Source organism: Pinus tabuliformis, chromosome 4_1 (genome assembly GCF_031772625.1).
Source record: "Pinus tabuliformis cultivar Carrire ecotype Pingquan chromosome 4_1, CPIR1, whole genome shotgun sequence".
Lineage (NCBI taxonomy): Eukaryota > Viridiplantae > Streptophyta > Pinopsida > Pinales > Pinaceae > Pinus > Pinus tabuliformis.
The window spans coordinates 585,176,470-585,320,648 of record NC_142303.1 but is presented as its reverse complement, the minus strand read 5'-3'; the positions used below and the strand labels follow the sequence as shown (position 1 = coordinate 585,320,648).

The following is a 144,179-nucleotide window of genomic DNA, read 5'->3' as shown; positions in this document are numbered from 1 at the left end:
ATCACACAGACTGCAAAGCTAAACAAGCAAGTAACAATATCAACCCAAAGGCCGCGAAGACAATAAAACCCAAAGGCCACGAAGACAGTAAAACCCAAGTCGAACTTTCCAGCATCTCGAGGAGGAACAGTTGGCTGCCAATCAGACCACCACAGCGCATGCCGACCACAGCTAAGACAAACCCTCAGTATTCAACCACAATGCCATTAACTTATAATGCTCAAATAACCATGGACTCTTGCATGCTCAAATAACAAGCTCAATTGTTGATGCCTTGCTATGAACACACTTTATTTACTGATCATGTTTTCTTTGTATGGTCAGATTTCTCATGCCAAAGTTAATCTTCTTGAAGTTAGACCAGGAAAATCTGAATCACTGATTCAAATTTCAGGCAATCCACACCAAACAAGTGCACCAATTTTGTATGCAGTTCTTGATCTCCCTCTGACATTTTCCAACATTTGCCAACAATTCGTCTACTGTCCCTCTGTTGCTACTTTTTGATTTTGATTTCTTAGAACAAAAGCAGATTCCTTGATTCAATTAAATTTCTATTTAAGATAATTAACCATAAATCTGTCTGCAAACACGAACCCCTGCAGTACTAACTACATGCTTTGTTTCAAAATTCAGTCAAATCGCAATATAAACAGTATTGGCAATTTCTCTGAGTTTGAGGACCCAATTCTTTGTCAACAGACTTCTGCCAGATTTGAAAGGTACACAACATTTGCAAAATTTTGTCAATTGCTACTATCATAGTGCTTTTGTTGATCAGTATTTCTGTACTAATGTCCTTGGCATTGTATATCACCTTTGGCAGTGTGACAGCAGCTGGTCAGCTTATCACAAAAACTACAGTTGAAGTTGTAACATCTGAACGCACAGTTGCAGCCATTCTAGGAAAGTCTAGAAATGATCTTGTTAAAATTCAGCAGTTAAGCTAGTATAAAGAAGCATAAATATCTGCAAATTCCATGGGATCCCCTTCAACTGAAATTTTTGAAACATGCAGACTTGGAATGAAGTGCTGTCATTGCTGACAAAATGACATTGTATTGACAGAATGGCAAAATGTTACAGCACAAATCCTATGTTCTTAAATGATCATCTTGTATCTGAACATTCATCTAGTCGAATGTTGCATTAATTATTAGTTAATAAAAATTGGCATTGGCAGTTTTTATTTTGTCTGTATGGCTCTTGATTCATTATGCTAATGTTTAATGCATTAATTATTAGTTAATAAAAATTGCATTGGCAGTTTTTATTTTGTCTCTATGGCTCTTGATTCATTATGCTAATGTTTAATTAAATTTCAATATCTCTGGTCCAATATTTTTTCATTATGCTAATGTTTAATGCATTAATTATTAGTTAATAAAAATTGCATTGGCAGTTTTTATTTTGTCTATGGCTCTTGATTCATTATGCTAATGTTTAATTAAATTTCAATATCTCTGATCTAATATAAAAATATTATTATTATTTATTTTTATTTAATTGTAATATCACACTCTATCTTGCATTGTTTAAATAAATAATGCATTTTATGATTTAAATTACCCATATAATATTAAATACTGCTTATCCATTCATATTTAATTATAACTATTAAATTATTTATAGTTTTAACTAAGTATAAATTTCCTATAATATTTTTATTATTCAGTATTCATAATGGAAAGATTACACTTCCAATCACAAAGAAATAAAATTCCTTGAATAAAAAGATTCCCACATTGAAATGAACTGTTATCTATTTTTTATTTAAAACAGTATTAATTGAATATGACTTTCATAATTTATAACATGTAATATCATTTCTCCCAGTTGTATTAACCTGCAATAATTAGCTTATGGCAAGGCAAGCCTTTCTTGTCACCAGGTATAAAGTTTAATAACATAATAACTTTTAAAAAATCAAGCTGTCAAAACATTATTTCTAACTAATAAAGAGTAATTTGAAGTGTCAAAACATTATTTCTAACTAATAAATAGTTTCTAACTAATAAATATAGTAATTTGAAGTGTCAAAACATTATTTCTAACTAATAAATAGAGTAATTTGAAGTGGTATAGTCAATCTCCATTCTTTTATTATTTTCAATTATCCCAAATTTCGTCATTCTATATGTCATCATATCTCCTATGCTTATGTTATGCCAAATAAATGAATTATATTAAACTATACTCCCTAATTAAGATAATCACAAAATAGAAAAACAACTATGTTTAATGGCATCTGTTTATCTGTGATGTAAGTGCCTTCATTATACTTTGAAAAAATTTCAGTAAAAAAACTAACTTGCTTAAATGGAACACAGATATTGCAGAAAGCAAGAGTATACAACACCAAAAGATAATGAATTTTTTCTTGCAAGTCATGATCAATTTACATTTCAACTCATAGAGTTTAAATGTTTTTTTAATTTTAATCTGTTTATTTTAGTTTTTAATTTATAAAATAAACTTATCAAAATTACTTTGCTATTGTACTTAGATACTATATTTACTAACCCAAAACTATAAAAAAGACCAAAAGTCATGTCCTTTTGCATCACAACAAATTACTAATTAAATGCAACAAATTACTAATTAGAAATTACATGCAGGGTTTATTTTCTTTGCTAATTAGTAATTGGACAAATTTAAAGTTCACACTAAAGTTATATAAACAATATTTTTAAATAAATATATCTTTTGTTCTTTTGACCATGGAATAATTCCCCAATCATTGACATTAACCCGAATGGAATCACTTATGTCCAAACATGTTACTAGATATCTAATCTTTCAATTATGGGTTCAAGACTCCATAATTTTTAAATGCTTAAGTTCTTCTTTGACCTTCGACAATCATTTATCTAAATATTGAACACTCTCCACCACGGATTTAATTAACAAATTTATATTCATAATAATGTTTATTTGCTCATTATCATTTTATGAATATTTCCATAATATTCAAATGTAAAAAAATAACAAAATTCTATCTTTTATGCACCATGAATTCATTATTATGCATTTAAATATATTTTATACCCCATGCTTATTAAAATACATAACTTACTTTAACACTCTCTAATTCTTCATACATTATAATGCATTATTATTACCTTTTATAGTTTTTTCCCATCAAGGTTTCCATGATTCACTCTTAAATTTTATTACATTTTAATTATTAATCTAAACATTTTCTAAATCATGACACATTGGAAAATTACGTCTAAAACTAATCTTACATTTATCACAATTCTTACTTAACAAACGCAAAGTTCATTATATTTCACTCTTTGCATAAAGTCAAAAAGTCCATACAACAATTCGCTATCCAATTCACTAAATCTTAATACAAATAAGCATGCCTACAACACACTAGTAATGCAAACCAGCTCTGATGATAATGCCAATTAAACACATATTAAATCTCATAATAATAACTCACCAAACTCTTCTATTAACCGGCAGGGACTAGCGCCACAACAGTGGCTCCTTGTTAAACCTATTTATTAATTAAAATATAAATTAATAATAATCTAAAAAGATAATTTATTATTTCTTAAAAATATATTAACATGTACATATTTATTATTAAATTACCTTTTTTAATAAATGAAATGAAATTTTTGAATATTTGTAAATGAGATGAAATTTTAGAATATAAATATATCTTATTAATATATATATATATATTAACCATCTCTTTCTTATTCATTTATTTATTTTTTACATTTATTTTATTTATTTATTTATTTAACTATTTAATTATTTATTTTTCTAACTAACTTGTATATACTTATAATTTATTCATATAAGAAAGGTCCTTTTTATAACTAATTTCCATTTAAATACTAATTAACTTATAATTTTTAATTATTTATTAATACCTTTTTAACTAACTATTATCACAAATTTAAATTTTTTTATATTTTTTATATATATTTTAAGGGATTGGTCACCTAATATAACTTATTTCCCTTAAATTATTAAAAAAAGTTTTGATCCCGGTCTAATAGTCAAAATTAGATGTTGGTCAAGTTAGCCGTTGGAGGCTCTGCTCAGTCTATTTAACATGCTAAGCTGGATCTGTTTCTTCAACTTGTCCTGGCGATGAACCACACTGGTTGGTTCAAAACGCGTCGACAAATAGTATTTCATGTGATCTTCGCCAAAAAAAAATTGTAAAATATTTAATAATAATTTAAAAAATAAAATTTATTATTTTTTTATAAATATATTCATTATTAAATTGTGTTTGAAATGATTTTTTAAAATATTGGTAGATGAGATGAAATTTTTGAATATTTATAAATATATTTTATTAACAAAATATTATTATTTAAAAAAATATTTAATAATAATCTAAAATCTAAAATTTAGTTTTCTAATAAATATATTTATTATTAAATTATATATCATTTAACAATAAAGGAATTTTTTTGGAAATTTGTAAATTTATTTTAATATTTTTTCTTTTGTAAGTTGAATCTTCTATTAGCCAGAAAACAGATTATTATATCTAAAAGCAATTTATCCAGATTAGTTTCTTGCTAGGAAGCTCTCACCATAACCAAAAAAGAATCCTCCCCGGAGAGGATAAAGATGTCCACAAACTTAGAAATGACAATACACAAATATTATATCTAGAGATATGACCTGACATACAACAAAAAGGGCAAAAGCGATAAACATAAAAGGTTAAAGGTACCTTGCCTTTCATTTGAGCAATGTTGCCCATGGAAGGTAATATTAAATTAATATTAATATTTTATTTTTAATAATCATTTAATTCAATATTTAATTATTATAATTTGTATTTATAAATAAAGTTTTTTAATAATATTTAATTTTTGGTAGTGAGTTTTTAGATATATATAACCAAAATTAATATGATTTTTTATTTTATATATTTTTGGTCACAACAAATACTTAGGAGGTTTATACATTTGTTCATCTAATAAGCTAACATGTTATTTTGTTGTACAATAAGTCCAAATATATTTGAAGGACTATATGATGCAAAATACTCTACATGTTTACAGGAGTACATCTTGTAAAATCTTCCTAACAAAAACTAAAACTTTCAACATGCATACATCAATTCAAATTAATATTTTCCTCTTCCAAAGATTGGTTGAGGTATGAGAGCAATCTTTCATCTTTCTGGCTAGCAGCACTAGTTTCCTTTTGACTGATATGTATAACATATGTTTTCTCCTGAAGAATAATAATCTACTAACATGAGGCTTTTGTTTTGTCCATTTGGCATGCCTACCTTCCATTTGAATCTTGGACTTCCTCCAGGAGATTAATTGTTGCTTACATTTTCTCTTGTTGCTTCTTGTTTATTTCCATCACGTCCAATTGCATAACATCCATTTTTTCAAGTAATTGTGTTCCTTTCTCCTAACATTTACAATTTGTGCACTTGGTTTTGCTAGTGGATTTATAGTTGTTGTCTTTACCTGACCACATTTTCCTCCTCCCTAGCCTGAGAGGGCATTGTTTGTATGCTAAATCTCTTAGGGTTTTCTCTCTCACCTAGTGTCGAATTTTCCCCTCCCTTTCACTTCTTATTGGCATCCACCTTCGCAACTGTTGGGCCTCCCGAGCCATGGCAAGCTTCTCTTATTTGCGAAGCGGCTCAAGGCCTAGTTGATACATGGCTCTAACAAAACACCCAAGACAATTCTCCCGACATTTTCCCGCCAACTTGATGGCCTTCTCTTCTATACAATGGCTTCTACAAGCCCCATTTGAAATCCAACTCAAAGAATATAAATCTTGTTCATGGTTGTCTACCTCCCTTCTGCGCTTATTGTCATCGACGCTTTCACTTCCAAACTAGGGGCACTTCCTTTATCTTACGCAGAGAAAAGATAAAGGAAATTGATTGTGATGGATAAATTACCTAATAGGTCAGCAACAAGCCATGGCACTTGTCGTATTCTCTGGAAGAGCACTTCATGTATCCAAATGTGGTGATATTACATAATGGTAAGATAAACTGAGTAGGGTGGTGACTTCGTCAACATACAGTAGTTCCTCCTTACCCCACATGCATTTCATCGACTTCGTCGAGAGCAACCATGTTTCTTCACTAATGCTTGTTCCTGAGATGTGATTAACACCATGTGTGTGAGGTTTGAGGTCAGGTTACTCACAGGGCTTCACTCAATGAACCTCTAACATATCATGTGTGTTCACAGCATACTAAAACAATACCCTTAATTTGACTACATATTGGAAAATACCTCTAAAAATCACATTATTTAATCCCCTACCCGATATGAACCCAATACACCTTCTTAATTTGAAAAAAAAAAAAAAAAACCCTACTTTCACTAGATATTATAGGTATCCATTTTTTCATTAACATTTTTATGTCCCTTTATATTTTTTCATTAACTTTTAGCTCTATTTTTTATACCTACCAATATAACAACCCTTTACCCCCTATATATCCTCCAATATATTGTCATTTTTTCCTCAATATATATCCCCCAATATGAATGCTCGTGGTATGGTATTGCTCCCCCAATGAATCCCCCACGAGGTTTTTATGTATCCTTCACAGTGTGTGGTTCCAGTGAGGTTGATATAGGAATATTTGTTCATGTATCCAACAAGTGTGGGGTGCCACGACAGTTGTCGAGCCCCCACCTCCATTTTTTCCTATTCATTTGGCATGAACATTCCTTAATCCTTTATAATTATATTGTTGGGTGTTCCCATAGAAATTTGTTTCTATAATTATAATGTCTCTGATATTATTCATTAGCGCTAAAGAATTCATTAGAATTACGGGAGAGTCCACCATCTTAGCTCTCCATTTAGATCTTATTGTCCAACTTGGAGTTGAAAGGATTTATTGGCACATTGATCAGTTTCATTGTTTTAGCTTCTTAGGACATGGAAGTATTGTTTCCCCAAAATGTCTTCCACGATCCTACTTATTCCTTTCTTAGATTTTCTAGATGTTTGTACTTAGGCCAAGTTCATTTACATAGGTGTTGGATGATTATGAGAATCGCCTAAGATTTTAATGTTTGTGACCTGTAAGTTTCTAGCTAATGTGACTCCTTGCAATAATCCATACAATTTTGCTTGGTTATTTGTCCCATGGTCTAACCCCTAGGCATACTTCATGACGATTTTTCCATCAAGGTTATATAAGACCCCTCCCCCTCCTTTTGCCCTTTTTTAACTAAATGATAATAATAAAAATAAATTTGTGATTATATATATATATATATATATATATATATATATATATACAATGTTCAAAGGTATGGAGCAAGAGGTCCATATTCAACTTTGGTTGGAAAATCATGATATGAAGATGAATATTGGAGCAAAAACTCCAAGGAGAACCTATTGCTATTGATGTTAAAGGGGGGGAGAATGTAGACAGGGGCAACAACTGAGAGGAAGTATGGAGAGAATGCAGACAAGGGGAGTAATTAACAAGAAGTATGGAGAGAATGAAAATTAGGGGAGTAGTTGATAAGAAGTATAGAAAGAATGCAAATAGGGGGAGTAGCTACTAGAAGAAATATATATCAAAGTGTTTCCATCAATAAAAAAGAGGGACATTGTTGAAAAAGATTGTTATTAATGTCAATGTTTATTCAAATGAAAGAGAAGATTACATAGTCAAAAAACATATTTTGATACCTTTCCAATGATATACGAAACGCCTTCTAGAAATATTGTTTTAGGATTTTTGATGCCCCATTTAGATACCCTATATTTGAATGCATCTTTACTCCAATTACCTAGATCAAATGGGGGAATAATAAAATGGTGGAAAAGCTTATTCCAATACCTTTCCAACAGTATATGGCACTCCCTCTAAATCATCGCGATTGAGGAGAAATGATTTTTTGAATATTCATTATACATTCTGCCAGTTGCACAAGTCATCCCAACTAATAGACAAGTTGGCCCAGCCAATGGAAAATTCAGCACCATCTAAACCCCAAATGCACTAAAAATAGGCATAAGGAGCATTTCTAGCCACTCACACAAGCCAATTCAAGTTTGTCTAAGTAAGTGAAGGAGTATTTCTAAGGCTCATACCTCATGAACCAAGTGAAGTGAAGCCGAGTTGGAGAGGTTTTCTATAGGAATGGTTTTTTGCACATTTTTGTGAAGGTTTTTTTGCTCTTGGTTAGAAGGAAAATTGCAAAATTGTTCTAGAGGTTGAGTATTAGCCCTATTGAAGGTGAGTTTTACCCCTAATGAAGGTCAAACTTTAGTCCTATTGAGGCCGAGTTTCAGGTTTTTTCTAGGAGCCAAAATATAGTGTTTGAATTTCAAGTTCAGGCCTAGTTTGAAGGTTGAGTGTTACATCTTTGAATGTTGAATTCAAATCTGGTTTGAGGGCCAAGTTTTGGTGTATTGAAGGCAATGTTCAAGTCTAGCTTGTGGCCAAAGTTGCATAGAAAAAATTCTAGTCTAATTTTCAAGGTGGTCAAGCTCCATTGAAGAACTGTTGCAGGGATATTTAAAGGTCGAGTTTAGTTGGATAAGGTAGTGTTAAGGGAGTTGTTAGTTGAAGTAGTAGTGATGTCAAGGTGATGATAGGAGTAAGCCCTATTATGGACACAAGTGAGTGGGAATTTAGGCATGTGGGCTACATAAGGTGAGTGTTTAGTGCAAAGGTTGAAAGTCCACAAGAAGTAGACCTTCAATGTTGTAAAGGCATGTTTGGTTCCAGTGTTGAAAATCCTTATGGTGCCTATGAAATTTGTATGTTGGTGCTTACTATGTACAAGGAAGTTTACAAAATATTTACAAAGAAAAAATGTATAAGCGTTTCTTGTGTAAAGATTTGTGTTTCATGATTTATGTGCATCAAATATTTTAAAAGATAAAAGTAGTTAAAAATAATGAAAAACGGATTCACCTCCCCACTCCTCCTCACCCCTACCCTCCCCCCTTCAAGTGTTTCCAACAAGCCCATAGTGCAAGTGACTAAAAAATGTATCATATACCATGCAACTTGCCACTTTCATACACCAAATCATTATACATCTCCTTGGTTGATTTGTTTGCAATTTAGGCAATTGGAGGTTCCTAAAGATAATCCAAAAACAATCATGTTTTCCCTAAAAACCTTCTTGTGTGAGAGAATTGTTGAGGGCCAATATGAAATGCATTTTTCCTCAACTATGATCCAGAGATCCATCACGTCTATATACATCTACAACTTATACTTCATGTGGGATAAGATGTGAATCTTTGCTAGAATCCCATGCATTCTTATTTTTATGTACCAAATCCTTTGAGTAACACAATAAAGAAAACACAACACAGAGCATAACATATAAAGAGTCATAGAGATAAGTTACAAAATAACTCCTTAAAAAATATGAAACTCTTCAAATAACCACAATACATCCGTATATCCAAATTAGTCTATTGGATATTGTGTTGAAATCGATTATAATATACATGTCTGTTGATATGCAGGTTGCTTACTTCTGTGAGAAGCCACTTGTTGTCTACTAGATTCGACCATTGTTATTGATGATTTCTTCTGTGAGAAGCCCGGGCTAAAGCTGAATGAATAATTGAATGATGTTGCTGGAATTTGTTGAAATCCAACATGGCTACTTTTCTAATCATTGAGAAGTTTGTTGATGTTTATGTGAGAAGCCTAGAATGGTTGAGAATCTTATTGGAGAGGGAGCATTAATTATACAACATAATGAATCTTCCTTAGCCCATGGCTATGAGACCTATGAATTGGTCGGGAAGATTGTCATTCCCTTAGGTTATTTGACTGTGAGGCCAATGAGTCTAGTCGGGGAGCCTGATTTTGAGGCACTGAGTTTGTGATATCTCCCTTAGGTTCTGTGTTGTGAGACCTATGGATTTCTCGGGGAGATTGATCTTGTGCTCTCTCCCTTGGATTGTGGGTCGTGATACCTTGTTTGTGGTTGAGGAATGAGATAAGGATTCCTCCCTTAGGTTGCGAGCCATGAGACCTTGTTTGTGGTTGGGGATTGAGATAGGAATTCCTCCCTTGGGCTATGGCTATGAGACCTATGGATTGGTCAAGCAGATGAAACCAATGCATATGAGTATGGCCTTATGAACAATATTGATTGGTGGAACATGTTTGATGCTATTTTTCCTTATGATGAGACTTGTGATCTCTCCCTTAGGTTGTGGTTGTGAGACTTATGGATTGGTTGGGGAGATTGATCTTGAAAGAGAAAATGAAAAGTACCTCCCTGGCTAAGAGAGAGTGTTGGAAAATATGGTAGCCATTGTCGGTATCTTCATCGTGAAGAAATTGAAAATTTGAATTTTTATTTCACCCCCTAAATATGATCAATTTAGCCTCCTTTTATTAAATCCAGTTGGGCCATTCAACCCCTCTCTTGAAAGGATATTAATAGGAGATCACACATTTTCATTTGTACATCGATTTGTATCTTGAAATATTTAATCCAACAAAGGAAGAAGGAAATATGAGGGTTGAATTTAATAGAATAGCTTGGAGGATTTCATCTTGTCACTGGTTTGGTTGTTCTCTTGATATGGTTACTTCTGATGTATTGATGAACATTGAACTCTCGCTCACATAAGGAAAGATTTTTGGGTTTTCCCCTTGTTGGATTTTCCCTAGCCTCACGCTTAATTTTTTTGTCTCTTGTCTCATTGTCTCATGGTTATGTTATATTTCTCTTTCATGTTTATTAGTTGAGTTTTTCTAGTGTATAACTGCTTAATAATATAGAAAATGTAACTAATGTTAATTGATCATTGGAAGTAGCTATCATGATGAAAAAATTTGTCTCATGGTTGTTTACCCTAGAAATTTCAACAGGTAAGAGGGAGTGTTGAATTTTTGTAGCTATGGTCGGTCCTTATAATTATTATTTTTGGTCATTAATGTATTTTGTAAAGCATGTTCTTCATGATATGGTGAAAAGAAAAATATTAAAGGCATGTTCTTCATGTCCTTTGCAAAATGAAGAAAATTTGAATTTAGAAAATAATTTTTTGGCTCCAAAAGAAGTCAGGTTGTCTCCCCTCTAGTCAAGTCGGCCCCAACCTATGAGGCACCCATTCAACCCAAAAAATACTATAAATATGTGTCATTTGATGTCCCTCCAAGCAAGCAAATTCGGCCAGAGTCAACGAAGAAAGTCTATCTACGATAATGAAGAAGGTTTATCTAAGGTCAACAAAGTTAAGGTCTAAAGCCAACGAAAGAGGTTTGTCTGAGGCAAGAAAAGAAATCAAACTTGCAGCGATCAAAGTTGCATGTATGAGGCCAGCAAAGCTGCATATCTGAGGCCATCAAAGCAAAAGATATCTCTGAAGCAGGCAAAGGTTGATTGTTGACTTGACTAAAGAGAAGTTTGACCAAGTTTAACCTAGCTATTGTTAAGAAATCATAAAAGCAGAAAGATTTCTCTTGTTATTAATTACTTTTGATTATTATTATAATCTTTCTTATGTTCTTTTGTCTTATTTCATTAAGAAATTACCAAAACCAAAACATGAAGATCAAGAACACCAAATGTAGGCGCACAACCAGGGAAAAACCCCTATATAGGGGAAAACCCAGTCAAGAACTCTTCCTTCAATAATTCAAATGAGATGGACCAAGACCCTATACCAACAGACCTTCCTCCTCCACCAAGTCAGCCTTCCAATATGTTTTAGCTCACTTCAATAGTCTCTTCTTGTCTAGCAGCATCAACCCAAAAATTTCGGCCCCAGCTTCACTAGCAGCTTCAGTATTTCGGCCTTCCCAGCAACTGCAAAATTTCGGCCCTATCGACAGCTTCACAACTTCACACGAGTGGGAAAGAGAGAGAGAATTTCGACTTCTATTGCTTGTGTGAGACCTCCTTCTCCTTCGTTGTCTTATTCTTCTTCTTCTTCCTTGCAATTCACACTATTTTTGGCCCCAGAAGCTGCAAATCGACTTTGTTGTGAGTGAGTGATAAATGAAGTTGAGTTGATGCCTTTATATAGTGATTATGTTGCCTAGTTTAGGCCAGCTTGTCCAGTTTCATGCTAACTTGGTGGAGGAGGCCTAATTGACCTATTTTACAATACAATAAATTTGACATAAACTCTAGAATCCTTCAATGGAGGCTTTAACCTAAAAACAATTGACCCAAGCATGAAAATCATGCTTTAATAAGTCAATTTATTTGATAATAATAATAATAAATCTTTCTTTTGATAAATATAATACATCCTGCCTCAAATACAATTATGAAGATCGACACTAGTTACATTCTTCAACACTCCCTCTTAACTAGGGAGGTATTCATAATTACCTATATCTATAGAGGTACATGGAAGGTCTCCAAAGTGAACTATGAAGAGTTCTAGCACACTCAGCGTTGTGGAATAGATTCCTAACCAAGGTAATCTATCGAGGTGGGAATGAGATGGACTAAATCTTTCAACCAGTCTAGGTAGCACCCAACATACTAACTAACCATCAACCCAAGGATCTAGGTGTGTATCCAAGGTCAAAGCTCCAAGACCAATGCCACCCTCCCTCTTCAGGATCTAGACATCAAAAAAACATAGGTTGACCATATGTCCTCCCAAGCATTCGCCATTAGATGCTCCATCTCCCCCTAATAAACTAGATATATCCATTTGTCCAAGTGTGCATCCTTCTTCATGGAGAGATTTACATGTACAAACACAAACCCTAATCAATAATAAACTTTAAAATACAAAAACAAGTAAACACAAGGAAAATAAGCTAGGCTTTGGTGAGCGATGGAGCCGTGGACAGGAACCCTAGCACGACCTAAACCTGACACGGGGCAGGGTCTATGCAGTACAGCTGGTACTACACGTCTATGCTAGGTTAGGTTCGTTCCCAGTTGGCGTTTGGCTCCACTCCATTTCATTCCTCCCATTCGATGCTCACCCTCCTTACTTCCCGCGTCCGTGACTGAAACCCTATCGTTATTGGTCTTTCACAGTTGTTTGGTCCCCTCCTGTGACAGTTACTCCGGAAAACGGTGGCAGCTAGCGTAACCCCCGGGGCAACAATGGAGATCGACCTAATAGACTATTATGAGGACCCCCTCGAAGGCATATCCATTTTTGGCAGGCACACAAGTTCTGAGGTTTTCTTCCCTTTCAGCAGAGAATTAACTGAAGTCATTGCTCCACTCCCACCACTCTCAAGTCCATCCAGTGCGATCATTGATCTGCCTGAAGTTCTGGCCTCTTAGCCACCCTCTCACGTTCCTCCCCTAACGTCGATCTCCCAAAAATTCGTGGCCAGGAACACAGGCCCTGATCCAGTGGCTGGTTCATCCGGACTCTCATCCCTCCAACCCTCTGCCGCCTCACATTACCCCTCACAGTCTCACCAGGGAGTGTCTCTGCCCCTTCTAACTCCCATCATTTCGACCACAACTCCTGTTCCCCCCTCTGGCTACTATTCGAATGTCCCCCTTCTCCCAACGCCTTCCCTGTTGGCCCTGACCTAACTCCCCCAAACCCTAACCCTAATCCTACTAACCCTAATTTTGATGGAGCTCAAGGGTGCACAGAAGCCGCGGAGCCGAGACCTGGAAAGAGGTTAAGGTGTGTTAAACCCAAGGCGCAAGAGGTTTCATTGACTGAGAAGACTTCCAATGGCAAAATACCATGGACATGGTTACAAAAATCCTGGTGGGAAGAGTTAGGGAATGAAACTACTCTACGGCAAGACTAAAACAATGGGTCATGAAAATATGTGGCCAACATCTCGTTGATTTTCCTTTCATACAGACCTTTGTCCGTGGTTGGTTTGGTCTGATATTTGCACGAGCAGAACATACAAATTTGGTATTGTCCTCCTTCTGGCATATTGAGCAGGCCCCGATAATGCTAAGGAGGTGGAGTCCGCTCTTTGACCCAGACAGAGAACAGCTTGGGGCTGGGCCAATATGGGTTCGCCTCCCCAGTCTGCCGCTCCATTTCTGGACTAAGGACATCTTCAGGAAAATTGGAAACTCGCTAGGTACCTTCTTATATTATGATAGATCATACCTCTCCACTGGGATTATGGCTTATGCATGGATCTTGGTTCATTTAGACATAAGAGGAGGGTTGCATGAGCAAGTCATCTTGAGATGGAGGAACTACAATCGAACCCGGATCCTTGATTATGAGGGGGTCCCTTTTCGATGCATACGATGCCACCGAGTTGGTCACCTCTACAAAGACTGCCCTCTTCTAGGGAAATCGAAGATTAGGAACAAAGGGAAGTCATCTCCCTCATTGAAAACTTAGACACACGCAGATCACTCGGAGGATGTAGAACATACAGACACTGAAGCGGCTGGATCCAAGCCGGTCTCGGCAACACTGAAGAAGCACGGGAAAACACCTCTCCGACCTCCTTCACCTCTAATGGCTAGGTCTAAGGCGGCCACTGGAGCCGCGCTATCTTCGGGTATGTCAAATTCTAAACCTTACTCTGCAACATTCACAATTTCTTCGACATATAATGATAAAGTTATGGGACCCCATCAGAGCCCTATTACCTCGCCATCCCACCCCAATCACCTTGAATGTCCTCTGATTCCCCCTCCTCCTACTATATCATGCACCCCGCCTTCTTTTCCAAAGGAGGTGAAATCTGATTTGAATCCTGGAATTGATCCCATTCCCCATCGTTACCACCTTCGCTCACATTCTCAGCCCCAGGCACCTGATGTTATTGGCATTGGTCTAGTACCTTCCCCCACCTCTTCGAAACTCCCTTAAGGTAGACCATCCTCCCTGTCAAAAGCTAAACAGCAAGCAGGGATGGAGATTGCCACGGGGAGACAACTTACTCTTGATAGGGTCCTTAGAGCACAGAATCCCCTGGAGCCGTCTCCCCCATGAAGGTCCTCTCTTTCAACTGCAGAGGGATTGCTAGTCCTGAGAAAAAACTAGCACTGCGAAGGCTCCTCCAGACTGAACCGACCAATATAGTCTTCTTACAAGAAACCCTAGGTGTTGCCGATGCCATTTCCCCTCTCCTGGAATCCATGCTTCCTGGATGGCACTTTCAAGCCATAGATGTAAATGGCTGCTCTGGTGGCATTGCCCTAGGATATAATCCATGCTCGATAAATTTGATCAGCACCTGGGGTGGCATTGGATTTATAGGGGCGGACACCTTCTCTACCGAACTGGGAACTGATATTAGACTAATAAATGTCTACAGACCCTGCCACCATCGGGAGGACTTCTGGGAGCATCTTCTGACATCCAATATCCTGCAACCTGATAACATCATTCTGGGTGGGGACCTTAACTTCTCTCTTGGTTTTTCTGAGTCATGGGGGCACCATGCCCAAGTCGATCCTCTATCAGCCTTCTTCGAACACCTCCTAGAAACCCACAGTTACATCGACATCCCCTCTGCTAAGTTAGTCCCAACTTGGAGGAACAGAAGATGTGGGGAGAATAGTCTTTCCAGAAGGCTCGATCACTTCCTCATCAAGGAGCGATTCCTGGAGAGAGGATATACATACCACCAGTGGGTTGGCTCGGGAGGATTATCGGACCACTTGCCGATATACCTTGATATTTGGGGAGAAATAAGTAAACCACAAGCCCCCTTCAAATTCAACTCCACCTGGTTGAAGGATAATTCCTATATCCGCCTTGTCACAGACTTTTGGAAGGCCCACCCACCTGCTGATGGAAGGAACATCACTGATGGTTTTGTCGACAACCTAAAAGAACTGAAGAAGCTATCAAAGATTTGGGCTCATAACAAGAGGGTTCAAGAAGAACAAAATCTAAGAGACATTGAATTAGAAATTGCTAGTATGGAGGATGAAAGCAGGGGACTCTTCCCAAAAAATGATCATAAGGATAAGCTCACCGCCTTAATAACCAAGAGGGGGAACATCCTTAAAGAAAGGGAGGAAACATGAAGATTGAGAAGAAGAGCAATATGCCTAAAGGAGGGAGATGGCAACTCAAAATTATTTCATAAATTTGCAAATGGAAGAAAGGCAATCAACACAATCTGGAAATTGACAAATGAGCAGGGTATTGTGGTGGACACCTTCCCTCATTTGGCCACTCTCGCCACCTCACATTTCAAAAAGTTCTATTAGGCTCCTCCCAATGCCACGCTAGCAGAGGTCATAAGAGCAGCACAACTTTTTCCTCGGTTCGTTGATCAGGAGGATGTTATGGATCTGAATAGAGAAGTCACTCTTGGGGAACTAGAGGCCACCCTGAAATGGTTTAAGAGAGACAAGAGCCCCGGTCCAGATGGCTAGTCGGTGGAGTTTTATTTGGCTTTTTTTGATATCCTAGGAGAAGATTTACTCAAGGTCATTGAGGAATGCAAGATATCTGGGCGAATGCATGGGGCCATCAATTCCACTTTCATCGCCCTCATCCCCAAATCAGACAATCCATTAACTTTCAATGGTTTCTGGCCCATATCCCTGTGCAACTACATATACAAAATCATCTCCAAAATCATTGCAAATTGCCTCCATCCCATTCTTTCCACCCACATCTCCTCAGAACAATTTGCCTTCCTGCAAGATCGACAGATACATGAAGCTATAGGAACGGCCCAGGAAGTATTGCACTCAATACAGACAAAGAAGATCAAAGGTATGATTCTCAAAGTTGATCTATCTAAGGCATTTGATCAAGTAAGCTGGTTATATATCAGAATGCTCCTAACACATTTAGGATTTCCTGTGGGAGTTATAAAATGGATAATGTGTTGCATCACAAATATATCCTTTAGTGTCCTGATAAATGGAGTTGCTTCTCCTTTCTTTCACTCTGAAAGAGGACTCAGGCAAGGATGTCCCTTATCACCCCTACTCTTCCTACTGGTTATGGAAGGGCTCAGCAAACTTATTAAGGATATGCATCTCAGAGGCAGGCTCACGGGAATTAGGATCACGGACAGATGCACGATAACACACCTCCTCTTTGTGGACGATGTGTTAATCTTCCTCAATGGGGGAATAGGAGATCTGACTACTATACAGCACTCTATCAACCTATTCCAAACTGCAACTAGCATGGCTATTAATAACACAAAATCCACCCTCACTGTATCTGACTGCTCCCCTCATGAGATTCAGTTTGCACTACAAAGGTTTCCTTTCACCCTGTTACAGCTGGAAGAAGGCCTCTAGTACCTGGGGTACAGGCTAAAGCCACTCGGCTACAAAATAGATGATTGGACATGGTTGATCTCTAAACTAGAAAGGAGACTTAATATATGGTATCACAAGTATCTCTCCAGAGTCGGAAGACTAGTGCTTATCAAAGTTGTTCTTGAGGCCACCTTGGTGTATTGGATGTCACTAGCCTAGATATCAAGGGGCATCCTTACAAGAATAAAAAAATCTCTGCTGTAGATTCCTTTGGAAAGGAAAACAAATAGGGAGGATTTTTGCATGGGCAAAATGGGATTTGTTGTCCATACCAAAGAAATGGGGAGGCTAGGGCATTAGAAAATTGGAAGATTTCTCCACAGCACTAGCGGCCAAGCTAGGATGGCAATTAATCACTCCTACCAGCGTCTGGACCACAATAGCCTCCTCCAAATACATTGATCCTTTAAGGTCGATGGATTGGCTGAGACAGACAAGCTGGAACAAAACAGGGATCTCGAACATTTGGAAAGCGGTTCTAAAACCATTATCACTGATCTGTGATGGGCTTACCTGGAGAATTCATGATGGGACATCTGTTCGTATCAGCTTTAACCCTTAGATAGGATGCGGGAATGCACATATATTACCAGAAGGACTAATACATCACCTCAAAGAGTTTGGCATCACCCACATCAGTCACATTGCAGACCTAGAGAGATCTACCTTCCTACACCAAGCTTGGAAATCTACCCACACCCTGCACATACCTCATCAATGGCACCACCATTGGAAAGCTTACATAGCGGCTCTAATTGAATCTCATATCTGAATCTTGGAAGGGGAGGATGAGATTATTTGGGCAATTGCAAAACATGGTCGACACTCTCCCAAAGAGGGATATCTTCACCTTGCCAATAGACATAGACCACAACATATTGATATATGGTGGAAAGGTATGTGGAAGCTCAAAGCCCCCCCAAGAACAAGACTGCTCATGTGGTCAATTCTGAAAAACAAAATCCGAACTGGAGACAACCTGATCAAGAGAGGTCAACATGGGCCCTTTTGGTGTTGCCTATGCAAAGACAGTTCAGAAACAATGGATCACCTATTTCTCACTTGCCCCATCACTATTGATCTCTGGAATACTACGCTCTCACATACCCCTACACCTAACTCATGGAGAGGTCAAGCTATCAGGGAGGTTTGGGCCAATTGGTGGACAACTGCATCCCCGCCAAAAGCAAGGAACCTCCCCCTCCTCATTAGCTGGGAAATTTGGATTGCTCGGAACCACCTCATCTTTCTGGATACCGCCCCTCACTAGCCCTCCATCTCAGCCTGAATCCTAGCCGATTATAGTAATATACCTGAAGATGATGATAACACACCCCCAGACATATCATTCCTGAAACCATTGATCACTCCCAACCTTGGGCTTATTTTGATGGATCAGCGCAAGAGGCAGGATGTGGGGGGGGGGGGGTGTCATACTTTACTTAACTGACTCCCATTACTATCACATACAAATGGGACTTGGAGGAGGCACAAACAACTATGCAGAACTCATCACAACCAAACATCTCATTCATTTTGCTATTGAAAAAAACTGCAGGAATCTACAAGTGTTTGGTGACTCAAAAATTGTTTGCAACTGGATAAACAAAACATCAACATGTCATGCTTACACTCTGCAACACATTTTGGATGAGGTCCATAGATATATATCATCTTTTGACAGTTTTGCATGTCGTCATATCTACAGGGAACGAAACTCACTCGCTGACCAACTTTCCAAAGAGGCAGCGATCTGGCCACACAACATCTGGATGATACAAGAACAAAGAGATGAGGAGCACTACCAATATTATCACCGCCCTTATATGGAACATGCTGCACAAGATCAACAGGAGCCTAATATGATATGATATGCAAATTTATTTTTTGTTGTCTATATTTATTTTTCTTTTATATCTACAGCTACATGTTACAAAAAATACTCTTCGCGTAGAGTAATCTAATTTTTTAGAACTAAACAGTACATATCTAAGGAAATGTCTCCCTACGTGGAGAACATATATATATCTGCTTCTATATTTTGACAGGCTTACAGCCTTTTAAAACTGCATATGCACACAACATTTACAACATGTAATTTTCCTTAATATTAATGAAAATTACTATTTTTCCAAGGGGAAAAAGTAAACACAAACCTTTTGAGTCTTCAATCCTCTCGATGCCACTTATATCAAATTATTCATATGCAATGAGTCAGTGGTTTTTCTTCTTTCATTTCTTCAGCAGCACCAGCACATCCTCAAAACCTTGTGGTGCATTCATTCATTCTCTAATTTCTTCTTCAAGGTATCCATCATGACTATCATAATATGCCCTCCCTCTTAACTGGGGAGATGTACTTTTCTCTTTTAACCAAGCTCCCTCTTAAGTTGGGAATATCAACCACTTCTTCTATAACATTAGAGAACCTATCACAGTTTCATTATTTCTTACAATATCACAGTTATCATCATAACTTTCTTCATCACGCTCACCAATATTATCAAGTCAATTTTACTTACGAACATCTCCAACATCTTGAAGATTATGTACCTGCACAACTTAAACAACAAGTACAACCAAATACAAAAGCATGAAGTTAACTATATCATAATCATGTCAATATAATGGAAGTGATTAGACTTTAGACGTCAAACACCTAGTTAGGTTTGTGATCAGCAAGAAACACACACTTTTTGCTAGGGTTATTGTCATAAACCCTTTGACTACAATATAAAGCAACTCCATCAAGAAATCAGTCTCATTCTATCTAGGACCTCAATATTACTTTCAGAGATACGTCAGACTCTACTATGATTTACTACAAACCCACAAAGCCTTAGATATTAGCAGTTAATAACAATCCTACCATACATCTAAGGTTTCAACAATGTTAGACACTACCTAGATTTTATTATCAAAACTAAATCATATCGGAAAACATTATTATCATTTCATAGAATATCAATTACTAGGGCTTTGTTACAAACCCTAGAATTCACAGTTTATGAGCATTAATAATTAGGTTAGCATACTCACATATACATATCTAGGATTTCATAATCTTGCACTAGCATATCACAACAACATCTACTAGGTAAACCCAAGACACAAACGTCAATACATCAAAATTAGGTATATAACAATTTCATTTATACTAGGGTTTCGATCCAACTAATATACACCTGGGGTTTCATTCCTACACAAACCCTAAAGGTCTAGGGTTTTTATCATTCCAAGACATCAAAAGAACAAGAATTCTAGATTTCATCAACAACCCTAAGTAGACTAGGGTTTCATAATCAATATTAATACACCCTTAGGTTAAGGTTTTACAGTGAACCTTTTGAGGGTTCCACAAGAATGATAATATAATGAGGGTAGATTCAATCTAATGATTAAGCACCCTAACAAGAATCTCTATGATTCAAAAACCTAGATATAACGATGTTAGTAATATAAAGCAAATTTAAAAAGAAGAATGATCGTACATTTTGCATCAAGAGAACTTTATAACAAAGTTTATAGTTTAAGACATGCATCGAGTTGTTCCTTAAAAAACCTTGTATGACGTCAATTCTTGAAGGGCTTCCTTTGCAACATAACTTCTTTCATTCTTCAAGTTTAACCTTTGAAGTCTCCTCCATGACTTACGTCTTTTGCGGGCTTTCCTAACCAAAAAGATATAAAGAAAAGGTTATTAGCATACAATACAAACACATTTTGATAAGAGAGAGAAACCAAACATAAAAGATAAGACAAGGAGTAAGATACTTATCTTTGGTAAAATGGTGAATCCTCCCTCCTAATCCAATCTTGAGGGATACCTACAACTTTATAAAAATGAAAAATGTTCTAACAAGATATGTTAGACCTATAAACACTAGAAATCAAAACATAAAGGAAAACAATTCAAAATAACGATAAAAGATTAAGAGGGCTATGTGAGAGAGAGTGGACTTAGTAGTATAAGTCCTTGACTTTTGATTCTTCAGCGTTATTCTTCTTAGGTGGATATTCGTCAGCAACATTCGCATGTTCCCTCTCTCCTTATTTCTTGGATTCTCTCGACAATGTATTTTGTAGTGACCCATCTTGTGACAGTGGTAACATTCAATCTTGGATAGGTCCACTTTCTTCTTTGGTCCTTTGAACTTTTTGAAGGATCCCTTTTTCTTGTGATGGGCATAATAGACATTCAAGGTGTTTTCTTCTTCCTCCTTTTTGTTGTTTACTAGCGATATTTTGGCTTCTTCTTGACTACATGCATTCCACATTTGTTCAAATATTGGAGTATCCTTCCGGTTGTTAAGTCCTAATGCAAAGGCACTCCAAGATTTTGGTATTCCTAAAGGGTCTTAAATACGAGCTCCTTTTGTAGAACAACTTCATCTATTGCTTGGAGTTCATCTTTGATTCTAGATACCCTTACAAAATATAATGAAACATTATCATCTTTTGTCATCTTAACAGTTCTTAGCTCATTCTTGAGGCTTGCTATTTGACCAATGTTCTTGTTGTGAATAACTTTGAGAGAACTTCATACATTTCTTGAGCGGAATTTATGTTGGATATGTATGGAATTAGGTTATCCTTAACTCCATCCACTATTAGGTTCATAGCCACAATTTCAATTTCTCTAAACTTTGCTTTCTCTGCATCACTTGATTCATTAGTAGGCTTCTTGATTTTTCCTTGAACAATATCCAAAACTTTGTTCTTTTCAAGAATAAGGCTTATCCTCTTTTTCCAGGCCCTATAGTTGGAGGCTCCTTCTAATTTGTTTTCTCCCTTCATTGAGTTTGTCATAGTTCCTGTAGATAGTAGGTTTATCTCTTTATATGACTATTTTCCTTAATGACCAACCTTTTTCCTTCTTCTTCACCTTAGCTCTGATACCATGTTAGAAAATCAAATAGGCAGAAATATTTTCTCTTGTTGATAACTACTTGTGATTATTATTATAATGTTTCTTTTCTTTTATCTTAGTTCATTAAGCAATTACCAAAACCAAAACACGAAGATCAAGAACACCATATGTAGGCGTTTCGCTAGGGAAAAACCCCTACATAGGGCAAAACCCAGTGAAACACTCTTCCTTCAATAATTCAAATGAGATTGACCAAGACCCTATACCAGCAGACCTTCCTCCTCCACCAAGTCAGCCTTCCAATATGTTTTAGCTCATTTCAATAGCATCTTCTTGTTCAGCAGCTTCAACCCAGCATCAACCCAGAAATTTCAGCCCCAACTTCACCAAAAGCTTCAGCGTTTCGGCCTCCCCAACAATTGCAAAAATTCAGCCCTACCAGCAACTTCACACGTGTGGGAAAAAGAGAGAGAATTTCGACTTCTTATGCTTGTGAGAGACGACCTTCTCCTTCGTTATTCTTCTTATTCTTCTTCCTTGGAATTCACACTTTTTCAGGTCGCAAAAGTTGCAAATCAAACTTCTTGTGAATGAGTGACAAATGAGGTCGAGTTGTTGTCTTTATATAGTGATTATCCTGCCCAATTTAGTTTGGTTTGTCCAGTTTGAGGTTGACTTGATAGAGAAGGCCTAATTGACCTATTTTGCAATTAAATAAATTTCTTTGACAAATAAATCCCAAGAACGGTTCTTTACATTATGACATGAACAATGACACTTGACTTAAACCCTCTAAGCCTTCAATGGACACTTTGACCCAAAAACAATTGACCCAAGCATGAAACCCATGCTTTAATAAGTCAAATTATTTAATAATAAAATTTATTTTTCTTTCTTTTGATAAATGTAATACTACAATTATGAAGACCAACACTAGTTACATTTTTCAACGACTATATGGTTGGTTTGTTTGACCTTGTATTTGACTGATGTATCTTTTTTGAACTTAATGTCTTCTCTAAGGAAAAGGATGTTGGGTTTTCCCCATGTGGGTTTTCCCAGGATAAATGCTTGTGTTCTTGATTTGGTTGTTTCTTCATGATCCTATTGTCTATTGTTGAAAATCTTCTATGTAATTGCTTTATAATGAAACTAAATGAATGAAAGATTACATTAAGAAATCATATGAAGTAATTATCAGACAAGATGATCCCTTAAAAATCAACACCACCAGTCAAGATGGAGATGATGTATATTGTCTATTGCTGAAAATCTTCTATGTAATTGCTTTATAATGAAACTAAATGAATGAAAGATTACATTAAGAAATCATATGAAGTAATTATCAGACAAGATGATCCCTTAAAAATCAACACCACCAGTCAAGATGGAGATGATGTAGATTTATGATTCAATTGATATAGATTATATGGATGTTTCATATGATCATGAATTGAATTTATCTACTAACTTTGAACAAACTTCCTTTAAAGAGGTTGCTTCTTATGACGAGTAGAAAGAAGCAATGCAAAAGTATGGCATCGTCATAAAGAATGGGACATAAAAGTTTATGGACACTTAATTTGAAACCAAACCAAGTAAAAACAAGTAAAAATCAAATGGCTCACTTAACAAGCATAAAGCAAGGCTTGTGCTAAAAGGATTTGCATAGAAAGTGGATATTGATTATGAGGAGACATTCACCCCCATAACAAAATGGGTCACCATTTGAACTCTCTTTGCTTTGGCAACTCGGAATGGATAAAAAGTTCATCAAAAGATGTAAGACTATTTTCTTGAATGGAGGCTTGGAAGATAATGTTTTCATGTCTCAGTCAAAAAGGTTTTGTTGTGAAGGGACGAGAGCATAAAGTACATAAACTTGTTAAATCATTAGATGGCCTAAAACAAGCATCACAAACCTAGTATAAGTTTACTAAGCATTTTCTGAAATTGAATTTTAAACACTTTAATTTTGACAATGCAATTGTGTTTGTCGAAAAGGTTGTGAACATTGTTGTTTATCTTAGTGTATGTAGATGATATGTTGATAATCGAGAATAATGAGAACAATATTGCATCCAAAATAAAGAGTTGGGAAGGGGCTTTGAGATGATAGATTTAGGACATCTTCAATATTATTTGGGCATTGGAGTGGCTCAACATCCAAAGGACATATTCATCTCCCAAAAGAACTACATTGGAGAATTGTTGAATAGGTTTAGCATGGTTAAATGCAACCCTTTATCGATTCAAATGGAACAAAATTTGAATTTCACATTAAAAAAAGTGAATGAATTTGAGGATGCAACCAAGTACAAAAAACTTGCAGAAGCCTTATCTACCTTACTACCACCAAACTAGACATCTCATTTGATTTTGGAATTCTTTCTAAGTTTATGCAAAAACCTTGTGAAGGGCATTAATTTATAACAAAAATAGTTCTAGAATACTTAAAGGGAACTCAAGACTTTAGACTCAAATATTCACAAATGGATGACTTTAGGTTGATTGAACATTGTGATTCAAACTTTAATGGGCACAAAAATTGGAGTATCAATTTTAGACTAGTCTTGGATCAAAAACACTCCCGGAGGTCACACAAACAATGAGTTCCAACAAATTCTGCAACAAGTGTGGAATATGTGGCAGCAACAAAAGCAACAAAGGAAATTATGTGGCTAAAAGAATACTTAAAGATTTGTAGGAGAAACAAGTGAATTCTACTTCTCTTTCGGTTGACAATACTTTTGCAATCAAGTTGGCCAAGAATCCCAAATTCCATGATCGATCCAAATACATTAGCACAAAGTGTCATTTGATTTGATACCATGTACAAGCAAAGACTAGTCATTTAAAACCATTGAAATGAACAAATTGCAGACATCACAACTAAGCATGTGAAAGAGAAAAGTTTGAAAAAATCAGAGTTATGTTTGGGCTCACAAACAACAAAGCACATGGAAGAGAAAAGATTGAAAATTCACAATTATGATTGGGCTCACGAACACCCCTTTAGCTTATGGGGAGAATGTTGAACATGATCCTTCAAAAATTTTGTCATTGTGAATAAAAATGTAAATAAGTGGGAGAATTTGAGGATGAATGGACTGTTAGATAAAAACAAATAAGCTGTATAAATCCGATTGCACATTAATGAAAAATATACAATGGAGTTATGCATCCTGATCTAAGACGAGAGAAAATGTGATCAAAAAGATATTTTAAACCAAAGCACTGCCCTATAGGATTCAATGGATATCATCACATTTTTTTGAGTTAATAGTTTGGCATTTCTTCATAACGCTTCTGAAACGGTTCTCAATTATAATCAATGGCATATATATGTTAGCCTATAGTCAAGCCTTTTGAAGCACTATATAGATTCTCCATGGGCTTTGAGAAAATTACGGATGGAAAGCACACCAGATTGAATCGGGAAGCTAATCCAACTTTCTCCACAATTTTGGATATCGCGGTTCAAGGTTTATGCACAGTATTGTTTTCTAAGATACTTAAGTTCATAGTGATGAAACTTATAGGTTTATTCAATGTGATTCAATTAGATATAACCATATGGATAAAATTTCAGCAAACAAAACCAAGGCTAATAAAATTTTAATACTTAATTAAAATCTTCCCTGATTGCCATTACAATAGTGAGAAATTATTGTGTAAAAGATACATAATTCCAGTTGAGAAATTATTGCCATTACAATAGTGAGAAATTATTGTGTAAGAGATACATAATTCCAGTTGAGAAATTATTGTGTAAAAGATACATAATTCCAGTTGTAGTTAGTCCCAACTTTTTAACATTTTTCAACAGAGTAAAATTGAAATCAACTCTTCGGTCAAAAATATCATATCTAATAAACCAGATCCCAGTATCCACCCATTTTTCCGGAAACTGCTGAAAGACAACATATACTACATGCGACAAGCGCTAAGCTGAATTGCTCATTAATTATTAGTAATTTACTTAACATCGCCTAGTAAATCTCCTGCAGAACGTTTTTCAGTGAAGTTTAATTCTTTGCAGGATACTCTCTTGCTCCAAATATAGTAGAACCAATCCTTACATTTGTACTTCCCATTTCAATCTGCAAGGTTGTCAAAGGTTTTTATTAAAACGCTGCACCAAAAAAAAGACTTCTGCATACTAAATCAAATTAGAGTATTTACCGCCTGTTCGAAGTCTCCTGACATGCCCATTGACAATTCACATTGATCCTCTGATATTCCAAGAGCTTTACAAACTTCGATTCTGCAACCTGACAGTGCCTGGATCCACAGAGACACAACAGTACTTCAATTCGCTAGAAAATCAACTACATTGAAAAAGTAGGATTAAATCTGTTCACAATGTCTAACCTCAAAATTCTCGGGCTTAGATGAGTAGTCTAACATTCCTATCGTCATCAGGCCTGAGAATTCCAAATTAGGGCACTGAAACTTGACATGTTTTGCAAGTTCCACACATTCTGAAGGCTCCACGCCATATTTTGCTGCAGTCCAGAAAAGAATCATGGATTAGAATCTCTAGAAACAAAAATATTCCAAGGTTTGATGCATAGGAATCTAGAATTGCAGAAAAAGAAAAAAGGAAAGGTTGAATCAATGACTTGACCATTCAAAAACACACGCAGCTCTCTCATTTTATTACGTATCAGATAAGCACCTGATACACAGAAAATTCTGTACCCAAAGGAAAAAATGATAACGAAAAACATTCTCATGTAGATATATAAGTTCTGTCTATGAGATGGGCATCTAGACTGCAATTTCTGACGGTCCTTCATTCTTCGTCTTGGCTGGTACATAAGCACATTGCCAGAATGGCAAAACCCTATTTTCCTTTCTCAAGATTTTTCTCAAACCCTTCTACCTTCCTTTTCTCACATTTCCTGCTCCCCATATTCTTCCCACAGCCCGTTCTTGTTATATCCCTTTTCTTCCAACAGTTTCTGTTTCTATTGTTGCCTTTAATAAACCGTTTGATCTTGCCTCTTTAACATCTTCCCTCAGTTTAACTTTCAATCTCCATAATTATTGCCGTACCTGCCATTTTCTTTCTTCTATCGTAACAACTGGAATGATCCCTTACTAAACAAATCCTCCCTTATATTCTGCACATATGGTCACCCATTTCGCATTCCTCCTTTCCACGTTCCTTTTTGAAGTTGCTTTGTCGTCATTAACTCCTATGATACCATCTTCCTAGAACAACCTCCCCCTAGAACACCCTCTTCTTGCCTCCTGAATTGCTCAACTTATCTTTTGACAGCTTTTCTCAACTATACACTGTGAGAGAGTGCGCACCCACACAGCTCCCGAAGCTTCCTGAATGCTCAGTAAGCGTCAAAAGATATGCATATATGCAGTATGCCGCATTGACATAGGTCATGGCACTCATGCTTAATCTCCATGCTATGCTTGGCCTCGTAATGTAGTCAAACCTACTTTTTTTCCAGCAGAACCAGTGTTGGCCACTTGTAGACCCAACTAGGTTCCTCCGGCCTGGTCCAAGATTAGTTAATTGAATATGACACACATCATCTACACTCCATATACTTTCTATAAGCATGCATGCAAATATAAATGATATGTATTTAGCCCAAAATAGCTTCGTAAAAAAAAAATATAAATAGGGAACAATTTCGACTTTTATCAATGGCTTTACCAGTTATAGGCTTATAGCAGCGCATTGTATTTTATATTACTCTTCTCTCACCGCTTCTCTCTTGTACACCACTCAAATATCATAATTACCTTAAAACCATAACCGTTTCACAATTACAACCTTGTAATTTATATTACTCCTCTCACCGCTTCTATCTTGTACACCACTCAAATATCATAATTACTTTAAAACCATAACCGTTTCACAATTACAACCTTGTAAGCATGATTGTTTATTGACTAAGTTGTTGAAGAATATAACTAGGTTCGGCCTTCATAATTTTATTTGAGTCATAATGAAATGTATTTATCAAAAGAAAGAAAAATGAAATTTTATTAGTATTATTATGACTTATTAAAGCATGGGTTTCATGCTTGGGTCATCATGTTATAAGTCAAAGTCCTCATTGAAGACATTTAGGGTTTATATTGAGTCATTAGAGACATTGTCCATTTTATGAGACCCTTATTGGGCTTTTGAATCATGTAAAAAGAATTTTTATTGAGTCAAATAAGTCATTTGCCACCTCCACGCCAAGTCGGCCCGCACCTGATCAAGTCTGTGTACATCAATGTTCCACCAAGGATCCGGGACGAGGGGGCGAGGGAGCGAGGGGGCGCGGGAGCGGCCTATGCAAAAGCTCCCTACCATTTTTTAGGAAACGTGGAGGAGCGTCAGGGTCTTAAAAATTTATAAATATAAAATATAATTTATTAATTGAGTCCACTATGACAATTTGGTTTGAATTGAAAAGCTGCAAAGCATGATCATTGATATGAATATCATTTGACATTATCCAAATTTATAATATCATATAAAATAATAAATTTAAAATTCTAATTCAGCTTGGTCAAATTCTAATTTAGATTTTGGTCAGACAGAGGGAGAGCTTCAGCTTGATAAGGTAGCCACTGAATTCTGTGAAAAGGTAAATGAACAGATCAGGGACACTGCATTGGCAGTAGAAGGGGCAACTACAATGGGTTGTCCAGCTGTATTGGATCTAACAGCTAGAAAGTTTGTTATATTATATATAATATAGAGTCTAGACAGTACACCATATGCTAAAAGAAGAGTTTTAGTTCCAAGAGAGATGAGAAGATCACATGAAAGAGTTTCTGACAGTTTACTATCAAATGACATTGACTGCAGGATGACCATCTGCGAACCAACTTGGGTGACCAACGATGGCATGGATAATTTGTCTACCTTATTAGAGCAATGCCATGCAGTTTAAACTTCAAACTAGCAGTGTATTTCAGGGGTGAAAATAATTTTCAGACCTGAGAATTCAAGCTGAGCCACTACGCTCTGTGTAAATTTTGTAACTGTATAAATTCATATATAACGACAGTTCCTGAGATTTCTTGTTGCCCATAGTATTTTGTCATGCTTGCAGTAAACGCATGTTAGTCTATAGTCCACCCAATTATTTCCCACATGACATAGGTGTTGCTTCCATAGTTTGTATGTCAAATATCATGCAAATTAAAAACACAAAATCAATGTCTCATATTCTTTGCCTGTCACTCCAGTTATCTCCCCACTGTAATCCAGCGATCACTTGAGAAAAAAAAAGGAGAAGTTTTAAAAGGGAAAATTCATGTACGTGCTATATGGTCTAGCAAATTTCCATGATACTGACCCTCTAAAATAACGCTTGTTGAAACCAAAAGACAACACAAGACGTTATCCCATACAGAACATGAGTAGCTTTGTACCACTTTAGGTCTATTAAATCATAAACTATAAGCAAGGCCATTTTTTTGGGAGCGTGGGGAAACGTCCCTTCAGGGAAGGGAAGCGTTTCCCTGGCACATCCCCTCGAGTTTCCTCCATTTTGGGAGCGTGGGGAAACGTCCCCTACTCGTCCCCAAGTCCCCGGAGCGTGGGGGAGCAAGGAAACTAGACCCCCGGGGGGGGGCGAGTCCCCGTGGGACACTAGTGTACATCAAGGTAATTCAACCCACAAAAGAGGCTATAAATAAGTACAATTCGATTCATTTGGAGGATCACATTCATACAAGTTCGATATACAAGCCAATGAAGCAGAAGAGTGCGAAGTTGCAAGAAGAAGAAGAAGAATTGCAGAGAAGGGCAAAATCAATGTTTTGGGCTATTGGGCTATCTATCTCTAACATGTGTGAAGTCACTAGGCTATTATAGTGGGTCGAAGTTTTTGTTGTTGCTACTGGGTCAAAGTTTGTGTTGCTTCCACTAGGTCAAAGAACTGTTGTTGCATCTAGGTCGAAGATGGTGTTGGAAGGTTATCATCTGCAAAAGAAGGGAAGAGTTGACTTGGTGCTTGGAAGAAGTTTTTGTCTAGGTCAAGGAGTCTTAGATCATCTCATGAAACTATTGAAGGAAGAGTTGTTGATTGGGTTTTCCCCTAGATAGGTGTTTTGCCCTGGTTGTCTGCCTACATCTGGTGTCTTTGATCTTCGTGCTATAGTTTTGGTAATTGCTTGATAAACTAAGTTAAAAGAAGAAAACAAGAAAGTTAATAAAAACATAAGAATATCACAAGTAATTATCAACATAAAAGAAAATCCTTCTGACTTTCTAATTTTCCAACAGGGTTTCAGAGCTAAGGTGAAGAAGGAGGAAAAAGGCAGCCTGATAATCTATTGAAGGGAGAATAAGGAGTTTTAAGAAGTTTGAATAAGGATCATCAAGGAAAAAGATCATATAAGAAGTCAAGCCTACTATCTTCAAGAACAATGTCTAACTCATTGAAGGAAGAAAACAAATTAGGAGGAGCATCCAATTACAAGGCATGGAAAAAGAAGATAGATCTCATCCTCGAGAAGAGTAAAGTCTTAGATCTAGTCAAAGGTGTTGATTTGGGGTAGCATTGAATGTGCTTTAGGCCTCAAATTTTGTAGGGAGACTCTAGCACATGCATTCTAAAGAACCTAGAAACTGTTTTGGCAAATTCCACCCAGAGATGATTTTATTGTGCTTGAGGCCTCAAATTTTGCAGGGAGACTCTGGCACATGCATTCCAAAGAACCCAGAAACCATTTTGGCAAATTCCACCCAGAGATGATTTTATTAAAATAATTAATATTTTTAATGGGGTTCGTAAGTCTAAACTTAGGAAATTAAAATATTAATGTGTATTAATCTTAATTGTGGGTGTAACTTCTAGAAAAAAGACGGAAATCAAGTCAAAACGATCTGATCCTTTGATTAGGAGTTAATCTAGTTCGTTGGTTGTCCAACACGAAGATATAAGAAGGGGCTTGAGGGTCATTTGGAAAACACACCAAGAGAGATCAAGAAATCGATTTTCTGAAGTGAGAAGTTCTCGGGAGGAAAATTCAATTGAAGAGATTTCTTGTAGTTGAGGAGCAAGGATAGCTTCTGGAGAGAGGGTGATTTTCTCAGCCGGAGAATCATCAGCAAAGAGTAATCCAGCGGTGGCAGCGCTGACCCAGAGGGGCTAACGCAGAGCCACGCAGAGGCAGCATAGAAGCCAGTGAGGAGTCCGAAATTTGCAGAGGGAATTCGAGTTTCAGACGTCGGGGTGTGAGATTGGGAGGCAAAAATCGAATCTCCTGGGCAGCAAATCGACCAGCCATAGGATTGACGCAGTCCCCAGAGAGCTTGATGCTGAGCTGAAAAAAAAACTGCGCAGAAGCAGCTAGAAAAGCCGGGGACAATCAGTTTGGGGCTGAATCAATCAAGATTTCCAGTGATAGTGTAAGGTAACCTCGCAATTCTTTCTGTCAGTATTTCTCTCTATAACTGAATAAGCCTGTGAGGTATTCAGAGATGTATTCAGAATTTGCTACTGCTCAATAATAATAAACCCTCAGAGTTGTTGCACCGGTTTTCCAGCATTGGATTTTTCCAGGGACATTTGTCCAAAAATAACGATGTCCTATATGTTTGTATTCCCTTACTCAGTTTCTATGTTTCATTATCATATTTAATTTGGTGTAGTTTGCTTCAGTAATTTGCTTCAATATTTCAAGAAGAAATTTGAAATAAGTTTGTAATGTAATTTACAATCTAGGCGAAGTAGATTCAGCTGGTTGCAGTACGATTCTTGAGATTGTTAGATCTAGAAATTTTCACATGGTATCTGAACGTTTGATGTGAAACAGGAAGAGAAGATCTAGCACTGAAGCAAGGACCAACTTGTTGCAGCAAGCAGCGGTTCAAATCCCCTGAGGGATTGCACAGCGCTAGCCAGGAGGGTTATATTTTCGAGGTTGTGTCTCTCTGAGTGAGTCGACAGAGAGGTAAGACTGTTAAATCGAGAATTTTCCAAGGCAGAGGGAGCCACGCGGAACCTCAGCGCGAAGCTAGAAGGACGCAGTTTTCTGCAAGCTGAGTGCTGGGCAGAAAAGTCGTCCGAAAAAAGAAGCAGATCACATAGTGAGGGAATACTTCCTTAGTGGTTTTTTGCCGAGGAAATCAGTGTTTCTCATTTGCTGGGCAACAAAGGAGCAGCAGACTTACCAACTCCGTTGGGGAGTACGTAAGCCAGCCTAGAAGCTACGCAGTAGGGAGAAAGAGGGAGTCGTTCAACAGTTTTCAAAGGAGATGGAAACCAGTGGCTTGAGGGATCAGCACAGGTTGGACAGAGCATCCAACTACGTCCTCTGGAAGGCTAGAATGTCTTTCCCTCTAGATGAGCATGCCCTCAAGACATACGACGATAGTGTGATAACAAAACCTGCGGATGTAGATCCGCTAAAGAAGTACAAGGCTGAGATGGCAAAGGCCAAGAGGATGATCCTGGATGGAGTCAAAGATCACGTGGTGTGCCACGTTGCTAGCAGAGCGACAGCTAAGAAGATGTGGAATGCCTTGGCCACATTGTATCAAGGATCTTTCAAGCAGCGGAAGATGTACCTTGAACAGAAACTGAGATTTGCTCAAATGCAGAAAGGAGAGTGTGTGGATCCCTCCCTCACGAAACTGAAGGAAATTCGTGATGATTTGTCTGCTACGGGGCATACACCTCAGGATTCAAAGTTGGTTAGACTAGCCTTCAATTTTGGCTCAGATGAGTGGCAAATCTTTGTCCAGAGTATCCTGGGCAAAACAGCATTGCCTAATTAGGATGAGATGCGGGCAGCTCTAAAACAAGAAGAGTTGAGGAGAGACCTGGTCAAGGTCAAACTTGACGGAAGCAGCAGCAACAGTGGGTTAAAGCCCAAGTTGGAGGAGGAGAATGCAGCCCTTGCATTGAAGGGATAGTCGAGGCAACAAAGGCAAAAGAAGGATGTCTCCAAAGTGAAGTGTTTCAGATGTGGCGAGATGGGCCACTATGCATCCCAGTGTCCTTTGAAGAAGAAGAAGGACAAAGATGAGAAGCACGATCATAAGGTTGCAGCGGCGAATATCGAAAAGGAGTTTGCCATGACAGCCGAGATACCTCCAAGAGGGAGGTGGGCTAATTTGGATTTGTAGTTCGAAAGAGCTACAGATGGGGAAGATCCTTGAGGAGTCCACCTCTTGGATCAATACCTTGCGACGGGAGCCCAATTTTGCAGTAGCAAGATGGACTACTGTAAGATGGTGCCGAGGAGTGTCAGGGAGACAGTTGCAGTGACTAGGAGCCCCAGAGTCTGAGTAGCGCAGAACCGAGTTGGCAGCAATGCAGATGGCACAGAGCAAAGGTCAGCAGCAACGTAGTAGATTCAGAGGGTCAACGCAGAGACTAGCAGCAGTCAGTTCCAGCATTCACATGGTATCATATTGAACACAGTTAGTTCAGTAATTTTGGATGTTTTTCAGTTGCTTCTCTCAACCACTGAGTTGCAATACGGATACACGGTTAGCAGTGGTAGTGCTACCAGCATAGCAGACGTAGCATTTGAGAGGGAGTTGTAGTACAGATGTAGCATTGACAGTGGCAATGTTTAAGGCAGCAATATAGTTGCAGCAGCAGCGCAGTAGTTGGTGGACAGCTTGTTAGACATCAGCAGTGCAGAGGACGATGCTTCAGAGTCAGAGCAATATGCAGCAGCAGTATATTGCTAGAGGACATTCCTCGCTAAGAGGGAGTGTTGATTTGTGGTAGCATCAGATGTGCTCTAGGCCTCAAATTTTGCGAGGAGGCTTGGGCAAAGAACCCAGTAACCATTTTGGGAAGTTCCACCCAAAGATGATTTTATTAAAATAATTAATATTTTTAATGGGGTTCCTAAGTCTAAACTTAAAAAAATTAAAATATTAATGTGTATTAATCTAATTGTGGGTGTAACTTCTAGGAAAAGACGAAGATAAAGTCAAAACGATCTGAGCCTTTGATTAGGGTTTAATCTAAGTCGTTGGTTGTCCAACAGAAAGATATAAGACGGGGCTTGAGGGTCATTTGGAAAATACACCAAGGGAGATCAAGAAATCGATTTTTTGAAGTGAAAAGTTCTCAGGAGGAAAATTCAATTAAGGAGATTTCTTGCAGTTGAGGGGCAGGGATAACTTCCGGAGAGAGAGTGATTTTCTCAGTCGGAGAATCATTACCAGAGAGAGGTAGAGAGTAATCCAGCAGTGACAGCGCTTAGCCAGAGGGGCTGACGCAAAGCCACGCAAAGGCAGCGCAAAAAATAGTGAGGAGTCTGAAATTTGCAAAGGTAATTCGAGTTTCAGAAGCCGGGAGCAGGGGTGTGAGACCAGGAGGCAGAAATCGAATCTCTTGGGCAGCAAATTGACCAACCAGAGGATTGACGCAGTCCCCAAAGAGCTTGATGCTGAGCTGATGCAAATACTGCACAGAGGCAGCTAGGAAAGCCGGGGACAATCAGATTGGGGTTGGATCAGTCAGGATTTCCAGTGATAGTGTGAGGTGACCTCAAACTTCTTTCTGCCAATATTTCGCTCTGTAACTGAATAACCCTGTGAGGTATTCAAAGATGTATCCAGAATTTGCTACTGCTTAATAATAATAAACCCTCAGAGCCACTGCACCGGTTTTCCCGCATTGGATTTTTCCGGGGTCATTTGTCCAAAGATAACGGTGTCCTATGTGTTTGTATTTCCTTGCTCAGGTTCTATGTTTCAGAATCATATTTAATTTGGTGTAGGTTGCTTCAGTAATTTGATTCAATATTTCAAGAAGAAATCTGAAATAAGCTTGTAATGTAATTTACAATCTAGGTGAAGTAGATTCAGCTGGTTGCAGTAGAATTCCTGAGATTGTTAGATCTAGAAATTTTCAGAAAAGGAAAAGTAAATAAGCCCACAAATGAATCAAGTGATGCAGAAAAGGCAAAGTTCAGAGAAACGGAGATAGTGGCCTTGACCCTAATGGTGGATGGAATAAAGGACAACCTCATCCCATATATATCCAACATAGATTCCGCTCTAGAGATGTATGAGGCCTTGTCCAAATTGTTCACAATCAAGAATCTTGGTCAAATTGCAATTATTAAGATCGAACTAAGGACAATGAACTCCAAACAATAGATGAGATAGTACCTAAAAAAGGGCCTGTAATCACTGCACTTATAGGATTACCAACATCTTGGAAGGTATCAACAGTTGGAAGGAAACTCCTACATTCGAACAATTATGGAATGCATGTAGTCAAGAAGAAGTCATAATTTCATTAGTAAGCAACAAAGAGAATGAAGAAGAGAAAAAATCAAATGCCTATTCCGCACATTTCAAGAATAAAGGAACCTTCAAGAATCCCAAAGGGCCAAGAAAGAAGATAGACCTATCCAAGATTGAATGCTATAATTGTCACAAGATGGGTCACTATAGAAGCGATTGTCCTGATAATCCTAGAAATAAAAAGAGAAACAGGGATCAAGCAAATGTTGTTGAAGAAGGATCTCCAAAGAAAAACAAGACCGAAGAATTAGAAATAAGGGACTTACACTACTAAGTCCTCTACTCTAAAGTTTTGAATTATTTTCCTTTATGCTTTGATTTCTAATACTTGTAGGTTTAACGTGCTTTGGAAAAATATTTTTGAATTGTTTTGATGAAGTTATAGGTATCCCTCGAGATTGGATTGAGAGGGAGCCCTCACCATTTTTCAAAGATAAGTATCTTATTCCTTGTATTATCCTTTTATATTTGGTTTCCTTCTCTTATCTAGATGAGTTTGTACTAGATGCTAATAACATTTCTTTTCATATTTTTCTTGTTTAGGAAAGGCTTGCTAAATGCTCAAGGGTTATGGAGAAGACCTCACAAGGCAAAGCAAGATAGAAGTTCTATTGGAATTGATGTCCTATAAGGTTTGTTTAGAAAACAACTCACGAGTATGTCTTAGACCATAAGCTTTGTTCTCTTTGTGATAAAGGTATATTCATTCATTCTAGTAAATCTGCTTTACATTACTAACAACCGTTATGTCTAAGACCTTTGAATCATAAAGATTCTTATTTTGGTGATTAATCATTAGATTAAATCTACACTCAAAAACATCATGTTTGTGGAACCCTAATAGGTTCTTTGTAAAACCCTAACTTAAGGGTATATCAATGTGAAAAACCCTAGTCTACTTACGATTATTGATGAAACCTAAAAACTTATTCTTTTAATGTTTGGGGTTTTGATGGTAATGTCATGTTTGGAGTTTTAGTATTGTTATGGAAACCCAGTTCCTTTAGGGCTGGATGGTAATATATTCCTAGACCTTGAGGTTTTGGTAAATTAGAGTTTATAAACAAAACCCTTATAATATCTAGAGTAAGCTCCTAGGAATAAAACCCTAAGGGTATGTTTGTCCGTCTGATCAAAACCCTAGCCTAATCAAGATTGTTATATATCTGCCTTTCAATGTATTGATATTTGTGTCTTGGGCTTACATAATGGATATTGATATGCTTGTTCATGATTATGAAATCCTAGATATGTATATGTGCTAAGTTCCTAACCTAATCGTTGATGCTCATAGTGTGTAAATTCTAGGGTTTGTAACTAAGCCCTAGTAGAAGTTTGATAATATAGGATATGGTGATATCGTTTCCATTATAATGATAAAATCTAGGGTTTACAACAAACCCTAGTAGAAGATGATCATATTGTGCTTGGTTTTATTTGTTGACATCTAAGGCTTAATGTCTAGGGTTTACATTAAATCCTAGTAGAAGTCTAACATATGAATTCTAAAGTTGTTGGATGCATCGTAGAACTATACTTGTTTGAATTACCTCTAAGGTTTGCAATATATCATAGTGGAGTATGTCGTATTTCTGAAAGTAATATTGAGACCCTAGATATAATGAGATTGATATCTTGATTGAGTTACTGATGTGATCTAAGGGTTATAACCAAACCCGAGAAAGAAGTTGGAGTTTAAAAGTATGTGTCTCTTGCTAATTATGAACCTAAGTAAGTTTAGGTATTTGATATCTAAAGTCTAATGCTTCCATGATTTTGATATTATTAAATTCATGCTTCTATATATATATTTGGTTGTACTTGTTATTTGATTTGTGTAGGTACATAATCTTCAAGGTGTTGAAGATATTCGTAAGTAAGGCTGATTTAATTGATAAGCATGATGAAAGAAGTTATATGAATGATGATGATCAAAATAACTTTGATAAAAAGAGATGAAGCCATGAAAGATTCTTTGATGCTATGGAAAAGAAGTTGATCTCCCTAAGTTAAGAGGGAGCCTAGATAGAAGTTGAAAGGGAGGGCATATTATAGTCATAATGGATACCTTGAAGAAGAAAATGGAGAATGCATATTGGGGTGTTGCTAAAAGAAGCAAAGCAAGATCAAGTTGAAGAATATGTTTCTGCATGCGAAGTAGGAAAGGAAGCAATATGGTTAAGAAATCTTCTGTCAAGATTCGTTTGGGAAGTCTCTAAGTCCAACTGTGACAAATTGAGACAATGAAGGCAGCATCAAGATGTCTAAAGACCCCGAAGGTTTGTGTTTACTTATGTATTTGAAAGTTTGGTATTGATTGGGATTGTGATTGTTCAAGTAAATCTCTCGAAATTTTGGAAGCATGCTTGATGTTATCGATCTGTTTGATCAGGATATATTTGATGTGTTGAGGCATTGTGTGTAATACAAAATCCCTGGGAAGACATCTCATTGGCCTGTGTGTTGATGTCTAGTTCCCGAAGTAGGGAGGGTGGTGTTGGTCATAGAGCTCTGACCTTGCATTACACACCTAGTTCCCTGGGTTGATGGTTAGCGAGGGTTGATGGTTAGCGAGTAAGCCTGATGGTATCTAGAGTGGATGAAAGCTTTAGTACATCTTAGTCCTACCCGAATAGATTACCCTGGTCAGGAATCTAGTCCGTGGCAACGTGTGTGCCTAAACTCTTCATGGTTCATGTGTTTTGAGATCTTCCATGTACTTGTATATATATGTGTAATTATGAATACCTCCCTAGTTAAGAGGGAGTGTTGAAGAATGTAACTAGGTTCAGTCTTCATAATTGTATTTGAGTCATAATGAAATGTATTTATCAAAAGAAAGAAAAACGAAATTTTATTATTATTATTATGACTTATTAAAGCATGGGTTTCATGCCTAGGTCATCATGTTACAGGTCAGAGTCCCCATTGAGGACTTCTAGGTTTTATATTGAATCATTAGAGTCATTGTCCTTTTTATGAGACCCTTTTTGGGCTTTTGAATCATGTAAAAAGAATTTTTATTGAGTCAAATAAGTCATTTGTCACCTCCACACCAAGTGGGTCCTCACCTGATCAAGTTGGCCTACATCAAGGTAATTCGACCCATGGAAGAGGATATAAATAAGTGCGGTTCGATTCATTTGGAGGATCACACTCACACAAGTTCGATAAACAAGCCAAGAAAACAGAAAAGTGCGAAGTTGCAAGAAGAAGAAGAAGAATTGTAGAGGACAAAATCGAAGTTTTGGGCTATCTATCTCTCACATGAATGAAGTCACTAGGCTATTGCAGTGGGTTGAAGTTCCTGTTGTTGCCACTAGGTCGAAGTTTCTGCTGCTACCATTGGGTCAAAGATCTGCTGCTGCATCTAGGTCGAAGTTGTTGTTGGAAGGTTATCATCTACAGAAGAAGGGAAGGGCTGACTTGGTGATTGGAGGAAGTCTGTGTCTAGGTCAAGGAGTCTTGGATCATCTCGTGAAACTATTGAAGAAAGAGTTGTTGACTGGGTTTTCCCCTAGATAGGGGTTTTGCCCTAGCTGTCCGCCTACATCTGGTGTCTTTGATCTTCGTGCTATGGTTTTGGTAATTGTTTGATGAACTAAGTTAAAAGAAAAACACAAGAAAGTTAATAAGAACATAAAAATACCACAAGTAATTATCAACATAAAAGAAAATATTTCTGCCTTTCTGATTTTACAACATATGCAACCCATAAAATGTTCGTCAACGATCAGTTTATCAATCTATTCCCATTGGTAGAGTTCCAGTTCTTTAATCAGCCTCTACTGATCACCTGTTTGACAGTTGCAAATCTTTATTTCAGTAGACAACCAAGATTGCCTCCCAATTCACCATTATTACTAGCCAATTGCTATGTTATTTGTTGTGAATTAGACTTTACCTCTGGCTGAACTATAATTTTGTTTTTTGGTTGGCATGATAAATACATGCTTGTGAAAAATCTTCTCGAGATTGTTTTGTCCAAATAAGCCAGCCTATAGGTTAGTCCCACCAAGCAACGCTAACTTAATTGACAATAATAAATACAGTTGGAAAGAAGTAATTGTGCATGGACAGCGAGTTGGACAGACAAAACTTCAGCAGCTAGTATTTTGGCTGTAAATATTGAAATACAAAGATAGGGAAAGTATTAAGTAAATTACTGGGCATATAAACTGCTGCAAAATCTTAAAAGGGAACCATAAAATTTCTAAAAGGATTGTAAGCTTTGGCCACATATTTCCCTGAGCTAGCTTAAGAAAAAAATTATTCACACAGAAACGTGGCTGCCTTCGGCTTGTAAACTAATTGATTTTTCATATAGTCTATGCTTTTCTGTGCTTGCACTACTTTATATTTTCGGGATTATCTATTAAAAATTAATAATAGTGAATGGAAATTAAATAGTTTCAGCACAAGAAGTATAAAATATATAATAATATCAAGCAAACACTCCGGAAAGGCTATCAATTAAAGAATCCGTTTGTGTCAATGCTTCAATAGGAAAGACTACTCCATGTTTAGCCTATTATGTTGTTGATCACAAGATGTAGATGAAGTTCAAGAAATAGAATATAGATGTCAAGCAACAAGTTGAGGATAAACTAACTCACATTCCTCGCCACTTGTGTTGACCTGTACCAAAACTTTTAGTGGCTTCCTCCCAGTACTTGATACAGCACGATCAAGGTAGTTTGCAACCTGGAATCCATACAATGGAGAAGAAAGGTGTTTCTGTTAGAGTGGTGAGTTAATAACACTCAATTAGAGTGGTAATACTCTATAACATTAATATTCAGAGTCAATTAATATGTGACATATACGATGAATGTAATGATAAATGTTAATGCTAGAGTTTCGGTGGTTTAACCTCCTAGCGGTGCTGTGTTTGAGAGATGAAACCTTACAATAATATTAAGAATTTATTTCTATATATTCTCTCTCGTCCTACTATGCACGCTATTTTCCTACATGGTGGTATCATAACACCACTTGATCCTAGGCAACAAAGAACGTGAGTAGCATACAGAGAGAGAGACTTTGGCATCAAGAAAGACATTCCAAAAATTCATATTACCTTTGAAGCATTCTCCACTCATGAGAGGCAAGTGTGTGACAGCCAATATGGCTCACCAATTAAATATCCAAAATAAAGAAATTCACAAGTCTAATAAATATATATATAATTTATTAGAGAGGATACATTATGTTGAACTACAAATGAGAGCCCATATAGAAATCTAAGCGGGAGTGCCCTAATATTGTACAATAATAGTCTTAAATATCCAAAATACTTGGAAATCAATAATAGTCTTAAATATCCAAAATACTTGGAAAATAAAGAAATTCATAAGGACAATAAATATATATATAATTTATTAGAAATCTAAGCGGGAGTACCCTTTCAACAATAGGCATGTCATTTGGTTGAGACATGTCCTTTCTTAGAATATGTCTGTTCACTAATTATTAATTAATGACTAGGAGCATTATTTATTATTATTTATATTGCTATATAGTTATATTTATTACATTGTCTTTCCCTTTAGAAATGTTTTGTCCTCAAAGCATATTTATGGAAAGGCATGGCATCTTTTTCGATGGCCTGTAAGCCTTCACATCATTCACTGTTTTTGGAGCTGTCATAATTGATGATATGAGATGATATGAACCTCTCGTGCTCAGCAAAATTGTTGAATCGTAAAAGGATCAAACCATTCTAGTTCAATAATTTGCGAAACATTGTGCTTAAAAGGAATTCCAGGATGAATTGGTGCTATGCAACTTAATGATATTGATATCATTATTCTTCGGAAGGAAGGTTAATTGTTTCCGTCTTGAATGATGTTGATACGCTGATTGGTTAAGATATCCACTGTTATAATTGGGATGTTGATAAGGTGTCTTTGTAACATGAATTTTCCTTGTCATACTTGTAGTATTTTCTTGGTTCACTTTAGGTATCAACTCTTCTTCATGCACTGATATTGCTTTGTCGATTGTTGGATCTTCACCTAGGGTTTCCATTATTTGTACTTCAACATCTTAACATGTTTTTGCTTCAACTTGGTTGTCATCTTCTTGAGTCATGATACTAACATATTTGTATTTGTTCCCTTCTCAACTTGATTTCCTTATGTGGGGACCTTGATGCTTCCTTCTAGTTGAGTGGTTCTAGGTTGTTTCCTAGTGACTTTTTATCATGCTTAAGCTTCCTAATCTACGCGATCAAGTTCTCACTTTGATTCTTGGGGCAAGCAATTTCTTCGTTTTAGTCCGCAATAACTTTCCCAAATTCTTTTTGCATCTTTGATACTAACTTTTAATTTTCTTGGAGGATCAACTTTGAGATATGTTTCAAGTCTTTTAACGAAGGTACTACGGAATCCAACTTCATTGTAATATCTTGAAATGTCAGCGTTTTCTTCTTATAGGGGAATGTCAAAAACACTCTATGTTTATGACGAAGGTACCTAGCTTTCCAAACCACAGTAAACTGAGAACTATGTCAACATCTTCTTCATACATACATAGATGTTGAGATATATAATCATAATCATCAATTGTCACTTGCAAGTCCTTAATTTCATACTCTTACCTACAAAAAAATATAATTCCTTTCGATTATATTTGACTTTAAAATTAATAATTGATTTGCCAAATTGATGTGACTGTAATTTTCCTTATAGTTCATGCTAATAACAATTTTAATCTAACCTAACATGTGGATTTGGGATTCGTCGGATACAGGGATTCAAGTGTTGGATTCGGACATGTTGACCCCCGGAACAGGACACATTCGGATACATTCTATATTATTTTACTAAAATATATATATATATATATTAAAAATTAGATATTTCTTACACAAATTCTCATTCATGATACAAATTCATTGATTTCAAACATAGATCTTCATCTAGATGTAAGTTTTATTGTTTACAAAGTAAGTTAGTAACATTATAGCATGCATAGTACATACAAAATTCAAATACAATTGTAATTTGTGACATGTCACATAAATGATAAATCATAATACATATTCAATTCATCAATGATCCAATAGGAGAAAGACAAGATAGTAAGATAAAGACACTGACAGCTGTAGTTTTCTCATTAAGTCATCAAAATCAAAATGTGTTACATAGGTAGTGCAATGCCAATGGCAAATAGAAATAGAAAATACAAAACAACTACAAGTATACAAGCCTCAAGGCAGTAGGTAGCTCATGACTCATGAGTCATCAATCCTCATAGTCATCATCAAAATCAGCATCATTGTCCTCATCATCATGGTCACCACTGCTCTCCTCTGTTGCATCCTCCTCCCTTGTATCCAAAGTCGTCTCTGCATCCGCTGGTGTGGAGGATGACCCCTCTAGAGTATCACCATCGCCAAATCTAATAGGCTCTAGCACTGGATCATTGAGATCCATGTTGGCCAATGCCAACTCATCACTGTTGTCCAGACCCATATCATTGGGAAAGACATCTCACATCTTTGTCTTTCCCTTCAACCACTCTTCCCTTTGCCTATAAATAAGACTGAGGTTGGTGTGCACATACACCATTGTCTCTGCCCTGGACTGCTCAACCCTGCCCTTCTTAACACTACAAATTCCCATATGTGCTCCAATTCCTCTCCCAACAAGAGGATGAAGTCACCTGAGAGAGGAGCGTCATGGCTAACTGCTGTAGAAGAGGGCTTGTTGCCCCATGATTTGCCCACCAAGAATAGGGCTTCTTAACCCCCCCTTGTCTCTAATCACATCATATCCTGCAAATCGACCAGTGCCAGTGGAAAACTTTGCAAAGGCATCCTCCACCTCACCAAGCAATGCTCTATCCTAAAAAACCCGCCTGAATGCATCTTTCCTCCCCTGTGAGATTTCACCATCCATGTGAGGAGGGAATCTACGAGAAGGTCCACCATTCAGCCACTAATGGTTGTAGTATTTTGGGTTCAATGAGAGAGTCAAACAATGTAAAGGTGTGGAATTCTTGTCCCATCTGCTGACAAGAATATCCTGTATAGTACCACAGAAGGCCTCTGGTGATGTCTCATACTTGGGGCACTCACTCTGTAAAATAAGGCTCCTCACAGAGTCAATCATGGAATCTCATCCCTCATAAACCTCTCCTAGGATGGGTTGGTTTGTATCTGCAAATCGAAGCAAAGAAATGATAGGGTCCATGATCTGAATAAGTAGATCTACCCTCTCCCACCAAGCATCATCTAGCACTGTGTCCTTCACTCTTTTAGAGGCTACTTGATCTGTCTTTCTCCAAAAAGACCAAAAATCTTAAATAACCATGGCCCCAAGAGCGGTCTTGACCTCCCTCAACCTCTTCAACATGATGAATGAAGAGGCAAACCGTGTATCCGCAATCTTCAACAATGATAGATTGTTGTACTCCTTGTAGATAGTGAGGGCATTTGTATGATTTTGTACAAAGTTACGGATATGTCGTGCATCCTCAATAATGTTACCAATCCAAAGCACATCAGAAGCAATGGATTTCAGTGCTAAGTTCAATGAATGGACAATGCAAGGTGTCCAAAACACTTGTCAATATTTAGCTTCCACAATCTGGCTAGCAGCCTTGCAAACAGGTGCATTATCTGTAATGATCTGCACACAAGAATCAACACTTACATCTTCAATAGCTTTAATAAACAACTCACCCATATATTGTGCATCCTTATATTCTCCAAGTGTATCCACTGCTTTCAAGAAAATTGTACCATTCAAGGAAGACACCATGAAGTTGATGAGTGGGGGTCGTACTGAATCTATCCATCCATCAGAAAATAATGCTAACCCGAAATGTTGGCCATCATGCTTTAATAGGCTCAAGCATTTTTTGCACCTCTTTTTTTGCCTTCATCAACAATGTGGTTCTAAGCTTCTCTGAACCAGAAGGCACATACCATGATGGAGCCCCTTGAGTTAGAGCTCGATACATCTCAATAAATAGAGGTGAGCGTGCAATATTAAAGGATATAACATTTTGATAGAAAAAAAGGCAATGGTGAGAACAAGCTCTTCCCATTTCTCCTTTTGAAAACTCTTGTCCATTGGACCAAGTGAAATTGCCTTTCGTTTTGCTGCTTGTCCCCCACTAGAACTCTCAAATGGGAATTTGTTGTTGCCTTTCCTCAAAAATGGAAGGGGGTCATCATTCTTGGTTTTTTTTTTTTTATTTTGCGGCCATATTTGCCATACCAACATTGAATTCTCTTTCCATTTCTTTCCTCTTGTGTAAAGGAACTTTTATACAAGCTCCAACTCCACAACCTAGTAAAGCCAACAAATGGCCTTTCACACGAAAGTATGCGCTTGTGAAAGTATTGTGGCAATAGTTGCATCTCCAATTCACGTTGCCTCCTCCCTTCACCTTGCTGCTTGGTCCTTCCTCTCTTGTGACATATTTCCACAAGGGATATTTCTCAATGTTACCTTTAGGAGGAAGTCTTCCCTCGACATTACTTGCAATAGAGAGAATGGTTGCAGCAGACTCTAATGAAATTGGGGGGCATCTCTAATGGGAGCATTTTTCCCCTTCCTTTTCCCCTTACCTGTTGCCCTTGATTGAGCCATGAATACTGTAAAAAAATAAACAAAAAAAGCACAAATTTGTAAAAGAAATGCATATGCAAACTACTGTAATACAAATGCAAAAAAATAGAGAGGAAATGCACTTACTTGTTGCTTGAATCTCCTTGAAAACGCTCCCACACCCTTTGCTCCTTGCTCCAAACCCCTCATAGCAAACCCACAGCTAACCTATTGCAAAAGAGATGAGTGAATATGATGAAAAGAATAGCAAATTTCGCCTTCTTGTGGCCGCCCAAGCCCCTTTTTTCCGGATTCGTGTCCAGAAATCCGGACACGATGTGTTCGATTGGGACATGATCCGAATTCAATCATGTACCAATCAGACACGACGTACCCCGATTTCCAGACACGAATTGGCACGAATCGTATCTAATTCGCCGGATTCGGGACACGTCGGCCTGTTTGAACAAATCTGGTTTCAAAGATTTTAATTAACAATTTTAATTTATTTTCCTTGAACACTCCCCTTTGGTGTAAATAATCTGTAACAATTTTCCTTATAGTTCATGCTAATAACAATTTTAAATAACAATTTTAATTTATTTTCCTTGAACACTCCCCTTTGGTGTAAATAATATGTAACATGAAACTGAACAACCCTTATAAGAAAAACCTACATCTAATAAAAAATGATAATCGATCCTTCAGCAATTAAACACTTGGAAATCTTTAAATAGATTTTTATCTTAGTACCAAGGAGCATACCTATTTTTTTAACTCCTTGTACTTTAATGAAAAGTAATGTCTCATAAATTAAAAAATCCCTTTATTAAATACTTCTTCACTTCATAAATAACTCCACAACTTTCCAAACATTTATTATTAAATAAACCTCTTTCTTAAGACTTATATTTGGCATTGCATAGTATGGTTTCTTTACTTGAGGTATGTTGGGAAATTAAGTAATAGAAACATTCCCTTTTCACCTTTTCACTTATCCAACTAACTTTCCTATGATCTCTTAATTTAAACATTTTTCTCACAAATTTAAGAAATTTCTAATGAGAGGATGCGACCATATTGACAATCATGTGGAGATGGCATACATCATACAACCAATGGTACGATATGTTGAAAAATCTAGGGCAAAGTAGTGTAGTGTGATTCTTCGTTACTTGATAACAATTTGTGGAGTCTTTTTACTTTCTTTTCTTGTTAGCTTATTCTTCTTCTTCTTATTATTAGTGCATATGTGTACTTCATCAAACTGCTACCAAAACATAAAAACAAGAACACAAGATGTTGGCTCTCTGCCAGGGCCAAAACCTCTCTTCTCTTGAGAGGAAAACCCTTTAGTGAATTTCTCTTATTGAAGCTTCTTTTGATCAATGCCAAACCCTAGACCCTTGACAATGAGATCCTCCAAGCACAAGTCAAGTCTTCACTCCTTTCTGCACCATGTACTTTGGCACTTCTTCCAGCACTTTGTTTCCCGGCACTTCGTCCTCCTTCCTCCGGCACTTCGTTCTTCTTTCAACTTCTTAGTAACCTTGTTGCACTTGCTCTAGAGAAGGTGTCTTTCCCTTATGATGATCCTTCATTCTCCAACCAAATGAGCTCCTTCTTCAAAGTGTAGGTGCAGACTGGAAGTGACTGTTTGGCAGCCCTAAATTCTCGCACGTGTGACTGTTGTAGCCTCTTTTCCTTCTTTGTTTGAGTGCCCTTCTTCTTCGCTTGGGGGTCCTTCTTCCACGTTAGAGTAGTAGGCCTTGTAGGCCTAGTTTCAGCCCCAACCGAGGGTGGATGTATGACTGTGGTTTACTGCTGTCCTAGCCGTAGGAACAACTCTCAGATTTCCGCACGTGTGACTGTAGTAGTCCTTGGAACAACCTTCAAGACTTCGGTGGTGAACCCTCTCACTTTGCTGCCTTTGGAGACCTTCTCACTTCGTTGTGCTTACCTTCTTCTTCACTGATTTCAGAGCTCTTGTTATGCATTTTATGAGGAGTGGACAGCCTCTATAAATAGAGGTTTGTCCCTCCTCTTTAGGCCGACTAGACAGTCCTTTAGGCCGACTTATCTGGCTGCTTGTAGGCCGACTTGTAGAGTGGACTTCAGATGGTTCTTTGATGGAGTAGAGAGCTTGAATGAGCTTATTGATGGTGCCATTGCTAGGAGGAGACTTGTGACTTTGCTTGGAGGTGTTCTCTTGACCATAATACATATACATACAAGGTATAACATGCCCTTAATGTCTTCAACTTATTCTTTTGACTATTTGACTCACCTATAGCACTTTAAATAGTGTTGGACCTATTTTCAATGAGTAAGAAACTCATTGACATATATTATAAAAATAATATTTATTTTTCCTGAATAAATACAAATATCAAAAGTACATTTATGAAGACCGAACCTAGTTACCTTTCCTTCAACACGATACATATTGAAATTGATTATGGAGGATCTAAAAACAATTCTACGACTAAGGCAAATCTCTTGATGCTTGTAGCTCAATCAGGATGTGCAAAGGTCTAAGTGTCTAGATGTGTGAAAGTCACCTAATTGACCTTTAACTTTGGAGTTGTCTATAATGCGACTTTTTGGAGATTCCGGTGACGGAATCCGGCGGAAGAAATTGAGATTAAATCATGATTTGTTGCAGTTTAAATGGTTTTTTAACTGCATATTTGGATTTAGCACCCTGAAAAACCCCTGGGACGCTTTGATTGTGCAGAAACTAGTTATCAAACTTGCGATTCCAATAAATTGCTGCCGGATTTTCACCGGAAAAACCCGCCGGAAAGGCTTTCAAAAAGTCGCGTTATAGACAACTGCTTTAACTTTAGTAATTATGTTAATTATTAAAGTAATTGACTTTTATAAGATAAAATGAGTTAATATAATGAAATGAAAAGGTTATTTGCATTAGTGAATTAGATGAATCTCAACATATGTTGATCTCAAGTAATGTTGAGATGTAATTTCAACCGCCAATCATGTTGATTTTATTGTAGCTTCGATTAGTATTCAAATAGGCTCAAAATAAGAAATTTAAATTTTGACTTTTCACCTCCAAAAATACAACTCGACTACATATTGTTCAAGTCGGCCAACCCCAAATGACACGCCTATTCGAGCTCATTAGATCACTATATAAAGACAATTCGTCCTCCTCCTCTTGGCACCAATTCGGATCACCATCTGAGCCAGAATAAGAATGAATTTGAGGCAGATGAGAAGGACAAATATGAGGTAGAATAAGAATGAATCTAAGGTAGACCAGAGGGACGAATCTGAGGTAGGATAAGAATGAATCTAAGGCAATCCAGAAGGAATATCTGAGGCATGAAGAAGGACGATTTTTGAGGTAGAAAGCCGACATTTCAGGTGGCCATTTTTTCCAGGTTTGACATGGGTTTGTTACTGGTCAGTTTAACTTTGTTTTTGACTGGGAAATCAAATTGTATCTCTTTTTGAATTGGACAATTTCTCTGAAAAAAGGTTGTTGGGTTTTAGGGTTTTCCTATGATAAATTTTGTGTCTCTTGTGTGTTGAAAAATGTAACTAGATTGGGTCTTCATAATTGTTATCGTACTTATGTAATTACATATTTTATGTAACAAGCAAAAAGAAAGAAAAATAAATTTATTTTTCAAGTATGGGTTTCATGCTCAAATCAAATTATTATTTTAGATAAGCATGTTTTTCATGCTTCTAAGATTTATTGAGTCAAAGAGTCAAAGTCCTATTTGGACCTATGGTAAATAAAAAGGAAAAATAAATTTTCAAATTGTATTTTGGTCAAAATCCCCTCTAGAAGCCAAGTCAGCCCTCCCTGCCAAGTTGGCCCTGCCCTAGAAGATATGTATGTTTGAACCCCTCTATACAAGTATAAATAAAAAGAAGTTGGACCTCATTTGAACATATAATTTCGCACAAGAAGTTCTAAAACATCGCAGGAAGAAGGAGGACCAAACTCTGAAGTTGACAAGTGAAGAGAGGTTTCACTCAAGCTCAAATTTGTGGAAGTTTTGCCTTAATGCATCTCTTTGTTGAAGGTTCATTTTTTATGTTGTACATATTGTCGGTCTCTTTGTGTTGATGGATTCGTTGTGCAAAAGGAGGGTTTGACTTGGCATTTAGAGGGTTGGAGTCTTTCTATAGTTATCAGGCTTGGAGATCTCACTTTGATCTGATTCTATAAGAAAAGAATTTTCTTGGTTTTACCCTCGGACGGGTTTTGCCTTGGCTTGGAGCCTATATCTTGTGTTCATTGTTCTCTTGTGATCTTCATGTTTATATTTTGATAATTGTTTGGTGAAGAAACATAATAAAGATTAATCAATAGCCAACAAAATTCACAAGCAATTATCAACGAATGAGAAATCTGCCCTAATTCATAAGCCTCTTGATTTCTCAACATTGTGTTTGGCAGTCTCTTAATGATCCTATTATCATTATTGTCGATTTCTCAACGTTGTGTTTGGCAGTGTCTTAATGATCCTATTGTCATTATTGTTTTACTATTGAAGATTTTCTATGTATAATTGCTTAATGATGAATGTGTCATGAGTTAAACTAATGACGAAACCATTGGAAATAATTATCAGTTAAGAAAACCCTAGAAAATCAACATGGTATCAAAGCAAGGGTAACGAACAGCCATGGAAAAAGAAGCCATAGACAGAAAGAGGTTGAGATTTGTTGGACGTAAGCAAGGTTTTGTTTTGGCCTAATTTATGTGTTTGTGGAAAAGGGTCAAAGCCCTACATTCAAGGCCAAAAGGCCTTGGGAACAGGTCATAGCCCTTTACAAGGCCGAAAATCGAACAAAGAAGCCATAGGCCTACGGAGGCCGAGAGACCTCAGTTGCAGTAGGCGGAAAGGCCTCAAGGCTAAACTTAGCAAGGCCGAAAGGCCTTAGTGTGACAACAGGAGAAGCCAAAAAATCTCAGATTTGTGGTCAAAGCATATAAGAGTTATCTCAGGCCTACAAAAAGGTTAGCACGAAAAATTGATTGAGGATCAAAATTTATATAAGCCCCTTTACAAGTCTAATCTATGTATTGGAAGGATGGCTATATAGCTTTTGAAGGGTTTCTGGAAGACAAACTTTCATCTCATCAGCCAATGACATTTCATATTTTTAAAAATGGTAATGAGTTTACTATAGATTGTATTGCAACTCCATACACAAAAGATATTGGTCATGATATCACACATGCATACCAAAAAGACAAGGGAACCAAGGTTAACCTTCTGGCTACAAATTTGACAAATTGATTAAGGCTGTCGAATTAAAGGAAGGTGCTAAAAGAGGCTAGGCCAAGGGAGAAGACATATCTGATGATTTTTGTGGAGCATCGAGAGGTATTCCCACATGTCTACAAGTCGACCTAGTCACAAGACAAGTCAGCGCAAAAAAAAGACAAGTCAGCCAGGTAGTGAAGGGAAGTGTCCCTTGGGTTGTTATCCCCCTTGACATATATAAATAGGTTGATGTGACGTCTCATTTGACCATCAAGAAAGAGCAAGTCATCCTTCTTCATCATCATTTTTATCTCTCTTGGACAGTCACACGTGTGGAAGGTCGAGTTTGACTAATGTTGACCAAGCTGCTTGATCGAGATTTAACTAGATTGTTTGACCGAGAGTTAACCGCAATTGCACGGATTTGCACATGTGGAATTGACCACAGTTTGACCAGCCCAGGGGCAAATCGTAGCCCATTGACCACAAGGCTGAAGTTGACTAGGCCGAGTTGACCGCCGGAATTGGACCAGTGATGACTTCTGGTTATTTTGGTCGGTTTAACCAACATTGATTTGCCACTATTTTGACTAGGTTTGACTAGTATTTTGACTTGGATATTGGCACAAATTTCTAGACAAATTCTTGATTTGTAAACCTTGCTTAAGAATAATTTCCCTTAAGAAAAGTTGTTGGGTTTTCTCCCAAGGTTGGGTTTCCCAAGGTAAAATTATTGTCTCTATTGTGCATGGTTATCTTTCTATGACCTTTACTGTTTTTTATGCATTTATTGTTGAGATTTTCTGAGTGTAATTATTCAATGATAGTAGCAACATAAAAATTGTGTGAAAAATCATTAGGAAGTAATTATATGGCAAAAAAAATTATTCTAATGCATTTGCATAGAATTTCAACATGGTATGAGAGTTTTGTTGAATGAACAACCATTGAAGTTAGCCTAAGAGACAGTGTTCAACAACTTGATTGGTTTTTTGATCTCTTGTCAAAATGGTGGCAAGTGTTGAAGAATGTAACTAGGTTCAGTCTTCATAATTGTACTTGAAGTCAAAATGTAATATATTTATCAAAAGAAAGCAAAAAGAATTTTATTATTATTTTAATTGACTTATTAAAGCATGGGTTTCATGCTTGGGTCAAGTGTCATAGGTCAAGCTTCCATTGTAGGCTTTAGGATTGGTTACTTGAGTCAAAATTCAAAGTTTGTTTGGTCAAAGACTGCTCCATCAAAGTCTCCTTGATCATCATCAAGTCAACCTCCTCAAAGTCTCCTTTAAGTCGGCCTAAAAGGAATTATCATCAAAAGAACACATGTCGATTTAATAGAAATACAATGCTCTTCAAAGTCTCATGTCGGCTCATTTATGATGGACGAACCACTACATATACAAGCCTCAGATCTTCACATTACACCATAACACAAGTTCAGATTTCAAAGAGAAAGTTTTGGTGCTATAACAGAGATAACATTTCAAATAAGGCAGATGTTCAGGTGTCATTATAGGGAAATCAGATAGGATCTTTTATGCTTCCACAGTTCGGTGTTATGCAAACACAGTTCGGTACTATGCCTCCCACAGTTCAATTCTACTATAGGTTCAGAGTTATCACAGTTCGATGCTTCCATTGTAACCACAATTTTGGTGATATGTCACAATGATTCGATGCTACTATAGTACGATGCCACTACAGTGACCTCAGTTCGGAGCTATCACGATGAATTCAATATCACAGTGACATCAGTTTGGTGATTCTACAGTAAGAATGTCTCGGTGGTATTACAATGATGATGTCTCAATGCAAACAAGGTTTGGTGCTAGCACAGTGATAGATGAAAGGAAGATCAAACAAGGATGACTTGATGGAGGAAATCTCTAGTCTAGTAAGGGTCTTGGTCGTCTCATCTTGAATATACTGAAGGAAGAAATTTGACAGGATTTTCCCCTAGAGTGGAATTTTTCCCTAACAAAGTGCCTGCATCTTGTGTTCTCTTCTATTTGTTTCTTGGCATTAGTCTTGATGGTAAGAAAAGATATTAAAAGATTTAATAATAATAATAATGAAAACATCAAAAGTTAATGTCATAATAAAAGAAATCATTTAATTGCCACATTTTGGATTTCTCAACACCAAGTGTTAGAGTCGAATGGTGCTACTAACTTTAGATCTTGGAAGACCAAGATACTCCTTGTCTTGGAAGAAAATGATCTTCGAGATCATGTGAAGGAAGTCATTTCAGAGCTAGAGGGAGCTGAGGAGAGAGCCAATTATAAGAAGAATGAAGCCAAGACTAAGAGAATCATGATAGATTCCATAAAGGACCACTTGATTCCACATGTTGTTGAGTTGAAGACCACTAAAGAAGTATATGATGCTTTGGTCGAATTGTAAGAAATTTTGATGAGAGGATGTGACTGTATACACAATCACATGGAGATGGCATAGATCGTACAACCAATGGTACAATACATATTGAAATTGAATATTGAGGATTAAAAAACAATTGTATGACTAAGGAAAATCTATTGATGTGTGTAGCTTTGGGCAGGTATTGCAAAGGCCTAAGTGTCTAGATGTGCAAAAGTCACCTAATTGACCCTTATCATGAGCAATTACTTTAATTATTAAAGTAATTGACTTTTATAAGATAAAGTGAGTTAATCTAATGAAATGTAAAAGTTATTTGCATTAGTGAATTAGATGAATCTCAACATTGATCTCAAGTAATGTTGAGATCTAATTTCAACCGTCAATCACTTTGGAGATTAGGGTTGTGGATTCACTCGATAACTCAAACTTATAAAAGGTTGGGCCAAGGGAGAAGACATAGGTGATGGACTTTCATCCAAGTGTGTAGGGTTCAACGAAGAGTGCAAGGGGCACCAAGGGAAGCATCCACATTAGCCAATAGACCGAAGGACAAATCAAGGATATGATTAGTTGAATCAATTTCGTCAAAGGGCCATTTTCCAAAGAAAAAATCTCTTGTATGTTGTAGATTCTTATTTAATTAAACAATAGATTAAAGGTAGAAAATCTTATTTAATGAAACAATAGATTAAAGGTAGAAAATCCTTGTGTGCATGTGATTGAGACTTGTGTTATTTAATTTGTATGGTGCCACAGAGCAGCCCAAAAATGTGTAGGGTCATACTAGTGTGTAGAGTCGAAGCAACAACAACAAAGAGTGACAAGGATGCACAAGTTACATGTAGCAATCATAGAGATGTACTAACGTGGTGACATCATGTACAACGGACAATACCAGCAGTGTTACCAAGTAGTTGTGATTGGTGGAAGTCATTCTTTAGAAGGAAAGAGGGGGACAACACCAGTCAAGGATTTGACATAAAAGTAATTTTCATGGGTTCTTTAAAGGACCAAAACACAAATCCACGAGGTGTATTTGCAGATCTATAAACCAACAACATTTATTTTTGGTGGGTGTTGGAAGAACTTAGCACAAGCAAAAAAAAAAAATTATCAAATCTAGAGATGGTAGCAACCAATTGAATATTTGAGGATGGATAGAGTATCTAACTTCCTGCCCTGAAAGTCAAGGGTTAACTTGTTGCTTAAAGAGAATGGCCTTTGGAAAACTATTGACAAGGAGATTCAATAATCAACAAATCCAACATAGTTGGTAGCCCATGAAAAGAAAGACATTAAAGCTCAGAAAGTCGTCATGGATGTTATGAAGGAACACTTGATCCCTCACTTGGGAGAGAAGAAGACAACTAGGGAGATGTTCAAAGCTCTAGTGGACCTATTCTAGAGTGACAATGTGAAAAATAAGATGATCTTGAGTAACAAGGTCAAATCCATCCAAGTATCAACGTTTGATAACATTACCAATTACTTCATGAGGATCACCTAGACACATGATCATCTTGCATCCACTTGGGACAAAGTGAAGAATGTAAACCTTGAAAAGTCAATGAATGGTCTTCTTATGTCATGGGAACCATTTGCCAAGGGAATCTACACTCGGGAGAAACTTCCCAGTTGGGAGAGGCTTTGGATAACTACATCCAAGAAGAGACTTGGGAGGAGTTTAAGGCTACTAAGAATGGAGATGAATAGGAGAACATGATTGTGGCTAGTATGGGCAAGAAGGACAAAGGGAAGGGTTTCAAAGGTAATAATGTGGGGGAAACCTCTCAACCAGGGAAGGAGGAGGATTTGAGCAAGCTCAAGTGCTTCATTTGCACAAGAATGGGAAATATCCATCACAGTGTCCAAAGAAGGAGAAGGAGAGGAGGAGGTCGCAATAGACAACAACATTAGGAAATCTTCAGCTTGATGAGTTTGTAGCAAAATTCAAGGACTTCTCATTTATCTCCTATCTATCTACTAGCACCATTACAAGGAGTGCTTGGTACTTGGGTACTAGTGCATCATGTCATATGACAAAGGTGTGGGAGCTATTTAGTACTATGACGAAGAGAGACTCAGAGTTACATGTGGAGCTTGCTAAGGGTATTGGAACCAAAATTCTAGCTAGAGTTAGGAGGGACGTTGTAAGCCAAGGATGCACTATTTGAACCAAGGCTAGAGAACTTGCTCAGTCTCAGCGTTCAAGGACAAAGGATATTTAGTCATGTTCAGGAATGGATAGGTGCTCATTCATCCAGAGGAGTCTAGCCCAAACATCATAGTTGACTTAGAGAGAATAACTTATATAGGTTGACAGGTGTTAACCCCTAAATTTGTCCCTTGCAAAGTTGGAGGGTCAGATACCAACACATTTCATTAGGATGAAGGTTCATAGATAGATAGGGATATAGTCACAAGATTTGTTCCTAGGATGACACGTCACAAGATTGATTCAATAATGATTCAAACATGTTTTTACATAGATTAGAAAGAACTTCTATTTTTCGCAGGTTCCCTACTTTATATAAGGTAGAATTCTGACGATGCTACAATAGTACCGACCACATATTCGGAGTCCTTATAAACTTGGGATTCCAATGAGACTTCTTCGAGTGACATGCATGGCACTTATTACTTTTAGCAAGTTTCATCCATGGACTCACATGTCATAGATAATGGTATATTTAGAATCCTTGCGAGATTTTGAGTCTGATGAGCTACTTACGTGTGAGATGCAAGCACTTTCTATTCTTCACAATGCTTGCATGTTGATTTTGATCGTGGATTTGGATTTGTTACTAAAAGATGAATCCAATCAGTGTACTTTCATGAGATCTTGAGAACTTTCTACTTTTAGCAATAGTTGCATGTCAAGTAAAATTACGCATTCAAGTTCCCCATTGTGTTTTGAATCCAATGGTGTTGTTTCTTAAATCTAAGAAATTTATACTTTTGGCAGTTGATGCATGGCATGAGTGCTTACATATTAAGACTCACCTTTGAGTTATGAGTCTAAGACTCTAATGGTGGTGATTTCATCTTATTCAAAAAAAAATCTATTTTCAGCAATCTTGGCATGATCATGCTGATAGCATATTCGGGTTCCATCAAATTTTGAGACTAATGAGTATAATATTTGTGGACATGCAAACATATTTCTACTTTTAGCAATGCTCATTTTTAGGTGTGTTATATATGGCAGGGTCCCCCCTTCAATTCCAGGTTTTTGATACCTTTTCCTATTTTTAGAGGGATTCATATTTTGGCATGTCTATTTTTAGCAGCATGAGGGGGCAATCTACGAAGATGACACGTGGCAACAATTGAGGATGCACAATTGGCAAAAAATTGGATGAATCATTAGCAAGATGGCAATTGAACAAGTTGCTTTTTCTCTCCTTGTGCATTTTCCTTCCCTAAATTCTCTCCTATTTTCCCCCTTCCTTATCCCCTATTTTCTCTCCTAGTTTTCCTCCTCTCCTTTTTTCTCTCATATTTTTCCTTACTTCCCTCCAAAAATTCCTCCCTATTTTTCCTCCACAAGGAAGGAACTAATTCAACCCTTTAAGTTCAAGAAAGGAGAGTTGAAAACTGGAAAAGTGAGGAGAAAATTAAAGCAACTTGAATCCCTTGAGTAAAATTATGGCTAAGTCAAATACTAGAAGGGGAAAATGAAGAGAAACTTGAGGCAAGTCAAATTTTTTCAAATAAATAAGGGAGAAGTCGAATTAGTAAAAAAGGAAAGTAAAAAAAAAAACACTTAATTTGAATTTGCTAAATTTATCGAATTTGAATTTGCTAAATTTATCGTAGAGTTATTTTTATGACATCCTAACTTCGAGATACTTCAATTCCACTTAAGAATGAGTCACTTAACACAGTTCTTTCTCCACTTGAAGCCTAATTAATCCAACCATGCGAACTAATGCCCAAAATAGGGAATTTGACCTCTCCTCTTCTTGGCACCAATTAAAGGAGAATCACTATTTAAACAAGTGGAAGGTTGATGCAGGTGCATAGATGGAGCACAAAATTCAATGAAGAATGGACTAAAAGCTTGCCAATGTGATGGGACAGGGTGATGTTGGGAGAGAAATTTAAATTTTTTTTTGTAAGAAAGTGTAAATATTTACATTAGGAAGTGAGTTTTGTTTTTAGAATAAGTTGGCGGAATTATTCCCTAATGTAAATATAGCTTCAGTTTCCCTTATTTTGTGGAGAAGTGGAAATGATTCATCTTGTGACTCTTGGTTGTCCGATGTTAGCTTTATTTTTAAATAAAAGAGTGTTTGAGAAGAGTGTAGAAGAGGAGGAAAAGAGAAGAGAAGCTCCAGAGAGAGGAGAAGAGACAAAGGTCGAAAGAGGTTTGGGTTGCGTTGTATATCTGGCTAGTTTAATGTATATTTGAATCTGGTTAATGAGCAACATATTTATATGCCTCTGCGTTTGTTTCTCTATCTGTATAATCTTAATCAAGTTTCAATTTATTGATGTCTACACTTTTTGAGTCGATTTGTATTAAGAATCTAAATGTGTCGAGAAGTGTGGTGATTGTATGCTTTAGGAGCAAGTTGATTTTCTGGTTCAAGTGCAATCTGGAGCTGAACATATTTACCGTTGGGCGTATGAAGTTGTACATATTTACCCCTAGGCGTATGAAGCATTAACTTCATATGGTTGTTGCAGTTTTGTTGGTCTATTGATGTGTCTTATCACTGGTGGTATATGGTAGTGTAGTATAAGTGATGTAGATGCTATGCATAGCTAATCCATTGAATCAATTGATATTAAGAGTTGATGTTGTATGACTTTAACTGTTGTGTGCATTAGTCATGCATTGGTATTTTGTTGCAATTATTTCCAAACCCGTGGAGGATGTCCTTTATGTCGTGGAGTAGTGACTGTGTGGTATTTACAGCAAATAGAGTGTTGTCAGAGAAAACAGAGCACCCTATTTTGTTGAATGTTGTCAAAACCCTTGTAGATTTGAGTTAGTCATGGAGAAGGTCAGTGAAATCATTCCTTGTGTCAAGGAGCAAGTTAAGGATGTGGAGAATCGATTAGGATCCAAGCCAAGTCGTTTCAGCTTCCCTGAATTCGAAATACATTTTTTTTTGGGCGCCACAAAATCATTTCGTAATGCTTAAAGGATTTTTATTGCACTATGAAATTCTTTCGCAGTGCCTATAGCTAGAAATTTCAAAACTGTGTGTATTTGTTTTAAATGCCCGTTTGCCCTGCCCATCCACCATTTACTAAATGGACACGTATGAAATTGGATGAGGTGAGGAAACTGGAAGGTTAGATGAAGATATCTTATCAAGACAAATCCATATTCTTATTTTGACTGCATATGTAAAATGTTTCCTAAGATATTGTTGAATTGGATACATTGATGTGCGTTGAGTTGTCTTGGGTTACTGGCAGTTGGGTTAACTCGGTCTGTCATCAAGTGGTAGATATCAGCTACGTTCTTTGGAGAATATCAGAGCATGTTCGCTCTTTGGTGATGAGCCTGAACGCTCTTTGGTGATGTAGTAAGAACAGCAGAGATTGGATTTTAGAGTTACAGTACAGCTGAAAGTGAAATGAAGTGATAGTGGAGATGCTTGCATGTCAAGAAGAGTTGATCCATGTACAGATGGAATTTCTAGGTTTGAATACAACTTGACAATGAAAAGAGGCTGAAGAGAAGAACCTTACAGCAAGAAGGGGACAAGTTGAATTCTTAGGAAGACTAAATTGGTAGCAACTACCATAGCAAGTAAGCTATGTCAAAGGAGGAGCAGGAAAATCTCTTAGATGAAGAAATGGTGACAGAACCCAACAACAAAATAAATTTGTTGAAAACTAAGAAGAGTGAGCAATTGAAGATGCAACAGCCAACAACTTTGAAAGTTGAGGAGAAAGAGTGCTCAAGAACAAGTTCCACCGCAGAAAACCTAGAGAAGAGAAGAAACCAAGAGGTATGGGTGACAAGTAGCAAACTTGTTACAGAGAAAAGAAGGGCTTGTTGCAGCTCACTAGTAGACAAGGAGAGTTCACAAGAGGAAGAGATGAAGATGATTGTTATTAGTCATAGCAAGGGTTCAAAGGAAAGTCACAAGCAGAAGAAGAAAAGTGCCAAAGCAGTTGGACTCAAAGGAATGAGTGATGAAGGATTTGAGAAGGAGATGGTTGAGTTAAGAGCAGAACTCAATCATGTGAAACAGTTGCTACAAGAAAGTCAAGATGACCAAAGTTATGGTTGGATAATGAGCAATCAAGAGGAAGAATGGTGTTAATTTAAAGAACAATGAAGTCTGCAACAATAAAGGGATAACAGCGATAAGAAGAATTTCGCAGCAATAGTTGTGTGTTCAAGTGAAGATTGGGCAAGGTACCAAGGAGGTAATGATCTTTTGTTTTCAGTTAATTATGGATTAATTGTTGATTACAAGTAGCAGTTGTGAAAATTTACTGCAATAATTGATTTATTTCTCCTACTTATTTATAATAAGTTATTCACCAAAGCTTTAGTAAATACCAAAATAAATTCAGTTGCAGACTTCACAAATTAAGAAATGAAGAGGCAAGAGAAACATCAGCATATGAACAATCACATTGACACACTTGTCTTTGGACAATCGTCCCCAGAAAAACCCAATGTGGGAAAATCGGTGCAGCAGATCTGAGGATTTTTATTATTGGCAGTAAATATCTTAATACAATTTAGATGCCCTAGACAAAAAACGGAAATCCACTCAGAGAAGATAACTGAGAATTCTCTCACACTGATTTTGGATATTTTGTTCTGTCCCCAGCCCATTGCGTAGTCCCTGCGTGAGCCTACGCAGGCTCTAGGTGATTTCTGCGTGGAAGCTCCCTCTAACTGCATCAACCTAGAATGTTGCTACTTCTGCTACTGAGAAATCAAGATTTTTCCCGCAGTCATCTACTGTGATTCCTGGCACTGAATTTTTCTCATCCTTAGCACTTCTGCGTCAACCTTCTCCAGTTGTTGCGTTGACTCTGGTATCTCTCTTTGTGTATTCACTGTAACCAGAAATCACTTCCTTCCATGATCCTCTCTGCTTGATCACTAGTTCGAATTCCTTAGCAAACCTTGCCCTAGGAAAATCAAACTAACTGATCAACTCTTTGTATGTTTTCAAGTGAACCCCAAGCCTCCGTCTTATACTTTTCCCGTTGAGTCTTCAACAGCCGAGATTAAATCTCTAACCAATGGCTAAGATTAAAACATGACTTGATCCACCTTCTAGATCATTCTCACCCATATTTTGATTAATACCCATTAATAGTTTAATTTCCCTAAGTTTAGACTTAGGGACCCCTTTAAAAATATTAATTATTTTAATAAAATACAATTAGGGTGGAATTTCACCAAACAATTTCTGGGTTCTTTAGAACTCATGGGCCTTAGCCTCTCCACCAATTTTCAAGGCTAGAGCACTTCAGATGCTACCAAAAACTAACACTCCCTCTTAGCGCGGAAAGTGCTCTAGCAACAATGTCCGTCTGCATGTTGCTCTGTTTCGGAAGAACCTCCTTTTTGCACTACTGCTGCCACCAACATTGTGCTACTACTGCTAATGTACTGCTGCCACTGCCACTTCCACTGCCGCATTTGTACTACAGCTCCCTCTCAAACGCTGCATCATTCTATTGAAAGGGATTTTCCAACATACCCATCTGTTCCCGAAATTGAACAAACTTTGCTCTTCCTAAAGCCTTGGTAAGTATATCTGCCACCTGATTTCTTGTGGGAGTGTACTCCAACTGTACTACTCCATGCTGAACACCGTCTCCAATAAAGTGACACCGAATATCGATGTGTTTGGAGCGATCATGAAATACTGGATTTTTAGAGAGCTTGATACAACTCTGATTATCACATAAGATCCTTGTCACTTCCATCCTTCTCCTGAATAGATTTACAAGCAGTTTCTTGAGCCATATAGCTTCACATGTTGCTTTGCTAGCTGCCATGTACTCAGCTTCAGCAGAGCTCAGAGCTACAGACTTTTGCTTCTTATTGCACTAGGAGGTCATCCCAGATCCAATACCGAAGCAATACCCAGTGGTACTTTTCCTGTCTACTGAACTTCCTGCCCAATCTACATCAGTGAATCCACTCAATTCGATATCATTGCCCTTGGTGTACCTTAATCCAAAATTGATTGTTCCCCGCACATATCTGAGAATGTGCTTTGTTGCTGCCTAGTGCGCCCTTTTTGGTTCCACCATGAACTGACTAAGGGTGTTGATAGCATAACACAAGTCTGGCCTGGTGTTGACCAGATACATAAGTGACCCAATGAGTTGTCTATATAAGGTGGGGTCCACTTCCTTGTCTCCCAAAGCATCTATTTTCTTCCAATTGGTAATCATAGTCGTAGCCATAGGTCGACAATCCTACATTTTGAATCTTTTTAGAATTTGTGATGCATATCTTCCTTGGACAAGGAAGATCTCACCATCTTGCTGCCAAACTTCCAATCCCAGAAAATAGTGCATTAGCCCCAAATCCTTCATATCAAACTCAGTTTTCAGGTTCTTCTTACAATCCTCTATGAGTCTAGATGATCCTGTCAAAAATAAATCATCCACATACAATACCAAAATTAACGGCTCACCTTCTACTAGCAGATAATAAAGATTGGGATCGGCATCGCTCTTGATGAATCCCAACTGCTGTATGTAGCTGTCAATTCGACCATACCAAGCTCTGAGTGCTTGTTTTAACCCATACAAGGCTTTCTTCAACCTGCACACATGAGTTCTCTTTTCATGTGTTTTGAAACCTTCTGGTTGTTCGATATATACCTCTTCTTCTATCACCCCATTCAAGAACGTTGTCTTGACATCCATTTGGTGAATCTCCCATCCCATCTGAGCTGCAAGGGATATAATCGATCTAATAGAGGTATACCGAGCTACTGGGGCAAAGGTTTCCTCATAGTCTATTCCTTCCTTTTGTGCATATCCTTTTGTGACAAATCTAGCCTTGTACTTGTCTATGCTGCCATCTGTGGCATACTTGATCCTGTAGATCCATCTCGAACCTACAACTGATCTGTTCTCTGGTCTTGGTACAATTTCCCAAACATCATTTGTCATGATAGAACTATACTCCTCTACCATGGCATCCACTCATACCTGTTGTTGTACAGCTTCTTGAAAACTAGAGGGTTCTTCGACCTGAGCTATCAATGCTTGGTACCTGTCCGGTTGTCTACGCTACCTTTTCTTGGCTCTAAGAGCTCCAACAAATTCCTCTGCGTCCCTCAGCATCTGTCGTACTTCTCGGCTAGTTCTTCCACTAGTGGTGGGAGGTTCCATTTGTTTCACTTCCTATTGTTGTACCTGTTGTGACACTCCTGGCTCCCTTTCTCTTGAGGAGATGCTAGTACTTGTTACTGTGCTTGAATCAGACCCTTGTCTTCCTGCCAAATCTGATCCCTGTTGCTGGACTAGAGGAGCATCCTCATCCTATTCTTCAAATGGCATCTCACGAGATTTCCTTAAGGCTCTATCTTCCATGAACTTTACATCCAATCTTGCTACAATCTTCCTATTGCTCGGAATGTAGATCCGATACGCCTTTGAAGTCTCGATGTAACCTATTAGATACCCAACTTCGGCAGTCTGCTCTAATTTGCTCCACTTCTCTTCTGCAATATGGCAATAAGCTACACTTCTGAATATCCTAAGGTGACTTACTTATGGCTTCTTTCCCGTGAAAACTCCCTCTGGCGTCTTCTTTCCTAAAGTCATGTGAGGAGTCCTATTCTGAATGTGTACAACGGTGTTGCATGCTTCTGCCCATAAAAACTTGGGTAGATTCTAATCATATAGCATTGAATTTGCTGCTCCAACAATAGTTTTGTTCTTCCTTTCTGCAACTCCATTCTGTTCTGGATTATAGGGTGTTGTCCATTCTCTTCGGATCCCTTCTTTTGCACAGAAATCAGTGAAGTTTTTATCTGTGTATTCTCCGCCATTGTCTGAGCACAATATCTTGATCTTTCTTCCTGTCTGGTTTTCAACTAGAGTCTTAAACTCTTTAAACCGATCAAAGACCTCATCCTTGGTTCTTAAAAAATAGATCCAAGTTTTCCTGGAATGGTCATCTATGAAAGTAACAAAATACTCAGTGCCACTAATGGCCCTTGTAGACATTGGACTGCAAATGTCTAAGTGTATTAACCCCAATACACTTAGCTCTTTTGTTGCTTCTAGAATATGCTTCTTTGGCATACTTGCCTAGCACGCATCCTCTGCATGTATCATAATGCTTGGTAGTAAGTACTGGAGCCCCCGTAACAATTTCCTTGAGCTTTTGTAACGCCCCATGATGTAAATGACCCATCCTCCTATGCCACAGCTCATTTAATTCTTTTTCTCCATCAACATTACTACTTATCAGTGCCATAAGAGACTCGAGTTGCAACTTGTATAATCTGTTGCTTCGAGTTCCAATCTGGGTCCTCTTTTTCCACTTTGGATGCTTGACATATACTCTATTACCAATGAAGTATACATCATATCCCTTATCTTGTAATTGAGAGACAGAAATCAAATTCATTCCCATACCTGGCACATGCAATACATTCGTGGCCTAAAGACTATCTCCTGTTGTCTGGAATATAATGGTTCCCTTTCCTGCTGGGGTGCATTTCGTCCTATTACCCATTGTGATTTGGAAATTCATATTTTCCTCCTGATAGCTCGAGAAATATTATCATTCTCCAATCATATGAGTTGAAGCCCTGCTATCAATGTACCAATCCTCGACTGATGCAGAACTTGATAAGCAAGCAAACTCCTCTTCCAGCCTGGAAACTAATTCAGAAATATTTGGATCCCTATTGTTCTCCATCCCTTTTTCTTTGCTTCCATCTTGCCTGAACCTTGCTCCAATACCATGTGAAAATTTGTTGCAATAATTGATTTATTTTTCCTACTTATTTATAATAAGTTATTCACCAAAGCTTCAGTAAATACCAAAGTATATTCAATTGCAGACTTCACAAATCAAGAAATTAAGAGGCAGGGGAAACATTAGCATATGAACAATCACATTGACACACTTGTTTTTGGACAATCGTCCCCAGAAAAACCCAATGCAGGAAAACTGGTGCAGCGGATCTGAGGATTTTTATTGTTGGCAGTAAATATTTGAATACAATTTGGATGCCCTACAGAAAAAATGACAATCCACTCGGAGAAGATAACTGAGAATTCTCTCACACTGATTCTGGAAATTCTGCTCTATCCCCAGCCCACTGTGCAGTCCCTGCGTGAGCCTATGCAGGCTCTACGTGATTTCTACATGGAGGCTCCCTCCGACTGCGTCAACCTGGACTATTGTTGCTTCTGCTGCTAAGAAATCAAGATTCCTCCTGCCAATCATCTACTGTGATTCCCGACACTGAATTCTACACATCCCCAGCACTTCTGCATCAACCTTCTCCAGCTATTGCGCTGACCCTCTGCGTCAATCTCCTTCAGCTGCTGCGTTGTCCCTTCTTGGACCGACGCTGACTCTAATATCCCTCTCTACGTATTCACTAGAACCGAAAATCACTTCCTTCCTGTGCTGCCTTTGATCCTCTCTGTTTGATCACTGGTTCGAATTCCGTAACAAACCCTGCCCTAGGAAAATCGGACTGACTGATCAACTCTGTATGTTTTCAAGTGAACCCCAAACCTCCATCTTATACTTTTCCTGTTGAGTCTTCAACGACCGAAATTAAGTCTCTAATCAATGGCTAAGATTAAAACATGACTTGATCCGCCTTCTAGATCATTCTCACCCATATTTTGATTAATACCCATTAATATTTTAATTTCCCTAAGTTTAGAATTAGGGACCCCATTAAAAATATTAATTATTTTAATAAAATACAATCCGGGTGGAATTTCACCAAACGGTTTTTGGGTGTTTTAGAACTCATGTGCCTTAGCTTCTCCACCAATTTTCAAGCCTACAGCACTTTTGATGCTACCAAAAACTAACAGCAGTGATGAATGTTTGCAGTTCAGGATGATGGCAAGGAACCTTGTAGTAAAAAGTGAGGAAGAACAACAAAGTTCTCAAAGGAAGAAGGTGAGTAAATTGCATGCAGAAGCCAGAATAGCAAAGAGTGCTCAAACAAGGAGAAGACTAGCCATCGGGAAGCTTAGTATGGTATTTAGAAACAAGTTGATGGAGTCAGCATGTTGCAGTGGCTTGTGTGTTGCTCACAATGAACAGGTAGAAGCTCATAGAAGGAAATTTGTGACTACTGAGAATCATAGTAGATCAAGTCAGGACAAACTTGATAGAGAAGTAGCTGAAATCAAATTACAACTAGAGATGATGAGAGGACTGCTACAAAAAGATGAGAAAGGTCAGGGTTACAGATGGACACTCCGAAGAAAGTAAAATGAAATTTGTTGCAGGTGAAGCTGAGACAAAAGATAAATGCTCAGTTGGAGGAAAAGCTCAAAGGAGTTGAACTGCAATAGAGAACCAAAATGGAGATATTATGCAAGACATGGCAAAGCATATGATGATGTTGAGAGCAGCAAAAATTTCAACATCAACAAAAATTCCAAAATTGTATGGAAATTGTGATGAAGCCATAGGTAAATAGAGTTTAATTTATGTTTTAAAACACCAAGGAAAGCAAGCAAAAATGAAGAGGTAGATTTTTTGGAAGAATGGTTGGCAGAAGATCCATGTGATGGATATTGCATAGAGGTTATAAATACCATTCAAGCAGATTTTTCTGAATTATATGGGGAGCTGGAATTCTTGGAAGAGAGGATAATGAACCAAGGATTGCATATTCAAAATGCAAACTTAGAATTGGAAAACGAGAAGATTGTCTTGGATGATAATGAAGATGTCACTGCAAGCTACAACCCGCAAGTTGTGAAGGAAAGAAAAAAAACATAATTAAATGAAGATTGTTTAAATTTTGTGACAAGAGAAGGTATGTAGCAACCTGAAGACAACAAATTTCAGCCAAGGATTGAATTAGAAGATGAAATTGACAAAAGGAAAGCAGGAAGGTATAGTTGGTTGTATGAAGAGACAATCTATGATTCTGAGGAAAATTTTAAGAAATGTATTGGCAAGTTTGAATAGTTCAGCAGCAAGTAAAGGTCAAAGTTCGCAACAGAAGCAGTAGAAGAAGGAATAAGTTGATTAAAGATCTGGTAAGATTTGAAGTCTCATTGTGTAGCAGCCTAGAGCAAGGAGTGCTCAAAGGGTTCTAGAGAAGAGAACTAGGAAGATGCCAAAAGCCCAAACTCAAGAGAAAGTTTGGTGAGGTATCATGTAGCAAGGTGGAGACTTGTTACTGCAGAGGTGTGTTGCAGCTCACGAGTTGAAGTTGTTATGAGAAGACCAGATGCATATGACCAGGAGGTCATAAATTTTCGTACCTTGGGAGTCTGATGCAGGTGCATAGATGGAGCAAAATTCGATGAAGATTGGACCAAAAGCTTGTCAATGTGATGGGATGGTCACATGGTGATGCTAGGAGAGAAATTTAAATGTTTTTTTAAGAAATTGTAAATATTTACATTAGGAAGTGAGTTTTGTTTTTAGAATAAGTTGGAGGAATTATTTCCTAATGTAAATATAGTTTCAATTTCCCTTATTTTGTGGAGAAGGGGAAATGATTCATCTTGTGACTCTTGGTTGTCCCATGTTAGCTTTCTTTTTAAAGAAAAAAGTGTTTGAGAAGAGTGTAGAAGAGGAGAAAAAGGGAAGAGAAGCTCCAGAGCGAGGAGAAGAGACAAAGGTCGAAAGAGGCCTGGGTTGCATTGTATATCTGGCCAGTTTAATGTATATTTGAATCTAGTTAATGAGCAACATATTTATATGCCTCTGTGTCTGTTTCTTTGTCTGTATATTGTTAATGAAGTTTCAATTTATTGATGTCTACACTTGTTGAGTCAATTTGTATTAAGAATCTAAATGTGTCGAGAAGTGTGGTGGTTGTATGCTTTAGGAGCAAGTTGATTTTCTGGTTCAAGTGCAATTTGGAGTTGAACATATTTACCCCTATGCATATGAAGTTGTAACTTCATATTGTTGTCGTAGTTGTTGTTGATGTGTTTAGAATATATGTTGTTGGTCTATTGATGTGTGTTATTACTGCTAGTATATGGTAGTACAGTGTGTGTGTTGTAGATGTTATATGTTGTTGGTATACAGTTTTGAGACACTATAATCCGTTGAATTGATTGATATTAAGAGTTGATGTTGTATGACTTTAATTGCTATGTGAGTTAGTCATGCATTGGTATTTTGTTGCAATTGTTTCCAAACCCGTGGAGGATGTCCTTTGTGTCCTGGATTAGTGACTGTGTGGTATTTACAGTGAATAGAGTGTTGTCACAAAAACAGAGCACCTTGTTTTGTTGAATGTTGTCAAAACCCTTGTAGATTTGAGTTAGCCTTGGAAAAGAGGTGAAAGAAGGTAAGTGAAATCATTCCTTGTGTCAAGGAGCAAGTTAAGGATGTGGAGAATTGATTTGGAACCAAGTCGAGTCATTTCGACTTCCCCGAATTAGAAATACATTTTTTTTGGAGCGCTACGAAATCATTTTATAGCACCTACATGATTTTTACTGCGCTACAAAATTAATTCGCAGCACCTACAGACAAAGATTTCAAGAGTGCGTGTTTGGGTTTTAAATCCCTGTTCAGCCTGCCTGTTGCACCATTTCCTAAACGAACACGTATGAAATTGGATGAGGTGAGGACGTTGGAAGGTTAGAAGAAGATCTCTCATGGAACTTATCAAGACAAATCCATATTCTTATTCTGACTCCATATGTAAAAATTTTCCTGAGATATTGTTGAATTGGATACATTGTTGTGTGTTGAGTTGTCCTAGGTTATTGGTAGCTGGGGTCAGTGTTGATAATATCGGTATTGGCAAAATATCGGCGAGGGTCCAAAAAACATGTTATTGGAAATATCGGCAAAATATCAGCGAGCATTAAAAATCATTTTTTTTCAATTTTTTAAACATAGCCGATATTTTCAAAATATCACGATATTTACTCGGCGATATATCGTTTTGCTGAATATCGCCGATATATCACCAATATTATCAACACTGGCTGGGGTAACTCGAGCTGTCATCACAGGCCAATCTTCCAACTCAAATTGTCTAGAGCAAGAACAAGCAACCATATTTTCTTCTCTCCATTATTCCTCTCTCTTTTCTAGCTCTTGCTACTTTATGTCTCTGTATCATTGTCTCAAGTTCTATAAAAGTCATCTTGGCGCTGCAAACCCTTTGGCCCTCACAAAATAAAGTTAGTTTTGATCCACTCACTATAGTTTGTTTGGTTTAATGTTATATTGTGCAAATTATTAAGAGTTTTCAACTATTTATTTGGGCAATTAGCCACTTAGATACACTTTCTTCTTCCATTATTTTTCCACATAATAGGCTTATTTGCGAAAGACTATTCCACACATTTAATTTACAAAGTTTTACATACTTGTTTGGCCACTATCTTGTTGGTCAAACAACCTTTATCTTGTTTTTTTGAGTATTTTATTGCAGATTTACAGGTTAGAATAACATGTACGATTTTAGGAACATTCCCCTAAGGTTGGCAAGCACCAGCCCACACGGAGAGGAGGATTTGTCAGTGACAAAGGGCATATTTTCCTGTATGTTCCTTGATTTTTGCAGCAAGTTTTAAAATTTTATATCAACTCTAAGGGCATAAATATTAGTGCTAACAATGAGCAAACTTATTTAGTCAATCTGGGATGCCCAAGAGCTTGTGGAGGCTCCTAGGAGTACATTCAAAGAAGCAAACCTCCAAGGAAGTTTCCCAAGTATGTGGCACTTGTGAGTAACATTATTGGTTCCAAGCCTTCCAATTTTCAAGAGACAATAGACTAGCAAGTTTGAAGGGATCCCATGATGGAAGAGTATAACTCCATTATGAGGAATCATGTGTGCAATATAGTGCCAAGGCTGAAGGGCAACGCAGTTGTGACTTCCATGTGGGTCTTCAAGATTAAGCATGCTACAAATGGTAGCATAGAAAAATACAAGGTGAGGCTTGTGGCGAGAGAGTTCTCTCAAAAAGAGTGAGTGGACTACGAGGAGACATTTGCTCCAGTCGCCAAATATACTTCTATTAGAGTTGTCTTATCTATTGTTTTAGTCATGAGGTCGAGGATGCATCAAATGGATGTCAAGACAATGTTCTTGAATGGCGTGATTGAGGAGGTGTATATAGAGTAACCTTAGGGGTATGAGATACATGGGAGGGAGTATCATATGTGCAAATTGAAAAAGTCCTTATATGGACTCAAGCAAGCACCCGCAGCATGGTACTCCAGAATCGATGGGTATTTACTAAGCATGAACTTCAACAATAGTGAATGTGGATCCCAACTTGTACTCCATACATTATGGAGATGACCCACTCATCTCAATGTTATTTCTCACAAGTGCAAAAGGCTCATAGCAAGGTGAAAAAGCAAACTTCACTACAGAGTTCAAGATGAAGGACATCGGTTTGATGTATTATTTCATGGGGGTAGAGGTATCGCAGAGGTCAACTGAGATATTCCTTACTCAAGGGAAGTACGCAATGGAGATCCTACAAAGATTTGGGATGGAGGACTATAGACATATGGCTACACCTATGATCACCAATCTAAATAAGGTCCTGACCTCAAATTCAAAGTTGGTGGATACCATGTTGTATAGAGAACTAATAGGGTCATTCATGTATTTGGTCAACACCACGTTAGATATCTACTAAGTCACCGTGTTCGTGTTCGATGACCTTCAAATTTGAATAAAGTTCGGCACTAGAAATTTTGCCTAACATATAGAAATTTGAAAATATATATATATATAATAAAATTCAATTAATTTTTTTTAATTTATTAATTAGTTTTAAAACTTTTATGGCATGAAAGCGTAAAATGATGGTCTGAAATGACTGCAGTGTTTGTTCATGTTAGTAAAATGAAAGTGAAATGACTGTGTAAAATGATTGTGCAGCATATTATTTATTAAATATTAACTAATTAAAAAATGTGCATGGAGCTAAACTTTTGAACTATAGTCTAGGCTCGTAAGTTGAAGTTGTACGGCGTTCCTGTAGTGGCTAGCTTGTATGTTGTATGGTGTAGTCATTGGCTGCATTCATGTTTTTCGATTATGGAAGTTGAGGGCTTGTCTGTCGTGCCTTAGGCCTGTGGGCTAACTTATAAGGTGTGCACTACAGAGTCCATGTATAAATAATAAAGGAAAATGCAAGGTCGTTGTCGGTCGGGTCGAGACTTGAGTGTGAGTTGTGACTGTGCAGCGTGGACTGTGGAGTCTGGATGCGGTGAGGAGTGAAGGATCGAGTGTGCAGGCTGCAGTAGGAGGGTCGATTGGCACAATGCGGTGGGAGTTGAGACTCGATGGTGGAGTGACAGTGTGAGAGTGACATTTTCGTGCAGGCCAAGTTTTAGCCTCGTTAGGGTTACGATTTAAATTTTTTTAATTATAAACATTGAAAAAATGTTGAACCACAAAACCCTAACACGAATTCCATCAATTTTGACAAATTTTTCGATTTTGTTCAAGTTCGTGTACGGGTTCGTCATAGGTTTGAGTTCGACTTGAAATTCGGCGAACACAAACAAATTTGTTCAGATTTGTTGAAATTGACAACTAGGGCCAAATTCCACTTTGGAAAGCTCCTCTGAGGAAGATAATTACAGCATTGAATTCCTCTCTTTGGGGAGATCAAGGAGACTTGGCACATATTTCTGGTCAGCTATTATCTTTTGTTTTTCTAATGTATTGATGAATTTTGAACTCTCTCTCTCATAAGGAAAGTTCCCCTTGTGGGTTATTCCCTAGGCTCAGGCCTAATTTCTGTGTCTCTTGTCTCATGGTCTCATGGTTATCTTCTACTGCTCTTTCATGTTTTTTGGTTGAAATTTTTTTCCATATAACTGATTAATGATATTAGATGAATGCTATGTGGAATTAATGCTAATTGATCATTGGAAGTAGTTATTTGTTGAAGAAAATTATTCTAACATGTTTGCCCTAGAAATATCAACATGGTATCAGAGTTAGGATTGAAGAGCAGTATTGGATTATTGAACTTGTTCTACCCTCGCTCAAGGATCTCTGGAACGCCGAATAGTAGACACAGTCGCCAATTTCATTGTGAGCTTCTCTATGGTGTCATGCAAGCTTATTTGTGGTATTTACCCTCTATGAAAAATTGCGGACTTGTGGCATTTACCCTTTGTGAAAAATCGTGGACCCATGGCATTTACCCTCTCAGAAAAACTTTGAAACTGTGGTCTTTACCCTCTATGAAAAACTTCGAACCTGTGGTCTTTACCTTCTATGAAAAATTACGAACCAGAGGCACTTCTCTGTGGAAACCATGTGAACTTGTGACTCCTTGTTTCTGTGAATATATGCGAGGTTCTATAGATTGTTGTCTTTGAGAATATGCGAGTTTGTGGCTATGTGAAGTCTGAACACAATTATGAGGCACAAATTCTTGTGAAATGATGTGAGGTAATGAGGCAATCTCTGTGGAATGATGTGATCCTGAAGCTCCTTATCTTTGTGGAAGCCGTGCGAAGTGTGACTGGTTTGCGGACCCGAAGCATTAATTCTCTAATCCCTACTATGGCATCCTAACACCTGATTTGTAGCATCCGGTCTGTGGAATTTAAATTATATCTCTATGATGAAACGAAGAAAGTGATCACCTATTTCATTACAAATTTGTGAAATGCAAAGTCCTATGGCTCTATGATATGTGCAAAAGTCTGAGAAATCCTACCTCCATGTGTGCTTGCTCACTTGCAATAACTGGCATTAAAATTGAATGAAATCAAATGGCTTCTGTAAATGGAAGAATGCCATGTCCCCAATTAATAATTTTGCTAAGGAAAGGGGGGAGAATTAAGTGATGATAAGTTGTGGAGGCTCAAATTAAATTTTGATAAGAAATAAAGGTTGAACTTAGGAGAAAGGGGGGAATTAAGTGATGATAAGTTGTGGGGGTCACTTAAGAAGGGAAATCAAACTTAGGAGAAAGGGGGGGGAATTAAGTGATGATAAGTTGTGGGGGTCACTTAAGAAGGGAAATCAAACTCCCTAGGAGAAATCGAACCACGTGAAAGAGGGTTAAGCAAGGGGATTGAATTGGTGGAGCCCACAAGGAAGGTTGAGTAGCAATTATAAAAGGAAGGGAAGAGCCCCATTTTTGCATCTTCTTGGCATTTCATTTTCAGAATTGGAGAGTTTGCTTGAGTTGCTTAGCCAAGTCAACTAGTGTTGTTTAGCACAAGGGATTTCCAGGTGGAAATTCCAGCTCTTCTTCAGGGAACTTCGAGTGCCACTCAACGAGAGAAATTGTGGATAGATTTCAGTATTCTTTGTGTGGGATTTTGCAATATATTCTTCAACCCATGCGAGTTTTTTGAGGATATAGTGGAGGATTTCACTGGGGTTTGAGGAGCTAGCGTTTGTTGTCTTCTGTGCTGGCTATTTTGTGGAGATTTCCCTTTGAGGAGGACAAGAATTTCCGGGTTGAATGTGCTGGAGATTTGTGGGTCGGATTTTCTCTTCTTTGGACCTACACTGGGGTTTACTAGTTGTTCTTTGTGCAGGGATTGAGCAGCATTGTTGTGCCGGATATTGGTATTGATTTTCGTCGAGTTTGAGGAAGGAATTTTGTTGGGTTTTGGAGGAGTTTCCCTTTGGGAAAATTGTGCATTTTACTGCAAATCGATTCTTGTAGCTCACTGGTAGACGCAGTTTTTGGGGCTTCAATGACTGGTGGATTTAGCTTGAGATTTTTCAAGGTTTTGTTGGATTGGGTGTGGGGTACCTTCTCCTAATTTTTCAAAAAATTTGGAGCATTATTGAGAGATCATTTCAGAGTTTGCCTCCAACATCAGTAGCAACAGTAATTTTTTGGGTAGTGCATTTGGATAGATTGGACCTATTTCAGTTGGAGTTTGCTTAGATATTCACTTGGGTATTACATGCTTGCAGTAGCAAGCCCAGGTTCTATCATTCTACTCTATTGTACTCAGTTCCAAGAAATATTTAATAAAATGACTCAAATTTGTGTCTCTATGATTTACAGATCTATTTCTGTTTGTGTAAAATTGTGCTTGCATGGTTGGATTTTCTTGTTGCAGCTTAGTGCATGTTTTTTATATTCATTGTATTTCCTAGTTTGGGATATTACAGTGGTATCAGAGCATGTTCTTGGCCAATTGTGGGCACAAGAGCAGTTGATGTCTAGACCCTTTATTGGAATGGTCTACCATACCAGAGGCAAAGGTAGAGGTAAAGGTAGAGGAAGAGGATGCAGGAGAGGAGAAGAACCTGATCATTTCTCTGATACAGAGCTTGATAACACCAGAATACACATGGAGGGTTAGGATGGAAATGGAGGGAATGAACAACCTAGGCAAGGAGGACAAAACCAAGTTATGGAGGAGTTGTTGAGGGTGAATCAGCAGATGCTAAGGCAGGGTCAGTTAATAATGGACATGATGCAACAAATGATGGTCTTCAAGTTCAGAACCAGCTTGAGCATGAGCACAATGGTGAGGGAGGTTCTCGAGCGGGAGGAGGAAGCCATCATACAAATGAGCATCCATTCCAACAGTCGCATACTCCTACACATGGCCGGGATAGCTGCCCCACTATACCGCAGTTCATGGATGATCCAAAGAGAGAAAGGGAATCAGATCTTGTTGCAGAGTTGGTGGATTCCATGGAGATAGGAATTGATGAGTATGAGGGATTAGAACCTAGGAATCAACATGCCATCCTCTTGGGGAGTTTATTCACCTTAAGGAGAGACGCAAAACCAAAGTTGGGACATCTTATAGAGGAGGAGAGCAGTATCATGAGATGCAGAAAGTCGCAGGGAAGGTCACACTTTCATATTTTGATGGGTCAACCAAGAGCTCAGTTAAAGCATGGGTCCAGAAGTTGGACACTTATCTCCTTTTGAACCCCATGAGAGAGACTGATGTTATTTGATTTGCCACCTTGCATTTAGAGGGAGATGCATGAAAGTGGTGGTACCATGGCTTGATCACTCTTGGACACATACACATCACTTCCTATATTGAGTTTACCAGGAGGTTGGTTGAGAGGTTTGATAGGAAGGATCCAAAGTTGCACTTCAAGGAGTTGGCACATTTGAGACAGACTGGTAGTCCTGAAGCATATATAGCGAAGTTCCAACGTTTGGCTGTGATGGTTACAGATATTTCGGAGACCCGACTGATCATGTTGTTCATTGAGGGGCTAGTTGATCCCTTACGTGGTTGGGTGAGGGCTTATAGGCCTACTACACTGTAGGATGCCATTTCAAGTCCAAAGATATGATTGATGCCTTGCCTAAAACCAAGGCCCCTATACTTGCTAGACACATTGCACCCCAAGGGGGACGAGACACTAGACAGGTGCATAGAGATGTTGGGCGAGGGCAGCTGGATGATGAGACTAGGAGGGACCTCCGAAGGAGGAAGTTGTGCTTCACATGTCAGGAGTCGTGGGCACCAAGGCACAAGTGTGCCAAGGGCAAGGCACATTACATTGAGGTATATTCAGATAGCGAGCCCGATGATGAGATGTAGGAGATTGACATAGGAGATGGAGGACCCTAGTCCATGGGAGGTGGGCCACCACCACCACCACCGTAGGGAGGAGGATTGCTTTTGCCTACTGGAGGAGTTATTGCTTCACTTCAGGGTGTCCCAAATTATGACCCTACAAATCAGGGGCACAATGCAAGGACAACGTGCTTCGATGCTAGTGGACAGTGGGGCTACCCACAATTTTATTGATGCTCAAATGGTGGAGCGGAGAGGCATATGCATAGAGACTTTTGAGGGATTTTTAATGCTTGTTCCAAGGGATCGAACCATGTAGTGCACTAGATATGTTCCCAGCATGACCCTAACCATGGGGAATTATTTGATTATAGATCATTTCTTTGTGGTTGATGTCGAACACCAATGTCGCGTCACCACTAATTGGAAGAAGTTAGAGATGGAGTTCATGGGACCAGATGGGAGACCAGTATTATTGAGGGGCATGCACTCATATCCACCACAGACAGTATCAACACACAGGATGGAGGCCGACTTGAGGCGTGGGGACATAGCATGGGCAGTAGAGTTGCACATTTCTAAGACAGGGAAGCAACAACAACCACATCCAGACATTTTGGCACTACTAGAGAAGCATCAAGCAGTGTTCAATGACATTCCTCCAAGATGTCCACCAGATAGAGGGTTTGAGCATACTATAAAGCTGGAGGAGGGTGTGCACGTAGTCATCACTACACCCTACAGACATCCCAAGGCCTATCGAGATGAGATAGAGAGAGCCATACAAGAGTTGTTGGCTTTGGGACACATCAGACCCAATTCTAGTCCCTTTGCTTCTTCAGTTGTGTTGGTGAAGAAGAAGGATGGGACGCTTTGCATGTGCATCGATTATAGGGCCCTGAATAAGAAGACACTGAAGAACCAATACTCGATTTCGCGCATTGATGAGTTGATGGATGAGCTTAGAGGAGCTAAATACTTCTCTAAGATAGATTTGCGCTTGGGATATCATCAGATTCGGGTGAGGGAGCAAGACATCCCAAAGACTACATTCTGATGTCATTACGGGCATTTTGAGTTTTTGGTGATGCCCTTTGGGTTAACCAACAGGCCAGCTACTTTTTAGTCTTGTATGAACCATGTGTTCTAGAAGCAGTTGCGTAGATTTGTGTTGGTATTTTTCAATGATATTTGATTTATAGCAAGACGTGGGAGGAGCATTTGCAGCACTTGGAGGAGGTCTTGCGCATTTTGGAGGCGCAGTGGTTCTATGCCAAGATGTCCAAGTGTGAATTTGTTTCGACAGAGATGGTATATCTGGGACATGGAATTGGAGATGATGGAGTCAAGGTCCATCAGGAGAAGATCTGAGCTATTTTGGATTGGCCTACACCGAGGAATGTGATAGACTTGTGGGGTTTCCTGGGCATATGCACTTAATATAGACAATTTGTGAAGAGAAATTTCACAGTTCGCAGCACCCCTCACAGTCTTGACAAAGAAGGGAGTGTTTGAGTGGGCTAATGTGGCACAAGGGGCCTTTGAGCGCCTCAAGAGCACTGCCTGATTTTGGCTTTACCAGATTTTTCACAGCCCTTTGTACTGGAATGTGATGCATATGTAGAGTGTATTGGAGCAGTGTTGATGCAAGAAGGCCACCTAATTGCATTTGAAATCCAGAAGCTACAACCAAATGAGAGACTGTGTCCTATCTATGATAAGAAGATGTTGGCCATAATACATGCGTTGGCCAAGTTCTAATAGTATTTGGTGGCCAACAACTTCAAGGTGAACACTGATCACAATAATCTTTGATTCTTTTTGGAGCAAAAGGAGCTGCAGGAGAGGCAACAGAAGTGGGTGAGTAAGATACATGCCTTTGATTTTGAGATTGAGTATGTCAAGGGAAAGCATAATGTGGTAGCAGATGCACTATCTAGGAGGCCCGCGACACTCTCACTTATGGACATCACCCAAGATTGGAAGGCATTGTTGCTAGTAGAGTACTCCAAGGATCGACAAACATGCAAGATCTTGGATGGTACTTTTGGGGATGACATGTATCGGGTGATGGATGAGGTCATATATTATAAGGATAAGATATACTTGGTGCCAGGCTCAGTTGAGGGAGAAGATTTTGCATGCAACATATGACTCACCCATAGCAAGCCATCAGGGGTTTTTCAAGACCTACCGAACCATTAGGGAGCAATTTTCTTGGAGAGACCTCAAGAAGGTTGTTTTGAGGCATGTACAGGAGTGTGATGTTTGTCAAAGGAATAAGGGGCAACAAACATATCCCACTGGTCTACTTCAGCCACTTCTAATTCCAGAGAAGAAGTGGGAGAGAGTATCCATGGATTTTATCACGGGACTTCCACTGTGCAGGAGCCAATTGCATATATGTGGTTGTGGGCAAACTAACCAAGTTCGCTCATTTCTTCGCCATTCCTTCCAGATCCTCAGCATCGCAGATAGTCAAGCTCTTCTTCAGAGAGGTGTTCAGGTTGCATGGTCTTCCCAAGGCCATAGCCAGTGATCGAGACAATAGATTTATGGGGGGGCTTTGGCAGGAGTTATTCAGATTAGTGGGCATTAAGCTCACTCCTAATAGTAGCTACGACCCCCAAATAGATGGGCAAACTGAGATTATGAATAAATGGTTGGAAGGATATCTGCGGAATTATATGATGGGGCAGCAGCGCGCATGGTTGAAGTGGCTTCGCATGGGAGAGTACTGCTACAACACCACTCAGCATATGTCTATTGGTATGTCACCTTTTCGTGCTCTTTATGGTTATGATGCATTATCATTTGCTGACATGATTTTTGGAGACAGTTGAGCCCTCGAGGGAAAGGATTGGATACAGGAGAGCTAGGATGTCTTGAGGGCTCTCAAAGACAACTTGTGGACAACACAAAACCAGTACACGATGTATGCATATAAGCACCATGTGGAGAGGCATTTCGAGGCTGGAGACTTAGTGTTCTTGCGTCTCCAACCATACAGACAGCCCACATTGAAGCAGAAGGGAGTTGACAAGCTCAAAACCCATTTTTATGGACTATATAAGGTGATCAGGCGAGTTGGAGAGGTGGCTTATGAGCTAGAGCTTTTTCCAAGAAGCAAGGTGCATAATGTGTTCCATGTGTCTTTCCTGAAAAAGGCCTTGGGGCAATAGGTTACAGTTGCAACAAAGTTGCCACCCTTGGATGATGAGGGTCATTTGATTTTGATACTTGAGGCCATATTACAGGAGAGGGAGAGAAGGCTCAAGAACAGGACTATCAGGGAATATCTTGTCAGGTGGAAAGACTTACCAGAGGAGGATGCTACTTGGGAGGGAGAACAAATTTTACAACATCCAGCATTGCAGTTGCTTGAGGACAAACAACATTTGGGAGGGGAGGACTGTCATGTCCCCAATTAATAATTTTGCTAAGGAAATCCTCAATTTTGCAATTTTGGCGATTAATATAATATTTGATAAATAAAACTTAGGAGAAATAAGTTGTGGAGGCTCAAATTAAATTTTGATAAGAAATAAAGGTTGAACTTAGGAGAAAAGGGAAAATTAAGTGATGATAAGTTGTGGGGGTCACTTAAGAAGGGAAATCAAACTCCCTAGGAGAAATCGAACCACATGAAAGAGGGTTAAGCAAGGGGGTCGAATTGGTGGAGCCCACAAGGAAGGTTGAGCAGCAATTATAAAAGGAAGGGAAGAGCCTCATTTTTGCATCATCTTGGCATTTCATTTTCAGAATTAGAGAGTTTGCTTGAGCTGCTTAGCCAAGTCAACCAGTGTTGTTTAGCACAAGGGATTTCCAGGCAGAAATTCTAGCTCTTCTTCAAGGGACTTCGAGTGCCACTCAAGGAGAGAGATTGTGGGTAGATTTCAGTATCTTGTGTGGGATTTTGTAGTATTTTCTTTAGCCTGTGCGAGTTTCTGGAGGACGCAATGGAGGATTTTGCTAGGGTTTGAGGAGCTAGCATTTGTTGTCTTTCGGGCTGGCTATTTTGTGGATATTTTCCTTTGAGGAGGACGAGTTGTTTTTGGGAAATTTCCAGGCTGAAAGTGTTGGAGATTTGTGGGTCGAATTTTCTCTTCTTTAGACCTACGCAGGGGTTTACTGGTTGTTCTCTGCGCATGGATTGACTAGCAATGTTGGGAATTGATTTTGGCCAGGAGATTGAGGAAGGAATTCCATTGCATTTTGGAGGAGTTTCCCTTTGGGAAAATTGTGCATTTTACTGCAGATCGATTTTACACACAATTTTTGGGGCTTCAGTGACCAGTGGATTCAACTTGCGATTTTTCTAGATTTTGTTGGATTGGGTGTGAGGAGCCTTCTCCTAATTTTTCAAAAAATTTGGAGCATTATCAACGGATCATTTCAGAGTTTGCCTCCAGCAGCAGTCGCAGTAATTTTCTAGGCAGTGTGTTTGGATAGATTGGACCTATTTCAGTTGAAGATTGCCTAGATATTCACTTGGGTATTACATGCTTGCAGTCGCAAGCCCAAGTTTTATCATTCTACTCTATTGTACTCAGTTCCAAGAAATATTTAATAAAATGGCTTAGATTTGTTGTTGCTACTCTATGATTTACTGATCTATTTTTGTTTGTGTAAAATTATGCTTGCATGGTTGGATTTTCTTGTTGTAGCTTAGTGCATGTTTTTTATATTCATTGTATTTCCTAGTTTCGAATATTACAAAGAAGTCAGATTGCAAGGGCGATGGCAAAGGCGAAGGGTTCAAATTTATGAATTTGGTTTCAATTCGGGTTTTCTTTTAAAAATAAATGACGAAACTCAAGCAAAGCAGTTACGACAATGTGAATGATCTGTCGGGCCTCAATCGTAGCCTCAAAGATATCCAAAACAAAGATACCTTGACGCATCTAATTCGATATTAAAGGAAAAAGGTAAGCCCTTGCTTTCAATAGATAACTGTTTTTAGAAAACTGAAATTTCCAATAAAGTTCGATCATCGGCTGGAGAATCGGATGAATTGAGGATTAGTTTGAGCATAAAGAAATATGCATTCTTGGATTTTGTTGGAAAGCCTTCCGCTTCATTGCCTGCTTCGTTTTCGCTTGTACCTCAATCATCGTTTTTTTTGGAAGTGTAAAGTCGATTTTGAAGCCCAGAGCGAAAGGTGCACCTCCAGTTATTCCTAGTCCCCATGCCATAACAATAAAGAACAAGAAGGTAGACATTTTTTCTTAAAAGAGTCTTGATTCTGCAGGCAGCACAATCTAGTTCAAAAGTTGGAGCATCGTGACATCAATGGAGTGTTTTCTTAGCCATGAAATCGATCATCATGTTGACACTGGTTATAGCCCCCGCTTGAGTTTGAAGTCAAAGGGATACATTTGATTCAATTGTCGCATATATAGTCTACCTGAAGTCTCAAGTTTAGGGGCCCCGGTAGTGAGGTCAAAAATCCCTATTTTACATTTTGTTTTAAAAGTTCTATTTTGTCGCATAATTAGCAGTTCTAAGTTCTAACTTCTGTGTGGCTGATGCCAGAACCTATCAAGTCATTTGAATGTTGCTTGGAAAGAATCAAATTGTAGAACATTTAATTCAATACATGGTTCCATGTAGTGATTTTGGGTTAAGTCATTATTAATCCAAATCGAAAAGAAGTTGGGCATTTGTGGGTCAGGGTCAGATGATGTTACAATGACGTGATAAAAGAGTTTTTGGATCTAAAGATCTCTGGCTTTGGACATTGGAAAGCCTGAAGTTTGATCAAATTATTGTTGAGGAATCGAGAGTTTGGAAGATTTAAATGTTTTGAATATGTATAGAAAGCCCTAGGGTTCGTGGACAATACCCTAGGAAAGATCACTTATAATGTTGATACTGAAATCAAGAATGATGAAGTTGGAAAAGAATACAAAGATGAATGGGTTTGTAAACCTTAGACTAAACCTGAAAAATTATTAGGATTTGGAGTTACAACCCTATATAAACAATTGATAACCCTATCTAGGGTTAGAGATGAAAGCCTAGGGCTTATGGATTAATTGCTTTCGCTTAAAAGAAGAAACCCTAGCTCTTAGAAGATATGACATCTTGATGATGAGGTTGATTTGTAGGTTGGATGCAAAAATACTAAGATTATGAGGAAGCTAACATGTTCTCAAAAGATAAGTATCTTGTATTTCTTTTATTTTTTTTTATTTAATTTATCACTGATGTTGTTTTCTTCTTTTCCTTGTATATCTTGCTTGGTTGTATTTCTTCTTCCATGGCCTCCTAGTGAGGATCGCAGGTACGTAATGAAGACTACCAAGGTGTGGCAATCGTTGGAAATGAATAGAACAACAAAGTGACAAGAAGACTCGTGATTGGATGGGCAAGATCATCCTGATTAAAGCATGTTTTTGATCTATGATGAAAAGAATTCAGTTATGACTTCCAAGATGAAGTTCACTAGATGTCTTGAAGAATGATGTTGATCCAAATATGCCAAATATGAGCCTGTGACTTTTCTGCTATGTATTGATGATACGTTTCTGACAAGGGTTGAGGACTTCAGAGTCTTGTGTAAGAGGGAGTTGTTTTCGTAAATGCATGAACCTGATGAAATCTTTGTTGTCATTTGGCATACGGGACTACGAATCCATGAACATCTCCATGATGAAAATTTGAGGACGCTGCAAGACTCTGTTGTTGACTTGGTTGATTCTCTGATTAGTTCGTTGAACCACCTGATGCATGGAATTGTTGACTCTATTAAAGAAAGGAAGAGCACTTTTGGGTGTTTTATTGGTCTGAATGACATGGATGATCTTGCCACATTTAGCCCGATTGAAGCTAAAAATGTAGTTGATTCATGAAGTAGTTTGGCTTCAGAAGTTGTTTGCTGATCTATTTGATCTTGTGATGGAATCGACCATGGTATACATGTCTGTTGATGAGCAGGTTGTTGATGTTTGCTTCTATGAGAAGCCATTAACTAAAGCTAAATATATAAGTTGGTTGTTCAGCCTATTATTGTTTGCTGAAATGTTTGATCAAGTGTTGAAATCCATCATGGCTACTTCTTTGTTGTTGAGCGGCTACTTTTCTGTTGTTGAGCAGGTTGATGATGTTTATGTAAGAAACCTGGAATGGTTGAGAATCCCTTTGGAGAGGGAGCATTGATCAGTAGCATTATCAATTTTCCTTAGGTTGTGGTTGTGAGACCTATGGATTGGTCAGAAGATTGTCACTCTGTTAGGTCAATTGACTGGGAGACCAGTGAGTCTGGTCAGGGAGATTGGTTTTGAGGCATAGAATGATCCCTTAGGTCATGATGACTATGAAACCAATTTGGTCGGGGACACTGATTTTGTGATCTCTCCCTTAGGCAGTTGCTATGAGACCTATGGATTGATCGGAGAGATTGATCTTGAGTTCTCTCCCTTAGGTTGTGGACCATGAGACTATATAGTCGGGGATTGAGATAGGTATTAAGAGACCTTGTTTGTGGTCAGGTAGATGTACCCTGTGCATATGCTTGGTTTGGCCTCATTGATTGATCCCACTGGTCAGTAGGGCACTAACCTGGATGCCAAGGGTTGTGGCTTTTGGGATGTGTTAGATGTTATGTATCTTTCCTTATGATGACACTAATGACTCTCCCTTAGGCTGTGGGTCGAGTGACCTATGGATTGGTCGGGGAGATTGATTTTCACAAAGAGAGAGACTTGTACTTGTAATCTCTCCCCTAGGTTGTGGGCCGAGAGACCTATGAATTGGTTGGGGAGATTGATCTTGAGAGAGAATGAAAAGTACCTCCCTAGCTAAGAGGGAGTGTTGAAAATATGCTAGCCATAGTCAGTGTTTTCATCATGTGAAGAAATAGAAAATTTAAATTTAAATTTTACCTCCTACATACCTCAAGTCGACCTCCTATTGTTTAAGTTGGCTAGACCCCTTGGAGGCACCCATTCAACCACCTTTGAAATACTATAAATGTGTTATCCCTCCTCCTCATTTGACACATTGATGAAACATGGTCCTGTCTTTGTTCTAGGGAAGAAGGAAGGAGGAGGAGGCTGAAAATATCAAGGAGACTTGGCACATATTTCTGGTCAGCTATTATGTTTTGTTTTTCTAATGTATTGATGAATTTTGAACTCTCTCTCTCATAAGGAAAGTTCCCCTTGTGGGTTATTCCCTAGCCTCAATCCTAATTTCTCTGTCTCTTGTCTAATTGTCTCATGGTTATCTTCTACTGCTCTTTCATGTTTATTGGTTGAAATTTTCTTTTATATAACTGCTTAATGATATTGGATGAATACTATGTGGAATTAATGTTAATTGATCATTGGAAGTAGTTATCTGTTGAAGAAAATTATTCTAGCCTGTTTGGCCTATAAATGTCAACAACAAAAGACACAGTTATTTGCTGAAGACAGACTAATTTAATAGTCAGTTAAGCCTACATGTGCACTGTTGGAAAATGTAACTAGGTTCGGTCTTCATTAAATGTATTTGAGTCATCATGTAATGTACTTGTCAAAAGAATAAAGAAAAGGATTTTTACTTCTATTATTATGACTTATTAAAGCATGGGTTTCTTGCTTGGGTCATCATGTTTTAGGTCAAAGTCCACATTGAGGACTTCTAGGATTTATTCTTAGTTAATAGAGTCATTGTACTTTTAAAGAGACCCTTCTTGGGCTTTTGAATCATGTAAAAGGGTTTAGTATTGAGTCAAAAATGAATTATGTTACCTCCACACCAAGTCGGCCTTAAGATGATCAAGTCAGCCTCAAGGAAGGCTATTCAACCTCACCTAAAGGCTATAAATGAAGTAGTTCGAATTCCATTTGGAGGACATCAACTCAAGCAAGTTCGATATCTCTTTGAAGTTGGGAAAAGTGCAAAGTGGAGGAAGAAGGCAAAAGGAGTGTGAGTTTGGTCTAGGAGAAAGAAGGAAGGAAAAACAAAATTTTGGTGCATCTCTCTCTCTATCTCGTGCCCTAGTTTGGAAGATCGAAGTTCTCTTGTTGATGTCGCTACCAGTTGCTGCATGTTGCTATTGCTAGATCAAGTATAGGTCGAAGTTGCTATTATTGGGTGTTGTTGCCTCAGGAAGTTGTATTGGGCCAAGATCGAAGTTTCTAAGTGAAGATTGAAGTCTTTCAGTGAAGATCAAAGTCTCCAAAGCAAGATTGAAGTTGTTGGGTCCAAGAAAGTGTTGCTACTGCTGCCGCTACTGCCAGGTCAAGTAGGATCATATGCAAAGGAAGAAGAAGGTTGACTTGGTGTGGAGGAAAGTTTGTATCAAGGTCTATAGTCTTGGAATATCTCAGGAAAACTATTGAAGGAAGAAATATTGACTAGGTTTTTGTTGGAATTTCTAAGTCTATCTGTTGGAAATTCTTCCTGTACTATCTGATTTATTTCTTCCTACTTGTTCAGTTACTTAACAAGTTATTTACCATGTAAATATTGAAAAAAATACAAGTACAGTATCAACACATACAGATCATCAACTGAAAGAAACAAGCACACAAGTGACACCATTGTTTTTGGACTAATGTCCCCGGAAAAACCCAATGCGTGGAAATTGGTGAAGCTATTCAAAGGGTTTTATTATTATGCAGTTTCAGAACACAACCACAGTGCCAGAAATGGCTCACCCAACAGAGAATGCCCTTGGCAGTAGTATCTCTCAGTCGGAGACAGATATTATGGCTAAATCACCGGATGAACGATCCCACAGCAACAATACAGCTTTTGCTACTTTGCGTCACCCTGATAGGAACTATGTCACCCTATCCAGCTCTCCCGCTCCAATCTATCCCTCGAAAATCTCCCAGCACTGCCTCTAAGGCCTGCGTCAGCCTCTCTGGCCCAGCGTCAGCTTCTCTGGCCTAGCGTCAGCCTCTCCGGGCTTTGCATCAGCCTCTGGAGCCTCTGCATTAGCGTTTCGAGCCTCTGCATCAGCCTCTGGAGCCTTTGCGTCTCACACGTTGGCCCTCACTGGCTCTGTGCAGCTCCTGGCTGCCTCTGCGTGGCCTCTAGCTGGTTCTATGTCAACCCCTCCCAGCTTCTGCGCTGATCCTCCCAGTACTAACTCTGCCTCTCTACTATGTATTCACTGCCCCTCAACTGCAACTCGGATCATTTCACTCAATTTCCTTAGCAAACCTTGACCTAGAAAATCGAGTTCTTGATCGCTCTCAGTGTGTTCTCCAACTAACCCTCAAGCCTCCTCTTATACTTTTCTTGTTGGTCCATCAACGGCCGAGATTAAATCTTTAGTCAACGGCTAAGATTAGATTTCACTTTATCCAAGACTTTTGGACCATTTTAATTCAGTTTTATATTAATTCACATTAATATTTTATTTTTCCTAAGTTTAGACTCAGGAACTCCATTAAAAATATTAATTATTTTAAAATCTCCCAAACTAGTTAGATTCTTCCCAAACCATTTATGTGTCTTGGAGATCTCATGTGCTATAGCCTCTCCACCAATTTTCATGGCTAGAGCACATTCGATGCTACCCCAAAGCAACACTCCCTCTTAGCGAGGACTATGCTCTAGTAATACTCCTCACTGAATATCACCCTGATCATCCAGCATCGGTCCCTGTGCTGATGCTAGGCCTCCCCGCCCAACATCCTTTGGACTACTGCATCATGTACTACTACCAATGGCCCTGCCACTGCCACTGTTGCATCTGTACGGCAACTCCCTCTGCATCCATGCTGCTACCCATGGCCCTGCCACTGCCACTGCTACATCTGCACTGCATCCCCTCTCATCATGTTGCATCGTGCTGCCCATAGCACTGCCACTGCTAACTGTTGCACTACAACTCAGTTACTGAGAAGTAAATAACTGATCCTCCAAACTCTGACATCTCTGTCAGGCTAGAGACTCTCTCGATGTTGAAACTCTCTCTGTCACTGACAAGTGCTCCCTCTCTAACCTCTACGCTGCTGCAACAACTCCATGCATCTCGCATTGCTGCCTCACACTGTCCTGGGACTCCTGCATTGTAGCACTCTCTATCGCTCCATCTGCATCCGTCTCTACCAACATCCGCCCGTCCTGCTACTCCTCTTCGGGGCTCCCATAGCCAAGTATAATACAAGAGGTTGCGTACCTCAAAGATCCTGCCCCTCATCCCCTGTAGTCCGTCTGACTACAGCTCAATGTCTCCCCACTTCCTCTCAAGTGGCGCATGAGCACTCATGGCAAAATGGTCATCTGTCTCCACTTCTTTCTCTACCCTCGTTGGCGCTGCCTTGGTCTTAGAAGCCTCTACCTTGTTGTTCTTCCTCGGACACTAGTTCGCATAGTGACCCAGTTCCCCACAGTGGAAGCATTTGACCTTGGAGAAGTCCTTCTTCTTCCGTTTCTCTTGCTTTCCCGCGGATGCTAGGGCAGCATCCTCCTCTTCCTCCTTGATTCTGACCCCCTTACTGCTGTTTTCCACCTTGGTCAGCCATCTGATCTCTTCTTGACGAAGAGCCGCCTACAGTTCCTCCCAATTCGGAAGACTTGCCCTGCCAAGTAAGCTCTAGACAAATACCTCCCAATCCTCTAAGACTACGTTCAATGTGGTCCTCACCAACATCTCCTCATCCGGCGTGGCCCCTATGGAGGTTCGCTGGTCCCGGATCTCTGTCAATCGCCTGAGGAAGATACCTATCTGCTCTCCCCTCTACATCTGGTATGACCACAACTGATTTTGTAGAAGCATCTTCCTCTACACAGAAGTATGCTGATACAACTTCTTCAGGGCATCCCACATCTCATTTGTCATGCCCTTCTCGGCAATATGTGGTACCACATGATCCTTGACCCCGTCAAGAATGATGCACTTAGCCCTGGCCATTGCCTCCTCGTACTTCTCATTTTCAGCCGGGTCAACTGGGATCGTTATCATTTTCAAGGCGAAGTGTTTGATGCGATACCTGTCTAGAATGGACAAGATCCTGGCCTTCTAGACTACGAAGTTCGAAGCTCCGTCCAGTCTATCCTGATCTCTTAGCCCATTCATTTCCATTTCACTGCTCCTCTTTCAACTCTTTCTAGTCTCTCTACTTCCCTCCTAGAAGTCCTCTGATCGACTCTTGCTGAGTCTCTCAACTTCCTGTCTAGAAGTTCCCAGTTTGACTCCCTCTAAGCCTCGATTTCCCTTCTAGAAATCCCTCTGCCAATGCCAAGATGCCCCACTCCGATCGTTTGTGCAGTTGCACTACTGATCCGGATTTCTTGGCTAGAAATCCTCGGCAGCAACTCCCTCTTCCTTGGTCTTGCCCTGTTAGGTATTGTTCTGACCATAGTACCCCACCAGTTTCGTTCTACAACTTACCCATAACCTCTTATTCCCTAGCAGTCTGAAGGTTAGAGCCCCTAGGCTCTGCGCAATCCCAACACCAGCACAATCTGCACCTCTTGGCCACAGCATCGATCCTTCCTGACTGAGAAACATGACCGAGCACCGCGTAAGTCAGGTTTGCTCCTCTCTGCCTCAGTGTTGATCGTCCTCCTGGCTCGAACTGATGACGTAGGCTCTCTGCGTCACCCCTTCCTTGTTGCTTTCTACTAGAAACAGCTTCTGTCACTCGAGACAGCGGTTTCTGTTGCTGTTGCTCTGCTCCGCTAATGCCTTCAGTTATCCTGTGATCTGCAACCACCCTCTGATACCATGTTGGAATTTCTAAGTCTATGTATTGGAAATTCTTCCTGTACTATCTAACTTATTTCTTCCTACTTGTTCAGTTACTTAACAAGTTATTTACCATGCAAGTACTGAAAATAAATACAAGTACAATATCAACACACACAGATCATCAACTGAAAGAAACAAGCACACAAGTGACACCGTTGTTTTTGGACTAATGTCCGCGGAAAATCCCAATGCAGAAAAACGGTGCAGCGATTCAGAGAGTTTTATTATTATGCAGTTTCAGAATACAACCAGGGTGCCAAAAATGGCTCACCCAACAGAGAATGCCCTCGACAATAGTACCTCTCAGTCGGAGACAGATATTCTAGCTAAATCACCGGATGAACGATCCCACAACAACAATACAGCTTTTGTTGCTCTGCGTCACCCTCTCTCAGCTTTTGCGCTGATCCTCCCAGTACTAACTCTGCCTCTCTGCTATGTATCCACTGCCCCTCAACTGCAACTCAGATCACTTCACTCAATTTCCTCAACAAACCCTGCCCCAGAAAATCGAGTTCTTGATCTCTCTCGGTGTATTCTCCAATTGACCCTCAAGCCTCCTCTTATACTTTTCTCGTTGGTCCATCAACAGCCGAGATTAAATCTCTAATTAACAGCTACGATTAGATTTGGCTTGATCCATGACTTTTGGACCATTCTAACTCAGTTTTATATTAATTCACATTAATATTTTATTTTTTCTAAGTTTAGACTTAAGAACTCCATTAAAAATATTAATTATTTTAATATCTCCCAAACTAGTTAGATTATGCCCAAACCATTTTTGGATCTTGGAGATCTCATGTGCTATAGCCTCTCCACCAATTTTGTGGCTAGAGCACATCCAATGCTACCCCAAAGCAACAGAAGACAGACTAATTTAATAGTCAGTTGAGCCTACATGTGCACTGTTGGAAAATGTAACTAGGTTCGGTCTTCATTAAATATATTTGAGTCATCATGTAATGTACTTGTCAAAAAAATAAAGAAAAGGACTTTTATTTTTATTATTATGACTTATTAAAGCATGGGTTTCATGCTTGGGTCATCATGTTTTAGGTCAAAGTCCCCATTGAGAACTTCTAGGATTTATTCTTAGTTAATAGAGTCATTGTACTTTTAAAGAGACCCTTCTTGGGCTTTTGAATCATGTAAAAGGGTTTAGTATTGAGTCAAAATGAATTATTTTACCTCCACACCAAGTCAGTCTTAAGATGATGAAGTCGGCCTCAAGGAAGGCTATTCGACCTCACCTAAAGGCTATAAATGTAGCAGTTCGAATTCCATTTGGAGAACATCAACTCAAACAAATTCGATATCTCTTTGAAGTTGGGAAAAGTGCAAAGTGGAGGAAGAAGGCAAAAGGAGTGTGAGTTTGGTCTAAGAGAAAGAAGGAAGGAAAAATGAAATATTGGTGCATCTCTCTCTCTATCTCGTGCCATAGTTTGGAAGAGCGAAGTTTTCTTGTTGATGTCGCTGCCAGTTGTTGCATGTTGCTATTGCTAGATCAAGTATAGGTCGAAGTTGCTATTATTGGGTGTTGTTGCCACAGGAAGTTGTATTAGTCCGAGATCGAAGTTTCTAAGTGAAGATCGAAGTCTTTCAGTGAAGACCAAAGTCTCCAAAGCAAGATTGAAGTTGTTGGGTCCAAGAATGTGTTGCTACTGCTGCCACTACTGCCAGGTCAAGTAGGATCATATGCAAAGGAAGAAGAAGGTTGACTTGGTGTGGAGGAAAGTTTGTATCAAGGTCTATAGTCTTGGAATATCTCGGGAAAACTATTGAAGGAAGAAATATTGACTAGGTTTTTTTTGGAATTTCTAAGTCTACCTGTTGGAAATTCTTCCTGTACTATCTGATTTATTTCTTCCTACTTGTTCAGTTACTTAACAAGTTATTTACCATGTAAATATTGAAAATAAATACAAGTATAGTATCAACACATACAGATCATCAACTGAAAGAAACAAGCACACAAGTGACACCGTTGTTTTTGGACTAATGTCCCCGGAAAAACCCAATGTGGGAAAATTGGTGCAACTATTCAGAGGGTTTTATTATTATGTAGTTTCAGAATACAACTAGAGTGCCAGAAATGGCTCACCCAACAGAGAATGCCCTTGGCAGTAGTATCTCTCAATTGGAGACAGATATTCTGGCTAAATCACCGGATGAACGATCCCACAGCAACAATACAGCTTTTGCTACTCTGCGTCACCCTATCCAGCTCTCCAGCTCCAATCTGTCCCTCGAAAATCTCCTAGCACTACCTCTAAGGCCTGCGTCAGCCTCTCTGGCACAGCGTCAACTTATCTGGCCCAACGTCAGCCTCTCGAGGCTCTGCATCAGCCTTTGGAGCCTCTGCATCAACCTCTGGAGCCTCTGCGTCTCACACGTTGGCCCTCACTGGCTCTGTGCAGCTCTACGCTGCCTCTATGTGGCCTCTAGCTGGCTCTGTGTCAACCCCTCCCGGCTTCTGCGCTGATCCTCCCGGTACTAACTCTGCCTCTCTGCTATGTATTCATTGCCCCTCAACTGCAACTCGGATCACTTCACTCAATTTCCTTAGCAAACCTTGACCCAGAAAATCGAGTTCTTGAACTCTCTCGGTGTGTTCTCCAACTAACCCTCAAGCCTCCTCTTATACTTTTCTTGTTGGTCCATCAACGGCCGAGATTAAATCTCTAATCAACAGCTAAGATTAGATTTGGCTTGATCCATGACTTTTGGACCATTTTAATTCAGTTTTATATTAATTCACATTAATATTTTATTTTTCCTAAGTTTAGACTTAAGAACTCCATTAAAAATATTAATTATTTTAATATCTCCCAAACTGGTTAGATTCTTCCCAAACCATTTATGGGTCTTGGAGATCTCATGTGCTATAGCCTCTCCACCAATTTTCGTGGCTAGAGCACATTCGATGCTACCCCAAAGCAACACTCCCTCTTAGCGAGGACTATGCTCTAGTAATACTCCTCACCGAGTATCACCCTGAACATCCAGCATCGGTCCCTATGCTGATGCTAGGCCTCCCCGCCCAACATCCTTTGGACTGCTGCATCATGTACTACTATCAATGGCCCTGCCACTGCCACTGCTACATCTGCACTGCATCCCCTCTCATCATGTTGCATCGTGCTACCCATAGCACTGCCACTGCTAACTTTTGCACTACAACTCAGGTACTGAGAAGTAAGTAACTGATCCTCCAAACTCTGACATCTCTATCAGGCTAGACACACTCTCGACGTTGAAGCTCCCTCTGTCACTGACAAGTGCTCCCTCTCTAACCTCTGCGCTACTGCAACAACTCCATGCATCTTGCACTGTTGCCTCACACTGTCTTGGGAATCCTGCATTGTAGCACTCTCTATCGCTCCATTTGCATCCGTCTCTACCGACATCCACCAGTCCTGCTATTCCTCTTCGGGGCTCCCATAACCAGGTATAATACAAGAGGTTGTGTACCTCGAAGATCCTGCCCCTCATCGCCTGTAGTCCGTCTGACTACAGCTCAATGTCTCCCCACTTCCTCTCAAGTGGCGCATGAGCACTCATGGCACAGTCGTCATCTCTCTCCACTTCTTTCTCTGCCCTCGCTTGCTCTGCCTTGGTCTTAGAAGCCTCTACCTTGCTTTCCTTCCTCAGACACTAGTTCGCATAGTGACCCAGTTCCCCACAGTGGAAGCATTTGACCTTGGAGAGGTCCTTCTTCTTCCGCTTCTCTTGCTTTCTCGCAGATGCTAGGGCAACATCCTCCTCTTCCTCCTCCTTGATTCTGCCCCCTTGCTGCTGTTTTCCGCATTGGTCAGCCATTTGATCTCTTCTTGACGAAGAGCTGCCCACAGTTCCTCCCAATCCAGAAGGCTCGCCCTGCCAAGTAAGCTCTGGACAAATACCCCCCAATCCTCTAATACTGCGTTCAATGTGGTCCTCACCAACATCTCCTCATCTGGCGTGTCCCTTATAGAGGTTAGCTGGTCTCGGATCTCTGTCAATCGCCCGAGGAAGATAACTATCTGCTCTCCCCTCTGCATCTGGTATAACCACACCTGATTTTCTAGAAGCATCTTCCTCTACATGGAAGTATGCTGATACAACTTCTTCAGGGCATCCCACATCTCATTTGTCGTGCCCTTCTCAGCAATATGTGGTACCACATGATCCTTGACCCCATCAAGAATGATGCACTTAGCCCTGGCCATTGCCTCCTCGTACTTCTCATTTTCAGCCGGGTCAACTGGGATCGTTATCATTTTCAAGGCGAAGTGTTTGATGCGATACCTGTCTAGAATGGACAAGATCCTGGCCTTCTAGGCTACAAAGTTCGAAGCTCCGTCCAATCTATCCTGATATCTTATCCCATTCATTGCCATTTCACTGCTCCTCTTTCGACTCTTTCTAGTCTCTCTACTTCCCTCCTAGAAGTCCTCTGATCGACTCCTGTTGAGTCTCTCAACTTCCTGTCTGGAAGTTCTCGGTTTGACTCCCTCTGAGCCTCGATTTCCCTTCTAATCCCTCTGCCAATGCCAAGATGCCCCACTCCAATCGTTTGTGCAACTGCACTACTGATCCGGATTTCTTGGCTAGAAATCCTCAGCAGCAACTCCCTCTTCCTTGGTCTTGCCCTGTTAGGTACTGTTCTGACCACAGCACCCCACCAGTTTCGTTCTACAACTTACCCACAACCTCCTATGCCCCAGCAGTCTAAAGGTTAGAGCCTCTAGTGTCTGCACAATCCCAACACCGGCACAATCTGCACCTCCTGGCCACAGCATCGATCCTTCCTGACTGAGAAACATGACCGGGCACTACGTAATTCAGGGCTACTCCTCTCTGCCTCAATGTTGATCGTCCTCCTGGCTCGAACTGATGATGCAGGCTCTCTGCGTCACCCCTTCCTTGCTGCTTTCTACTAGAAACAACTTCTGTCACTCGAGACAGCGGTTTCTGTTGCTGCTGCTCTGCTCCGCTAATGCCTTCAGTTATCCTGTGATCTGCAACCACCCTCTGATACCATGTCAGAATTTCTAAGTCTATCTATTGGAAATTCTTCCTGTACTATCTAATTTATTTCTTCCTACTTGTTCAGTTACTTAACAAGTTATTTACCATGTAAATATTGAAAATAAATACAAGTACAGTATCAACACATACAGATCATCAACTGAAAGAAACAAGCACACAAGTGACACCGTTGTTTTTGGACTAATGTCCCCGGAAAAACCCAATGCAGAAAAACGGTGCAGCTATTCAGAGAGTTTTATTATTATGCAGTTTCAGAATACAACCAGGGTGCCAGAAATGGCTCACCCAACAGAGAATGCCCTCGGCAGTAGTACCTCTCAGTGGGAGACAGATATTCCGACTAAATCACCAGATGAACGATCCCACAGCAACAATACAGCTTTTGCTGCTCTGCGTCACCCTATCTAGCTCTCCAGCTCCAATCTGTCCCACGAAAATCTCCCAGCACTGCCTCTAAGGCCTCCATCAGCCTCTCTAGCCCAGCGTCAGCCTCTCGAGGCTCCGCGTTGGAGCCTTTGCGTCTCACACGTTGGCCCTCACTGGCTCTGTGCAGCTCCTGGCTGCCTTTGCGTGGCCTCTGTCTGCCTCTGCGTGGCCTCTAGCTACCTCTGCGTCACCCTCTCTCGACTTCTACGCTAATCCTCCCAGTACTAACTCTGCCTCTCTGCTATGTATCCACTGCCCCTCAGCTGCAACTCAGATCACTTCACTCAATTTCCTCAACGAACCCTGCCCCAGAAAATCGAGTTCTTGATCTCTCTCATTGCATTCTCCAATTGACCCTAAAGCCTCCTCTTATACTTTTCTCGTTGGTCCATCAATGGTCGAGATTAAATCTCTAATTAACAGCTAAGATTAGATTTGGCTTGATCAATGACTTTTGGACCATTCTAACTCAATTTTATATTAATTCACAGTAATATTTTATTTTTCTTAAGTTTAGACTTAGGAACTCCATTAAAAATATTAATTATTTTAATATCTCCCAAACTAGTTAGATTCTGCCCAAACCATTTCTGGATCTTGGAGATCTCATGTGTTGTAGCCTCTCCACCAATTTTGTGGCTAGAGCACATCCAATGCTACCCCAAAGCAATAGAAGACAGACTAATTTAATAGTCAGTTGAGCCTACACGTGCACTGTTGGAAAATGTAACTAGGTTCGGTCTTCATTAAATGTATTTGAGTCATCATGTAATGTACTTGTCAAAAGAATAAAGAAAAGAATTTTTGTTTTTATTATTATGACTTATTAAAGCATGAGTTTCATGCTTGGGTCATCATGTTTTAGCTCAAAGTCCCCATTGAGGACTTCTAGGATTTATTCATAGTTAATAGTCATTGTACTTTTAAAGAGACCCTTCTTGGGCTTTTGAATCATGTAAAAGGGTTTAGTATTGAGTCAAAATGAATTATGTTTCCTCCACACCAAGTCAGTCTTAAGATGATCAAGTCAACCTCAAGGAAGGCTATTCGACCTCACCTAAAGGCTATAAATGTAGCAGTTCGAATTCCATTTGGAGGACATCAACTCAAGCAAATTCGATACCTCTTTGAAGCTGGGAAAAGTGCAAAGTGGAGGAAGAAGGCAAAAGGAGTGTGAGTTTGGTCTCAGAGAAAGAAGGAAGGAAAAATGAAATATTGGTGCATCTCTTTCTCTATCTCGTGCCATAGTTTGGGAGATCGAAGTTTTCTTGTTGATGTCGCTGCCAGTTGTTGCATGTTGCTATTGCTAGATCAAGTATAGGTCAAAGTTGCTATTATTGGGTGTTGTTGCCACAGGAAGTTGTATTAGGCCGAGATCGAAGTTTCTAAGTGAAGACCAAAGTCTTCCAGTGAAGACCAAAGTCTCCAAAGCAAGATTGAAGTTGTTAGGTCCAAGAAAGTGTTGCTACTGCTACTACCACTGCTAGGTCAAGTAGGATCATATGCAAAGGAAGAAGAAGGTTGACTTGGTGTGGAGGAAAGTTTGTATCAAGGTCTATAGTCTTGGAATATCTCAGGAAAACTATTGAAGGAAGAAATATTGACTCGGTTTTCCCCTAGAGAGGGGTTTTTCCCTAGCTGTGTCCATTGATTTATGTGTTATTGCTTTGGTAATTACTTGATGAACTAAAAGAAAAAGATATAAAGAAAGCTAATAAGAAATCAAGAACATCACAAGTGATTATCAAGTATAAAAAAAACTTAATGCTTTTCTGATTTTCTAACATGGTATCAAAGCTTTGGTCAAGAAAGAAGAAAAAGGCAGTCTCAAGCACTTGATCAAGGAATCATTCAGAATAATTATTCAATGGAAGAAGTCTACTATCTTCAAGAACAATGTCTAACACAATCAAGGGAGAGAACAAACTTGAAGGAGCCTCAAACTATAGGTCTTCGAAAAAGAGGATTGACCTCATCCTTGAAAAGAACAAGATACTAGACCCTTGATAACGAAGCCTACAGATGACTCCAATGATGCTGATAAAGTGACGTTTAGAGAATTAGAATTAGTGGCCATGACTCTAATGGTAGAAGGAATAAAGGAGAACCTTGTCCTGTTTATAGCCAACATTAATCATGCTCAAGAAATGTATGAGGCCTTGTCAAAGTTATTCACTATTAAGAACATTGGTCAAGTAGCAAGCTTGAAGAATGAACTAAGGACCACAAAGATGACTAAAGAAGACACAGTGGCCTCCTTCTTTGTGAAGATAGCAAGAATCAAAGATGATCTTTTGGCCATTGATGAAATTGTTCCAGACAAAGAACTTGTGATCACTGCTCTATTAGGATTACCACCTACTTGGGGTGCATTTGTTGCAAGACTTAACAGTTGGAAGGAAGCTCCCACTTTTGAAGAACTATGGACTGCTTGCAGTCAAGAAGAATTAAGGATCTCATTAGTTGTCAATCCTGATGGAGTTTCAAATGCCTACACTGCTCAACACAAAGGAAACTTCAAGAAATCGAAAGGACCAAGAAAGAAGGTAGACATGTCCAAAGTAGAATGCTATCAATGTCATAAGAAGGGTCACTACAAGAGTGACTGTCCCGACAATCCAAGGAATAAGAAGAGAGAAAGAGATCAAGCCAATATTGCTGAAGAAGAAGACCTAAAGAAAGCCAAACCCGAAGAATCTGACATAAGGGACTTACACTACTAAGTCCTTTGCTTTTAGTCTTAGATATTCTATTTTGTATTTTTTATGTTTAGTATTTATAGGTTTTAACATGTTTTTGGAAAAGACATTTTTATTGTTTTTATAAGTTTATAGGTATCCCTCAAGCTTTGGAGGGAGCCCTCAACATCTCCCAAAGATAAGTATCTCATTTCCTTTTCAGTTTTTGGTTTCATGTACTTATTTAAGTTTTGATTATATTAAATATTAATCACCATTGTTTTGATTAAGAAAACATCTGCTATATCCTCAAGGAGTATGAAAGAGAGCCTCCCAAGACAAGGTTTGTCAAGGAACAAAGGTATGCCTTAAACTACAAAACATTTGATAATCTATTACTAACATCGTTGTCTAGCTATATTGAATCATAATGATTCTTGTTTTGGGTGATTCATCACTTGATAAACCTACCCTCCTTACATCCTTGATTGTTTTTATAGAACCCTAGACAGGTTCTCTAGAAAACCCTAACCTAAGGGTATGATAATGTTAATGTTTGAAACCCTAAAACTGCTTAGGGTTATTGGAAATGTTATTTGAAGTTTTTGTTGATGATGTCATGTTTGGGGTTTTGATATGATCATGAAAACCCTAACTTGTTAGGGTTGAAATGGTGTTGTCTGAAATCTCGAACCTTTGAAGTTTTGATATAGTAGGGTTTGCTTTGCTATGTTATGAAACCCTAGATCTTTAGGGTTTGGATGGGCCTATAAGCAAAACCCTTGTTATGTATTTGAAGCCCTAGGAATGAAACCCTAGGTATATATATATGTGTGCGTGTGTGTGTGTGTGTCCATCGGTTGAAACCCTAGCTTGGTTTAAGACAATGTATATCTAATGTATTAATGTTGTCTGTCATATAATATGCTTATGGTTGATAATGAATTCCTAGATATGTGTTGATCTCATTATTGATGGTCATAAGTCTTAAAGTTTAATCTAAGCCCTTGTCTCCTTGAGAAAGCTAGGGTTTTGCAGCTAAACCCTAGTAGTAGTTAAATTCTCTAGTATGTGTGATATGACAATCTAGAATCTATTTATATAGTGATTATGAGATTGTGCAAATATGAAATCTAGGGTGTACATCCAACCCTAATAGAAGCTAGTTATGTTGTTAATTACGCTGTGATCGGTTTTGATTGTTGAAGATCATGTATAAAATCTAGAATATGTACGCCTAACTTATGAATTCTAAAATTTGTTAGATTCATTGATCTTATTTGTTTCTAGGGTTTTCTATATGAAAGAACTTGTCATGTCATTGAAAGAATATTGAAACCCTAGATATAATGAGTTTGATATCTTGATGAGTTGTGGATGTGATTTAGGGTTTGTAACAAAACCTGGGCAAGAAGTTGAAGTATTGAAGTATAGTCTCTTGTTGATTATGTTTGTAAAGTCTAATGCTTTCATTATTATAAGATTTTGATATGGCTAACTTCATGCTTCTATAGTTTTGGTTGTACTTGCTATCTAAGTTGTGCAGGTACATCATCTTCAAAATGGTGAAGATGTTTAAGTAAAGTTGATGTGATAAGCATGATGTGAATGGTGATGGTAATGATAACTCTTATGAGATGAATGAAAGCCACAAAGAAGTTGATCTCCCTGGGTTAAGAGGGAGCCCGGATAGAAGAGATCTCCCTGAGATTAAGAGGGAGCCTGGATAGAGGAAAGCTCCCTGGTTGAGAGGGAGGGCATAGCATAGTTTTGATTGGAGAATGCATTTTGAAGGATATGTTGTTGCATGTGAAGTAGGAAAGGAAAGTGTATGATTGAGGAATCTTCTGTCAAAGATTCGATTGATAGTCCTACTATGTTGAGAAGCAACATCAGTTGTCTAAAAGACCCCAGAGGTATGTATTTAATTATGTACATGTGAAAATATATTATTGATTGGGGTTGTGTTTGTAAATCTTTCGAAGTTTTGATAGCATGTTGGTTATCGATCAATTTGGATTAGGCCCCTCCCGGCAGATATTGTCTATTGTACCCCACCCCGAAGAAAAGATGTGAGCTGTGCCCCACTCGGCAGATATTGTAGGGTGGGTATGTGGGTTGTTCAACATGTCTATCAGCTATGTAGGTCCCCTGCCTCAGGAGAGATTTGTTGTCCTTGATCCAAAGTTTTGATAGCATGTTGGTTACCGATCAATTTGATCGGGAGAGATTTGTTGTCCTTGATTTGTTGGATCAAGGAATGTTGAGGCTTTGTGAGTGAAACATTGCCTGGGAAAACATCTGGTCGGCACTTTGTGTTGATATCTAGGTCCCGAAGTTGGAAAGATGGTATTGGTCATAAAGCTCTGACCTCAAAAACACACCTGGGTCCCTGGGTTGATGATTAGCAAGTTTGATGGTACCTAGAGAGGCTAAAATCTTGAGTCCATCTTAGTCCCACTTGGATAGACTGCCTTGGGTAAGAATCTAGTCCATGGCATTGCGGTGCCAAAACTAATGAGAGACCAATGGATAGATTGCCCTAGTCAGGAATCTAGTTTATGGCATTGTGGTGCCTAAAAGTTCTTCATGGTTCATATAGTTGAGATCTTCCTTGTACTTGTATATGATAAATACCTCCCTAGTTAAGAGGGAGTGTTGGAAAATGTAACTAGGTTTGGTTTTCATTAAATGTATTTGAGTCATCATGTAATGTACTTGTCAAAAAAATAAAGAAAATAATTTTTATTATTATTATTATGACTTATTAAAGCATGGGTTTCATGCTTGGGTCATCATATTTTAGGTCGAAATCCCCATTTAGGGCTTCTAGGATTTATTATTAGTTAATAGAGTCATTGTACTTTTAAAGAGACCTTTCTTGAGCTTTTGAATCATGTAAAAAGGTTTAGTATTAAGTCAAAATGAATTATGTTACCTCCACACCAAGTTGGCCTTAAGATGATCAAGTCAGCCTCAAGGAAGGCTATTCGACCTCACCTAAAGGCTATAAATGAAGCAATTCGAATACCATTTGGAGGACATCAACTCAAGCAAGTCCAATATCTCTTTGAAGTTGGGAAAAGTGTGAAGTGGAGGAAGAAAGCAAAAGGAGTGCGAGTTTGGTCTAGGAAAAAGAAGGAGAAACAAAATTTCGGTGCGTCTCTCTCTCTATCTCGTGCCCTAGTTTGGAAGATCGAAGTTCTCTTGTTGATGCTGCTGCCAATTGCTGCATGTTGTTGCTGCTAGATCAAGTATAGGTCAAAGTTGCTTTTATTGGGTGTTGCTGCCTCAAGAAGTTGTATTGGGCCAAGATCAAAGTTTCTAAGTAAAGATCGAAGGCTTTCAGTGAAGATCGAAGTTGTTGGGTCCAAGAAAGTGTTGTTATTGCTGCTGCTGCCAGGTCAAATAGGATCATCTACAAAGGAAGAAAAAGGCTGACTTGGTGTGGAGGAAAGCTTGTATCAAGGTCTAGAGTCTTGGAATATCTCAGGGAAACTATTGAAGGAAGAATTACTGACTGGGTTTTCCCCTTGAGAGGAGTTTTGCCCTCACTGTGTGCCTATATCTGGTGTCCACTGATTTATGTGCTATTGCTTTGGTAATTGCTTGATGAACTAAAAGAAAGAAGATATAAAGAAACCTAATAAAGAATCAAGAACATCACAAGTAATTATCAAGTATAAGAAAATCTTTCTGCCTTTCTAATTTTCCAACATGCACAAGTAGTACAGGGTTGAGGAGGCTGAGTTAGGGGGTGGAAAAGGTTCCGTACAGCACTGGACCAAGGATGTACAGCGTTGGGTAAAGAAGTCGAATTTATTGCAAAGAGGGGCAGAATTTCTCAGGCATTTTAGAGGCCAATTTCTTCCTACAACAGGCTAAGTTACAGATTTTGCTACAGCTGATAAATTTCTGTGTAAAATTATCTGAAGGTCTGACCCTAATTTTCCTGATTAATATTCAAGTGAAAGAGGATTGTTCTGGATCATTTATTTGCTGTTATATGTCTGATTTTTCTTACTATTTCCGCTACAAATTAATTTTCAGAACTTAAAATACCAGTGTATTTATTTACAGCAGTTTCAGAAATTTTATTTGGGTAAAATAATTTTTTTGGGGTTGTGTAAATAACTGAGAAAAATAGATCTGCTCTGATATTAAAGAATTAACAGAATTATGGAGTAGCCTAGTCAATGCTCTTGGATTGTACTCCTAGAAAAATATAATAATTTTAAGCTTAGGTAATTTAGAAATCAGGTATTTTATATATTAAAATTGTAACATAGTATATATATATGCACAAAAACACAAAAAAAGCATACAAGTGATAAGAATACATCAAAGCATAGAAGAGCATATAAGAACTTTTGCAAGAAAAGGAGGACAAGAAGCAAGCATATAGTAGTGAAATGAAGAGTGTGTAAAGCCTTCGTAGTATTCTGGAAAAGGATGCTACTTGTGGATAGAGTGGCACATTCCTCGTCTCAAGATAGGATTTTCAATAAGATGGCTTCACTCTTTATGAAAAGGAAAACAACTAGCAAGTAGAATAATGCCGACAGTTAATTACTTTGGAGGGGACTATTTGCGAAGATCCTTCTACACTACAGCAAAATTCCGCCTGTTTTTTAAATGAAAAGTACCCACTAACTGATTCATAGGTGATTCATAGGCAAACATCAAGTAACCCTTGGAAAGGACAAGAATTCTAACAGATGTAACTCAGTTGACCTAGTCATGAGAAGAAGTAACTTTCATGTATAATTACTCAGTTGACCTAGTCATGAGAAGAAGTAACTTTCATGTATAATTTATGTATTAGTGTTGAATATCACTCTATGTTTAAGAAGCAAGTTTCTGAAAGTGAATCCACTAAAGTTTGCAATTGGATGGGAACATATCTGTATAATATGTTTCTTGCTATAGGAAAACATTAGCATAAATTCCAGATCCATCTCTTGGGTTTAATGAAATCATAATAGCTAAAAGACCAGATGTGTCCTTTGCAGTGTTATCGGAACTGGTGGAACAGGCCAGTCCGACCGGTTTGGGTGCCAAACCAGTCCAATTGGTCGGTATGGTGCCAAACTGGCACTTTTTCACTGAATCAGCTGGTTTTGGAACCAGCTGATTCCATACAATTCGACCAAAGATGTTACATATACAATTTTTTTAAGAAAAAAATGATTTTTTCAGTGGGGAAGCCTAATATTCAAGCCTATGGCTTTGGTATTGCTATGCAATGCATGGTAATGTTAAATTCTTAAAGTAAAACATCTTTTTACTTAAATTTTTAACATTACCATGAAATGGCTCGGGATGTTTGAGAGTGGTTCCGTCTGTAGAAAATTTTTGACTGCTGGCAGCTCTCACAGTTTCAAGTTTTTGAGCAAGTTTTCACGCCCACAGTCCCAAACTAAAGGTCTAATTAACTGGCGGAACAGGCCAGTCCGACCGGTTTGGGCACCAAACCAGTCCGGTTGGTGTCGATTTGGTGCCGAACCGGCCTTTTTTCACTGAACCAGCTGGTTTTTGTACCGAACCAGCTGGTTCCATACAATTCGACCAAAGATGTTCCAAATGCAATTCTTTTAAGGAAGAAAAAAAAAAATCAGTAGGGAAGCCTAATATTCAAGCCTATGGCTTTGGCATTGCCATGCAATGCATGGTAATGTTAAATTCTTGAAGTAAAACATCATTTTACTTAAATTTTTAACATTACCATGAAATGGCTTGGGATGTTTGAGAGTGTGGCTCCGTCTGTAGAAAATTTTTAACTGCTGGCAGTTCTCACAGTTTCAAGTTTTCACGCCCACAGTCCCAAACTAAAGGTCTCATATAGAACTTTTAAATGCAAATTTACTTGAAAGATTTAAGCTACCTCCACCAATAGATTTTTCCAGCTGGTATAAAAATTAAATGCAAACATTCACACATTAAATAGACACAATACACACTTGTTTTTGGTCAACTGACCCTGGAACAACGCACAAGGAGAAAACCAGTCTTCAAGGAGTATTTGATTGCTTACAAGGAGATTTTTACAGAAGAGAAAAGTCACCTTATCCCTCCCCTTAAGGACAGAACCTCTGAAATCCTATTTTATTGTGAGTTCTGAAGTGACAAACCTGACCCACGTTCAGCTTTCCTCAGACACAATTTTTGGACCTCTGTCTGCTCCTTTTACACAGAAAATTAGTCCACTGGACAGTCACTTAACTGAATGTACACACCCAAAATACAAGTGTTTCCTCCCTAAACAGTGAGCTGATACATGCTCAAGAACAGGGTTTTTCTTGCAGGTAGACTGCTCCTTTCTGGGCTTACTCACCCAGAAATCTCGGCCTGCTCCTACTGCAACCTCAGCCTGTACCCAAGCATCAAGAAACGTGCTGAAAAAGGCTCGAACTTCACACTGAAAAACCCAGAAATCTGAGCAGTGACAGGCCTCGGTTCCTGTGCAAATTCCTGCCTTTTACCTCCACGATTTTAGCTGATAAATACACACAGCTCACCTTTCAGAAACAGTACTACGATTCATCTATCATTTCAGCCTTCTATCCCTGAAACTCGGCCTGATTTTTCCTTAAATCTTGTGCTACCAAGTTTAGAAACTCAGCCTGGTACCACAGGAGCAAGAACTCGGGATTCTTGCCAAAGTCTAATCGCTGAAAACACGAGCTGGGCAGTCTCTCTTAGCAGTTCAAACTTCCTTCCTGTGCACAGCAATCTCTGCCTCCTATTGTTCCTCGCTCTCCTTGAGCTTCTCAATATCACACATGAGAATAATGTTTTATAATTTATTTTTCCCTTTTGTCTTTCATAAGTGATGGAAACTTAAACGTAATGATCAAGGGCTGAGATTAAATCTCAGCCCATGAGATCAATGGTTGAGATCAAACCCCCACTTGACCCCTTTCTCATGTTGACCCCCTTACTTAAAAACACTCCTGGTACTTTTTAATGTTTTAGTGCCATGGTCACTTTTTCTCTCATAAAGTGACTTAAAATATACAAGTCACTTTAATAACATAAAGTCATAAAGTCGCTTTAATACACATGTGACTTTAATAAATTAAAATACAAGATACACAATTCATAAAAAATATTTTAGCTCCTTGACATTAATAAAACACATAATGTTACTTAGACAAAAGGATATTAATGTGTATTCCTAGGCCAAAAGGATAAATGCGTAGGAAACACATCCTTGGTACCATTTTTCTCAACACTGTCCTCATTGGATTTCACATAGAGAAAGTAGAATTTTAGATCTCACTCAAAATCTAGCAGACTTAACAATTTTTCAAGATTTCTAGATTGGGAAGATTGCAATGTTTCCATCAGATTTTGTCATGTACGAGGGTATGGAACTAGTGTTTAATCAAGGGCACTGAACTCTCTATGTACCTTGATGTTACTGGCATTGGTTGTTGAACTACTCTATCATGACGCTATTAAAAATATAGCCATCACTCAAACAAAATCTTGACTTGACATGCTACGTTTTTTCTATCTTATTTTAAACGCTTAGAGGGTGATATTGATGACAAAGATCCCAATATAGGCATTGATTTTGATGATAGGTAGGTATATGTTGTAGCATGATTTATATTGGATACTAGAGGCCATCTAGAGCCTGTTTGTAGATGTATTTTCAGTTTAGACATGGATTGCACTCGATGCTATTTTGGTTATGTGCACCCTTACATGCTATATAAATGAGAACTGTTGCTTAGTTCTGCGTAAATGGTTTGGATTCATATGGGATGCACATGAATATATATGTTTTTCTTTAAAATTTGAATATTTTATGTGTTTTTGGTCGACCGGTTTTTTGGTCCCTTATTTTTACCGGTTCCAACCAGTTCACAGCTCAGAGGGTGTCCTGGTTCAGTCACCAGTTCAGTTCCGATAACATTGGTCCTTTGTCTCAGTGCTACAACCACTCTTCATTGTTAGCCAACTTTTCATGACCTGCAGACCCTTCAAATGGAATTCATTCTCATTAATATATTCTACCTCTCAGGTATGAAAATTATTTGCATCTTCCTAACTGATTTAAATCTTCTATCGTAAAGACACATATAAAACTAGCTCAGAAGAATTTGAAATGATACAGGAAGAGCCTGCACAGAAGTTAGTACCAAAAATACAAGTTAAGGTTTACACAGATAAATCATAATACTCAAACTAACTTTCGACTCTTAACAATAATGTTGAAGGAATTAACTTTCGACTCTTAACAATAATGTTGAAGGAATTAAATATAGTTATTGATCTGGAACATAAGTGATAGATTAATCCAACAAAATGTTTACATCAGATGAAGCCATTCAAGATGTCATAACGAAACAGAATGTTTCTTGGCTCTTTAAAATTTAAAGAGGCATATATATCTGATACAGGTTGCAAGAATCTCTCATAGGTATAAAGGAATTTCTAAACAGAAAATAAATAAATTATTTTCAGGTTCATCAAACTCACCTTGGAGCTATCCACACCTTCCACCATATACAAGCTGGGTACACCAGCTGCCATTAGAATGTTGAATATACAACAAAACGCATGAGCATAGCATCAATACAAGAATTCAACAAAATGTTAAAAAGTCATCTTGCATGCATCTGCAACATAAATTCTTCCTCTTGCACCTTAAGATTATAAGAATAATAATGCTTATATAAGGCACCCAATTTTCAAGAGAATAAACTGTAAATGCAGATGATGTGAAGAAAAATTGTCAGGTGCTCAATAATGTTAAAGTATATAGCGTTAATAATTTTAAAGTATATAGTGTTAGATTCTATAATGCCTAATGTTCCAAAGTTCTAGTATAAGAAAATATGTGTGCATAACGAGAACTTGGTGTTTAAAATATTCAGGGTTAAGATGGATCTATGCATTTTTATTTTTTTTTAACATTTCACATCTGAATTCGATTTTTTTTTCACAAGTATGACACATCATCCAACTGCCACAAGAACACCTCATTTATCTAGGCACAATTATGGTTAAAGGGTCAGTCTTGAATTTAACCATTTTTTTCCCGTCCATTCCTTTTTTCCTTTTAACATTTGACATCTAACATTAAATTTTTTCCTTTTAATATTTGATATGACATCAATTTTTTTCCATTTTATTTTACTAGTGTGATGGACATACATACATATGTTACACATCTCATCCAACTGGGCTGTAAGAGCACCTCACTTCTCTAGGTGCAATTATGGTTGAAGGTTCCATCCAGAATTTAGTAAAGGAATATCTTATACATAGCTCAAGGTAGTTGTAGGTTGCACTATAAATATTTTACCTTTGTAATGAAATTTTCATGGAAGTATAAGAGATTATAGAATATGAGTTTCATGTGATGAGTTTATACATATCTTAAGTTTCTGGGCATATTTTATTTCCATGTATCAGAGAATAACAGGTTGTCACACAAAAGTCATGTCCTCCTAACTATGGCAAGGACCTTCCAAAGTTTGAGGGGAACTCTTTTGCTACTGTCCCACATGTCCTGGCATTTATGAAGCATATCTGGGAATTGATGGAAAGACATGAAGATGCCATGATAAGGTTATTTATGCTCTCTTTGGGACAAGGGCATGGTGGCTGGCTGAAGCATTCTTGCAGCCCAAAGAGCATACATTCTCTCAAAACTCTAGTTGAAAGCTTCCTCAAGCATTGCCACCCAAGATTCAGAAATTTGATGGTACATATCGGGAGTTGTTGGCAGCCCTAAAAGAGGAAGGCCTCCTTGGTCTTTTTGAAGGCAATGATGGCATTGTTGGGGATGAAAGTGGAGCATCTATGGAAGAGGGATTGTGCTCAGAATTTGAATATGAAAACACTAGAGATTTGTAACATGAACAACCTTGTGGCAGCAATGACAAGAAGGAGGGTCATTCTAGAATCTAGACTCTAAAGTGATTGCTGAACACATAAATGAGTACCACCATGAAAACTGTGATGACATTATTACACCACGTTCAAATGATACAAGTGTCACTCTTTCTGGAGAGGATTGGCATCAGGTTGGTGATGTTTTTATTGGCTGCCCCATAGGAAACAGTGCTGCAGATCTAGAAGAAGAATGTAGTAGCAGTTTTGAGATGTATCTGGTGCAGGATTTATGCTCGAAACTAGAAGCAGGAACACTCCCTTCTCTTATGGCTTATGTCCATGATAATCATAATAATGAAAACAGCAACCTTGACACTCATAATGATCCTCTCATCAGTATGGATCAATCATCAGACCATATATTTGGGGCTGGGTAGAGGCAAGTCATATACACTGTACTTGCATGGACCACCAGTGTTTGATGATCACCAAGAAGAGAGGAAGTCTGATTCTGAGCCCTTCACAAGCATCCCTCAGGAGGATTTCAAGACTGTGTCATGTTAAAGTAGTGTTGGACTAACCTCCCTAGACTTGACTTGTCACAAGAATTGAGGATAGAATATCCCTCTGAGGACAAGAGACTTTGCTCCAAATATGAAAGCAATGAGGATTTTGCACCAAACATTGGCATTTCTGATAATGAGAATTAGCATTACATAAGTTATGAAATCCTCAATGATGAATTTGTTGCTCCAGAGGAACACAAGTATTTCTGTTTTGCACACCAGTTTCCCCAAGTCTTGAACAATGAAAAGGAGAAATCAGAAGAGTCCTCCACAGAAATTGCCCATAGCAGTGATTCCAAAATTGATTCAACTCTGCAAAGATCGAAGGAAATTGCAGGATTCCCTGGGTGTACGTGAAATCAGAAAGAGGCTGTTTCAACCTGCTCTACATGACAATGCATATTCTAATATTCTAGATCAGCCCGGTTTCCAGCTATGGCTGGCAAAGGTTCTTTTGGAGCCAGAGGTTGCAAAGAAAGCGCAAAGAGCAAGAATCACAAACATATATAATGGACTTTATCTTGTTGAACTTGTCAGCAGATATTAAGAATCTCACCCGAACATAACCATTTAAGTTGAACCAAAATATCTTGCAGGACCATATTTCTTGGTCTAAGATAAAACATTTTGACAGTGAACTGTAGTGTTTCCTTTCTCTCATTTAGAATATAAGATTACAGCACTGATGTGCGAGAGGAGGTGAGTATAAGGCAAACTGATATATATGTGTGTGAAGAATTTGTTTGATGACTGGTCACACTTGAAGTTTAAAGTTTAAACCCTTCCTGCAGTAGAGAAGCATCTCTTTGCTGTCCCTATGCCTTACTTTCAGCCAGCAGGTCAGTGTCTCCAAAAGGATCACACGACCACCCAGATTTGAAAAGGATCAATAATAACAAAATCTACTCGATCTTCTAGTGATTTCTTCATTGACAAATACTCATGGAGCACCAGCCCATGGCAGTCAATCAGAGTTCTGAAGCATAAACATAGTCAATTGGAATGCCTGTGTGTTGGAGATGTCCAGCCCCTGAGATCACTTGAATAGGGCAAAGGAGCAGCTGCTGTAGCACTATACCGAATCTGTCTATGTACCCCAAAACTGTATCATTTTCAGCAGGCATGGGCTACCTTTGTCCAAGGTATCACTGGACAAGCAGGCATAACTGTGCATTCCAGGAGGGAGTGCGAGTTGCAATGCAGGCAGCCGAGCAGAAAAAGGAGGAGATTCCTGTTTATTTTCGCAGTTGTGAGTTTTGCAGGAAATGGCCTCAGCAAGACTTTGAGATCGGGATAGGCTAGGTGGAGCCTCAAACTATTATATCTAGAAAGCCAGAATGTCTTTCCTGCTAGATGAGCAAGGTCTGAAGACGTATGCAGAGAAGGTTGTCGCCGTACCTACAAACCCATAGCAGTTAGAGAATTACAATAAGGAGATGGCCAAGGAAAAGCGGTTGATCCTTGATGGTGTTCAAGAGCAGATAGTCTCACACTTAGCAGCCAAGAATACGGCAAAGAAATGTGGGATGCAGATCCTATGCTTTTCCAGAATCCTTTCAAGAACCGAAAGATGTTCTTGAAGGAGAAGTTGAGGACCACCAGGATGCATAAGGGTGAAGGGGTCACTTCTTATCTCACCAGGATTTAGAATGTCTGAGACAAGCTTGCCACAATTGGAGAAGAACCTCAAGAGAGTGAGCTAGTGCGTACATCTTTCAATGGTTTCACCATGGAATGGGCTACCTTCGTCCAAGGTATCACTCGACAAGACAATCTACCGAGTTGGGATCGTTGTTGGCAGATTTCACATAGGAGATGAGGCTTGTTCTAGTTGAGAGCAATATCAGTGGCAACAGTAGCAAAGGACCAAAGGGTGTGAAGGAAGAGGAGAATGTAGCTCTTGCATCAAAGGGGAAGGCAAAGAAAGGTCCTAATCAGGGACAAGGATTGCAGGGAGGAGAAAAGAAGAAGAAGGATCTATCGAAAGATCAATTGCTTCAAATGTGGTGAGTTTGGTCACTACAATACCCAGTGTCCAAAGAGGAAGAAGGACAAGGAGGAGAAGCAGGAGCAGGCAGCAGTTTCAATGGAGATCGATAATTTTTCTCCCAGGTTGGAGGACAAATTCGCTTTGTATGCAACTATACATTCAGGAGAGAGGTGGGGAGAATTGAGCTCTAGACTCAAGAGTTGCAAAGGTTTGGGTAGGATACATGGAGGTTAGCATTACACAAATGTTTCCTCACAGATCATTGCCTTTGCTACGGGGGCCCACAGTTTTCAGTAGCGGACGGATCAGTGTTAGCATGGCGCAGTCAAATCTTGAGAGACAATTATAGAGACTAGTTGCAGTCAGTTATTGGGGGGCACAAAACCAATCAGGGCACAGACAGTTACTCAGTAGACAGTGCAGATACTAGCTGTAGTCAGAGACTCAGGAGAAAAATGCAAAGCCGATATGGAGACAAAGTGGATTTGTAGTTTTGTTCTCAATTGTAGTAGTTGCAGCAGCAGCAGCAACGTGAGATCAATAGCAGAGTTGGAAATAGTACAGGAGGTATAGTGCAGTGTCAACAGCAACGCAAATGCAAGATGGTTCAACTACAAACTGGAAAATTAATCGAAGTATGCGCAATCGTTGGTGGGCAATGGCAAGTTGTCACAAATGTCAAACGTCAACAGCATATGGATGGATGTTATGAGACTGAGGGAACACCTTCCTCGCTAAGAGGGAGTATTAGTTTTTGTAGCATCAGACAGGTGTTCTAGTCTCGTCTTTGGTCGAAGATGCTAAGGAACACAAGATCTCCAAAACCCAAAAAATAATTCGATAGAAAACAACTACAAATGGCACAATTAGGTTAATTGATCAATAATCAAATATTTCCTAACTCTAACATACGAAAAGTGATTAACTAACAACAATTAATTGAGAAAGGTGAGAATTCTCTAGAAACTCACATGGATCAAGTTGGAGATGATCTTAGTCGTTGATGGGGATCTAATCATGGTCATTGGTTCACCAACAAGAGATTATAAGAGCAACTCGATGGGTAGATGGAGAATACACTTGTGAGGTCGAGTTCATTAGCAAATCGAGCTACCAGTTGCACAGATTGAGCGGGAGAGAGAAGTTCAAGCTAGAAGGGACGCAAAGACAGAAAGGGAGCAACAAAAGTGAATTCCAAAGGAATTTCCAGTTCCAGATAGGCAGCAACAAGAGGTCGAGTTATTCCACTAGAGGTTGCACAGGGACTGCGCAGGCAGCTTCAATGAGGCAGTTCGATTTGGCTGAGGAGGTCGATTCAGTTGTCGGAGGCCGGGATAATTTTCCAGAGGGTCGGAGAATCACTTCCAGAGGCATCAACTGACAAGACGACTTGATCAGAGGCAAATTCAGGTTATGTGTGAAGGTTTGCACAATAACTACGCAGGGGCCTGCGCAAGGGTTCTTGGAGGGCCAGTTTTTTGAAACAGGTTGTGCCAAGATTGCTCTTAGAGAGAGAGAAAAGTCACTCTAATAATTTTGGCTAGATTATTTGTTGAGGATTGCTAGTTTGGCATCTAGATTGTACTCAAAATTTTCATTGTTGCATAATAATAATAGAACCCTCATCTGCTGCACTAGTTTTCATACATTGGATTTTTCCGGGGACATTTGTCCAAAATAACTGTGTCAATTTTATCGTGTGTGCGCTATCATTTTCTTAGTTTCCAGTTTATTTCTGCAGCATATTTATTTGTGAAAAATTGCAATGTGATTTATTCGTTGTTTGTTGTAGCAAATAAACTGCATAATTAATTAGATAGGAGAATAAATTTCCAGTTGCTGCAATTTAAGAAAATCTCACAGTGAGATTGCACTATGCAACAAGGAAAACAAGCATGCTCATAGAACAATAACATCAACTAATAAGAAGTCAAAGGGATCATAAAAATCTAAAAGGACACTATGACCCTTTCATCCACAAATTTTCCTTTTAAAAAGAATGAACCCTTGCTTCTACACTTCAATGGATACCTCTTATTTTACTCCGACAAGTAAGGATGCTCTCCAAGGACAGTTTTGGATCCCATATACCCTAAGTGGGCAATTGTCATCCCTTATACTAACTTGACTACCATTTCTACAACTCACATCTAAGTCAAGAAAGGATGATAACTCACATCTACTTTTTCTTTGACTCAATAAGACACATGTATAACTTTGCATGTCTTTATATTTGACTTTTACCCTCTCTTTAATATTAACCAATGGAGGGCAATATTAACCACCAACAACAATAGTAGTTTTTAACCTCGTATGACTCAATAATTAATCTGGAAACCTCCTTGAGCATTATGCTTAGCAAAAGGGGTCAAACCCATCAAGCTATCCCCTAGGGATATACCTTTTCCAAGCAAAAAATCGCAGCAAACCCCATAGGAATTTCCCTCCATTTCATAAAGGATACACAAGTTAAACCCATTGGCGTTAATTACAATGTCTAACCCAATATGGCCATCAAGTGAGGCATGCAACAAAAGCAATTAGTGCAAAGGATCAATTCCAAGACTTCCTTGCATGAAGCTCAAAGCACTTAACCACTTAAGTTAGCCCAACAAGCTTCTACACACACACATATATATTCACTTGCCTCTCAAATAATTCTTTTAATTGCTTTAGAATTTTGCTTGCCTAAATACAATTTGGTTGTGCTTCTTGGAACCCATTCAAACAACTTTGGCAATGACAATTCCTTGATGTCTCAATCAACCTTAAGGACCGCAAAAAACCAAGGGTGCCACTCAGTGTTGATAATATTGTTGAGATATCAGTGATATTTGGAAATATAGTGATATTTTCATCCTTGAAAATATCGTGATATTTGGAAATATTGCGATATTTTCATCGCGATATTTCCGAAATATCGTCGATATCCCAGCAAAATATCAAACAACGACCTAATTTATCGTCGGGCATCTTGGGCCGCAGCAACAAAAGCGATTTTTTGGGTTTTATTTACTCATTTTGCTTTCTTAGTCTTGGAGAAGGAAGGGGAAGAGTTTTGTGGTGGTTTTCAAAGAGGGATTAAGGATCAACCAACCATTATCACCACCAACTAAAAAAAATTTGTGGATCAAAAATTTAGGAATAGTGAGACAAACTTCATTTCTTCCATTAACAGGTATGTTAATTATTTTTTTATAATTTAGGGTTATGTTTGCTTACCTCTTTGCCTACCAACATTTTTCTTCTTTATTTTTTTTCCATTTGCTATGATTTTCATGCCCATAAGCCAATGCAAGGGTTTTCTCCATAATTGGAGAGCAAGCTTCATTTCTTTTTTTAACTTTCTTATGCACCCTCTTATTGCCATTTTTCATTGCAAATAATGTAGTAAACAAATATTTTTTAAAATGAGGTGGTTAGTATTTTTTGTGTATGGGAGTTTAATGCTATTTTTTTGTTTTTTTGGTGACCTAGGTTTGAATTAGTTCACTACAAATATGCCAAAAGCCTTGGACCCATTTTGGCAGCATGGGGAACCTGATGGTGGGACAAATTAGTCATATCTATCATGCAAATTGTGTGGGACCAATATGACAGAAGGGGTTACGCGATTGAAATACCATCTAGCTAGACTCCCGGGACATGATGTCAGGATTTGTACAATTTCTAGTGTGGAGCTTATACAAAAATCTCTTGAAGCAATTGATGAAAAAGACAGAAAGAAGGAAGAGGCAGAAAGAAACAAGGTTGAACGTGCAGGTAGATCTTTCGAGATATCTTCTTCTAATTTTGAGGTTGAGGGTAGTGGGAGGGGCTCCACAACGTCACCTGCTAGTGCTAATGTTACTGGGAGTGGGAGGTCATCATTTTTTGTTCCACAAACAAGACATGGAGCACAACCTTCCATAAAATTAGTTGTTAAAAAAAAGGAGAAGCAAGAAGCAGATAGAGTTATGGGGAGGTATCTTTTCTGGAGCGACTTAACTCTCAGCATCACCAAAACCAATCCATTTTGGCTGCCAATGTGTGATGTTATTGTTATTGTGGGCCCAGAGTACAAAAGTGCTACATATGAGGAGTTGCAGGGGCTAATCCTTCAAGTAGAAAAGCAGGACATCAACTCCAGATTGGCAGAGTTCAAACAGACATGGGAAGTGTCTGGATGCACAGTGATGTCTGATGGTTGGACAGATAAAAAGGGTACGACCCTTCTAAATTTTTTGGTACAATGTCCTAAAGATACCATGTTTATTCAATCAGTGGATGCATCAGCACATATAAAAAATGCAACATTGGTATGTGAGTTGTTAGATGGGTTCATCTGGGAGATTGGTGTGGAGAATGTGGTGCAAATCATAACAGATAATGCAACTAATTATGTGTTTGTCGGCAGTTGCTTATGGAGAGGCACCGCACATTGTTCTAAACTCTATGTGCAGCACATTGTATTGATTTGTTGCTTGAGAATATGGGGAAACTCTCATTCATCAAGGAGGTGAATGATATGGCTAGGAGCGTCCCCAATTTTATATATAACCATGATTTTGTTCTTAGCCTCATGAGGAGATACACTAGAAACAATGAGTTGTGGCATCCGGAAATCACACATTTTGCCACCAACTTTATTACTCTTTAGTCTTTGCTTCGATGCTAATTTGAGTTGAAGCAAATGTTTGCTTCTTATGAGTGATGTGATTGTAGATATAGCAGGATGCAGCAGGAGAGAGCCATTGCAGGGAGTAGAAGCAGCGCGCCCAGTTAGTGAACCTATAGTAAACGTTTTGAGATTGGTAGATGGTGACAAGCCTGCAATGGCTTATTTGTTTGAGGCCATGGATAGGGCCAAGGAGGCCATTCATGCTTATTATGCAGACAAGGGTTTTGTTGGGCTTGATAGATAGAAGATGTTATGGGATGCGATTGATACTCAGTGGACAGGGATGCTTCATCGACCCATTCATGTAGCAACACTCTTCCTCAACCCCACATTTTCATACAAATGTGCCTTTGATTTTGATGGCGACGTGATGGAAGGGCTCCATTTATGTATTGAAAGGATGGTTCCTGATCCTGAGGTTCATATCAAAATCAATCACGAGATACAGTTTTATCGAGATTATGTTGGACTATTTGGCTTTAATGATGCTATCAGGAAAAGGACCCTCTTCATGCCACATAAGTGACAAGTCATGACTCATTAGAATTTTCAATTTAGAATTTACTTATTTATAATTTTAGATTTTTTAAATTCAATTATGTAACTTTTATTTGAAAGTTTAATTATGTTTTAAGTTTTTAACGTTTTTATTTCTTTATTTTGTTGTAGATATTTGGTGGCGAAGCTATGGTGCAAGGGCACCAAATTTGCAGAAATTGGCCATAAGAATCCTGAGTCAAACATGTAGCTCTTCAGGGTGTGAGTGCAATTGGAGTGTATTTGAGAAAATACACTCAAAAAAGCACAACAGGTATAACTTTGAGCTTTAGCCTTCAGTTGAGCAATTACATTTATTGTAATTTTAATTTATGACCCTCAAGTGTCAAGAGTCAAGACTCAAGCGCAACAGGTATAACTTTGAGCTTTAGCCTTGAATTGAGCAATTACATTTATTGTGATTTTTAATTTATGACCCTCAAGTGTCAAGAGACAAGACTCACTAGTTTTTTGACACTCTTACAGGTTGGAGTTCTCACGCCTCAATGATTTAGTGTATGTGCATTACAATCTCCGACTTCGAGTGAAGCAAATAGAAACACCAATGGATCCAAATGCCATTTCCTTAGACAATATTGATGTATTGTCTCAGTGGAGGGTGGAGTCTGAGGTGCCCATCTTGGAGGAGTCACCTGCATGGTTAGAGAGAGAGGAACCATTAGAACAAGGGCAGCAAGAGGAGGAGGACTCAGGGGAGGAGCAGCATGAGGAGGAGGAACAAGAGGAAGAGGAGGAGGAGGAGGAGACTGTGGGAGCATCAGCGTCAACACCATCTACTATAGATATAGGAGAGCACAGCTCCATACCCAACAGTCATTATTTGACATTAGGTGCAAGGTCAGGGCCTTCTACTACTAGGGGTAGGCCTGGCAAACAGCCCATCATGTTTTCCCGTAAAAGGGGGAGAGGGCACTAATCTCAGATAGCTAGCTGCTAGTTTTATTTGTTTTGCTACATATAACTCATGATGATGAGATACTTTTATATATGTGATGTTATTTTGTATTGGTTCTCCACATTTGAGTCCTTGTAAGGACAATTATCAGGGATCAGCAGGATTTGGTATCACCTTTAATGTATCATTTTTATTTTACATCCACTACATCATATATATCAATGCTTTCTTCATATTTATGTGCCAATGTGTTTAATTCATGTTGTTATTATTTTATATGTTTAAAAATCTATTATGCATTTTTTATGTTTGCTGACATTTTCCGATATTTTTCCAATGTTGCCGATAAGATGTTTTCGAAACCCTCACTGATATTTTTCCGATACCGATATTTTCAACACTAATGCCACTAGCCTTTGCAAGAACACCACAAGTACCTATGCAGACATAAGAGCATCAATTTGTTCTTTGCTAAATCATTTAAATCAAAGCATAAATTTGCTTTAAGACACAGTCACATTACCACCCTTTCTCAAGCTCTATCAAACTCATCATCTGGCCCTTTGCTTTAGAAGTCCCAATATGTAAAAAATGTAACACATTCATAATGGATCATCATATTATTTATAACATATTTCAAAACACACACACACATATTTCCTACATACATATATTGCAAAACAGATATATATATATATAGAGAGAGAGAGAGAAAGAAAAGTCCATGAGCCCAAAGGGTTAGCTCAATCAATTGCCACAAATTGTAATGTTCGCAAATTTTTTGCATGCAAAATCACTTAGGAGTTTTGCAATTTTGGAAATAATTAACAAGGGGGCTTAAATTTGCCTAAGGAGACTTTATTAAAGAAGGAGAAAGGATGATATTTCCTAGGCAAGTTGGATGTCACTTTAACTTTATAAAGTGGAGTATCATAAAGTGACTTTATAAAAGTGAATTTAATAAAAATAAATAAAAAATAATAAAGAGAGAAAAGGGAAGGTGAAGATGAAAAGACAAAAGGGAAGGCAAAGATGAAAAGACAATCCTAAACTCATTAAAGAAGGGAATTGAGGAGACTCTAATTCATTCATACATTGTGTGAGTTTGAAGAGAGTGCTCTTGGAGAAAGTTGGAAGAGGACGCTGAGGGCTTTGGAGCCCTAGCTGCCATAGCAGACTTCAGTGTTGCAACGAGACCCCCTAGTCTGAGAGTGAAAGCACTCAGATTTCACCGTAGAACTTCAATGGAGAACGAATTTCCTGAGAAATATTGAAGTACTCAAGCTTATCAATTGTTTTATATCCTTATACTGCATTTTCCTCTTTCCTATGACAGGCTGAAGGCTTCACAGAGAATGAAGTGTCAAAGACAAATTAATATCAGTAAATAATGCAGTTTCATGGGACCCACAAATTATTGAGAGGACTGCAGACTTTTATGGTGGGGCCAGACCAAATATTTCTCCAAAGAGACATAGCGTAAAACTTGGCCTGACCTAGGTTGGGTGCATCAAGGCAGCACGCTTCCCATTGAAAATTATTGAGTTGGATCGAGCCTTCCTGAAGGTGAAAAAGGGGGAGTTGGCTTAATTTTCCTTGGTGGGTTGACGCATTTCTAACTGTTGGACCTTATTTCTCTAGAAGGAACGAGTTGACATTCTTGTTGGATGAAAGTTGGGTCGTATTTCTTCCTGGGCAGTGTTTTCATTAAAAGACTGAACGTGTGGATGGTGGGGTGCTTCAAATAGCTACAGGTTTGGTCGTATTTTTGGTGTTGAGCGTGAGACTGTTCTCCCAAGGTTTTATTTTGAGTTTTGGAGGTCACATTGAGGAGGTCAAAAGCTATTTCTCCCTCATTCCTTGATGTCGTAGCTTCACTGGAGGGCCTGTGTATCACCTTTAGAGTCATATTCGTAAAGGTTGTTGTCTATTATCCATTGCATTAAATTTCTAAAGTTAACTATTGCCAAATATACAATTGTCTAGAGACTGTTGATACATGTGGAGGAATTAAAAACAATGTACAGTGAGGCCAACTTATGAAAACATCACCTACAGCAAAGTGTAACCGAACTGTTTGAAGAAATATCTCCATGAAACTCCAACTAAAAAACTCAGAAATTTCTAAAGAAATTCATAAGTTTCTCAAAGCAAAATCTTACAGTGGTATCAGAGCCCTAATCTTGGCTCAGCCTGTGGGAAACCCTCCATTTTATGACACCATAGCATGACTCTGGCTAGTTGTGGGTGATATCAAGGAGAAAAATTCCAGGACCAGAATTAAAGGCTAAAGGTAACTAAGAGAAATGCTTCCCACTCAAAAATTCAAAAATTACAGTCAAGCTTTCACAAAAGTGACAGAACTTATAGAGGCTTGGGTCTGGTCAAAGAAAGCAAGAAAGGAAAAGGAAGGTTGCAGACTCGAAGATAAATCAGTGGCCACAAACCCGGAAGAATGTGGAGAAGGATATGAAGTTGGCCTCCCCAGAGATCATCCTCAAGATGGTGATGAAGCACTATGCAAGCCCATAGATGATTCTTTGACAAATAACAGAGAAACAGAAAAGATCAAATTTCGCCAGGAAAATGTTGATTTAGTTTGTCAACCATCTGTTCATGTATGGGATGTGGATGGCACTAATGCTGAAGATTGCTCCATCATTGTCGAAGAAATTATTGCTATTCCACTGCAGAATGACAGGACACTTGCCCAAAGATTAAAGGACAAAACCACGAAAGAGGCTTTTTCCCATTCTTGTAATGTTGGTGGTGACATGAGCAGAATTGGAAAGATAGACGGTGGCAGAATCGGCCTAACAGTAAATAAATTACTATATACTGATGTCTATAATATTGGGCCTCAGTGTATCATGGGAAGCCTCATGGATCATATTCTTTTGTTTACAAATGAACCACTTCTATCATATGCAACAGAAGAGACGCAGAAAGGAATTTGGACAGCCACAGTGTTTGATTGAGGCAAGAATAAGGAGGTTGGCATGGTACAGGAGTTTTACGAATCAATCTTAGGTGATGAGTTTGCCAATGAAATACAATTCAAAAATCTGTCTAAAGAAAAACACCATAAGTATATTCACTGGGGTTTTCACAGGACCTTCGAAAGCAAGTCTTTAAATGTTTTAGCAGACTTGGAAAAAATGGCAGATGAAGCATTGCACCCTACAGGGTTTAATTACAGTAAAAGAACGTCAGGTCTTAAATCGGAACTAGAAGCTGACAATGATCTGCAGAGGGAAGTTGGTGGCTATGAGAGTGTGGTTGATTTCCGACCTATTAAGGCTGTTGATGAGGATCTTCTTGAAGCCTTGAACAGGCTACCAAGAGGAATGGTTCCAGGTGATTTTTTGGATGCCATAGTAGTTGGAGTAGACTTGCCGATAAAGGAACTTGGAAGAAAGAGTGCAGGAAATAAATGCCTTTGTTTAATTACAAGTGCTCAATCCTTGATCAAAGAACCTGAAGAAGGAACAAAAGAGGACCAGGTAGACATAATTGCTAACCAGATGGAAGAGCATGATATCCAACTTGACATTGTAATTTTCCGACAGAGGATGCCTAGACGAACTAAATCAAAGTTATTCTGTGAAGATCTTTCCCTTTTAAACAGATTTTCGAAGCAAGCACAAGCAGAAGTGATAGTTGTTGAAAGTTCAACCTCACTATTGGGTGCTATGGAAGCCAGGAACATTTTTCCAGTAATTGTATTCAGAGGTAACTTGGAGTTGACTCCTATGATGAGAATTCAGGTGTGGGTTTATAAGAAGACAAGGAAAGAAAGTATCCCTCCTTTAAAGATATATTCAGCCATGGCACCTCCAAATGATCGAAATGCAACACGAGAAGTGAAGATGGATGTTGTGTACCAAGGTAGGGAAGATCCTGACAAGAAAATTCCTCCAAATCAAAGGTTTTCAGTATGGACCACAAATGGCTCCTATTTCCAATACAGAAGAAGAAGCACTCAAATTCAAGCCTGAGAAGGGCATGAAGCTTTTGGGCTTCACAGATGCATCAAACATTCTAAGGCACTACTATATGAGAGATACAAATATTTTTATCGCATCACCAGGTAATACCTTGGCCATTTTTGCAGTGGCCGAGGCAATGCAAACCAATGTGGAAAGAGTTGAAGTTGGGATTAAATCGGCAAGGGTCCAGAAATTGAAAAAGTCGTTAAAGTCGGGGTTTTTTGAAAAAGTTGGCAAAAAGTCTACAAAACAAAACAACAACAACAACAAAACAAAAAAACAAAAATATTCATTTTTTTTTAAATCCCAACTTTTTCAATAAAATCCCGACTTTTTCAAAAAAATCCCGATTTTTTCAAAAAAAAAAAAAAAAAAAAAAAAAAAAAATCATTAAAGTAACTACCTCATTCACGATTTTTTGGAAAAAGTCCTGATTTAATCCCGACTTTTTCAACTGGGAAAAAATCGGCAAAAAATCGGCCAATTTAATCGGTCAGCGAAAAAATCGCATTTTGGGGATTTAATCCCGATTTTTTCCATTTTGCGTTGCATGTGGAGGAAAGGACAATCAAATGTTGTGCTTGGTATTTTGACCCCCAACATATCTAACACAGACAATGTTATGCTTGACTTGGTGCCCCCTGGAAGAGAGGAGGCAATGAAACTGGAGCTAACATTGAATCCTATTTTAGAGCGGTTCTACAGTTTTCTTCATTTAAAATCAAGAAGATCAGATGTTGATGTGCCTCCAATTGACTATGTTGTTAAGAGGATAATTGAGCATGACCCAGAGCTGTTTGCTAAAAAAGAACTTAAGAGGTTTTGTAGCCTATTCCAATTGAAAAAGAATCAAAAGACAGAGAAGGTCTCCAATAGATTTTGGAGGGACAAACCATTATTATCTGAAGAACCAGCAGGGAAAGATGCAGGAGATAATGTGCACAGTGGCATCTCCTTCGACAGTCTTGCAATAAGGAAAGCAGAACAAGTTGGAAGATTGACACCAGTTGCAGATTTTGAGGTTATGCTGGCATGCAGAGACAGTGATGAATGGGTTCCCAAGGCTATTAAAGAAATGAAAAAGCTTATCATTGATCTGTTGGATTCTTCTTACAGAGGAAACACATACCATAAAATGATGGATTGCTTAGCGGCACTACGAACTGGATGGATACAACAAGAGGAGGCAATGGAATTCAACAATTTCATGCATGGGTTAGCAAATAGGTGCCAGGGTAAAAGACTGAATGAGTTTTGGGAATTACTTGTTCCCAAGAATGTCAGTTTGATAAACAAGGACGAAGTTGTTGACAGTGATGTGACTGAAGTACAAGCGAAAGCAATTCTATTCAAATCTAACGGAGCACATGAGAAAGCACCAGAAATAGATGTAGATGAGATGGAACATTTGGAAAGATCATTGTTGGGTGCCTTAGCCATCGTTTCTGCCGGCTTAAAAAGACAGTTTGCACGGTACTTGAACACACGGCCTCAAAACCATGTTTTGATTTGGCTAGCGTCAATAGACTCTTTGGTGAAAAAGGAAACTCAAGGCAGTGCTTTGGTAATCAGTACTCCTGATAGGCACAGTCGTTTGAAACCTGAAAAGGACAATAATTCTTTGGTGCATCAAGGAGTTGACACTTTACTGACAGATGAAAACAAGGGTGAGTGCCTCGAAGAACCTTGTCAGATTATGGTATTTCATAACATGGATTGCTCAATTCTTACATCTGAAGGGTTTACAGAATTTGAACATAGGAACCATGGAGATATTGGTTACATCACTCAAAGCGCTAAAGATTTAAAGATCAAAGACACCATTGAGCATAGCATCATAAAAAACCAGAGAGATGCAGAAGGTAACAGGGGTGTTTCACCTAACATGTTGATGGTTGAACAGAAGGGCCATTTGAAACTGGCCAGCCTTCCATTTGCAGATACTTCCATGAAGGTTGATAGAACAACTACTCCAGCAGGCAGAGTGGGTTCATCAATACAAGAAATTACTGAGCAGATGGGGTTCAGTTGTACGAAGGCATTCAACAGGTGGATTTGGGATCCTGGCATAGATATGCAGATTCTGGATCATTTACAACTAGAGTTTCCCAGGTATGTGTGGGATCCGGGAATACAGTTCCAATTGCTTGAGGACAAGCAATTTTTGGCGGGGAGGACTGTAATGTTCCCAAATTTTGTGCATGCAAAATCACTTTGGAGTTTTGCAATTTTGGAAATAATTAACAAGGGGGCTTAAATTTGCCTAAGGAGACTTTATTAATTAAGGAGAAAGGATGATATTTCCTAGGCAAGTTGGATGTCACTTTAACTTCATAAAGTGAATTTAATAAAAAGAAAAAAGAAAATAATAAAGAGAGAAAAGGGAAGGTGAACATGAAAAGACAACAGGGAAGGCAAAGATGAAAAGACAATCCTAAACTCATTAAAGAAGGGAATTGAGGAGACTCTAATTCATTCGTGCATTGTGTGAGTTTGAAGAGAGAGCTCTTGGAGAGAGTTGGAAGAGGAAGCTGAGGGCTTTGGAGCCCTAGCTGCCATAGCAGACTTTGGTGTTGCAACGAGAGCCCCTAGTCTGAGAGTGAAATCACTCAGATTTCACTGTAGAGCTTCAATGGAGAACGAATTTTCTGAGAAATATTGAGGTACTCAAGCTTATCAATTGTTTTATATCCTTATACTGCATTTTCCTATTTCCTATGACAGGCTGAAGGCTTCACGGAGAATGAAGTGTCAAAGACAAATTAATATCAGTAAATAATGCAGTTTCATGGGACCCACGAATTATTGAGAGGACTGCAGACTTTTATGGTGGGGCCAGACCAAATATTTCTCCAAAGAGACATAGCGTAAAACTTAGCCTGACCCAGGTTGAGCGCATCAAGGCAGCACGCTTCCCATTGAAAATTATTGAGCTGGGTCGAGCCTTCCTGAAGGTGAAAAAAAGGGAGTTGGCTTAATTTTCCTTGGTGGGTTGACGCATTTCTAACTGCTGGACCTTATTTCTCTAGAAGGAACGAGTTGACATTCTTGTTGGATGAAAGCTGGGTCGTATTTCTTCCTGGGCAGTATTTTCATTAAAAGACTGAACGTGTGGATGGTGGGGTGCTTCAAATAGCCACAGGCTGGTCGTATTTTTGGTGTTGAGCGTGAGACTGTTCTCCCAAGGTTTTATTCTGAGTTCTGGAGGTCACATTGAGGAGGTCAAAAGCTATTTCTCCCTCATTCCTTGCTGCTGTAGCTTCACTGGAGGGCCTGTGTATCACCTTTAGAGTCATATTCGGAGGGCTGGGTGCTGAAACAAAATTCTGGGAAGCGTGTATCACAGCAAGTGCTGCAGCATCATCCTGGTGAGCTAAATAATTGCTTATGTACTCTCTGGTGTTGACAGTCAACTAAATATCAGGTTCCATCTTCCAATCTGCTCTCTGTCTATTCAAGTTTGAATGAAACTGTCTATTTGTAAAGGCTGCTGTCTATTATCCATTGCATTAAATTTCTGAAGTTAACTATTGCCAAATATACAATTGTCTGGAGACTGTTGATACATGTGAAGGAATTAAAAACAATGTACAGTGTGGCCAACTTATGAAAACATCACCTACAGCAAAGTGTAACCGAACTGTTTGAATAAATATCTCCCTGAAACTCCAACTAACAAACTAAGAAATTTCTAAAGAAATTCATAAGTTTGTCAAAGTGGAACCTTATACAAATTTTGATGGGCATTGGCTAATTCCATGCCGAGAGTTCTTGGTTCAAAGTTCAAAACCCCCTAGGTGAGTTGCACTAGTCTATGTCGATGAGCTTACTAGGGATACCATCCACAAATGTGGAGAAGCATCCCTCAAGTTTCATAGGGAGGTTTTCCTTGGGGAAAAAAGATATTAGTCCACAATCCATGTTAAGCAAATCTACATAGTAAGTGTTTTGTTCAAACACAGTCAAACATAGGTTTTGACCCAATATTTACAATGTCCAAAATGCAGACTATTGCAGCAAAGAATCATGTGTTTCATAATCATAACAAACACGTGGAAGTGCATTGTCACTTCATCTGAAAGTTGATGACAACAAACAAATTGGGTAGCAATATTGTACAACTCAAAGGAAAACTGCAGATGTAATTACCAAGGCCTCTCAGTCCATATAAGTTTGTATATTTTAGAGATAAGTTTGATGTGATTCAAGTATGATCATTAAGGAAGGATGATAAAGGATGTGTAAAGGTCATGATTACTATGAAGTACTTTAGTTATTTTAGTCAATAAAGTACGTTAAAATTGGCCTTAGTCACTTTTGATTGGGCCTTAATTAAATGGAATGTGAAGAGTCACCTTAGCTTGTACTTTCATTTATGTATCATTTTCAAAAGCTAAAGTAACTCATTTGAATGCTTTCTTTCTTCCATTGCTCATGTATATTGTTTCCTGCTACTATTATATGCATTGAGTCACCTTAGCTTGTACTTTCATTTATGTATCATTTTCAAAAACTAAAGTAACTCATTTGAATGCTTTCTTTCTTCCATTGCTCATGTACATTGTTTCCTGCTACTATTATATGCATTTACAACATTTTTATTTCTTAATTGTTTCTTTCATGTGACCCAACGTCATACTGCAAAAGGATTTTACTGCAATCAAAGACTATAAAAGCTCAATCCAATGACCTTGCAACTCTTACCAAAATGATAAATGAGGGATGATAATATGAGTACTAGCAAATACAAAAATGTGTAACTGGCATTCAAAACATACCTATAACAGCCTTTGCCTTGTTGCTTTGAAGGTGCCCAACGAAATGCCACTGGATATCTGTGGGAAGCTATAAGTGACAGAGTCGTATGAGAAATTTACTCTAGACTGGTTGCATGTATTGCAAATATCAAAATAAGTGAAGATAAGCATTTCAAGGCCTCAAGCATATAGAAACATAAATAACAATCCAAAGTCCAACTCACAAAATACATAACTTTAAACAAAACAAAATACATAACAATATAATTCTAGTTAAAATAGAAACTTCAAAGCGGACAAAAAATATTTTTAAAACACTTTGTCATCCCTCTGCAATGATGAAAAAACAACATAAAGAACCTAGTGAAGCTCCAATACATGAACACACATAAATCTAATTTGCAGATTTCTAGATGATTTTAAGCGCGTGACAAACTAGGGACACCCTCCTAAGATGCACCAATTCTGAGAGGGAGGCAATCAGCTAGTGACCCTTGGATTGATTGCCATTGATTATCACTTCATTTTTGTGCTACAGCTTTTGGAGAAGAGTCAATATTTTTCTGTGGTGCAGACTTGAGTGCTAACAGGCCCAGCGTATGACAACGAGAAATTACAATGCTAGCTCTTGGTATATTAGAGGGCCCACGCCCCTGGAGTCCCCCACTAATGGGTGGGACCCAATCAACATGTTGATCCTGACCCTCTTGTCTCCTGGTGGGGCCCTGGCCCTGGATGACCACAACGATCCTCCTCCTATGGCTAGTGTGGTTAGCATCTAGTGTTTATTTGCTCAGGCAGCTGCCCTTTGTATCGTTTTGTGTTATGTTCATGGACAGTGTGCTGTAGACTCTGTGCGTAGATGTTTTGGCTGATGCCAGCCCACATTTTTTACTTTTGATCTTGCTTGTGGAGGCTGCAGTTGCAGCCGTCATTTTTGTATTAAATCCCTGTGGATATTGCTCTTACTAATCGTTAAAGGAAGCTTTATTCAATAAAATCTGGGATCCTTGAACAAGGTTGAAGGGCTCCGCTAACTGATGCCCATAGACTCTCTACATTTTGACTTTGGACAGTAAAACAAATATATAATTTACCTACAAAACGAAAATATTTACAGTAGTTACCTGAGAAATCAGGAAAAGTAAATAATCAGGTAGCTTAAACATCAAAAATTAAGAAAGCAAGCATCGACTCTAGTCACATATTAGTGTGACTTATCCTAACCGAATCACTTACAAGAATCTTAACAGAAACATGCAGTAAATGAAATGAATCTGATGTTAATTTGAAAACAGACTTTTACTTGCCCAAAAAAGGATGAAATTAATAGCAACTATTAAGAAATCATGGTAAGTAAATAATTGGATATTTTAAAATCTGGAAATTAAGAAAGAGCGCATAAATCCTAGTCACGTTTTAAATCCGGCATGTTTCCAACTGGAAACCAAATTAGTGGCTAGTAGGCACTCCACCGCAGAACCGCGATCTTCTAGGAATTCACAAGTGTTCTTGGGGTTTTCCGCGTCTCCAAACCAATATGTTAACCCACCAGGACTTGTGAGGTGACCTTAAGCTCGTGAAACTAATCTTAGATCCTTTTGCTAGAGGAGATTGACGCTAATACTAGCGGTTTCGGAAAGAAATATGTTAAGAGTTTCTGTCATAAATAATTTTGAACAATTTGCATAAAATGATACATGCACTCAAAATATCTGCTCACTAAATTAATCTGAATTATCGGCCAGCACCAAGCAACATTTACAAGCATAAAGTTCCAGAAGCCTTACCATTGCTTTCTTCATATATCTAAAGCATTCGGAAATGTTGCATCCATAACGGCATTTATATCAAAATGGGAAAAACCCTCAATAATATTTTAAATTGGTTATTACAAAGGCTTTACCTCTGGCGCCTTGTCCAGGAGCTCCTGCACATAGTTTTCCCCGAAGTGACGATGGCCAGCTTCATAAACTTCCCTGATCAGCGACACTGGTTTCGTCTTGCTCACTGCAACAACCCTCACCTGCCGAAAACATACTGGTTTGGTTACTTTTCGCAATTTTAAATAGAACTATACGAATTGGGGTTTGCAAATGCAAATTTACTTGAGACGCTTGTCTGCCGGATCTTTCAGCAGCTTGTTGGACGCGACGCAAGACAGTACGCAGAGCCAGGGCTGCTGCACCCTCCATTGACGTCGCTGTTTCCTGTTGAAGCCTTTCTGCGAATCAATAACTTTACGTTCTTGGTGATCAGTGTTAATAGCGCAGGAAAAAATATAGTGCAACCCACCATATTATATGACGTGGAGACGATTCGATCGTTGGTCTGGTCGCGCTTGCCACTACTGTCGTTTCCGAAGTTCGACCACAGAGAGTTTTGTGATGCACGAAGTGGTATTATTTTGTCACTTAACCCCGAGACAAAATGGTCGCGTGGTATCACCGCCATTCAATCTCGTTATTTAATTTTTATTGTGATGGATAAAACTGTGATAAATATAAAAAATGAAATGAAATAATATTTTAAGGTCCATGAGATTAAAGACAGTCTATGAGACCATTAGTTCTTTGTTTTTCACTCTTTGCAATTCAGTGTTTTTCTGATTCAAATTGATGATGAGCTGATCTAATCTTCTCGCTAAAAAGACAATGCCAAGAAACTGATGCTAACATGTTCTCATAACTTTCTCTGATGTCTTTGAATGCATCACATTCCAAAGTGAAATGTTTTTCCGATTCCACAGCCCCAGATGTGCAAAATGTGCACAACCTTTCTTCCCAAGTTTCTTAGGCCTTTTCCACCGTCATGTTTCACACCGAAGTTGATGTGAGTTGGTCCTTAAGAGCAATAAGAACCTTTGTCCTCCAAGCTCCAATGAACACTTTTTGTTGTAAATCACATGTAGGGTTGAATTCCTCAATGTAATATTTCTTCTTTCTACCCAACTCTTTTCCCCATACCTTTTTACGAAACTTCTCCATAACAAAATACTTTAGCTCCTTGCTATTTGTGGGACATGCATTGAGGTAGCTATTCCATTTTTGCATCCATGTGTAGTTTTGTTTCATTCATGTTTTCTTTCTTTCACTGATGCCTTCATTGAAGATAACATTAGGCCATCTACCTACTCTCATTTGTTCAATTCTTTTTAGGTATCTTATGAGCCGCACCATAGCAATTGCTTCAATGGAAGTTGCTCATGGTTCACTCAGCGTTATCTCATAAGCTACCAAACTTTTTATTTTGAACTTGCTCATGATCAAGCGTTTTTGGATTTTCTCAATTTGTTTCCATTTTGAGACGAGAGTGCTACTAGCCCACAATTCACGCCCATATAGCATCACTAGACAAACTAGGAGTCCAAAAAGCACTTTAATCGTTTTCCAATCCCATAACTCTACCTCTCTACATCTATTTTGAAGAGCAAGAGCATATAATGCTTTCCACCCTCCTAAAATTCTCTTCTTTCTACAGTCCTCCCAATTGAGTTTGTTGTTGAAATCAATCCCAAGGTACTTGTACTCCTTTACCTCTTCAAGAATGTTGTCTTCAAAGAAGAAAGTATGTTGGCTATGCTTCCTTTTATTAGAAAAAATCAGTATTTTGGTCTTGCTAGTATTGACTTGCATCCCCATTGCTCTACAAAAATGCTCAAGGGCATATAAGTGCATTTGCAATCTATGGGCCGATTTAGAAATCAATACAATATCATCAACATATAAAAGAAGCTCTATCACAAATTCCCCCAACTGAACACCATCTCCACCTTGCATCTTCCATTATACGCCACAACTTATCCCTAGGGACTGTGTCAAATGCTTTTTTGAAGTCAACAAAGCAACAAAATACTTCTTCTTTGTCCTCCCAAACCTTTTCAGCAATGTGTCTCAACGTGATGCCAAGATCCACTGTAGAATGTTTCAGCCTAAAACCCACTTGTCCTCTTGCCCTCTTTTCTTTTACTTCTGCCCACTTGCTAATTCTGTCTTCTACCATGCTACCAAAAAGCTTTGCAAACAAAGGATTGATCATAATTGTTCTATAGTTGGATGGATTATTAATGTCTCCACTTTTAAAAAGGGGTATTGCTAGGCTAGTTGTCCAGTTTCTTGGGAATCCTTGTTGAATGATATTGTTGAATATTTTCATGATGTGTGGTGCAAGAGCGTTCATTTCCCATTTTACATACTTTGCTTGAAGTTCAACCAAGTCCTTTGTCTTTCCTGTTTTCAAATTTTTAATTCCATTCTCCACCTCTGGTAATGTGAAGAGCTTTGAATTTGTATTGATCTTGGGGGGCGCTCTACCTCAGATTATTTCTCATAGAGTTGCCTTGCATAATCAAACCATTGATTGGCCGTAATATTATTTTCAATTTGCTTCTTCCTTGGTTGTAATTCCTACGAGAAAAGCTTTGGATTATTCTGGCTTAAATATATTAACTCTTCTCTCCTTGTTTGCATGAACTCATCTTTTTTTCTTTTTAGTATCTGCTTATATAACTTTACATTCCTTTTCTCTTTTCCTACTTTTTTCAAGGTTTTCCTTGCCATTTTGCATTCCTCATCAAACCAAGCATTTACAAGAAAGCAATTTGATTATGATTTCCTATTTTTTGCTCTTTTGCACTTCTCAAGTGCACTTTGGATTATATTTGTTAACTCATGGCTGCTGCAGCGTTTGAGACCAGTTTTCTCTTTTTGAATTAATCTCTCTAACATTGTTTTGAAGATAGTACCATTTTCTTGTGTTAGAAAAAATTTGCCCCTTGATAGTGATTGTCCAGAGCAATGGGTTTTCCTCTTATGTTGTCTTTCTTCTAACCATGATAACCTTATAAAAATTGGGTTATGGTTTGATTTTAAGTCCCAAATATGCTCTCCAATACTAACTTCATCTATCTTTTCTATTAAGCTTTGTGAAAACATCACATAGTCAACGACACTTGCCCCATTGTATGTGTTGCAAGTGAAGTTCCCATACCTTTTCCATCTATCTAGACCATTGCAAATAATTAGGTTGAAAGCCCCACACAGTGTAAGCAACTCATCTCCAAAATGATTGCTAACTTTGTCATCTTCTGAACACCTCGCCCATTGGGGATTCTCCTCTTCAATGAGCCAAATAGGATTGTTATCCTCTTTGCAACAAAGGATGCTAGCTTGATTATTTGTTGTTCTAGCATTGAAATATCCCACGAAAAGAACTTCTCCCTGCTGATAGTACATGACAATATCTTGTTTTAAAGCTGCATATGGATCCTTTCTGTCAAGCCCCTTATTTTTGTAAGTTTTTGAGACTTGAGGGGCAAAATAGCATGTTGCAATTCTTATGTGATTCTCATTCTTTGATATTTTCAACCATAAATATTGTTTATTTGCATCTTCTTTAATTAATTGAATGTGACGGCCTTCTTTTTCTTTCATTAAAACTAGTATTCCCCCATACCCTTTGCCATTTTCTGCTACCTTGTTCCAAACTGCCAACTTCAAATAACCGTCAAACACAGGAGTTTTGCAACCATCATGCTCATGAATTTCCGTGAGACAAATTATGTCTCTACCTTCCGCAATAGGCCCTAACCCAGGTCCCCTCCTCCAAGGGTAACCTCTACAATTCCAACAAACTAAACTTAGGTAGACCTGGGTAGGATTTGATTGCTACGCAGTTTGGCACATAAGACTCAAATTTGAGTCTTCACCCCTTTTTGCCCATGCTGCTCTTGTTGTTTTCGTCTCTATTATTGAATTCTTTGTTTTTTCTTTATTGTTTGCTTGCTGCCCTGATTTGCCTGGAGGCCTAAACACTGCAATAACGGCTTTTCCATTGTACAACCATGCCCTTTTCCCTTCATTTATTGCTATTCTAATTTTCTCCACTTCATCCCTTCTCTCCTCTTATTGTTTTTTGGTCAAATCTTCATCAAGGAAGAAGTATGAGCCTCTCAAGAGTTTCTTTTTGCCCAAAAGCTGTCGTTTTTCTTGTACACTTGCCATGGTGACTTTTATGGGTCGAGGCCTCTCTTCACATATCCTCCCAACCCTTCTTGCTTGGCAAATTTGCCCTTTCCAATGTAGTTTCTCTTTCAGAAAGTCTCTTGTCAAATTGAGAGTACTTTCATTCTTCCCATAATCTCTTATTCCCCTGATAATAAAGTTTGTTTTTCTATCCTGTCTTTCTTTTTGTTCTATTTCCTGTGCTCTGCGATCACTTGCATCTTCTTCTTCCTCTGTCCTTATGTAACCATTAGCATCTTCAGCTCTAGCTTTGATTTCTTTTGGACTATCTTTCCCACTGTTCATTTTTGCCTTCTCTTTGGAAATGTCTGTTTGCTGAGATACCTGTGTATCTACCTGAGTTTGTTTAGAAATTATCACATCTCTGTTTGTTGTTATTACTTCTTTCATGTTTTTCCATTCTTGTTTCCCTGTCTCTAGAGCCTCTTGTAACATTGTTACCTGTTCTTTTAAAATTCTATTACCTTCCATTAGACATTGGTTTGCAACTGTGATCTTTGAAATTTTGCAGTCTCTTTCCTGTTCTCTGGCTTCCACAATCTCCAGCCTTGTTTTGACCTTCATTAATTCTTGGACATATAGATCTAATGACCAAGTAAGAGGTGTAGATGTGGGACTGTAAATGATTGATTCTTCTTTATTTTTGTTTCTCTTATTTATTTTCTTTTTCTTTTTCTTGATCTTGATCAATTTTCTTCTCATTTGTCCCCATTTAAGGCGAGCAATCCTACGCCTTAAAATGCCCTCATATTGCTTTGTGTTAGGTAAACTTGACTCAGGATAGAGTCAAAGTTGACCAGGTTAAACAGTGATGGTTTTTGGGCACATGGTATTGTGCACTCATAGTATTCTGCCAGTGGTATTATATGTAATGGAGTTTTTAAATGGCTGGAAGGACTTCATTGTAATGCAAGACCTGGAGGTGAGCGGTGAAGGCTCATTTGGTGCTGTTTTTTTTTTTTTTTTTTTTTTTTTTTTTTTTTTTTTTTTTTTTTTTTTTTTTTTTTTCAGATCTGGGTCTGGAAAATAATGGTGGAACAATCGTATGTGGAAGAACCTCGAGGAGAATGTGCAGAAGATAGTGCCGTAACTGCCAGGGATCACAGTGCATTTGCGATATTTACCAGTTTGGAACATGCTGACGAATTGTTCAAGATTCATGCGGCTATTTAAAGAAGGTCAGCAGAAGAAAATTGTTCATGCGGCTTCGAAAATTGTTTGTTTTCTGCTACGTGAGGCCACCGGTGCTGGAATCTACGAGGTTCTCGGGCTCGCAGTTGGAGCGGTTTGATAGAAGTTTTTGAGCAAATCAAATTGAGAGAGGATGGATCAGAATCGTAGCAGCAAAATAAATAAATAAATAAATAAAAATTAATAATAATAAAAATTAATGGAGTCAAAATTATTGCATGTAAATGGGCATACTACTATAAGACCTGGTAAGGCATGTGTACCCCTTGGTGATCACCGGTAAAGTCTGGGTTAGACCTAGGTGATAGGGGGGATGTCCAGTTGACAATACCCTGGGTAAAAAATCTGAGGGGGGTAAGAGCTAGAGTGAGTGGGATTGTCTCACTTAGCAAGTTTGGCTAGAGCTAGTTAAGGAACCCCAAGTCAAGTTTAAGGGGGGAATTGTTAGGTAAACTTGACTCAGGATAGAGTCAAATTTGACCAGGTTAAACAGTGATGGTTTTTGGGCACATGGTATTGTGCACTCATAGTATTCTACCAGTGGTATTATATGTAATGGAGCTTATAAAAGGCTGGAAGGACTTCATTGTAATGCAAGACCTGGAGGTGAGCAGTGAAGGCTCATTTGGTCGGATTGGCCAGGGTTTTGGCCAAGGATAATGAAATTTCATTATGGTTGGGTTTTTCCCTGGATTTGGGGTTTTCCTGGATAAACATTTGTGTTTATGTGTTTATGGTTGTTGCTGGTTATTTTTATATTTATTCCTCTCAGTAATTCTCAGTGATTATTTATGTTATGCAGTAAATTTTTTAACACTTTGCGTTTACCCAAATCCACCTTCCTATTTTGTCCGTTGAAGCAATTTTGACTTGACCCAAATGATTTGTTTCCACAAAATCTGAAATTTCCTTGCTCTTTATGCCTTGGCTCTTCTGAGCGTTTTCCATGTTCTGAATGTTTACTTATTTAAAAGTTAACTGCCTCACTGCTCTGTACTCATGAAACCCTATTCACGCTGCCTGTCCACTGTGCTCACAAAACCATGTCCTTTGCTTGCCCACATGTTCACGCTGCCTATTCATGCTGCGTGTTACCTGTAAACAGTAAAATGTCAAACCTGTTACCTTTTACCTGCACTGCTCTCTGTCTATTTTACATGTCCATTTCAGATGCAGTCTCCCGCACTTCCTATTTTAGTCAATTTTGAAAATCAGGCATTGTATCCAAATTCTGGCTGAACTTCTCCGTCCTTCACCTGAAACGAAGGGCGACGAACAAAGTCTGAGGATGGTTGCGCGAAGGAAATCGACAGGAATGTGACTTCGTTATCTTAATTCTCTTTACAAATTTTACATCGCTTTATATCCAATCCCCAGATTTCCAGATTCCCTCCGTTACTTTCAGTAGTTTTCTATTTGATTTATTCACTGGATCATTTCCATGTTGAAAATAGGTGCGAGTGCCCTCTGTCATGACTGATCAACGTGCATATTATGAGCCTTCAGAACTGTTATGTTCAACCACTTGGAGCCTATCCTACTGTTCACACTTTCCTCTCATTCAAAGTTTGTGTTCCAGTAACCGAGCAATCCACGTAGAGATTCAAACCAGTAAACAAATCGAGAAAAACCAAAACTTACACAATGTAAATCTTGACAACCATTTTGAATCTGCTGAATTAATTGAAAATTGGTGGAATTTAACTAGTTTCTTGTTATTTCCCTTTTCGTAAACATCATATTCACTTTTCCAAGGAGTTAATATATTTAATGTTGATTAAACATGGCTTAACTGATATTTTTCTATCAACAAGTATACTAGCAATTGCATCAAGAGGGGCAAAGAAACGTCGATAGGAGTGGGGAATGTGGAAAGCAATAATCAAGCAAAATATATGGAAAATGAAATGTAATCGAAATTTGAGTTTCAATATATATTATAAAGAATGTAACAAGAAGTTAAATTTAAGAAGAAAGCTACACTAAGGTAAATGTCCTAGAACAACGGAAATCCTTGCAAGCACTAACATAAATGTCCTAGAACAACGAAAATCCTTACAAGCACAAGGTACATAGCAAAGGATTTCATTTTCTAAGGGATTTTTTAAAATGACATGAAATAAATTCTGAACACGGGAATTATGAGGTAACTAACAGCTAAACATATCAATGACACTTGGGAGAAACGAACTTTATCAGTGAATTGTTATGAAGATGACAAAAACTTGGCTTACAAATAAAATTGTTGTATCAATGAATGTTGTGAAAAACTTTGTGATCAACAATTGTTTTCAATGAAATGAAAGCAAAATATTTTACTTATTGGAAGTATGTTTTGATTAAATAGTAAAAGTTATGTTTGACAGGAGAGCGAGGACAGTGATCAAGCTAGCCAGCAGGAGTAACGGGCTTCGAACCTCGACGAGCTGCTTAGGCATATACATTTAGGGATCCTGAGAGCGTTCTGCAGATCCTTCCATTTTATCTTCTAGGGGGGATTAGCTGTTGTTACACAGTAATTTGTCACCATCCCTGTTACTCCTCTTGTCGTACCTTGGAGGACCCATCCCGGGAGTTATAAGAAGTGACAAAGTCTAAAAACACTTGCATTATGTTCCCCTGAGTATGTACTCCATGTTCCCTGAAGACACCTTCTGCAGATTATCCCTAAAAAGTGCTCTTTTTCCATTGGCGCAAGTCCACGGTATCCTACCCGCGCCAATGATGGAGATCCTCAAAAGAGGGCGCGACCATTGGCGCTCTATCTTAGAGCAACAGTCGCGCCAACCAAATTTAGTCGTGCTTTTTGCCTTAATGCACGTCCGACTGTTGTTTCCTTCATTACATGGAGCTTTTCTGAGGATAGAAAATCAGTTTTTTGTCGAGCTTTATCCATCTTTATGGCTTTTGCTAATTCCACAAAAGGTGTCCCGGTTCATCGCATCCTCCTCCCTTCTCCATCTATATAAGCTTGTCATTATGCATTGAACAAGCTAGTGCGAGAGTGCGAAGGGCGAGAGTGTTGGTGTTAGTGTTATGCTAGTGATTTGGTGATTGAGAGACAGTAGTGATGATTATTGGTCATGGAGAGAATGCTAATGAGTGCTAGAGAGGTTATGCTGCCGGAGAGGAGATGCATGTCAAGACACATATAGTTACTCACCCAGCCAGGAGAAGGGTCGATGTCAGAACAATGGTTGTAACTTTTCCTGTTTATTAATTGATGAGCGACTGCTATTATAGTTCCAATCTCATTATCTGTCATGGTGATATGTTGATTTATTTCCTTTCTGACTGAAATATAGTTGTGCCTTGGTAGTTTTTATGTTGGTATCCGTCTCTTCCTTTGCATGTGCAGGTATTCGTTATGATCTGTTGGAGCAAGGGATAGAGGATATCAACTCTGCTTCAATCATAGCGTTGGACTCCAAGTTAGTCTTCTTGATTCACCTTTGATGCATAACTAGGAACTTGCGTAGCAGCGTGGTTTGTTTGTGGCTAGTTCTGTGATAGGCTAGTGGGATCGCCTCTGTCCGCAGAGGGGATTTACCTTACCAACAAATTGGCGACTCCGCTGGGGAGTAACTTTTTGATTTCTGTCTTGCATGTTAATTTTCTTCTGCTTGCTTGAGTGCATGAGCTTCCTGAGTCAGTTTTGAGTTGATTCTTTACTGTGTGACCCATCTGAGCACTGTCAACCCGACCTGAGGTCGTATCTTTTATCTTTCTAGTTGGCAAGCTTAATTGGCGCGGTTATTTCTCTGACAGTCGCGCCAGTTGGCGCACGTTGCTCAAAAGCAACCCGCGCCAATTCTGTGGTAGCGCAAGTTGCAGGCTGACAGTCGCGCCAGCTCTGTAAATTTTGCCTGTGTGTGGGTAGAAAGCTCATTCAGTCTCTTTATATATCTCTTTCAGCCTCTGGAACTGTGTTGAACCTCTGCTTGACTGGTTTTAGCCTGTATCCCTCAGTTGTTTGCTTATTTCCAGTGACTTTGCATGTCTAGCCTTCTGTGGGAAGTTTCGATCTCTTGATCATCCAGTCAGCTTGTTGATTGTTCTACACCTATCCAGTGCTTTGTTAAAGCTTGATCTTCTATACTCTGAATACTTCACTTCTAGCCTCTTTGAAGTTCACTAGTTTTTGTGTTTTTCCTTGCTTGCATGGTTCATTTTGTGTTTTAGAATTGGTTCTATTTCATTGACTGAACTTGGATTGTGCATATCTCTTAGAATTTGTTTACATGCATCATGCCATCTTAAAGGAAAGAAAAACAAAAAATCTCTTGCATTATAGTAGTTAGTATTTATTGTTATTTGTTGCTATTAAAAAGAAAAAGACAAAATTTCGTTTCTTGTTCTTAGCTGCATTAGGATCTTTGTTCTTTGTTGAAGTGATCATTTCGTTTGTGAAAAAGATCTCAACCCTCCTGTAGATAGAATTCATCGAATCAAATGATTTAATTTCGGCATATAGTGTGCATGTAAGAAGTTTTCGAGATATCACATACGGTAGGACCAAAAAACTGAAACATAATCAAAGATAAACTTTAAAATGAACTCAATGAACATAACAACGCATTGGAACATAACGCAAACACTCTAGAGGTCTAGGTTAGAGACGTGTTCCGGCGTCGTTAAACCTGGTAGTTTATCGTCGAGTGGTTGGGTGATTCCTCCACGGTGAAATGATAGCTGCCAATACGGACTGTGCTCCCACGTACCGTCGAGTATATATTGGGAGACCCCTATAGGAATAAAGCATTTATCCATAGGAAGCCGTGTCAGCCGCCCTACGATTCGCAATGCAGTGAACACAGCATTCACGAAGATCGACCACCCGTACCCTAAAAAGTATTCTGTGGTTTTGCGAAAAGTTTGGCACACCCTCTACCTAGAATTCCAGCGCAGTCACTTTTGATCCTTTTCGGACTCCCTAAACGAAAAGGTGCCTGTGAGCGTCTTGTCACTTCGTGCTCATTAAATATTCGAAGGAGACTAGAGTCATCTTTTATCCTTTTCTCGACTCTTAAAAAATGAAAAGGTTAAGTTCAGTGTCTTAAAATTTATTGGCCACGATCACATATAACCCGGTTAAATTTTGCATGCGTTAGCTTGAGTAGGGTTCTTTCTCGCTCAAATGGCATCCTTCCCTGAGCCCACCGGCCAAGGTGGTCCCCCGGCTGGTCCAATTCCTTCTGTCGGAAATGTTGGTGTCCAGTATATAGCAACTTTGTCTTTACCTGGGTTCACCATCGGTTTACCCGTATGGGTGTTCTCAAACTCGGTGGTCTCGAGTGTGATAACTGCTGTTCCACCACCACCTCCTCCACCCGAGCAACATCGTTTTCATTCCAAGGTGGACCCCTGTCCTTCTTCGCCTACTGTTGCGTCCTCATCTTCTACTTCGCCTGGTGAAAGTTCCGCCAGTACCCAGGTGGCTAAGAAGAAGAAGAAGAAGACCAAAAAGAAGAAGTCTCCCAAAACAAAGGTCCCATCTACCCCGAATATAACTGAAGTAAAGTCTCCTCCTGCTCCGCAGCGGAAGGCTAAATTTCCTTGTAGATTATTCAAGGAAGACCATCTTCTTCACGATTGTCCTGGCATCCCCAGGGTCTTAGAAGTATGGGCTAACGATCGGGACCGCCCTGCATCGTCCTCTGGAGATCATGGTGATGCTACCCTATCAGCTGAAAATGTTTAGGGAAAAGGGAAGATTCGAATCCCTTGTAAACTTTGTGAAGGCAAGCATCCCCTTCACCTTTGTCCATTCATGGATAGAGCCTCTATTGTATTGGGAAGTCTTACAGTTCCCTCAACTCAACTTCCTGCTGGTTATCGACGTCTCTCTGCAATTGCAGAACGTTCCCCTGCTGACCAAGAAATCAAGCATGACTCCTCTTTGGTCCAGCTTTCTCTTCTCGAACCTGGCTGTGCTCAGCCTGTTCCAGACCAGTCCCTGGTCGGAAAGAGTGTTGGTTTACAGCCTGTTCCAGACCAGTCCTTGGTCGGAAAGAGTGTTGATTCACAGCCTATTCCAGACCAGTCCCTGGTCGGAAAGGCTGTTGATTTACGTTCATCGTCTATACATCACTTTGTTCCGGGAACGTTTATCATCAAGGATGAACCACCTGAATCCAAACCAGATGAAAGTCCAAAGGTCCAGATGACAAATGGCCCGGTCTTTCCAAAGGTCCAGATAACAAGTGACCCGGTTTTGCCTTCAGAAGTTCCATCCTCAGATGGTCTATTCACGCAAGAAATGTCTCCACCCCCAGTCCTTCTTCCCGATGAGCGCAAGTAATTCGGAAGGATGTAACTGGAGCCCAGGGGGCATGCATCCTGGTCTGCTTCGGGTAGAGAAAACTTTGGGTATAAAGTAGGTTTCCGCGAGAGAATATGACTAGTCCGTACCCTGTCCAGGGGTTGTTCTAGAATAAGATTCTTTTGTCCAAGTTATGTGTTTGACGGAACAGGGTCACTCACCTTTGTTTATCTCGGTAGACATCGCCAAAGAAGTGTGCTGTTTGCAACAGAACAATCTTTGGGTAACCTGTAAGAGGTAGTGCCTTTCCTGATAAAACAAATGTTTTGTCAGCTCGAATAAAAGGCAACCCTTCCTGATAAAACAAATGTTTTGTCAGCTCGAATAGAGGGAGACCTCGAAACTCTATTTTATGCCTGGGGGCATGCAAACCTTTTTGATTGCAAGCAAGGGGCGGCTATTTATTTTTTAAATTTTTAGGTCCTCCCTTTAAACCTGTAGGTCTAACCCTTTAAACTCGTAGGATTAGCCGTTTCCGAACTTGCATAAAGAAAGGATTCGGGGCATAGCTTTGTAAGGCGCAAGCTCCATAAAAAATGGAATCTTACGTGAGACATTCTTATCATATGACTGGAGATTCGAGCAGTTTTAGCACATAGTTCATGCTCGTTAAAAAATAAACATAAGACGGAGCATAGTTCCTTGTCTTGTGTCAAGCTCGTTAAAAAATGAAACAAGGGTTATGAGGATAGTTCTTTTACTGTGTCAACCTCATTAAAAAATGAAACAACTCCCTTTCCAAATCGAGTCTTTTGATTAAGATCTCGTAAAATACAAGTCGAGTCTTTCACAGATCTCGAGAGTGAACCTTCATTCCATCCACTCCGTGAATGCCATGAAGCTTGGGGGGCATGTACCTCGATTTGCATTATCATGCTGGGGGCATGCAAATTTATAACAAGCATAGTTTTTCATTTCAAGCTTGTGTAAACATGAAACCGAATCCAAGCAGAGTTCTCCATGGTTCAAGCTTGTGTAAAAATGAACCCATACTCGATTCACATCTTGTGATTGCCGCCTATCCGCTAAACTCTGTCAGATGAGCCTTGGTTGTTTCTTTTCATCGCCACCATCTCTTTGACCGGTCATATGCTTTCACGTGGTTGTTTTCCTTTCCTGAGGAACTGCAGCGATGAGTGGTTTTATTAGCCAGCCTCTTGATCATTACATGTTTTGAGCAGTTCCACCATTACCGGAACCAGTTGCTATCCCTTATACCACTCGTTCCTTCAGGGCGAGTCGCCTTTACGCTCTTTTCTGACTCGAAAAATATGAAAAGATTGCCGAGTATTTCTCCTTTTGACTCGTTAAAGAGAATAAAATGGAAGGTCTTCTTTCAGCTCTTTTCCGACCATTTAAAGAGAAAAAGATTGCCGAGCTACTCCTCTTGGCTCGTTAAACGTTAATAAGGGGCGGTCATTTTAAGTTCTTTTTGTCGACCGTTAAAACTTAAAAAGATTACCGGGTTTTGTCGTTTCGAACTCGTTAGTGGTCATGAAGCGACGTGGTCTTGACAGCTTTTTTACTTTTTCGGGTCAAAATCACTACTTACGAAAAGTACTCCTCGATTGTAATGATCGGGCGGTTCTTTCGGGTATTATTTTATACTTTTTTCGGGCCCGAGAGACACAACTGTACGAAAAAGGACATCCCTGGAGTTTCCTTTTCTGCTGTCTTTTCAAACTCTCTAAACAAGAAAAGACGCCGAGTTTTTCCTTTGTCAAACTCGTTAAAACTTAATGACATCGGATTTTGTCACAACACAAACATATGCTATCCCCATCAAGCTTGTTAAAAATAACTGGGGTACTCGCCAGAAATGGTGGGGGAAAATAAAATTTTTGAACCATAATTATTACCGTAACGGCAGTATGTCGCTCTTGAACATGGCACTTTTTGCTTTCGTGTCCAGGGTGGGGATATTTCATCTCATATCTTTCACTTGCTTCCATGGATTTGGGTACCCTATTTGGCCTCTCGTTCACTCATTGCCTCGTCATAATGACCTTTGATACATTGATGTCAAATACTGCCAATTCCGTTAATGTGCCACCGATATGTTCAAGAGAAGTTGACCTCTGCAAATAAACAACCTCCCTCTGATAGTTCGCACAATCTTGATTCACGACATTATCTCTCTGTCTCGTGTCGATGATGTGGGAAACATTATGGCCCACCTTCGATCAAGGTCACTCCCTGTCGACTTCAGCTCATTATCCAGGAAGTTGACCTAGAGACTCCCTTCCGGTGCCTTGGAGCCTGCATGCCTCAATGGCAGGTTCTTCGTGTTCGACGTGAGGTTTTCATCATTGGCCTCCGATCGAATGATTCTACGGGTGTTCGACTTCAGCTCATTGATTCACACGCCGTAGATTGTACCTATAGTACCTTGAGGGCCATTGTCATTATTGGTGGTACCTCTCGCGTCTGTTAACAATTTCCATCATTGACTGGTAATCAGGCGATGTTCATGCATGTTCGACTTCAGCTCATATATTCACATGCTTGGACTTGTACTCTTGTTCGGGCCGAGATGGAGCGCAAGACCCTGGATTGTGTCTGTTGTAATCCAGGCGTGATTCTTGGTACTTGACTCATTCACTGGATGGCTGCGACCATACCTGAGTCAGTTCATTGATCCTAACCAGATGGCTGCGTCCATACTATGGATCCAGATTATTTATGTACTCTCTTATGGATGGCTGCGACCATACCACGTACATCTTGTAATTGAACTATCAGTCATGTCTCCTAATACAGCTCCTCGGCGGCAGTAACTATATGTGCTCTTGTGTGCTCTTCTGTATGTGTTCTTGTAAAGCATTTCACCCCTCTCCACCTCTCGGACTTCATGCTTTAGGGGGCATCTATTACACAGTAATTTGTCACCATCCCTGTTACTCCTCTTGTCGTACCTTGGAGGACCCATCCCGGGAGTTATAAGAAGTGACAAAGTCTAAAAACACTTGCATTATGTTCCCCTGAGTATGTACTCCATGTTCCCTGAAGACACCTTCTGCAGATTATCCCTAAAAAGTGCTCTTTTTCCATTGGCGCAAGTCCATGGTATCCTACCCGCGCCAATGATGGAGATCCTCAAAAGAGGGCGCGACCATTGGCGCTCTATCTTAGAGCAACAGTCGCGCCAACCAAATTTAGTCGTGCTTTTTGCCTTAATGCACGTCCGACTGTTGTTTCCTTCATTACATGGAGCTTTTCTGAGGATAGAAAATCAGTTTTTTGTCGAGCTTTATCCATCTTTATGGCTTTTGCTAATTCCACGAAAGGTGTCCCGGTTCATCGCATCCTCCTCCCTTCTCCATCTATATAAGCTTGTCATTATGCATTGGACAAGCTAGTGCGAGAGTGCGAGAGGGCGAGAGTGTTGGTGTTAGTGTTATGCTAGTGATTTGGTGATTGAGAGACAGTAGTGATGATTATTGGTCATGGAGAGAATGCTAATGAGTGCTAGAGAGGTTATGCTGCTGGAGAGGAGATGCATGTCAAGACACATATAGTTACTCACCCAGCCAGGAGAAGGGTCGATGTCAGAACAATGGTTGTAACTTTTCCTGTTTATTAATTGATGAACGACTGCTATTATAGTTCCAATCTCATTATCTGTCATGGTGATATGTTGATTTATTTCCTTTCTGACTGAAATATAGTTGTGCCTTGGTAGTTTTTATGTTGGTATCCGTCTCTTCCTTTGCATGTGCAGGTATTCGTTATGATCTGTTGGAGCAAGGGATCGAGGATATCAACTCTGCTTCAATCATAGCGTTGGACTCCAGGTTAGTCTTCTTGATTCACCTTTGATGCATAACTAGGAACTTGCGTAGCAGCGTGGTTTGTTTGTGGCTAGTTCTGTGATAGGCTAGTGGGATCGCCTCTGTCCGCAGAGGGGATTTACCTTACCAACAGCTGCGATGTAAATTTTGTCGATATTCATGTGCTTCATGGTCGTGAAATGGCGTACCGGTTAGAGCTCCATATCATCTTATTTGGTGTATAGTCGGGCCCAACTTGGTGGATTTTATGATTTAATGAATGAGAGCTTATTGTGAATAAATTACGGAGGTAGGGAGCTCAGTATTAAAAAATTCACGAAAAATTGGATTTACAGCAAATAGCATAGCAGGCAGGGGATAGCGAATAGCAGATAGGGGTAGCGAGGTTCAGACAACAGCAGTGAGGAGCAGGGCAGAGACCGATTTCTACAGGCACGCAGTGAGGAATAGGTTGGACCTACATCTTTCTCGGAATAGGTTGGATGGCAAATGCATTCAAACATGACAACGGGACAAGAAATTTCAGAACCTGTGGAGACAAATGATTTAGGACAAGTGAAAATTGCCTCATCCACCAAAGCTGGGAAGTGGGTTTGGGTCAATGCCAAACAATATCGGGGCATTTTAAAATAAATACTAGCCCATCTAAAATGGGAGCAAACAAGGAAAAAATGGTCTCAAAGGGAAAGTACTCGAGCCCTTCACAATAAGCACTCAAACAAGTCCCCTCTACAAGCATGTGGCAACAAGAAGTCCATAGGAAAAGCCATTGATGATTCTGCCTTCTATAGTCCCACATCCACACCTCTCACTTGGTCATCTAATCTTTATGTGAAAGAATTGTTAAATGCAAAACAAAGGTTGGAGGTTTTAAAAGCTAAAGAGCGGGAAAAATATCAAAAGATTCATATAATAACAGCTAAGAACAAGGCTTTAGCAGAAAGAAATAAAGTTTTGAAAGAACAAGTGGCATTACTATAGGAAGCTCTCGACACAATGGCAAGGCATGAAAGCGGATGTGCAAAACATAAAGAAATCTGTAGTGGAAAGTACAGAGGTGGTGAATGCAAAATCATACCAAGATAAAGGGAAATCGATTGCCCAAATAGACAACCATGAAGAGAAAGCAAGAGAAGAAAGGAAAGGAGATTCCCCCAAAGTTTCCAAAACTTGGGCTCAAGTTATTAGCAATTTTGCTAATAAGGACGGAGAAACAAACATTCGAGTTGACAACATGCAAGATAGAGAAGCCAAGGAAAGACAAAATAGAGCAGCAAACATAATTATTAAAGGGGTGAAAGACTATGGGAAAAATGAATGTACTCTTGACCTTGCAAGAGACTTCATGAAAGACAAGTCGTTATGGCAAGGACAAATATGCCAAACATGGAGGGTGGGTACGTTTAACGGTGACAGAGCCAGGCCCATAAAAGTCATCATACCTAGCTTGTGTGATAAATATATCACTCTAAGCAAGAAGCATCTCTTAAGGGGTTCTCACTTTTTTCTAGAAGAAGATTTAATTGTAAGACAACAGGAGGAAAGGAGGGAGGAAATGTTAAAGGTTAGGGCAGCAAGAGATGAAGGCAAGAGAGCATGGATTTATAAAGGTAAAGTTGTGATAATGCGATTTGGACCTCCTTCCAGAACAGAGTAGTAAGATGGTAATAAAGAAGAGGCAACAAACTCTTCAACAGGAAATCAGGAAGCAACGACAGTATGGGAAAGTAGGGACAAAGACTCAAATGTGAGTCTTGCATGTCAAAAAAAATAGCAATCAAGTCATACCCAACTTTCCTTAAGATTAGTTTGTTGGAACTGCAGAGGTTACCCATGGAGACAAGGGCTTGGGTTAGGGCCTATTGTGGAAGATAGAGACATAATTTGCCTCATAGAAACACGTGAGCATGAAGGGTGCAAGACACCTCTGTTTGAAGGATACTGGAAGATGGCAGTGTGGAACAAGGCAGCAAGGAATGGCAAAGGGCATGGGGGTATCATGGTTTTAGTGAAGGAGAAAGAAGGTCGCCTCATTTAGTTAGAAAAAGAAGTCTCAAATAAACAATTCATTTGGTTTAAAATATCAGAAAATGGAAACCACATCATAATTGTGTGAAAATTCCTACACCGAAGGAACCCCTACTACAACAAATTTGAATCTATTTCACCTACTTGATCTTTAAATTACATTCATCAAGTTACTCTTCTGAACACTGAAGCAAATTACTTATGCAGCCTACACTAATTAAATATTTGATCTCATGAAACAGAAAACAGAGCAAAGAACAAGATACATAGGACACACTTATTTTTTGATACAAAAGTCCCTAGAGAAAACCCAATGCGGGAAAACCGGTGTAGTAGTTCTGAGGGTTTATTATTATGCAGGAGAAATATCTGAATACAAATCTAGGATGCTCATCTAGCAATCCTTTACAGAGAAAATACTGGCGGAAAATTTGAGTGAGTTTTACCTCACTTCACCCGGAAGAATTTTGGCTGATCCGGCACAAGATTGGATAACCCCGGTTATTTCTGTGTTGGCTCTGCGTCAACCTTGCGTCACCTTCTTTGCCTTCTACGTTAGCTCTCCCAATTTTTCTGGCAGTTCCAGCAAATCTGGATTCTGCGTGACAGCCAACTTTTATATGTCAGCTCTCCCAGCTACTGTGTTGCCTCTCTGTAAGCTCTCTCCGCCTCTCTGTTCTGTATTTTTGGAAAGTCCTTCTCTCAGATTCTCTCTGCCCCTTAGCTACAAGATCTCCCCAATTGATTTTCCTCCTAAGAACTTCTCACCTCAGAAAATCGATTTCCTCAATCTTTGTGTGTGTTTCCAAATGAACCCCAAGGCTCCATTTTATACTTTCCCTGTTGAGTCGTCAACAGTCAAGATTAAGTCTCTAATCAATGGCTAAGATTAAAACATGACTTAATCCACCTTTTAGATTATTCTCACCCATATTTTGATTAATACACATTAATATTTTAATTTCCCTAAGTTTATACTTAGGAACGCCATTAAAAATATTAATTATTTTAATAAAATACAATCCATGTGGAATTTCACCAAATGGTTTATGGGTTCTTTAGAACTCATGTGCCTTAGCTTGTCCACCAATTTTCAAGGCTATATCACTTCCGATGCTACCAAAAATTAACACTCCCTCTTAGCGAGGAAAGTGCTCTAAATGTCCACCTACGTGTTGCTATGTTTCTGAATCACCTCCTTTCTGCCCTACTACTGCCACCAACATTAATTTGTTGTTGCTACTATACTGTTGCATATGTACTACAACTCCCTCTCAAACATTGCATTTGCTATGCTGCTAGCACTGCCACTGCTAACATTGCATCCGTACTGCAACTCAGTTGCTGAGGGAAGCAACTGAAAAACATCCAAAATTAACTAAACTTAACTGTGTTCAGCATAATACAATGAATGTTGGAATCTGATTGCTACTAGTCTCTGACCCTGTGAATCTTCTGCATTGTGCCAACTGCACTGTTGCTAACCTTGCTCTGCACTTATTAGTCTCTGGTCCCAAGCTATTGCATCTGTCCTCCAACTAATCCACTACATCATCTGACACTAAGTCCATCTCACTATTGCAGAACCTTGGGCTCCTGTAGCAAGGAATTGATCCAAGAGGTGGACTCCTCAAGGATCTGTTGGAAATAATACTGAGAGGGGGGGTAAATCAGTATTATCAAGTTCTTTTAACAAATCTTCCTTATTTACACTTTGAATTATTTTTGCATGTCAGTACCATAAAATAATGAGCATGAACAAGAAAAACAGATAGTCACACCAAAGAACACCAGATATAAGGTGGAAACCCAATGTGGGTGAAAACCACCTGCTGCAATATGTCTCTATCTTCTTTCAAATTAGAAACTCTTTTTACAATGGTTTTGTACTGGTGCAGTCCTTTACCAGTAAGCAAGCTGCAACCTGCAGAGAGCTACAACTCTCTCTCGTTTTCCAGTCTCTTCTGGAAGGGAGCTACAACCCCCTACTTCTTTTCTTACAAGGACCACTTTTCGTAAATTTTCAAACTGGATCCATGAACATCAAATAACCATCAAGTACATGTAAAATGCACAGTCAACTGCAGTAACCAGATCAACAATAACAGAACCAAACCCAGAACACCTTATCAATAGAAAAATTTAGTCAACAAAAGATCTTAAAACAGATACGCAGTTTTTCTTTCACTGGCCTACGTCGCTACGCACTTCACCTTCTGCTCCCCTGCGTATACCCGCAGAGAGCCTTCTGCTGCACCGCGTACCCACGCACTGCTTCTTCAATCGCACTGCGTACTGTTACTGTAGGTACGCACCCACAGACACTATCGCGCCGCGTACTGCTACTGTAGCCACGCACTCACAAATACTATCGCGCCGCGTACTTTTACTGTGCGTACGCACCTGAACCTCTGTCGCGCTGCGTACCCACGCAGTTCTCCTTCTTCTGCTCTGCGTACCCACGCAGCTCTCCTGTTTCTGCTCTGCGTACCCACGCACTTGCACCGTTAATCACCTGCGTACCTCTGATTAGGGCCG

General features: G+C 38.9%; 1 protein-coding gene and 1 pseudogene across 3 annotated transcripts; one reads left to right on the top strand and one right to left on the bottom strand.

Annotated features, from left to right (window-relative positions):
* Positions 1–25,751: 25,751 nt before the first annotated feature.
* Positions 25,752–124,738, bottom strand: LOC149177316 (uncharacterized). Of its 3 annotated transcripts, XM_089420081.1 has the most exons (9): positions 124,582–124,738; positions 124,395–124,496; positions 124,193–124,312; positions 122,308–122,374; positions 103,510–103,556; positions 39,937–40,024; positions 26,437–26,570; positions 26,248–26,346; positions 25,752–26,165 (listed from the first exon to the last, which is right to left on the bottom strand). In XM_089420081.1, exons 1-9 carry the CDS (start codon positions 124,582–124,584, stop codon positions 26,091–26,093), a joined length of 735 nt encoding a protein of 244 aa, XP_089276207.1. In that variant the 5' UTR covers positions 124,585–124,738; the 3' UTR covers positions 25,752–26,090. The 3 variants fall into 3 exon arrangements, with proteins under 3 accessions (XP_089276207.1, XP_089276208.1, XP_089276209.1); XM_089420082.1 differs by lacking the exon at positions 124,582–124,738 and having other exon boundaries at positions 124,193–124,315; positions 124,395–124,570; XM_089420083.1 differs by lacking the exon at positions 124,582–124,738 and having other exon boundaries at positions 124,395–124,568.
* On the top strand, positions 116,540–119,786 carry LOC149177317 (ATP-dependent DNA helicase 2 subunit KU80 pseudogene; annotated as a pseudogene).
* Positions 124,739–144,179: the final 19,441 nt, after the last annotated feature.

Bases quoted from the DNA above. Each gene is read 5' to 3' on its own strand.
- LOC149177316 (XM_089420081.1), bottom strand. The intron at 124,313-124,394 runs GTAAATTTGCAT...TGTTTTCGGCAG, and splicing joins CCGGCAGACAAGCGTCTCAA to GTGAGGGTTGTTGCAGTGAG. The intron at 40,025-103,509 runs GTGAGTTTGATG...TATGGATTCCAG, and splicing joins AAGGTGTGGATAGCTCCAAG to GTTGCAAACTACCTTGATCG.